The 118,734-nt window shown below is 41.7% G+C and overlaps 4 protein-coding genes and 1 long non-coding RNA gene across 5 annotated transcripts; 4 read left to right on the top strand and 1 right to left on the bottom strand.

Moving 5' to 3' along the window:
* Positions 1–13,826: 13,826 nt before the first annotated feature.
* Positions 13,827–28,793, top strand: ireb2 (iron-responsive element binding protein 2). Its single transcript, XM_053426491.1, has 22 exons — positions 13,827–13,913; positions 16,107–16,193; positions 16,472–16,637; positions 17,186–17,323; positions 17,444–17,686; positions 18,821–18,890; positions 18,976–19,159; positions 19,420–19,559; positions 19,774–19,945; positions 20,098–20,198; positions 20,465–20,581; positions 20,693–20,852; positions 21,033–21,168; positions 21,721–21,805; positions 21,915–22,071; positions 22,500–22,624; positions 23,299–23,403; positions 23,514–23,656; positions 24,367–24,514; positions 24,657–24,779; positions 25,127–25,312; positions 26,343–28,793. Exons 1-22 carry the CDS (start codon positions 13,889–13,891, stop codon positions 26,451–26,453), a joined length of 2,922 nt encoding a protein of 973 aa, XP_053282466.1. The 5' UTR covers positions 13,827–13,888; the 3' UTR covers positions 26,454–28,793.
* A 3,775-nt stretch (positions 28,794–32,568) lies between these two features.
* Positions 32,569–45,658, bottom strand: snx1a (sorting nexin 1a). The gene is made up of 15 exons (XM_053426047.1): positions 45,033–45,658; positions 42,199–43,168; positions 40,161–40,297; positions 39,858–39,933; positions 39,188–39,231; positions 38,690–38,831; positions 38,511–38,589; positions 38,335–38,410; positions 37,978–38,091; positions 37,478–37,571; positions 36,996–37,201; positions 36,134–36,277; positions 35,438–35,518; positions 35,278–35,349; positions 32,569–34,810 (listed from the first exon to the last, which is right to left on the bottom strand). The coding sequence occupies exons 1-15, from the start codon at positions 45,159–45,161 to the stop codon at positions 34,760–34,762; spliced, it is 2,415 nt and encodes an 804-aa protein (XP_053282022.1). The 5' UTR covers positions 45,162–45,658; the 3' UTR covers positions 32,569–34,759.
* Positions 44,729–55,318, top strand: sv2 (synaptic vesicle glycoprotein 2). The gene is made up of 13 exons (XM_053426048.1): positions 44,729–45,650; positions 46,547–46,645; positions 47,229–47,390; positions 47,855–48,017; positions 49,034–49,155; positions 49,750–49,913; positions 50,002–50,082; positions 50,385–50,480; positions 51,515–51,603; positions 51,964–52,091; positions 52,504–52,599; positions 53,389–53,548; positions 54,511–55,318. The coding sequence occupies exons 1-13, from the start codon at positions 45,551–45,553 to the stop codon at positions 54,692–54,694; spliced, it is 1,644 nt and encodes a 547-aa protein (XP_053282023.1). The 5' UTR covers positions 44,729–45,550; the 3' UTR covers positions 54,695–55,318.
* A 7,391-nt stretch (positions 55,319–62,709) lies between these two features.
* On the top strand, positions 62,710–95,774 carry LOC128445066 (AP-3 complex subunit beta-2). Its single transcript, XM_053427826.1, has 27 exons — positions 62,710–63,876; positions 70,535–70,610; positions 71,106–71,180; positions 71,916–72,011; positions 72,333–72,493; positions 72,992–73,058; positions 73,986–74,168; positions 75,210–75,404; positions 76,802–76,899; positions 78,225–78,279; positions 78,393–78,464; positions 78,887–78,949; positions 79,086–79,218; positions 79,851–79,960; positions 80,147–80,323; positions 80,598–80,784; positions 81,244–81,374; positions 86,290–86,404; positions 86,756–86,933; positions 87,255–87,420; positions 87,654–87,741; positions 87,885–87,994; positions 89,687–89,915; positions 90,353–90,437; positions 90,966–91,063; positions 94,199–94,337; positions 95,588–95,774. Exons 1-27 carry the CDS (start codon positions 63,581–63,583, stop codon positions 95,772–95,774), a joined length of 3,570 nt encoding a protein of 1,189 aa, XP_053283801.1. The 5' UTR covers positions 62,710–63,580.
* A 15,950-nt stretch (positions 95,775–111,724) lies between these two features.
* Positions 111,725–113,156, top strand: LOC128445014 (uncharacterized). The gene is made up of 3 exons (XR_008339230.1): positions 111,725–111,807; positions 112,324–112,408; positions 112,523–113,156. It is a non-coding gene; the product is annotated as an uncharacterized LOC128445014 (long non-coding RNA).
* Positions 113,157–118,734: the final 5,578 nt, after the last annotated feature.

Below are 118,734 nucleotides of genomic sequence, written 5' to 3'. Positions count from 1 at the left end.
GTTGTGTTTCTACACGAACGTTGTGTTTCTACACGAACATTGTGTTTCTACACAACGTTCGTGTGTAGAAACACAATGTTTCGTGAGGGTGATGAACTGTGTAGGATTTCCCTTTTCCAAAGCCTCTGGCACGCCTATGATACGTAGATTGCATCGTCCTCCTCTATTTTCCAGATCATCAGTCTTCTCCTGTAGTTTTTGGCTCAAATTTGCGTATCGTGCCTCCAAGCGGGTATCCAAGTCATTCAGCCCTTGGTCATGTTCAAGTAGTTTGTCACTGCATTCATCTAGGGAAGTTTTTATCAGAGAGATGGCCCGCTTGATCTCTTCACGGAGACCGCTATTCTCTTCTTGAATAACTTCCTCGACAATATCCTGGAATACCCGTGGCATGCTAGCGTCCACAGTGTTCTTGCCGTCGTAGCCTTACGCCGGGTTCACACCGGACACGGAAGCGACGCCAAAGCGCCAAGCCTCTGGCTCCCATCCACTCCCATGTTAAACCTTTGTGCCGGTCACACCGGATGCTGAAGCGCCGTGCAGCGATCGTTTCGGCGTCGAGTCTATTTTTTCCACTTGACGCGAGCGTATCACAACAGGAACACACTGGAAAATGATTTTAAACGATATTTTATATGATATAAATGATCAAATATGCATCCCATACTTTGTATTCACCTTCTGTTGTCTTGGAGTTTTAATTTTACCACTTTTACCAACCACATTATTAAATGTCCCCGTCTACCCGTCCACTACAGCCACACAAGCAGTCATAAAGATAAAAAAGAGAGGGGGGGGGGGGGGGGGGGCTACGTATTCTCCACATAGGCTTGAGTGGAGAATACGTAATTTACCCTCGACACCCGACATTGAATGGAGAGAAGTGTGGAAGGAGAGAAGTGTGGAAGGAGAGATCCAGTGGGATCAACCTGGAGGAGCCTTAATTAGAAATCCTCCTCTCTCCTTCTTTCATTAGCACCACCTCTCCCTCCATCCATCTGTCTTTCAAGGAACCTGGTCTCTCCATTCTTTTCATTAGAGTGAATCTCACCTTCACCCCCCCCCTCAAAACAGTAACTCAAAACACCAAATTAAATTAAAGTGTGAAAGGCTCGTTACTGTTGGAAACATCTCCAGTTTAATTATCAGTGTTGTTCTGACCCTCCCATCCCCGGCTATTGTCAGGGTCATTTACTGAGCAATAACATTTTATACACGCTACTGTAATGAAGACCCCCCCCCCCCCCTTCACGGCGTCTGCACACTGTGACATTTCAGTGCTCGTATACGTTAATTACAAGCTGCACAATGAAGTTTAATTGTTGTGTACATGCGAATCAGCAACAGAGATGATTTTCATGGTTAATAAACCGTTTTCTAGAATATTAATACTGTTTTGGTTTTTTGATCACGTGCTTCCTGAGGACACTTTCCATTTTCTTCACCTGGGGAATTTACTCAAAGTTTTTTGTTTCTTTCATCTATATATAAACGTCTGTCTATTGTTTGCTAAGTATGTAAGTTATTCATTTATTGCTCTCACATTGTGAGATAACGTGTGAATCCTCTTGTGACGACATGTAAAAGAGTGTGAAGAATGAAGAATGATGCTAAACCTAACCCTAACCCAGTAATTAGGCCCGAGCACTGACAGTGGGAGGCCCTGTTGAAATTATAAGGATTATTCTGAGCGTAGTAAATGGTCTTTTTGAAATGGGCTTCAACGTGCTCAAAAAGTTTCTAAAGTTTGCAGTAAATTAGAAATGTGTGACAATTTACGTATTCTGGAGTTTTGGAAATGGGCGTGGCAAAATAGCTCAACAGCGCCACCTGCGGAAAAGCCCCTCATTTAGCATTCACCGACCCTCATGAAAATGAACACATTTGTAAATTATACTTTTTGTTTTTTATTGATGGAAAAAATGTAGAATCATTTGTAAGAGCACAGAAGCACAGTCAGAGCGTCTAGTGACAATTCAGATTTGCAGTCATTACATATTATATTACATGTTATAATATCACATGTCATTGAGCTGACGTTTTAATCCAGTGCTTTTTTTTTTGCCCACTTCCAAGGTTTGAGGAGATGAAGAAACTTTTTCCAGCCTTTTTTCTTCTTCTTTGTCTCTGGTTTTTCCTCGACTTCAACCTCTGGTTTTTCCTCGACTTCAACCTCTGGTTCCTCGACTTCAACCTCAGGTTCCTCGACTTCAACCTCTGGTTCCTCGACTTCGTCATCTGATTCATCATCTGAGACATCAGATTCAATGTCTGATAATTCAAAGTCAGTGTCCGATGTATCTTGGGTCTCTGGCCCCTCATCATCTGAGACCTCAGCTTTGAGGTCCAGTGATTTGGAGTCTTCATCACATGAATCAGTGCCCTCTGGTTCATCAACTGGGAGCTCTGGTTCATCATCTGAGACATCAGGGTTAAGGTCACATGATGCAGAGTCATCCTCCCACGATTCAGTGCTCTCTGAATCCTCTACCTCATGATTTGAGACCTTTGGCTTATGGTCCGACAATGTTGATCCATGGTCTTTGTCCTGCACAATCTTCTGTTCATATCCAAAGATCTTCTGTGGCATGTTTCCATTGAATGGATGCACTTCCTTTAATCCTATTGGCTTCCAGTCATTAAATCTGTGAGTATTTATAAATTGTTCTACATTAAAAATATAGCTCTGGTGCTCCATCTCCATGTCTTTGATTTTCTCTGCAGAAGCCGCAGACTTCCTCTGCTCCATTAGAAGCTGCTCTTTGAGGTCCTGGATCTTCTTTTCATAATCAGAGATCTTTTGTGTATCCTCTGAGATCTTCTGTTTATATCCAGATAACGTTTGTTTGTCCTTGGAGATCTTTTGTTTATACTCTGAGATCTTTTCATCATTACCAGATATCTCCTGTTTAAGCTGCTCTTTGAGGTCCTGGATTTGTTTGTGGAGGAGCTTCTCCTGGTCAAAGTCAACTCGACTGCAGGGCCCATTTAGGGAGCCGGTGATAAGGTTACGAAGTAAGGTTTTCAGGACCTCCTTCTCTGCTTTCTCTTCTTCGTATTTTCCCTCCATATAGTGAAGGTCCTTCTGAAGATTCTTAATAAGAATGTTTATCTCTGCAGAAATGGAACTCCCCCCCTTGATGGTCGCCACGTCACATCCACCTGGATAATGCTGGTCATTGTGGAGCAGATGGTCCAGGGTGACTCTTGAGAACCTGCTCCCTGTTGCCATCTTGCTTCAGAATATAAGCTCTTCTCCTTCTATGGTCGGTGGTTGGCAACTAAGTAGAGTGCAGTACCGCCCCATCAGGTACACATGATGAGGTCTTTATGTCATCAAAGGAGAGTGGACTCTAAAGAAATTATTCCAAAGATCATAGGAGTTAACACTTCTTTGAACTTTTTAATCATTTCCTGTCCTTTTGAAAAAAAACAAATACAACACACAAAGTTTGCTTCTCTATCGAAGCTAATTGTCGTCTGTGCTAATCTCTCTCTCTCTCTCTCTCTCTCTCTCTCTCTGTCTGTCTCTCTCTCTGTCTGTCTGTCTGTCTGTCTGTCTGTCTCTCTCTCAATCTCTCTCTCTCTCTCATATCAAACTGAAGAATGTGATCGTCCCACCATCAGCAGCAGTTTGAATTACCTGATGAGTTTTAATATAAAGAACGATTAGTATCTTTTTTGTTGACTACACCAACAAAGTCACATAATCGCTGCAGTACAGGTCATAAACCCTGTTTCCTCCTCCATGTTAACAAACGGTGCATGGACCAAACCGAAAAGATTGAATTTGACGAGCAGCCAATGAGAGGCCAGTCCTGGTGTCATGTGATCACACTTTTTTCTTGATTTTATTTTGTACATATGCATTTATTGTGATTAAAGAAAAAATCCATGTTCTGTTTAAAGCTGTACATATGTACTGTACAGTGTTATTTTAATAAACAAGCTACACATTTTACATCCATGCTGCAAGACATATGTTGAAGTTCATGAAATTTAACTGAAGTTTCTTATTTGATCATTTAGCCTCTTTGTGTTTCTCTAAAAGTCTATATAACATCAGTATATAACTAGAGCTGTGAAAAATAACGCGTTATGATTAAATTACAGGATTAATTCGGGTTTTTTTTTTAACGCATTTAACGCATGCGCAGAAGGACCTTCCAATTCCGCCGCCTCTGCACTAGTCGCACACCGGACGCGGAAGCGACGCCGAAGCGAGGCGTAAAGGCCTCAGTATGCTTCTCCAAGTCCGTTGCGGACTGACGGACAGACGGATCGGACGGACCCTTTTTGATTTATAGTTCTACGAGCCTTTTTGTTGTGAAAACAATTCACCGCCAGAACAGTAGATGGCGAAACGGAAGTCGAGCTTAGAGAAGCCTACCTCATGAGGTATATAGAAGAAGTCCACGCTGGTTTATTTACGTCCTCCCGGCTCCTCACACACAGTGAACGATGGCAACTCACAGAAAAAGGATGTTGATGACGCGACAGTTTTTGCTGAATAAAGTGACACCCAGCGGGTCAAAATGCTTTTGTTATTGTGTCTTAACGCAGCGGTTCCCCGATCTTGTTTCCAAACTGCGTTGCTAATTCAACAGCTGCAACAGCTTGAAGCTACACGGAGGCAGCTAGCTTCCCCTCCAGCTTCCACACACAGTCAGCATGGACACCCGATACTAGCTACTACCAAGTGTTTGCTTCTAACCTGACGGTGTTTGAGAAACAGTGTCATGACAGCCGTGGGATTAAAGTCAGCGGGTTTTTGCGCTGTTCCCACCGCAGTTAGCATGGTGGCTAGCCCGCTACCCCCGTTATCAAAGTTCGTTATAACCGTATGTGACCGTACACACATGCTGTAAGTGCTCTAACCAGCCACCGTCAGCCGGACAACGCCGCTGGCTTAACACACTTGTCACATTAATCATAGAGTCGTAGTTGTGATTTTGGTTTATTGTGATGTAGGGAATGGAACAGGAAGTTTCCATTCCGAAATGCTGGCGTTAGCGGACCAATCACAGCCAAGTGCTATCCGTGGGCTGTCCGTCATTTCGACGTGTAGTTAGAAAAATGAGAGCTGCACGAAAAGCTCTCCGAGGAGCCTCGGAGAGGCACGGAGAGGGCGTTCCACGTTGGAGAGGGCGGTCCTATCTGTCCGTGTCCGTCAAAACGGAGAAGCATACATTGGCCTTGAGGCCTTAACTACACGTCAAAAATTTGGAAATTAACTGATAGGTTAAAGGGTTGAAAGTACATGTAGACAGGGGGATAGTACTGATTGGATTGGGAGCAAACAAAAGAAGAAGCAGAATACAGCAATGCAGTGGGGTGCTTAGGGAAATATTAGAGCTGTATTATGCTTGCTAAGACGAGGTGGGCTTCCTGCTTCCACTTTAGAGTAGCTTAATTTGCTTGGATTGCTTTTTGACTCATTTCAAACAAAAAAAATTGCTTGAAATCTTACCCCTAAATAGGATTATTCCCTAGGAAATCAGTGAAATGTCCTTTTAACCCTTAGATGCATGAGTGGGTCAAAAATGACCCGGTGAGGTTGTTTTCTTGAAATATCTTCGTAATGAAAAATTATTATCATTTCATATTCCAGGTACTCCTCAAAAAACATGTTTTTGATATAATGCTATTTACATTTTTAACTTACCTTTTATACATTTTAAGAAATTGTAGTTTTTGTATTACTACCCCAAGCTTCCATAAGTGGGGCAAAAATGACCCGCATGCATTTTCTATGGATTCCAATGGGAACCTTTGATTCTTATCAACTGTGGCTGTCAGGAGTAAATTAACTGTGGACCACACAGACTATATCAGAAGTTTCACCCGTCAAGAAGATTATTTTACACAGCAAGAGCTGATACGTGTAAGTATTATCTTCATATAATATTTTGTGTGTCTTTCATGACTGTTGTTATTATTATTTATCAACAATTTAGCCTACTTTATAACTAGCTAACACTAGCTAGCTAACTAAGATAGCTAACATTACTATATCTATTGTGTGTGTGCGTGTCATTCATGATTGTTGTGTGAAAGAGTATTTTATTATTATTTATCAACAAATTAGCCTACTTTATAACTAGCTAACACTAGCTAGCTAACTAAGTTAGCTAACATTACTATATGTATTGTGTGTGTGCGTGTCATTCATGATTGTTGTGTGAAAGAGTATTTTATTATTATTCATCAACAAATTAGCCTACTTTATAACTAGCTAACACTAGCTAGCTAACTAAGTTAGCTAACATTACTATACAGGACTGTCTCAGAAAATTAGAATATTGTGATAAAGTTCTTTATTTTCTGTAATGCAATTAAAAAAACAAAAATGTCATGCATTCTGGATTCATTACAAATCAACTGAAATATTGCAAGCCTTTTATTCTTTTAATATTGCTGATTATGGCTTACAGCTTAAGAAAACTCAAAAATCCTATCTCAAAAAATTAGAATATTTCCTCAGACCAAGTAAAAAAAAGATTTATAACAGCAAAACAAAATCAAACATTTGAAAATTTCCATTAATGCACTCAGTACTTGGTTGGGAATCCTTTTGCACGGATTACTGCATCAATGCGGCGTGGCATGGAGGCAATCAGCCTGTGGCATTGCTTAGGGTTTATGGATGCCCAGGATGCTTCAACAGCGGCCTTTAGCTCATTTGCATTGTTGGGTCTGGTGTCTTTCAGCTTCTTCTTCATAATACCCCACAAATTCTCTATGGGGTTCAGGTCAGGGGAATTGGCAGGCCAATCGAGGACAGTAATGCCATGGTCAGTACACCAGTTACTGGTGGTTTTGGCACTGTGGGCAGGTGCCAGATCATGCTGGAAAATGAAATCCTCATCTCCATAGAGCTTTTCAGCAGACGGAAGCATGTAGTGCTCTAAAATCTCTTGGTACACAGCTGCATTTACTCTGGACTTGATGAAACACAGTGGACCAACACCAGCAGCTGACATGGCTCCCCAAACCATCACTGACTGTGGGAACTTCACACTGGATTTCAAGCAACTTGGATTTTGCTCCTCTCCAGCCTTTCTCCAGACTCTGGCGCCTTGACTTCCAAATGAAATACAACACTTGCTTTCGTCTGAAAAGAGGACTTTGGACCACTCTGCAACTGTGCAGTGCTTCTTTTCCATAGCCCAAGTCAGACGCTTCTTCCGTTGTCTTGAGTTCAGAAGTGGCTTGACCATGGGAATACGGCTATTGTAGCCCATTTCCCGGACACGTCTGTGAACAGTGGCTTTTGATACCTGGACTCCAGCTTCAGTCCACTGTCTTTGAAGCTCCCCCAAATTCTGGAAGCGACCCTTCTTCACAATGCTGTTAAGGCTGCGGTCATCTCTCTTGGTTGTGCAGCGTTTCCTGCCACATTTCCCCCTTCCAACAGACTTTTTGTGGATGTGCTTTGAAACTGCACTCTGTGAACAGCTTGCTCTTTGAGAAATTTCTTTTTGTGTCTTACCCTCCTGATGGAGGGTGTCAATAATGGTCCTCTGGACAGCAGTCAGATCAGCAGTTTTCCCCATACTTGTGATTTAGTTTACTGAACCAAGCTGAGTGTTTTTCAAGGCTCAGGAAACCCTTGCAGGTGTTTCGAGTTAATTAGACGATTCAAGTGATTAGTTGAATACCCTACTAGTATACTTTTTCATGATATTCTAATATTTAGAGATAGGATATTTGAGTTTTCTTAAGCTGTAAGCCATAATCAGCAATATTAAAAGAATAAAAGGCTTGCAATATTTCAGTTGATTTGTAATGAATCCAGAATGCATGACATTTTTGTTTTTTTAATTGCATTACAGAAAATAAAGAACTTTATCACAATATTCTAATTCAAATTTTCTGAGACGGTCCTGTATGTAGTGTGTGTGTGTGTGTTTGAGTGTATTTATTTATATAGCTACATATTGATCTATTGAAAACATTACTCTTATGTTTCCTCATCCAAGGTGTCATGGCTGCTAGATACACAGCTGAAATGGTCCGACAGATGCTGGATGATGGAGAGGCAGTAATGGGGTTGGACTCCGAGTCTGATATTTCTGTTGATGAGGACCCAGACTATTGTCCAGGTGGCAGTGGCAGTCGTCCACCTGGAAATCCAACTGAACAGGATCAATCTGACTCAGAAGATTCCTCTTCTGTGTCCTCTGAAGAAGAAAGTGTCCAAATCATGTCCAACAGAATGAGTCGGAAGGGCTCTTACTGGAGCGAGTTACCTCCCACCCAGGGCAGAACACAGAGCCACAATATCCTCAGAAGTCGGTCAGGGCCTGCACAAGGGCTTAGCACCACTGTCTCACCAAAAGATGCATGGGAGCTCTTTATCACTGATGATATAATACAAGAGGTGATGAAGTGCACAAACTTGGAAGGACGGAGAGCAGCAACAGCTAGAGGAAAAGAATGGAAAAATGTCACCAAAGATGAATTCATGGCCTTCATTGGATTGACCCTGCTTGCAGGAAGTGAGAAGAACTGGGATGTATCAGTCCGTGAGCTGTTTGGGAGTCCTCTACATAATCCCATGTACAAGGCCATATGGCTTCAAATCAGATTTAAAGACATTCGCCGTACCTTGCGCTTTGATGATAAGAGGACCAGAGCCTTCCGACTGGAAACAGACCATATGGCAGCCTTCCGCTATGTATGGGACCTGTTCCTGGTCAACTGCAGACAGCGATTCATCCCCAGTGATTGTGTCACTGTGGACGAACAGCTTGTGCCATTCAGGGGTAGGTGCAAGTTTCTACAGTACATGCCAAGCAAGCCCGCCAAGTATGGCCTAAAGATCTTCTGGGTTTGTGATGCACGCATCCCCTATGCAATAGATGGTATAGTTTACACGGGGAGACAACCAGGGGAAGAAGTTCAGAAGAATCTGGGGGAAAACATTGTCCAGCAGTTGTGTAGTAGATTTAGAAACACAGGCCGCAACATCACCATGGATAACTTTTTCACCAGTGTGCCTCTGGCGCAGCATCTCCTGGAGAAGGATCTCACTATTGTGGGGACTCTATGTCAGAACAAGCCAGACATCCCTCCTCTGGTGAAGCCTTCCAAGTCCAGGGAGGTTCACAGCACAGAGTTTGGATTCAATGACAGCCTTACCATGGTCAGCTATGTCAGAAAGAAAGGAAAAGCTGTTGTGCTCCTGAGCACGATGCACCACGACAAAGTAGTGGATGAAAATAGCTGAAAGAAAAAACCGGAAGTGATCACATTTTACAACAAGACAAAAGGAGGTGTAGATACCACTGACCAGATGGTTGGCACATACACCTGCAAGCGTCAAACACAGAGGTGGCCCATGGTGCTGTGGTACAACATAATTGACATCGCCACCCTGAATGCCTACACCTTTTTCACGGCTCAGCACCCAGAATTCAAGAGCGGCATCACCAATGCACGACGGCTCTTCCTCAAAGAGCTGTCGAAGGAGCTTGTCACACCACACATGAGGAGTCGACTGGAAGGATGCCCCCAACTGCAAACCCCGATTATTGAAGCAATGGAAAGGTGTGGGGTGACAAAAACCACAACCCAGCCACAGGAAAGAAGCAGACAGGGCCAACCAAAGAGAAAGAGGTGTCAGATCTGCCCAAGTAACAAAGATCGCAAAGTCAACAATAGGTGTGGGAAATGCAATGTACCTGTGTGCAATGATCACAGCCAGAAACAGGTAGTTTTTCTGAACTGCATACAGTGATGAGACAAGAAGGCAAAACAGGGAAAAGAGAGAGAAACTGTCAATGACTGGACAGTCACACACACACACACACACACACACACACACACACACTGGATGTTCACATTTTTCTATTGCTGTTCTGGGTAATTTTCTTTTTCAAAAATGTTAAAAAGAGAAAAATAAAGATATTTCAAACATGAAATCATTATTGTGTGGTCCTAAATATAATACTAAATATTATACAAGTGATTATTCTTAACCAAAATGACGAAAATGGCATAAAAACCCATTGATTCGAATATGGGTCATTTTTGACCCACTTATGGAAGAGTGTAGGCTCCAGTCACTCGTGTATCTAAGGGTTAAAATCCCCATTCAAAGACAGGGATAAATCTAGTTGATCTAATTTAACTCCATTCATTTGAATTGGTCTCTCCAACTTCTTAATGTTTAAAGCACTGTTGTAATATGCCTTCATTTTAATGCCTATGTTGGGATGACTATATATTTACATAATTCGAAAAACTCATGGGGCTACGGAAGACAATCAGTGCAGTTCTGCCTGTTTCATAACTTTTCATGAAGTCAGTGCATAGGACATTTTGGCAGGCCAGGCCAACCCATCCATGCATCCACTGAATGTTTTTATCCATAAAATATCTATATTGCAAATCCTTTGGGGTAAAACTGTAGCCTGACGTTGTCTTCGCTCAATTGGATAGACCTACAACCAATCAGAGCAACGTAGTATGTGACGTATGTTAAGCAACGCATAGTTGTTGTCAACAGAACTCAACTGCACGCACGCTGGAAGAAGTAGAAGAAGAAGATTAGTAAAAACGATTTTTGCCAGTTTTGTAAAAATAATTTAAGGATACACGGAGAACTTACCAACACGATCAGCATTTTTGAGAGAAACAGTAATGCCGGGTTCACACCGGACGCCGAAAGCAGCCTTGGCGCAGCGCGGTGCTTCAGCCTCCGGTGTGACCAGCACAAAGTTTTAACATGGGAGTGGATGGATGCCAGCTGTTATTTAAGGCTTGGCGCTGCGCTTACGCGTCGCTTTGGCGTCGCTTCAGCGTCCGGTTTGAACCCGGTGTAAAGGTGAATGCATGTACGAACAAGTTCTCCGTTTAGGATTACAACTCCACAACACATCAAACAAATCGCATCGCATTTGTCGGTCCTATAAGAACTTAATAACACGGTTGGAACGCGACATTCCCATGTTTAAAAAATGGACAGACGACGAAGGAGACCAGGCTGAAGAAGCGTGTTCATCTGAGGCATCAGAGAAAAGAGACCGGGGGCCCAAGCGCTCTTTGGTGACGTGGTTGATTACGTTACTGTTGATCATCTGTTCATCATCGTATAAAGCCCGCCCTGACAATTTGATTGGTCCGAACAGCTTCTGTTCGGGGCATTGTTTCTCCCCAACGGAGCGATGCCAGACCGAACTTCCCGACCTCAAATGTTGTGGGCGGGGCTAAGTTCGTCTGGCATCCAGGCTAGTAAAACTGGATCCCAGCTCACATCGGGTGAAAGTTAGGGGTACACCCTGGACAGGTACGTACGTCACAGTACGTCACACACAGAGTCATACATTCACACTTGCATTCAAACCTACAGGGTCAATTTAAGGTCTCTGATTAACCTCGATCGGCATGTCTTTGGAGTGTGGGAGGAAGCCAGAGAAAACCCACTCAGACACGTGGCCAACATGCAAACTCCACACAGAAAGAACCGGGATTCAAACCTTCTGCACAGCTGTTGGATGGAGGTTGATGTGTAATTAGGTGCAGATATATTTGTTCTTAGAATGATTGGTAATAATGTCATCGGATTAAAATGTCATCAGGATTTAGTGTCGGTCTTGTTTGTTCATATGTCTCTGCACAGTTTCCACAAATCAGTCTATGTTTTTGCTCAATGTCTCAATTTTATTTTGTTGAAAAACTGCATAATTTTGACCTTTGATTGTAGGGAAGCTCATTTCTACCACCTTTAAAAAAAATTATTTAGTAATAACGAGTTAGTATTTAAAATAATGACTCAGGATCTCATAACACCACTTTACTGGGGTCTAACGATACGATTTAAGACTCTTCACAAAGCCAAAGTAAAAAGATATCCGGTGAACCAGCAGCAAATTCAAGAAGTCCATGAAATTATCATGATTCAATTTTCACTATGAAAAAAGACAAAATGTATATATTTTCTGAAGGTTATGTAAAGGTCAAATTTGCATCAGCTTTTACTCTCATGGTTAAATCATCTCCTCTGCAGAGAATGAATTAAACACTGTTTGCTACTGCTACTTTTCCCCTAAATCAATAAATTCTGCGGTCTATTTGAAAGGTTTTGTAATGGGTTTTTTTGGCCTGTGGTCACAGCCGGTTCTACCTGCTGCTTTCAGCCTGTTCCATTACTGCTGTGTATCTGCGGCCTGATGAGGAAAGCACACCTCTGGAGATCCGCCCCGTCATTAACTTTTGGAGGGTGCTGCTGCCAAACACATCCAGGCCCTCACCCCGTGCCTTGTACGTGTGGGTGCGTGTTTCAGCACCTACACAACTTGCTTTGGTGTTGTGGATTAAGAGACTTGTATTTTATTTTTAAACACTTAAACCTTTCTTTGTGAGTGTAGTTATTTATATCTTAACTTCCTGTGAGTACACACTAGTAGAGGAAGTACTTGAAGATTTTACTTCACTAAAAGTATGAATAAAATCGACAGATACTGTACAAATGTACTCAAACTGTAAAAGTTAGCCAGAAGAGCCTGAGGGCCTCATGGACCTCTTTCCCTCCGGTTTTCTGAAGTAGATCCAGAATGGACACTGTGCAGGTGTGCAGAATGAGCAACATTATTATTCACAGTCTTTGTAATGGCAACGTCAAAATCAAGCCAGGAATGAGTAAACATCTTTCAATGCTGAACAGCACTCAGTTGCTACTGCAGCCCGAAGAATCAACTCGGCTACATTTCTCAAAAGCCAAAATATGTCCTTTCTTTTATTTTTCCTTTTCTTTTAAATGTCATTTAACATATTCTTATTTTTTTTAAAACCTGTTATAGAAATGGGGGAAATATGCATTTATTTACTTCCTTAAGTTAAAAAAGATAAACCAAAGAGATCTTGCACATGGTCTGCATTTGTCAGACAAGGAGTTAATGGTAAATACAGTCTGTCCATGTCTGTTTGAACCGAATGCCTGGTTAACTAACTAGCACATAATCAGTTAGCTCTTAATGTCTGTCCTGTGATCTGCAGCCATCGTTTTCACGAAACATGAGGATAAGGAAATGAACTGATTCACGATGATGGGTCTCTCACCAACTGTTTGTTCCTGAGTAGTCCCGATAGAAATTACCGAACGAATAAACTCTTATAATCTTATTTAAATGTTATACACCTTTAATATAATGTTTTAAATATATTTTTTATAGTTTCTTTATTTTGGCTAAGGTGCTTTATGAATAGTTTACATTTTTAAAGCTTAATACAAGTGTTACAGATAACAAAGTGTCTGATATTATCATATTCGAAAGAACACCAAAAGCTGTTTAGATAACAGAAAGGGGTAATATGTTGCTCTAACGTGTAAAACAGATCATTTATAATCATCAGAAATATTGAATATTCATAAAAGACATCAGAAATTAAACTGTTCAATAACCTCTTGTTTATTCATGAAGCATATTTAAAAGATAAAAGAAGACGATACAAACTATAATAAAATAATAAAATTACATAGGCTATCATAAAATAAACCTAATTTAATTGAGTATAGCACATATAAGAACAATTGCTATTGAGCAATGTGCTGTACGATAAAAGAAGACACAATGCAAAATACAAGAAAAGAATAAAATAACAGACTAACATTATACCAAATTGCTATGATAAAAACTATTGTTTCAAAGTTTATGGGCAGCCACAGCAAAATCTGTGATATTAATAATAGTTATTAACAATAATAATAATGATAATTAATAATGTTTTAAATGTTTCTATTTTAATTGTTTTTTTGATATTTTTATTTAGTTGTTAATCGGCGAGTGGGCGTGGCCTGATATGCCTCTGGTCTGATTGGTGGGCTCGCTCGCGTGTCGCTGTGCAGTGCTGAGGACGGGTCGTGTTGATTTCAGAAGTCATCATGGCGCTCACTTCCCCAGTCCAAGGTAAAGAGCTGTCTTCTGCTTACCTACCCGCACACAGCCGCTCTGACTTCCAGCCTCTGTCACACAGTGACCGAGTGAACCCGACACGCGTCTCCTGCAATGGGCCGTCGCTGTATTCGAGCTAACGTTACAGAAAGTGTCCTGCTAGTGGAGATACAGAAGCTAACAGCAGCTAGCTCCGTTAGCCTCACTCTTCAAATAGGCGAGAGCCGCCGCATTAACCCGCTGCACAAGCCGGAGGCGTCTTTGCTCAAACTAACGACACGTCGGCTTCTTCAGCTTGAATACCGCGTCCATTAGACTCTCTCCTGTTATCTCCTGAAGACGCTCCGCTCGCGGTGTGATAAGTAGCGGGAGTGTGCTCCGCGATAAGGAGCATCGGTGTTAGCAGCATTAGCGGCTCCTCCTGAGCCTGTCATCCGGAGATGATGAAATGTCCTCAGACACCATTGTCACCATCCGTAACACCTGATTCCAACGAGGTGTCTTTGAGTGGTGTCACAGTCACATCTTTGTATTTATGATCTGTCTCAGATCACAAACCCTAATCACCGCATAGTATCGAGTCTGTTTGACCTCGTCCAGTCTGATCACAGGTATTTTCCACCTTGTCTAACAACTGTAACCCTGCAGCTGTAGTGGAAACAGGTTCCTGCCAGCTTCAGACTTTTAGTGTCTGGCTGGTGATCAGCTACTCTTCCTCGCCTTATTGTGTGTGTCACTGCATATTCTCCATTCTGCCTTTCTGCATCAGGCTGTGGTTTTCAGTTTAGTTTTGCATACTGATGTTTAATAGAGATGAGCACAGGAGCTCTGCTTGTGAATTATCTGAATACAGAGGCCAAAATGTATAGAAAACCGTTCTGGGTGATAGAAAAGTTTTCACATCTGTTTATATCGATAAGTATCACGATAAATGTCAATACGATTATTTCTATATTAAGTTTAACAAAAAAACAATGTCTGGATTACCATGAAATTTGGTGGAAGGATGATACATGGGTGAGGAGTGAACCTCTTATATTTTGGTGCAGTTCTGGATCAGGGGTGGATCCAGGAATCGTTTTTCTCACCTTCTTTGTCATTGCAAGATATGAGAGTAATTCACGAGTGCACATTTAGAGAACAATTTTTTGTAATTGTGTATTTAGTGTTTGGTTTGAACAGCTTTTTGTTTATTTGCGTTTGTCTTCAGCAGCAGTGATAATGCTCTTTCTGCAGTGTCCCATCACCAGAGCAAATACTGTAGATGAATAAGACGGTGTGTTGTTTACATTGGTTTATCATCTCATTTGTGTAAGTTGAATTAGGTAAGATAGATAAGATAACCCTTTTATTATTTCTCCCCGTTTAAACCACTATCATGTTTGCCTGACATTTATTTTTCTGGTTCATCTGAGGGTCTTTACCATCACCTCTGATTGACGACAGGATGGCAGAATTGTTCTCGGGCACGACCTCCGTTTTTGTGTTTATTCAGTAAATACACATTTAGGATTTGAGAAATCACAAAAACTGCACAGCATCACTTTATATTGAAGACATTATTATGGACCTGGTCCAGTGTTTTCTTTGCTGTTTCTGTCTCATAATATCCCCAAAAGCCAGTAACCTGAGAGCCAGAATTGCAGCATTATGTCCTGTGGAGAGAGCAGCGAGTAAAGCCAAGACTCCACAGATTGCTGTGCACATACTGTCCTGCTTAGCTTAGTTTTTACATCAAGTCAAGGAATCAAGAACTTCACCAAAATGAAGCTGCATCCAGTGTTTTGTCCAAAACTACCATATGAGATACCAATTTCTAATTTATTTGAGATATATTATGTATTTTCTACATATATATTGGTCCGATCAGCATGTGAATGCAGATGGGACAGTTTTTATTTATTTTACTGCTGCAGTCTTTAAATTAAGGTTACCACCTCCTTTGTTTTTTTGTGGTTGTATTCTTGGGTCAAGTACACTATCAATGATTTTTAATTATTAAAAGGTGGGATGTTTCTGAAACAAACCGCTTAGCTACAAATCAGTATCAGTACATGGTACAAAATAAGCCTGTGGTATGCATGATGTGCTTACATAGTATTAGTCTCATAGTCACCAAGATTTAAATGGTGTATCCTTCCCTGATCTACACATACTTTTGATTTGTATGAGTCTCTTTTCTAATGAATCTTTGTTTCCCCTCTGCAGAGCACCCATATAGCCATCTAATTGAGACACTGAAAGATGGCACAATCAAGTTCTTCAATCCACAGAATTTAAATGATCCACGATATGGTGAGTTCAGACCCTCTGACTTAAAGAAAGAACACAGAGATTTCCCCTCTTCTCTTTGTGTATTTATGTTATTGCAAACTGTGAGATAGTGTTTTTAAGGACCCAGTTCAGTCCACAGAATGAAAGAATCCCTACCACTGATATTTCCAGGGTAGGAGCAAATGTTAGAGAGCATTTGTACATATTCCTTTAGATGAATTTACCTTTAGGAGCCTTCATGGGTTCGGCACAGTCATAAATCTAACATCACCACCTCTCTTTTTGTTTTCTCTTTGCAGACAAGCTGCCTCTGTCCATCCGCGTCTTACTGGAGGCAGCGATTCGTAACTGTGATGGCTTTTACACGAAAAAAGAAGATGTCCAAAACCTCTTGGACTGGCAGCAGCTGCAGAATCAAACTGAGGTGCCGTTCTCTCCAGCTCGAGTCCTGCTCCAGGACTTCACGTGAGTTTCATTGGGTTTACATTTGCAGTCTTTGCACACCAAGTCTTTTGATCAAGGAGCTGTGAAATTATCCTGATCTCTTCCTTTTCAGGATACCAGTGGTCCAGTTTGATTAGCTAGCAATGAGACAACATATTAAAAAGAGGAAAACTCATTTCTGTGATCCAAATTATCCCGAACGGATCAAACAACTCTCTGGAATGTCTTTGAGAGATGCAAAAAAAGTTGGAGTTGGTGTGTAAATGTGATTGACAGGACGTAAGGATGTATTTATACGCAACAAGCTTTACACAAGGCCTCTCTGCTGTATAATATTTCTGAGAAGCAAAGTGAGGCATCAGGCAATCACAGCTCCATGTGAATCAATTAATAAAATGACAAAGATGTAACCAGCATCTTCATTATTAGAGAAGTCAGAGCAGATGGCTGGTTGATGGGTAATGTGCAAAAAAAAGACACAATAACATCAATAGATATTTTGTATTTATAGTCCTCCTTGTACTGAAGGTGTGGTTTGATTCTTTTCTTCTTCTGCTTTCCTTTCACAGAGGTATTCCTGCCATGGTGGACCTGGCAGCCATGAGGGATGCTGTTGCCAAACATGGCATGGACCCCAGCCTGGTCAACCCCAAATGCCCCACAGACCTCATTGTAGACCACTCATTACAGATTGATTATAGCAAATGGTTTGTTTGCATTTGCTTTTTGTGTTTTTTTATAAACGTATTAAGTTAGTGAGTTTTTTTATTTAAGGGAAAACACTGATCAACTTTATGAATCCTTCTTTCCTACATTTTTTTTCACAGTGCCACACAGAACGCTCCAAACCCTGGTGGAGGGAATGGCCCAAACCAGAGCCAGGGTCCCTCTCGTTCCACGACCTCCAGGCCTCCGTCCAGAGGAGGCTCACAGTGCGGAGGCCAGCGGGGCACATGTAGTAAAGCTGCCTGCAGTGACCCTCCAGGCTCCCCTGGTCAACCCCCAGCCTCCGTCCAGCAGATCGAGAACACGCCCCTCCTCTGCCCTTTCCACCTGAAACCTGTATCTGAGTAAGTTGTGGAGAACTGAAGGGCTGTTGATGTAAGGTTTGAGGAAAAACTAATTTAAATGTGGGTTAGAGGCGAAAGCAGACCTCAAATTTGTAACTTTCTCCCAAGGCTTGTTAGATTTGAGCCGTGCTGTATTTGTTTCATTTTCATTGCTTTATTCATGTATTTTAAGAAATGGCAGTTAAAAGAGCAAACACACCTCAAATGTTTGAGTTTCTGGGAAGGATTGTTAAGTATGAGCCAGTTTTTTGCATAGGACTTTTCAGCTGTATGAGCAGACCGGTCTGTCCCTCCCGGCTCTAAGCTGAGGGGTCTGGAACGAAAAACTCCAGGGGATGGCCCGGAGCCTCTCACTTGGACATTTGCATTCTCAAATACAGCCTCAGAGATTAGTGCATTTCTGAAAACAGCTTGTAGCTGCTCGTCTCCGTCACTCCTCAAAATGACAATACATTCTTTCTTTTTTTAATCGATAGTGAATCAAACAAACAGTTAACTTCAAGTACTGTTCAGGTCCTAATAACTTGTGATTAGTGGTGGTGTTTATTGAGGTGTAAAATGAGCACACGTCAGCGAGGGAGTGGGAAGAAAGAACGCTAATATAAATTATACATAAAAAGTATGTAAATTGAAAACCCTGTGAGCATTGCTGAATCGGTTCATTTTAATTGCTTATTCATTTATTCAAGAATTGGCAGTTAACGGAGCAGACAGACCTCAAAAGTTTCACTTTCTGACAATGTGTGCTAGATATGAGTATTGGAATATTTTAGTTTAATTTGGTTGGTCATGCATTTTTTTTAAGAAAGTCGGGAAAAATATTAAATTGTGCCCTCCCACTCTGTTCCATCTGTTTAGTCAGCATCCACAATCTTTCAGATGTGCCCAAATAAGGATTCAATAAAGTGTCCTTTATGGCTCTGTCCGTTTCCAAATCTCTATCTTTATGTTGAGCATGACCGTGCTTTTAGGTTCAGTGTTGCAGTTCACATATCTAGGCACTTATTTAGTGTCACAACTGTGTAGCACCTTCAACAGAGCGTACTGGTCTCAGCACAAAAAATATTACCACTGACTGACACAGCGTTCTCCTCCATCATTTTTTATGTTGATTTGTTATTTTTTCTTCTTCAGAACTGACACATCTCTGAAGAATCAAGAACTGGAACTGACCAGAAATAAAGAGAGACTTCAGTTCTTTAAGGTAACACAAAGAGCAAATCAGGTTTTATTACATCATTTGAGACAGATTGTCTCACTGTAAATGTTTCCCTCTGTCTGCCAAACAGTGGTGTTCTAAAGCATTCAAGAATGTGAACGTGGTTCCTCCGGACGTCGGCGCAGTCCACCAGGTGAACCTGGAGTATCTAGCCAGAGTGATCCAGGTCAGCAATGGTTTCATCTACCCTGACAGCGTGGTGGGAACCGACTCTCACACCACCATGATCAACGGCCTGGGCATCCTGGGCTGGGGTATGACATTCTAAAACTTTCTAAGATCTTACCAGTATTGACATTTTTGTTTTGAACATTGTCAGCCAGGCAAGCTAATCAGGAACTAGTTGTTGCTCCTCTGTGGACAATAGGATGATTCAGATACTTAGAGGATTAGGAGTTAAGGAAAATCAAGAGGGTATACACTGTCTAAATAAACAGCGAAGAAGCTGTGATGCAAGCACCTTTCTGTTCATTCACTCCACAGTGCAAACAATTGTTTTGTTTTACTCCTCCAGGTGTTGGGGGAATTGAGTCAGAAGCTGTGATGCTGGGCCAACCAGTGTCTCTGACTCTTCCTCAGGTGGTGGGCTGTAAACTGGTGGGCTCCATCAACCCCCTAACCACCTCCATAGACATCGTCCTCGGCATCACAAAGGTAAAACTGCTCTGCTGCCCTTTAAATATACCTGTAAAACTACAGGAACCACACCCGAGGGTTTAAATAAGGTTTTTCACTGCGAACTGCAGGGACTTAAAGTAAAGTGAACTGTAACATCTATCAGGAATGGAAATCCAAGCGTTAATTAATTGCAAAACATCTATATTTGCCTTATAGGAGTAGTAAAGTATTATGTGATTTGATTTTCCAGCACTTGCGACAAGCTGGGATCGCTGGAAAGTTTGTAGAGTTTTTTGGACCTGGCGTTTCTCAGCTGTCGGCCCCTGACCGAACCACCATCGCCAACATGTGTCCAGAATACAACGCTACAGTCAGCTTCTTCCCCGTCGACCAGGTCACACTCAGGCACTTTAAAAAGACAAGTGAGTGCTGCCTGCAGAGTTTTTCTTCACAGTTAAAGAACAGTGCATTGTATCTTCATCCACACAGTTGATGCTGGATTTATTCTTAAAAGTCCTGCTTTGATGGATTATCACTGGATTCAAGAACTAACCTGACATCGATTTTTTTTCAGATTTTACCCAGGAAAAACTTGAATTGATGGAACATTACATGAAGGCTGTAAAACTCTTCCGAAACTTTGAAGACCCCTCAGAAGACCCTGAGTATTCTGAGGTATGTTTTACACGTCAATCTGAGCTACACTGCCTGACAGTTATAATAAAGAGGCTCTGAAAAATGAATAGTGGATTAAAGAGAAGTTATTTCTGCTTTAATGGGATATTTTGAGTTGATGCTACAACTATTTTTATATGTAGTTTATAAAGAAAATAATTCCTTAACATTGTTAAGCCAAGAAAAGTTCATCATGACCTTGTTGCAGCAGTATAGGGATGGATTCATGCAATTAAGTCAAATAAAAAGTGTTGTTCATTGTGCAGGTGTTTGAAATCGACCTGAGCTCCATGGTGCCCTATGTGAGCGGACCAAAAAGACCACAGGACCGAGTGGCAGTCAGCAGCATGAAAGAAGACTTTCAGAGTTGTCTTCAAGAGAAGGTAACATAATGTCCACTGCTTTACTCTGCCAGTGTGTAAGTGTGATGCATCGTTGATCTTCTTGTCACCTCATAGCTGAGATCTGTAAATAAAATGTTGGTCTCCTTGCAGGTGGGTTTTAAAGGCTTCCACATCTCCAAGGAGAAGCAGGAGACCCGGGTCCCTTTCCTGCACTGTGGTCAGGAATACCAGCTGGCCCACGGCTCAGTGGTCATCGCTGCTGTTATCAGCTGCACCAACAACTGCAACCCGTCTGTCATGTTGACTGCAGGTGAAGGACTGACTGAAAAATGAAATAGAATTAGTTGATTTTTAAATCCTACTTAACATTGGAGCATCCAAAATTAATTATCTTTTCCATTGCTTCCCTATGTGTTGACTTACCACATGCTTGTAATGCATTTTTGCGTCACCTAGCAGTATTTGTGATTCAACTTTTCTTCTTCTTCAGGTCTACTGGCCAAAAAGGCAGTGGAGGCGGGGCTTGTTGTCAAACCTTACATCAGGACTAGCCTGGCTCCCGGAAGTGGCATGGTCACTCACTACCTCAGCACCAGTGGAGTCCTGCCTTACTTCAGCCAGCTGGGGTAAGCATGTGTGCGCACACACACACACACACACACACACATTCACACAAACACAATACCTTAAACTTGAATTATTATTAGTTAAAATTGAATTAGAAATATCAGAAACTGGAATAATAGTGACGATTAAGTTGCAGATGTCTGTAATACAGAAACGGCATTATACAAGGAGATGATGTTAAGGATAAAGTGTAGCTTTGTTTTTTTATCTGATTTAATAATGAAATATTGAAAAAAGAATCGTCGGATCTATCGATTATCAAAACAAGTTTTAGTTTCAGCCTTAAAGACTTATTTTATCAGTCCAGAGCACATGCAATAGGTTAGGCTGATAGTGACCGCCCTCTTCTGGATCATGAAATGAACTATTTCAGCCAGTCTGATGCGCTTCTATGATGTAAATTTTGAATTCAATCCCATTATAAGAAGAATGAGCTTTTACCCATGTTACTATGAAGGTTTGAATTTGGAATAATAAACGTGACAGCCCCATCACTCACACACAGACACATCACGTCTGAATGACTTCTTTCTTCCATTACACATTGACAGGTTTGAGGTGATAGGTTACGGTTGTGCCACCTGTGTAGGAAACACAGCACCGTTACCAGACACTGTCATGGATGCAATCAAACAGGTTTGATTTTTTTATAATCCTCGATTCTGCTTTTTATGGGGATATCAAATTAAAAGTAAGTAGTTGTAGCCGACATCAGATCAAATCCTGACAGTGTACTTTGTTTCAGGGCAACCTGGTGGCCTGTGGGGTGTTGTCTGGCAACAGGCAGTTTGAGGGCCGCCTCTGTGACTGTGTCCGTGCCAACTACCTGGCCTCCCCTCCCCTGGTGGTGGCTTATGCTATTGCAGGCACTGTGGGAATCGACTTTGAGAAAGAGCCTTTAGGTAAAAAAAGACACACGTCAGGAGCCGTCTTAAGCTGTTACTCTAAAGCCTCATGTTACATTGGGGACTTTGGCTGTTTATAGTGAGTCGGTGTTTAATGTTTCCGTGTCTTGTTCAGACATGCATCAGCCACAGAACAGAGCTGTGCTGGTTAGTTCATTTAAGGTCTGAACTATTGTTTATCCTTCTCATGATAAAGTCTTTAATCCTAGATATATACAGCATGATTAACATAGATGAAACCATAAAAACATTCTGATCAAACCATAACACAAAGGGTTATCTTTTTGTTTTTGTTTTAGATTCCATTTCTGTTTTTAAAGTTCTGGGATGTTTCTTTTATTTCATAGATGTCAGTCTCTATTACTCTCGTTTTCATGTTGATATTGTTATCGTGCTAACAATTGGACATCTTTTTGCTGATGCAGGGGTCACGTCTGAGGGGAAGGAGGTGTACCTTCGTGATATTTGGCCATCCAGAGAGGAGATCCAGCAGACTGAGGAAGACACAGTCATCTCCTCCATTTTTAAGGATCTCAGGGGGAGGATGGAGGTGAGGAAAGAATTTTTATGACTCTGCGCCAGTGGCCGGAGGCATCATGTTTTAGGGTTGTCCATCCGTCCGTACCATTGTCTTGAATGTGATATCTCAAGAATGCCTTGACAGAGTGTCTTCAAATTTGGTACAAATATTCACTTGAACCCAAGGAAGGACTGATTAGATTTTGTTTGTCAAAGGTCACAGTGACCTCATGTTACTGTGAATGTGCTATGTAAGGACTGCCTGTAGTGAATTTATTTTCAACTAGTCCAAGTCATTTGGACTCTCTGATTAACTGATTAAATTGTAGTGGTCAAAGGTCAAGATCACAGTGGCTTCTAAAATTGTGGCTTCTTGAATGTGATATGTAATCAGCTTGAGGGAATTTCTTCAACTTTTGATCAGTTACAGGTCACAAACACACCAACAAACTGAGGTGCTTTCTCACCATGCCATCTTAAAAGAAGTAGCACGTTCACCTGGATATCAAATTTCCATCACTGCTGAACGATGCTCATTAAAACCTGCGTCCACAGTAAAACATTTAACTGTGAATAAATGCTGATTGTATCTTTTCATACTGCAGTTTCTTGACTTGTGGAAAAGTGGCTCAGTTTCTCTTTGTCTAATTTGTGTTTTTACTTAAGTCAAGTGAAAAGTTGCTGTGTTGTTGTGGCTTCTTCCAGAAAGGAAACACATTTTGGAACAACATCGAATGTCCGGAATCTGTACTTTTCCCCTGGGATCACAAGTCCACATACATCCGCTCACCTTGTTTTTTCAGCAAGTTGGTAAGTGTCTGTGGAACACTCCATTATTGAAGTAACATTTTTGTACAACTGGTAAATAACTATCAGCAGTTTAGTCAGTAAGCTTCTTTTCTGCTTGTCTTTCCTCTCAGAGTAAAGACGTTCCTCCCCCTCAGTCGATAGAGGGCGCTCATGCCTTACTGTTCCTTGGGGACAAAGTGACCACGGACCATATCTCACCAGCTGGCAGCATCGCTAGGGTCAGCGCGGCTGCCAAGTACCTGATGAGCAAACGGTCAGTTTCCCTGTCAGGCACAAGGAAAACCAGATTCCCCAACTTCACTAGTCTCAATGTATAAATTCTCTTAAATCTCTGACTGCTGATGAATTCACACAGATCAACTATCAATAATCCGATGTTATTACTCCTGACCACAATTTCTTAAAAGTACAGATTAACAACAACTGGTTTGTTCCAATCTGCACATGTTCACAGCAGTTCAGATCAGTCTGGTGGGAAGAGTCATGACAAGATGTATGAATCTGATAATTCAATTATTTAATAAGTTATAAATGCATTCATTATTTTTGAGAAAACAAAACAAATAATAAAGACCTCTGTTATGCCTGCTGCACACTACAAAATCCTTACAAACCACAAAAATCATTTGGCCAGATAATCTTTTCAAATCAACCTCACATCTGCAATGCCCCCATGATTGTTGGAAGGGCTGAATAAGACCCTTATATTAGGCTGATAACCCCCTAGTGTGGATCCAGCCTTAACCAAAAGTTTGATGTGTTAAAACTGTAACTGAACAGTTTACAATGAGGAGTAAACAAAAAGGTCATTGCTTTGGCCACAGTGACCGTTTACACCAAAGATAAATATTCAGTTGCAATGAGCTTAAGAACTTAAGAAATGTTTTGGTAATCTCAGTTGTTTTTATAATCACAGGGTTATGTTCAGTGTATTTACATTTGAATTTGAATCTTTCTCCTCAGTCTGACGCCGCGGGAGTTCAACTCGTACGGCGCACGCAGAGGGAACGACGCAGTGATGACCAGAGGCACGTTCGCCAGCATCAAGCTCCAGAATCGATTCATCGGCAAATCAGGCCCCAAGACTTTGCACATTCCATCAGGCCAGACAGTGAGTCGACTTTGACCTTTAGCTGCGGCATCATGTGTATCTATCACCGTCAACTGCTTCAGGTTCAGCCTCGGCTAGCCGGCTTGTTGTGTTTGCTAAGTCAGCCGTGCTGATGATGATAACCTGCTCTCTTCCTGATCAGCTGGACGTCTTCGAGGCAGCTGATCGCTATCAGAGAGATGGTGTTCCCCTCATTATCCTGGCAGGCAAAGACTACGGCTCTGGAAACTCCAGGGACTGGGTCGCCAAAGGACCATACCTACTGGTAAACAACAACAAACACACTGTGCACAGACTGTACAATTAACAACGACAAGCATCTTTTACAGTCAAATTTTTCTCACGTCAGTTTACTCTCTTTTGCTGATTAGAACACTAGAGGGATTTAAGTTCATTCAGTTTTTATATAAACTCCTGATGCTATAATTCTGAAATGTATTTGTAATATATGAAAGCAGTAAATATTGTTGTCAATTAAGGATATAGAAACATTAATCAGATACACTTCCGTATTCATACAACCTGGGCTGGCACTTTGACATATTCACTTTCTGTTACGCCACCACTCCCTCGCTTGTGTTCCTGATTCTCGTTGGTCTGTGATCACCACAGGGGGTACGTGCAGTCATCGCTGAGAGCTTCGAGAAGTTGCACAAGAACCAGCTGGTGGGAATGGGCATCATTCCGCTCGAATTCCTGCCTGGCCAGAACACGGACTCGCTGGAGCTCAGCGGGAAGGAGAGGTTCACCATCACCCTACCGGAGAGCCTGAGTCCGAGGCAGCAGCTCACTGTCAGGGTGAGCAACAGACAGCTGACACCACGCTGCCATGACGCTCACACACAGCAGAGAAAGATCTCTGCTGGTTTTTATTCTGATCTTACTGAGAAGATAAACTAGTTCAAATAGAATAAATTGAATAGACATTGTTCTTGATGGAAGTGATAGTTAATAATGAAACATGCTTTTTATGAGCACAGAACAGAGAGTTTTCAGAATTCAAAATAAAAGCAGATGATATTTTATGAAAAGTTGCTATAATATTTTCCATCTTTTGCGATTTTTCAAATAATATCAAGTCCTGTTAAGTGATTGACAAGGAATATTTACCTAAGTTAAAGTGATACTTTGCTGTAAACTAAATCATATGACTAAACACATTAATGCTGGTTTTAATGTCACATTCATCACTTAATATATTAAAACTACCTTTATGAGTTGAACATGGCTCAATACGCCACCTGTTTTAAACCAACTTGGACCTTCAAGCTCCTTGCTTACGTAGAGTCAACCGTTGGGGATCTCTCCTCATCATGACATTACTGTGTGTGTATTTCTATATATATGAAAAGGTGAACACCCTCGTATCATATGTGGGCGGCCCCCCAGTGACAGGAGTGTTCATCTGGAAAGCCGTGCTCATTTCTAACCCATGCTTAAACTAATAACTCAGATGTCCAGCGCTCTCCTCACACACGGTTTAGCCCTGGCAGCCCTGTGCTGGCAGTTTGAGAGAAATGAGAAAGAAATCCCGCCCTGAGTTGTTAAATGTTCCAGTTTCTTCATGAATTAGTTACTAGTTTAGTCTGAGGTCTGTCGCTGAGTGGGTCACTTACTCTGAGTTTATCAGACCTTCCTCTGCTGCTGCTGGACACACGAGCGATGAGTCATTAACAGGCTCGACTCTAGTTTACATTGCATGTATTTATCCTATATGTCATTAGTCTTTCATTCATTTAGATAGATGTGTGAATGATGTGAAACACTTACTGCACTTACAGGGTCATGGCAGCGTCTCAGTAAAGGGTTTCTCTCTGTTGTCTTGCAGACCAGTCAAGGGACGTCCTTCTCTGTCACCGCACTGTTGGACACAGAGATGGACGTTATCTTCTTCCAGCATGGAGGGCTCCTTCGATACGTCGCACGGACTCTACTGTGAAACCGCCTGCAGCCTGGCCTCAAGCCTACAGAGTGTGCACCAGGCTCATGAACTGCAGTCCTCTTTGTTTCCCCCAGTTTGTCTTCAACTTGATGAAAGCGGCTCATTGGAACGACATAAGGACTAATGGTCTGTGTGTTTGAACTGGATATACGTCTCCAAACCAACAGAGTCATGAGAGGACAGTTTCAGCTGCTTCTCCTTCACTACGCATGGCTGGTCCCGCTTCTACAACAGCTTTGTTTGTCCTCACATGACCATCGGAACAACTGCAGGAAGACGTGCTGACATGCACTCAATAAAGAGATCTGACCTTCATTGACCTTTGAACACCTGTTTTTTTACTTTTGTTGTTGGAGAGTGAAACTTCAGAGCACCGAGGGGACGTCTCATTCACCATTCAAGCCAAGAAGAAATGAGTCCTCTCTGCTTCTGTTGTTATTAAGCTAAAACAAAACCAATCCTGCTTGGAAAGGCTAAGATGGTGCTAGGTACTATAAGGTTTTCCTCAACATTCATGTAAAGTTCATTTCAGAAAGTATCGGAGTTGATGTCCGTTGTTCTAAACAATCCTAGTAAATAAGTCAAAATTTCTTAATCAAAAATTTTGCTTAAAAAATTTGATTTGCCTCCTAAAACTCAGTTTATATCATCTGAAAAAATGTGTAACTATTATATGTGCTTTGTTACTTGCTCCCTGCATTAGCATGGTTCCTATTTCAACTGACAGTCATCTGCATCACATTAAAGGTAAATGATAAAAACTTTCCGCAAAAGAATCTGTTAATACCAATGCACACAGCATCATATTCTTCTAAAGGTTCAGTTTATTTTCTAAGTAAATATTTAACACAACTGGTGTTTAAACCCAGAGTTTCATCAGAGTGCAACAATGTTAACTTTAAATTTAGTTTTTTATACATTAACTGATGCTGAGGTGAGAGGCACTCACTGAGCTGTTGACAGTTGCAGTGACAGCCAATTTTGAGATTAAACTGCTGAATCACCCTGATGACTGATGTTACTGAGAGTGGGTCCAGCCTGAGCCTGACCACCTACAGCCAAGTTCAGCATCATCAGCATTAATGTTCATTTTCACACATTGACGTTTGTCTCTCAGTATTGGAGAATACCACGCTACACGTTTGGGGAAAAAGCTTTTTGTCTTTGTTGTCTGATAAGTGCATGACCTAAGCGATGATTCAATCAGGTGATCAGCGTCAGTTGGGTCTGAAGACCTCGATGTTGAAACATGAAAAAATCTATTGGTGGAGACTTTGGTTGAGTTTGGATTGAGGCAGCTTGTCTGTCTGTGCTTAGCTAACATCTCTTTGGCTGAAGCTTTAAAGCCTCACTTGTACATAAACAGGTATAGAGGAACTGAACAGACATGTGTTCCTGTTACTGAACCAGACTCAGCTTGTGAAGGTTAAAGCTGTGTCAGATTTACAAGTGTAACCCGGCACTGCCTCTATGTACTGCTTATCCTGCTACTGGAGGTTGAACACTAAGAAGGGAGCTCCTAACTTTCACCTCTTTCATTAGAGTAAAAGCTTCGTGCATGAGGAGATGATCAATCCCTCCTGGTGACGTATAGTCAAGGCTCCATCAGCTGAAATGTAGTCTGACCTGACTGAACTCAACTTAAAGTGAGTGAACACCAGCCCTCTGTAAAGGGCAGGTATTGTTTGGTTTATAATTCATGATGATTTGAACTTCTGGACTTTTCATCTGAAATCATTGAGTTTTTGTTTGTGCAATTTAAAATTTGTGTATGAAACCATATTGACGTACTTGATCTGAAACCATGGATCCAGTGCAACACGTCACATTTTCTACAGTGTGGGTCGGAGCCTTTATGCATTTAGATATTTCTTTAGAGATCATGACGTGTTCATGAGAAGCTCTTTATTATTCACACTCAAGAGTGAGCAATCTGTGTTTCTTGCTTCGTCCAACTGCCAAATCCAGCTTCAGCAAGTAGCACACTGTGACGTGATGATGAGGCTGTCGTTTGGGTGACTCGTGTGTGATGATGATATTTCTACACTGCTTCATATTACAGGACACGTAGGGTTGTTTTTCTTTAAAGTTCCGGTCCATCTTCACAGTTTGCCTTCTTAGTTGGAGCAGGTTGTTTATCAGAAACGTGTGAAAGCAGAATGGAACATGACTGTGGACAGAGCGAGCAGCGGCACTAGTGGTTATGTGTGGTGTCGTCATGTATCGCCGTCTGCTGCTCAGTGTCAAAGTTCAGAGAAGCAAAGTGCAAATCAAGTCTCTGTCTGCTCATGGTGATGGATTGTATTGTAAATAGTTTTTAATAAATGCTGAGACAAATCTGCTAGTGTGTGTGTGAGTGAGTCATCAGAGAGCTCTGACTACTGTACCGTACTACTCAGCCTGTGAAAACATACAGTTCAGTCCTGGATTTAAGACTACAAATACCACATGTGGTGAAACCAATAAAGTTTCAGTCTATATGATTTAATAAGGTCACTGTGGAAATCCCTAGAGACAGACTTGAGACTTATTCAAAAGGCCAAATACATGTTTAGAGACCTTTGACCACCAAGGTCTAATCAGTTAATCAGTCTTAAATATAATCTTTGTGGCAAATTTGAAAGGATTCTCATGAGGCGTTTTTAAAATAACACATTCACAAGGAAAAATACTATTCATGGGATCACTGTGACCTTGACGTCCACATTCTGATCAGTTCATACGTGAGTCTAAGTGAACTGTTTCACTTTTCCCTAAAGGGGATCTTGTTCATAAGAATGGGACGTACAGACGACCTGAAAACATGATGCTTTCGTCAGCAGAGGCAAAAAACTCAAATAAATACTGTTGGCATCATAACAGGTTAAAAAATAAGGATTGTTTTAGATGTTGCTGTTTTGTGTTTACAGACACTAGACCCTTACATCAAGTAGGATCCTGTGTGTCTACTATACTAAACCAGGAAGTAAAAGCTAGCAAATCTTTTTAGGATTAAGGATTAAAGAAATTATGGTCCGTGTAAATAAAAAGGGATTTTTTCTTAAACAATCTAATATCTGACATGTTCCAACACATTGTATCTGGTTCACTTCTTGATGGACCAATCGTACGGTTATATCTTAAACCCTAAAAAGATTTACTGGCTTTTTGTTTCTGGTTTGGTTTAGTAAACGTTACATGATGCAATAATCTGTTGTCTGTAAACGAAAAACGTCACAGAGCGGTGAACCAGTTATTATGGGTATGAACATTAGCTCGTCAGACTCTAGATCGCTGAAGACAATATCCATTTATTTTAGGGCTGTGAAATGATTAAAATTTGTAATCAAATTAATCACAGGTTTCTATGGATTAATCATGATTAATCACATTACCGATTTTCTCGGAATATTTTTGTGAAAACAAGATTTATGACATTTAACTTTTCTTTTGTGCTGCAACTCAGCAGTTCTTCAGCAGTTATCATTGCTTTTCCATATGGAACATTAATATAATCTTCATCCTAAACAATATTCGGGCTCCTTAGCCATTGTGTGGTTGAATAAAACTTTTTTTTTTTAAATCAAACAGAAATTATTTGAGCTTCTTAGCCATAGGATGGTTGACATTTTTAATATTTTTTGTCACACAACCATTAACCACACCATGATACAATCTAATGCCTCTAAAGGCCCTCTTAGCTACTCGGTCTTTAGCCAGTTGGTGAGGCAAACTAACTTGTTCAAATTCTCTGACAGTAAAGCTGACCGCTTCTTTTGCACAATGTGTCCGGCGAGTGAGTCTGGTTTGGCACATTCCACTTGAACGCCCCTCGCCGACCAACACATGCTTCGCGTTGCGGTGGTTAGGCGGGTATTGCCACGGTGAAACGATAACGTCTTCTCGCAGAGTGTGCATATCACCTTGGTTTTACTGAATGTTCGATCTTTGTTTTTTTGGAACACGATCTTCCCGTCCAGAAGGTCCTCAGGTTCATCAGAATTATCAGAGCTGCCAACTTTTCAAAAAACCTTGGAGTGAGATTTTGTCGGGGGTGACCAACATTTTGCCGCGCACACAGCCACACACGTTGGTGGCTCAAAGATCAGGGAATTGTTGGAATTTGGCGTTGTATCCATGTTGTTCGCTGCATTCTGGTGGCCTTTGGGGCCCGAAGTCGTTGATAGGAGCGGCCGACTGGAGATGGACAACATTGGTTACATTCTGTGACGCAAAGACATAGCTGAAGGTCCCCCCCCAGGAAATGTTGGTTTAAGTAGATGTTGTTTCCTGCATTCTAGTGGATTTTTGGGTGGTATGCTAAAGATGTGCAATACCTGAACTTCTTCTGATTCATGTTCCTCTGATCATGACTTGTAGGGCCTTCTAGCCTTGAGCTGAACATTCAACCAGAAAACTATTGTTGTGCCTCAATGACCACAATATAGCCTAATTAATAGACCTTTGTTTAAGATTTGACCAAGGTAGGTTGATTGACATTTTGATTACAATGGTTTTCAACTAATTCTGAACTGAAACCTAACCTATATTTTAAATAATTGTATTCTTAAGAGCAGTTAATGATTTATGTTCGCCTCCCACCACACTTTCCATCAGACAAAAAAGTGCAACAAATAAAGTGCTTAAACAGTAGCCTTTTTAAGCAACACAATGGACCCTCTTCCCCAAAATAAAATTTGTCTGGAGCCGCAAAACATATTTGATAACAAAGCTAATAAAGTTTTATATAAAGTTATACTATACTAAACTATGGTTTGTTTCATTTATGAAATTATCGAACAACAATAAAGAAAACTGTTGACATTTGATTGATATTTTTACCTGTTACAACAAAGGAAAAACCAAACGCTTATGAAGAAGAAAAATACACAGGCAAGTGTCGGCCTACTTTGAAATAAATTAAACACAGAACTTTGTAGGGTTATTTGAGTCCTCCCCGTATTTGTGGAAAATGTATGAAATAAGAAGTACCCTATTTTTAAATAAATAAAAACATATAGCTGCAGCCTAATAGCTTAAAAATATATATTTTAGTTGGCGAAATATTTAAACGAAAAGTGAGAGCAGGTCAGGCTGGAGGCGGACACAGAAACTGCAGCTCGGTAGAAACCAACTGCAGCTTCTGCTCTGATCAAGACGCTGAGTTTCTCTGAGACCAGAGAAACTCTGTGTTTTCACTGTTTCCACTGAGCAGCCGGTGAGTCAGTGACCAGCTCCTTCACGTGAAGGAGCTCTGGTCTTGTGTCTCTGAGCGAGTGCGCGGGGCGGGGGGCGGAGCCTCGGGACCGGTGCGCTATCTGGGGCACACACACACACACACACACACACACACTCGCCCGCTCCTGGTACTTCATGACGGCCTGATACGATGATGTTGTAAAAAATGATCGTGACTTAGTCAACCACCAACATTTTCGTCTCGTCTCGTCAACAAGTTAAAATAGATTTAGTCATGCGCTTCACTTCAAAGATCCAGGTTTTTTTTGGCGTGAGAAATTGGATGTGTGGCGTGAGTGCGTGTGAAAACATGCAAAAGCGTGTGTCACACGGCGGAAGCGTGAGAGTTGGCAGCTCTGGAATTATCCATGTTGTTTGTTTGTTTGAATGGCAGCTGCCGTCTGACTGCATTAGAGCGGCAACTAGTGCAGAGGCGGCGGAATTGGAAGGTCCTTCTGCGCATGCGTTAAAAAAAAAAAGAATTAATCCTGTAATTCAATCATAACGCGTTAACGCGTTATTTTTCACAGCTCTAATTTATTTACAAAAAAAGCATAAATATTTTTTTATAAGGATCTCTTTAACTTGGTTCATGTTCAACCAAGATATGTGGAGAGGATTATCTACAGTTGAAACTTGACTCTGATCAACAGAATAAAGACTGAGTAGGATTTTTTACACTGTCTCCATAGTTCAGCATCTGACAAAAAACACAAAATGTTGTGGCTTTCTGCTTGGACTGTAATTTTACATTTGTTGAGGTCTTAATGGAGTTTAATGATGACCTTCCTCAGCCTCTCAGTGATCAGCAGGAAACACAAAACAGTAAGAGCCCTATGGAATATCAGTAACAGGTTTTTAGATCCGGGGAGAAATAAGACACTGACGACTGAAGTTCTTACTGAAATCTTAGAGTGTAAATAGTGCAACTTTTATTGATTTGTTTTAAAAGATGTTTCTATGACAGTGCACGTTGCTGACTTTGCGATGCTCATTGACACGTGATGACAGAGGATGCAACAACGGAAGAAACAAGCCTGTAATCGAACCGTCAAACACAAACCAAAAAACACACAGCGCAAAAATTATGTCTGCAAGTGTAGTGATGCCTTAAAGACAACAAATGATACAAAGTGTTTGGCTGCACAGTTTCAGTTTAAAGTGTGCAAATGTGAATTTAAAACTGGAATAGTCCTACGAGGTCCACTGTGACATCAGTACGTTAAATTCGTCACGTTAATCTCACGTCTACAGGCCGACACCTGCAGCCCGGCTCCCGTGCTTTTTAAAGGACAATTCCGTTTTTTTTGTATGTTCTGTTGCCAATTGGATAAAAAGCAGACAGTAGTGCTAAGTGAGGAAATGATTCATGTATTTCAAAATTCAAATGATCATTGAAGTTATACAAAAATTAAGGAAAAGTGCTGATTTGCTTCTTTTTTCCATTTTATATCTGTAGATTTAAAGGAGCCCTGTGGGTTTTTTTCGGAAACAAGACTGTGTATAGATTCATGATTTCCCACCAGAGCCAGTTTTTTTTGCAAGAAATCTAAATTATTTGGATCGGTCGTGGTCGACTCAGAGTTGTATTCTCCACCTGTGTTGGCACATCGTTGTGTTTCTTGGCAGCTTTCTATCTGAGACAATGTGAAAGCATGTCTCCGTGTGAGATACTAATAAAAAACAAAGACCCACAACAACAACAAAAAAATCCCTTGTCTTTAACCCTTTAAATTCCTGTTAAAACTCCACAGGGGACCTTTAAGCATCTTCGGGTTATGGAAAGATGCGGACGAAACAATGTTAAGATTTCATGGCTCTGGGATAGTTTTGTATTTTTTAAGATCTTGTATTTATAGAGTAAACAAATGAAAATATCAATCAATCAACAACATAACCGATAATGAAAATATTCCAAGTTGCAGCCCTGGTATTCTAGGACCTGACCCCCAACCATGTTGTGAAGTAGCATCACATCCACGAGGCTGCACTCTAGTGTGCTTGGTCAGACTGATCCCCACAGTGAGGACACGTCTGCACTCATCACTGCCACCACAGAACAAGGAAGCAGCTCTGAGATCAGCCTGGGACGTGACAGCGCTTTGAGAAGTTACAAGTCTCCGCAGGTCAATGTGAACCCAGACGCTGACAACAACTAGGACAAAATAACTGAAGAAGAACAAACACAAGTAAATGGACTTAACTGTGACTAAAACACCAGTATCACTCTTAAATCCCAGCACTGACACTGATGTCATTATGGCTGCTGTGGAAATAACATCATCTTTACATCTTTCAGATTTAATTTGGCGTCTGGAGACAAAAACACCATTTAGACTGAAAAAGGCACAGAAATGTGTAATTTTTTTGTTTTGTTTTTACAATGATTTAAATCCAATCCGACAACATTAAACCCACAAGCTTCACCAACAGTACGATGCAACCCACAGCTGTAGAGTTAACTAATCTAATGCCTCTTCACCCGACACCCAATCCCCTCAGCATCAATAGTATTTTAAATCTGGAAAAAGGAAAGTAATCCACCAGGTGGAAGTGCTCACAATTCGTATATATCTCTATCTGATATTTTTTTCCCTTTTAATCATTTGAAAGCAAAGAAGAAGAAAAAAGGTTTTTGGCCACTTTCATCATCTGGGTCCCCAGAAAAAAGTGATGAGAGAGCGGCCGCTCTGTAAACGATTAACCACTGCTGATGTGAGGGAGCTCCTGATCACGTGAGGGAGGAAATCCTGAGAACCACGACGCACTCGGTTCACTTCCCGTCTCCTCGTGCGGAAATCAATGGAATCATTCACCTACACTTTTACCTCCTCTCATAGCGTCCATATCTTTGTATTTGCATACTCTTTTCATCTAGTAAGAAAATATTTGTGAAAGGTTATATGGAAATATACAATTAATAATACAATAGAATACAGAGCCGTTGTGTTAAAGGTGATTAAAAAACAGGCTGATTGTATCTCCCTTTACAATGCACGCGTTCTCCTTGGTTTAAAGGCAAAAGAGGTAAAGTGTATAAGAAGAAGGCAGCCTGCTGTGTCGTCCAAAAGGCTGCTGCTCGAGGATTATGCGATTGCTTTCGCTTCTGGTAAGAAGGCGTCCCAATACTTTATCAGCTGGAGACAGAAAAAAGACAAAACGGTCAACATTGATATCGTCAAAGAATTTACAAACAAGTCAAAGTCAGATATAAAGCAGAAATCTATCCGATCAATTTTCTCAAACATGAGTATTTGTTTTCACACATTACATTCTGCTGCTCAAACCTTCTCGATATTTTCTTTGTGCTATTTTATGAAAAGTTTTTTTTAAGAATTGTTTACACAGCTCTGCCAAGGAGGTTATGTTTTCATCGCCATTTGTTGGTTAGCGGGATTTAGCAAAAAGTATGTGAGACAAATGATCATGAAATGTAGTGGAAGTGGTACGAGTTAAAGAACCCATTAAAGATCGGTGCAGATCGGGGGAAAAAAAAAAAGAAAAAAAAATGAATCGACTGTTGGGCCTTGGCGGAGGTTCATGCTCAGAGTATGAATCCTGTAACTGACCATCATGTGCATCCCTCGTCTTGAGAAACTCTCACCTGCTGTTGAGACTGAAGCAGAGACTCCAGGTACTTGATTATCTGTCGTTTGAAATTTTTGGCCTTTTCTTTCTGTAAGAGAAAATGTTAATGAAAGTACTGACAAACCTGTTCAGCTGTTCAGTGTCATCCAGACAATAGAGAGTATGGATATTTGTACCTCAAAGCGAATGACTTCCTTCCTCACAGTAGCAGAAACTCTGTCAAACTCTCTCTCATACTGCGTCACCTTGGCCTCCCACTGTGGACAAGAACAGTTGTAAGTTCCCACGTGAGGAAGAAACTCTGTGCCAAAATATCAACATATGAATCACTCAACCATTTCACATTGTTTGTTATGAACACTGTTATCCATTGGCTTTTATCAGACAGAATGAATGTTTCATTTGACTGATGACTGATGGCCCTTGGCCGGAGGAACGAACTACTTCTACAAAGCTTCATTCCCGCCCTCATCATACGCCCCCATAGGTCATGTAACAAGAAGCACTGCCTTGCAGTTGGACGCTCCTGTCGACCAGTAAGGCTGCACGAAGCATGATCAGCATCTCAGTATTTAGAAGAGTTGACCTTTGATCTTCATCAATTTATCCTATTTTGACATTCATGTTAAATTTGGTCGTAATTAGCAGATGGAAATTTGAGTGATGAAGAAAGACGAGATCAGACCTTCAGCCACCAAAATCTAGAATCCATTCATGTGAATGAAACACAGGAATGGACAAAATACCCCAAAATATCATCCCCGTCCTAGAAACAGAGAACTTCCAGTATATCACCCTTCGAAGGGGCTCCCTCATCAAACCCAGCACTTTGAGGTAGTTATTTTCACTGAGTTGATTTTTTTATGTCATACCTCAGCGATCTCCTCTTTGGCCAGTTGCAGTTTGTCCGGCTTGTTGGCCCACAGCAGTTTGGCCTCGGTCTCCCTCTTCTTCTGCAGCATGGCCTGACCGTCCTGCCAACGCTGCCACGCCTTAATCCGGTGATCAAACGACCCCTGCAGGTCACAGACACTCACAGGATCACTCCATGTGCACATCAGCTCTATTTACCTTAGCTCTGCAGCTGATGCTGATTCCTTTCATGGGGACTTTATCAAGCCTTTGTTTGCCACCAACAATAACGTGTCTTGTGAAATATGTGGAAGTTTAATAAACTAATTTAGATCCTAAATTTAATCTAAGAAAAGTGATGAGTGAAAAGGCAGCAAAACATGAAAATACACCCTCATACATCACTTTGTTGAGTATTTTAAGTTAATTAATTAACTTCCCCATGCTTGTCTGATTTTATGATTCACTTAAAAGTGGCTTTTCCCCTAAAAAAGTTATTTTCCTCACCTGGATTCAAACCAACTACTATTAAAATGGCAGATTTTACCTCACTGCAGTGACGGATAGAGGGACTTGGAGTTTGAGATTGGAGTTTACGTAGCGACCAGTGCAAAGATCGAACTACTCTGCATATATCAGCTGGTATCTTTGTAAACATAGTATCTAACAATACTGAAAGTTTGAGTCCAACTCAACTATCCGTGGGTCGATAATAATTGACCGGGATGAGCCTGTCAGACATATCAATGTTCTACAGAAGACCCAATGGAGAGAAGGTGCTCACTTGCTGTTGCAGATGTCTTTATTGGAGTATTTGAGAAATGAATACTTCACTGTGCATAGTCAGCTTTTATTAGTTCCCTATTAAATTGGTCTCCTTACCCTCACGGCTCCGAGCAGACGGATGAAGTCAGCGATGAGCTCGGCGAAGCTGAAGGTGTCGTTTGAAGCCTGGTCCTGGTGCAACTGCTCCATTTTGTCCTCTACCTCTGCCAGCTGGGACAGAGCTCGGGACAGAGCCGTGTTGTCCTCTGCGCTGCCCAGCATGGCTGCACTCTTGGCAAAGCTCGCTGTGTTCAAGGACAGCTCTAGATGGGAAGAGCCAGCCAAATGTTAAACACATTCCACAAGTTACCACGTGGCAGAGGTAACTCTTCTCAGCTTGGGTTTCAGAAAAACTAGCAATGACGATGACACCAGGCAATACTTGCAATTCTTATAATATGGGATGTTTAGAAGGTTTCAGGGAGACAAAGACATGTCAGAGTGTAAAGGACTTGAACCGATGCACTAATATGATTAGCAGATAACCAGGACTGGGTGTTGTGTGATGGAGTATCTGTCACCAGTTGGAGAGAACCGACCTTTCCTGTGGACGACCAGGGATTCGACCAGAGCGTGGAGCTTCCTGAACTGCTGGTCTGCAGACTCCACCTCCTGCAGCTTATCCTCAAACCACTGCAGCAATACAAACTGTTAGTACGACCCCTACAACAAGGCCCCCACGTGTTTAAAATCCCACTGTTCCCAGTTCAAAACAGCCTTCAATCTCAAAGTAACGTCAGTGAAGGCAGATACCTTCAATATTACAGCAAGAGATACTGAGGACAGATCACAGAACTCACATGTTACGTCACAGTGGATCAATAACCAGATTCAATGTTATCATGGTTACATTGTGGGGGAACTGAACTTTTTCAGTACAATGAATGATGCTAATGAGTCATGTGAATCTCCCCTTAGCTGTAAAGTTCAAATGTTCAGATCTCGATTGAAAGATGCAGATTTCATCGTTACATCAAGGGCTACTGAGGAACAGAACATTTTTTGAACAGCAGGAGTGTGTGTTCACAGCTCAACTCACCACATCGGACTCGTTCATCTTGATGGTCATTTTGCTGACAGCATCGGTTGCTTTGTTTATCATTTTCAGGAAGCCGGCGCCGCTCAGAGCCTGGGTGCTCACCGCTCTGGGCAACTGAAGACAAACACACACACACACACCAGCTGTGATTACACTTCAATACCCAAATCTATTCCAAATCTTTGCCAAAAGGAAGATTTCATCATGAATTTATTTAATGCTTTAGTCATGTGCGTGGAAGTGGCAGAGCCTTTAAAGATCACAATATTTCCAAGTGTTTTGGGCAAAACAAAAACTAAACCAATGATTGTTTTCTAAAGAAAGTCCAGAGGTTCTTCAAATTCAGTTTCATCTTACCTCCTCTCTCTCCAGAAACTCTCTGACATCTGGATCTTGGAGAAGCGATGGGTGATTCACCACCCTCTGGACGTACCTGTTCAATGGTCAAATTGGGGAAAGAAGATTCACTTTCTTGCTGGTAGGGGCAGAGCATCTTTGAGATTTGTGGGACAGGACATGTTTTTTTTTCTTACCGCTCCAAAGCACCTCTTCTTCTCTCAACGAAGTCTGCAGATGAGGAATCATCCTTTCCTACTTTCATCTTTGTCATACCTGTGCAAGACAACATCCATTGTCACAGCTACAGGAGATTACATTCACACTTACAGTGTATGAGAAAATGTGAGGAAAGCAATTAGGTCAGTCAGTCTACCCAAGATGCTCTTCTCTGGCGGTGGAGGCACAATGTAACCATTTGGCCCATGCTTTTCAGAAAGCTTCTCATAGAGGCCGAGGAAGTCGCTGAAGCGTCGCCTCACTGTAAAGGTTTTGGTGCGGAACATGGGCAGCGTGGTCTGAAAGAGACAGTTTTCTTCTCTTTTAGTTTTCACTATATTTCCTGTGTGTGACAGGAATTATGTGGCCGTCATTTCATTTGGATACGTATCTGGAAAGTCGCCACTTCTCGATGAGGTAACACAAAGTAGAAGTCTATGTCCCACTGATTAAAGTATTGCAATATGTATTTAAAGAAATGGATAACAGTGTTTTATTAAACCACACATGCACCAGTAACTACATGTGCTGCCAAATCAATCAGGAGTGAAATCTTTGAGATGTGACTTTAATTCTGACACAATCTCTATTTGCCTCTGCAGAACAGATTATCTCTGATTTAAAATGGTCACCTTGTCATTGAAATGAGTTTTACCTGTGTGGATAATTTGTAGGCCATGTAAGCAGTCATCCCATCACCTGAAAAACAAGACAACATTTACTGAGTTATGCAGTAAAAAGGACGTAAATTTGTATAAATACTTACAGAATATTACTCAGCTACATGTGGGTTTTAATCATTGGTACTGTTAAATGAGATCATCCTTTATCCTGGACCTACTGAGTTGTTCAACCCCAGAGAAACCAGTTTGCCACTCTCTGCTCTGTTTTATGCATGCAAATGTATGAGGTGGGCGCACCCACTCAGCAGCACTCTGCTACAGAACATAAATTTATTTGCTTAGTTGTGACAAATGGAGCGGTCAAAAACAGTTCGCCCTTCAGGGATCAAAACATCAACAACTCACAGTCACCTAGCCTTATAACTGTGCTGCGTGCACCACAGCGCCACCCAGTGCTCATACAATATAATTACAATTTAAACCTAACACCTGTATTTGGCTCCTACAGGTACTTTACAGTAGTCTCACCTTCTTGGTTATTTAGTCTTTTTTTAATCATTTTGAAGTTATACATTCAATGCCCTCAGAATAAGCTTTGCTTGCTTGATGTTTACAGAGCACAAAACAATGTGTATGTTTATGCAATAAATTCAATAAACCAAAGAGCATCAAAACATTTATTGAAAAATAAATAAAACTCACCTATTTTTTCCGGGTCTTTGACAGAGACAAAGATTTCAAATTGGTCTTCCTGCTCCTCTTCTTCCTCTTCATCCATCTGAAACAAATATTGAACAGAAGGTAAACAATGTCAGTTTGTTTTAGGGATATTTGTCAAAGTGGCCGGAAAGAGCCTTCAAACTTACATTTCCAATTACAGATCAAAAATCGGATACCCCAGGGATCTTTAGAATTAATAAAGTGATGTACAGAAAAAGTTTTCAGTATCATTATGTTGTGGTCTCAGTGGGAGTTTCACTCTGGCTTTGGATATCTAGTATGTACCTCCTCGAGGGCAGCAGACTGGGGCTTGGCCAGGCTGGCAGTTGCTGAGAGCGAGGGGGCGGGCGCAGACGGTTTGGCCATCACCTCCTTCTTCCTCTCGCTCCGTGGGCTGTCAAGTGAAAGTTCCACTGTGGCTTCTGTTAGAGAGGAAAAGAAAGTAGAGAAGCCAGATGTGGGTCATCCCACATGGAAACAAGTGCACATGTGTTTTATTTACTAGACTGCCTGGGCCTCTTTATAAGTCAGCCAGCATGAATTCACATTTACACACAATTATTGACCTTATACAACTAGATGCCTCTTGAGGAATGCACGCGTTTTTATACTTATTTGATTATATCTTCTTTCGCTGGATTTTTTTAATCTTTAATTTATATCATATTAAACTGCTTTTTTCGTACAGCTTTGCCTAAAGAAAGTGCAACTTTACAATAAAGGAAATGTCACTCATTTCCACACAGGATCTCTGGAGCTCCTGTGTGTTCAGCAGGGCCGATGGGTTCCTGGTTACCTCTGTCACCACATCCACTCTAGGAATACTCATGGCTGTTCCAAAAATCTCTACTTAAGAATTATGAAGGACACTGGACAGATGTCAGATGACCAAGCAAAATGGGAACCTTCAATACAGCAGATATGTTTTTGAAATCTGCCCCAGGGCTGAGCCTCAGCAATATCCTGTCTCTGAGCTCTAATATACAAAACTCAGCTGTTTGACCTTATAGAGGGAGACTCTCCAAATCATGTCCGATCAATTCAGTCTACAAAAACTTGAAGTCATTTCTGATGATCGACAGATATTGGTGGAGGCACCAGATTTGATTAAGTTTCATAACAAAAGGTTTGAATATTAAATGAAAATGCATGTAGATTGATGTGATTAAAAAAAATCCTTTTGTATTGTAATTTTAAACCGAGTAATAATGCCATCATCAAGGCAAGAAAGTAGAAGATCAGCTAAACTGTTTCTTTCTTCTACTATTTTTCATATTTCATATTTTCTGTTTGATGTGCATTATTGAGTTTTTTTTTTTTTTTTAAATGAATACCTTGCTTTGACTGTAACCATGGATGGTTACTGGTTTATTGCTAATAATGCTTGTTTCAAAATCAATCCAACCTCAAACGGACAAAACAAATAAACTGGAATATCACTTAGTAAATCACACACCCCAACATTACGCTTAAATCCAATAAAGCCGCACCAAAATACACACACTCAAATATCAGTTCCAGATTTGTTTTTGCATCGACAACTATGAATTATTCTCCGAGAAGTTAATGAAAATGTTAAATACGGCCTGTATCACAATGTTGAAAGAATTAAAACAATATTCCTGGATCTGCCCCTGATCCAGATCTGGGATTAATGTCAATGCATTCTCTCTTTCATTTCACCACAACATGAAAAAAAGAAAAGAAACCACTTGCTTCAGTAGTTTCTTTGCTTCAGTAGTTTCTTTGCATAATCCTGATAACAAAAATAGCACAGGGGAACCCAGTGTATCGCCAGTGTATCACAGGGCGGACAACTACCATTTACGCTCACATTCACACCAGAAAGTCGATTTAGAGTCTCCACCTGACATAACCCCAATCTGTAGGTCTTTGGACAGTGGGATGAGGCCGGATAACCCACACAGACAAGAAGGGGACATCCAAACTACACACAGAAAGGCTGTGGCCAAACCTGGATCCGAACCAAGAACCTTCTTGCTTAGGTGACACTAGAAACCTGTGCAAATCGAGCTGCATAACGAAAGTCGTCTTTTATTTTTAACAGCGGGGAAACTATTAGTTCAAAAACATCTGCAACATTGTAGAAAAGCCATAGTTTCTGGTAATAGTTTGGTAATAGTGTTTTCACTGCAGACATGTTAACTTAGCAGAGTAAGTGAAGCCAAGTTGTTCCTTATTACACTTATAACAACTCTGAGTCCCAATAGTTAATTCCATCATTATCACCTGAGCTTTTCCTACTTTCAAATTCACACAGAAAAATGTCGGTGTAACCAAGGAATAAAAACAATGGACCCACCAGCAAAGATGTCCGTCTCCTCTTCAGAGTGGACCCCGTTGGTCTTGGAGTTGACGGTGCTGGTGCTGCTGACACTGGGCGCGGTGGCGACGGCTTCTTCGGTGAAGAGATCCCCAGCTTCTGCAGGGTTGATCTCTTGCAGAGGCCCAGTTATGTTGATGCCACCACCAACAGCGGCAGCTTTGATTGTGACTGTTTTGTCCTTCTGCTCTTTATTGATGGTTTTCTTCGAAGTGGCACCCAGCGGCTCGCCAAAAAGATCCTCGTCAGTTTCACCGAAGAGGCTCTTCTGTGGCTGTCTGGCAGACATAGTCAGCAGCGGGTCTGAAAACAGGTCGCTTCCCTCATCCTCATTGAACAAGTCAATTGTTGCCATGCTGGGTTTTTGGGCCTCAGCAGCGGGCGGAGTATCACTAAGGAGGTCAACCAGAGGGTCAACAAATGTGTCAATGCCAGGGGACTGCTGTGTGTTGCTGTCTGATTCACCACCTGAATCCCCAATGAGGTCAAAAACTGCAGCAGTGGAAGCTTCCTCCACTTCCTCCACTTTCTCTACTTCCTCTTTTCCTTCGCCAGGTGGATCTGTATCACTGCCCATCCCTTCACTTTTATCCGTTGCTGTGTCAGCAGGCACATCTACTACCACCACCGCTTCCTCTTGCAGAGCCTCAGTTTCACTTCCCAGTAGGTCGACAAAATCATCCGAGGGTTCGTCTAAAGAGATTATAGCCGTGTCTTGAGCTGCAGCTGCAACATTGTCGGCAGCCTCTTCTGTTAAGTTGTTTGTTAGGTCAACAAAATCATCCGAGGGCTCAGTGACAACTTGACTCGCTGATTGGATTTCTGCTTGGCAGCTGATAGGCTCGATTAAGAGATCGCTCATGATGTCTGAAGGAGGTGTCATTAAAACCTCGATAGGTTGATTGGCAGGAGGCAGCGGGGTGTCCAGGTCGGCCAGTGGGGGGTCGCTCTGGAGACAAGGGGGAAAAGTATTTGAATATGGCTGGAACTAAAACTCATCTGTCAGTTCTATCTTGGTTAATCAATTAAGAAAATTACATTTCAGGAGATGGTAAAAAAATGAAAAGCTATAGCGATTTCCTTGAGCCCAAGGTGATGATTTATTACTACATTTAAATGGACAGCAGTGTTCTGATATTAACCAGATAAAGATAATATATATCTGAATAAATCACTTTTATGTAAACCGCATTTTCTGATTAAACCTGAATAAGGTCATTCTCAGAATAAGCAATTATCAAATTAAGACGTGTGGAATATTCTGACCTTAGTTGCATGATGCAGACATGTTTACATCTTATCACTTCATATTGGAGTTTTCAAAGCATTTTGCTACATGTACAAACTCCTTGTGATTAGACGGGGGTTTAATGGTTTTCTGACGGTTTTAAGTTTTAATGGAGATGAAGATTTAAACAAGTTCTTTAAGTAGTGTGAGCAACGCTGCAAACCATAAGTGGTGAAAGGGGCTGCTTGTTTCACGTCACCTCGAGCTGAAGCAACATCCTTGACTTCGGCTACAAGCTCTGTTACATGTCAAATCCAGAAATGCTGACTGGCGTTTTCCCTGCAGGAATGAGTCCAGCTCGCAAAAAAATCAAAGACAGCAACTTTGAAGCCTTTCCTCTGAACCTTGACTGTGTGAAAACATCCGGGCACTGACCATGTGACCACAGCTGACTCACATGACAGGAGGCAGCCTGAGCCAACTGTTAACTCTCATTCAAAAAAGGTATCTGCTTTTTCCACTCTGTGTTTTACATGAAGTCACAGAAACACTTCCATGATAATGGGAGCTCTCTCCGTCAAACCTCACAGATCGCTGACATTCATTTTGGTTATTAAAAGATTTGGGGGGATTTTTTGTACAGACATCATAAACTACTCATTTACTCTATTCAAAATGAGAATTATTGGATATAGATTGATCTATATAATGGCAAAAATACCTATCCTTACATCTTGGACACCAAGACGCAACCGCAAATAACCAACAATCTAAAATCACAAAGAGCATGAAATCCTCACATTTGACAGATGTGAACAAACATGTTTTTGACAGACTCCATCTATTAGACTTACGCTAATGTTGGATTAAAGGCTGTGGCTAAAAATAATTATATTAATCATTTCAATTATGAATTGCTAAATATGCCCATCTTGAGATCTTCAAATGGGACTCATATATAATCTGATAGCATTTAGCAGTTTCGCTACTTTTGCTTGAATGTCTTAAATTCTTTCCCACATCGCAAAGTTCTTGAAAGTTTCTATCTGATGTCATTTACAAGATACAATAGAAAAAACTAATATTGGACTTTTATGTCTAATAATTCGGTGATAAAATGAATTCCAGCTTATAAATTGTCGTTAAAAAAAAAGAAAGAATCGTCTTATCATCTCAGCACTAAGAACAGCTGACTGATTATCAAAACAGAGGTTGACTAGTTATCTGTCGATCATCGAATCAACGAATCGAGTAATCGTTTCATCACTCGATAGTCATGTGGTTTCCTGACGGACCTGATCACATCACAACCAGACTTCTTCACAGAGAAACTCAGACACGGGTCAGTTCCAAAGCTCCGTGTTGCTGAGCTTCTCTAAGTTGCAGTAATAACTAGAAGTGACATTAGAGCTGCACTTGTCCACATTATTGTTCTTAGTGAATTCTATGCATTAAAAAGAGCCAAACTAAAAGGAAACTTGCTGAAAGTGTCTCATTAGCATTCTCGGTTAGCTAACTTAGTACCATTGGCAGTAAATGTCACTTAGCCAAAACGAGAGGCCGGGGATCGAACACTCAGACATACCGGGCTGAGGAAGAGGTCCTCCCCGTCCTCTTCATCACTGTCTCGGCCTCCGACGTCTTCGGGGTCCAGCACATCTTGGTCCTCGGAGTCGGGGAACGGAGGAGGACTGCGCTCCGAGCTGGTCGCCATCTTCTATCTTTCTTTTTTCTCCACAAACACAAGGGGAGGTACGTCAGCGGCTCACACGGGCTGTAGCGCGGAGGCTAACAGGCTGCTGCTACACACCCGGGCTGGAGCTTCACCTCCACACACTGACAACAGGGGCAGGCTGCAGGAGAGCGGAGGCTTCGGGACTGGAAGGGACACTCCACCGCTGGCTTCTTACTTCCTGGTCCTCCTCCTCTTCCTCCTTCTTCTTCTCGTCAGGCTAGCTTCAGTCGGCGTTAGCTACCCGAGCAGCGGCAGCAGTCATGGGACCGACGAGGTGTGGACCGGGACAGGGGTTCAGCTCAAGTTAACTCATGTGCACACAAACAACTCCGTGCCCATATTAGACACATCCGACCTTGAAGGGGGGGATGTCTGGTCACAAGCGGCCCGGGGATGCGGAGGCTCGGCGGCCGCTGCTGCTCGGCGGAAGAAGTCACCTGGAGCAGGACGAGCTGGACTCAGACGAAGGTAGAAAAGTGTGGCACTCCATCACTTCCGCATTCACATCGGATCACACCAGTGAATCAGTTCTCTAGGTGCAAGCCCTGATGTCATGTTTTAAATCAAGCACTAAAGTAACTTGTACATATCTACGAGCAACGGTCTGGTCTGACACATGATTGTTTACTTAAGAATTGCACCTGAACATATGTTAACTTTTCTGGAGTTTTTTTCCATTTGATGTCGCATCATTATCTAGCTGATCAATAGGAAACTAATCTGCAATTATTTTCACAACTTAATAATCATTGCGGTTATTTCAATACGATAATAATCCTAAATATAAGGCTGACTAAAATAGGTGTTTACATAGCACATTTAAAACATTCCTAACTGCTTTACAAATAAGGACAAATAAAGAAAACAATCGAAGTTTGAGACAACAAACGAAATTTAAACATAATTTAAAAGCAAGACAGGTGAAAAAATAGAAACTGTTATAACTAGAGTAGCAAACAGTAGAGCTCATTCCTCTGCCAAGATCCAGCAGTCGTATTTTGTTGTTGTTGTTGTTGTTGTTGTTTAATCAATATCCAGGAATTATTCTCTGCGAAAACATTAACAATGTTGAAAACACAGTGTCTTGCAGATTGCATCTGCTGCCCCCTGACGTTTTATGGATTCTCCCCTGACACGAAAAACACTAGTTTCTGCCAGTTTTCCTTATCAGCAACCGTTGACCTTTTATCTATAGCTCCATTTGCAGCACCAAAGGGAAACTCCTATGCAACTGTTGAGTGTGTGATATACCTCAAGCTTCCATTTCTCCTGACCGTGTGTGTTTGTGTGTTTGTTTGTTTTTGTGTGTGTGTGTGTGTGTGTGTGTGTTGTGTGTTGTGTGTGTGTGCTTTGTTGCATCACAGGTGAAATCATCTTTGACAGGAGCAGGCCAGACTTGAAACATGAAGCCGGGGGAAGTGCAGAGAGAAAATTAACATTTGAAGAAGCAATGGAGGAAGCAGGTAAACTGACAATGGTTCTCTCTTCTACTATTGTCTGGGAATTGTATCTTTCTCTTATTAAACATGCGTGGTAAAATAATATTTGAGGTGAAAAGTCAACATAGGGTGTTGTTGGATCTCTCTGTCAAACCCATACATGGTCTCAATTACATGTCTCTGTCATTAGGGTTTGATAGAGACATCTTGGGAACTACATTACATTACATTACATTAGGTTCAGGTTGCCCCATCTGCATGCATGCCGAAGTGTCCTTGGCAAGATACTGAACCCCTTAATGGCCCCTCATAAATGTTGAGTGTACAGATTGTAAGTCGCTTTGGCAAAAGCGTCAGCCAAATGACATGTAATGTAATCTTGGGAATTGTCGCCATTTTTACAAAATATATATTGATTGATTGACCTATGAAAGAACTTTAGACCAGCATTTCTGTAGATTTAGCTGTATCTTTAAATTGGTGCAACCAGACACATTTGTTCAGCAGTGTAGTGTTCTACTTTGGTGCATAATAATTGTTTGTTTGTTTGTTTGTTTGATTGTTGACTTCTCTCCATTCAATGTACTCATTTGCTTTTGCCTCTCAGGTTTTGGTTTGTTTCACTGGCTGCTGTTGGTGGTTTGTGGTTGGGCCAACGCCAGCGACGCGGTGGAGATTCTCTGCGTGTCTTTCCTCCTGCCCACGGCACGCTGTGATCTGCAGCTGACCTCCTCAGACATGGGCCTGCTGACTGCCAGCATTTTCCTGGGTGAATCTCAGTCACATTAGTTAGACCACTTATCGAACCTGAACTGGTTCACCTGTGGCTGCAGTAACTGAAAGGGGCACCAGTGGACTGTGTCATTTTCCTCGTAGTTCATTTGAATATGTTCTCCGCCAAAATTAAGTCTTCTCCATGCCATTAAAATGTCAATGAAAATCTCAGTGGGAAACAAAAAGTTTAATAACTGGTTATTTTTCCAAATCTGAACTTATTAAAGCAAGCACGTTGGTCAGTAAAATTGGTATCGGTATCACGTAATACTTGTTGGAAATGCAAAAAATTTGGACATAACATCACAAGCATCTGAAAAATAAGAATAATTTAATTCAATAATAGCTTTTTCATGGTATTTAAGAAAAGATTTGGCAAAACACTGAAAGTTACCTTATTTTTAAGAAAACAAATTATATAACCGTCTCGTCATGCTAATATTTAATCCCATTTTCCAGGAATGATGGTGGGTGGCTACATGTGGGGGTACTTGGCTGACCAGAGGGGGCGTTGCCGGGTCCTGGTTGTATCCCTGACAGTCAATGGGGTGTTTGGAGGTCTGGCCTGTGTGGCTCCCTGGTTCTGGCTCCTGCTGCTGCTGCGGATCATCAGTGGCGTAGGGTGAGTGTGTGACTTTTATTTTATGTATGTGTGTGTTTGTGTTTGTGTGCGTTTTCAATCAATTGATTTACTGAAGGAAGAATAGATACCACAAGTCAAACAAATAAACTACAATGACACTCAGCACAGCACATACCTCTGCATGGCCCAACAGTCCCTTTAAATTCAATCAAGCTGCACTAAATTACACCCACTCATATCAGTTCACTAAATGTGTACGATTTTTCTTCATAAAGATCCATGAATTATTTCCTTAAAAATCTGCAATGTTAAAGCAAGTGGAAAATAAAATTCCTGAATCTGCCCCTGGATACTGATCTGCTCTATAATGTACTGGGTTCCTCCCTGACCCATAGATATATATATATAAAGGCTAGATGTCTTGTCCGTGTTGCAGACCAACGGAGTCAAACGTCCGCCCATGGCGGCCATTTTGCCACAGGCGGCTCGCCCACACATAACATTGTGTTGGTAGTGGTACATGTACTTATGAATTAAAATAAAATAATTCTTGAGGTATATTTGTAAAGGGAAATCTTGTACCTACATAGAACATTATTCTATTTTTTGAAAATAACATGATTATTCATAAGTATGCAGTGTCATAACTACATCTCTGACGTTTATAACAAACGTTAAATTAAAGTACGTATACGTGTATGGGTGAGTGAGCCGCCTGTGGCAAGATGGCCGCCATGTGCGGACGTTCGACTCCGTTGGCCGAGACATCTAGCCTTTATATATATATCTATGCCCTGACCCATACCACATCCTTTCTCCAAGTTTCATGGAAATCCATTCAGTTGTTTTTGTGTAATGTTGCATACAAACAAAACAAAAAAAACAGACAGGCGAAAAAGTAACCTCCTTGGTGTGGAAATACACAGCTAGTGCCAGCATTAGACCAACCGGTGTAACTTTTTGAAATGTACCTCCAAAATGACTCGTTTAGGCAAACTAACTGGATTTCAAAGAATAAAACTTAAGGGTAACTTTTGACTTCTTCTCTTCTGTAGGGTGGGCGGGTCAATCCCTGTTATCTTCTCGTACTTCTCAGAGTTTATGCCCCGACAGCGGAGAGGAGCAATGATCAGCAGTCTGGCCACTTTCTGGATGGCAGGAAACATCCTGGCTGCAGGTGGGAAGAGATATGTCCTTTAATAATAGTCCCATGCAACAAGAGCTGCCTAAAACTATAGAAAGCGGTCACTTGTTTTAGCTTTTGATGTTGTTGAGACAAACAGAAATTCTGCTCAGTAAGTGTTAAAGGTATCCTGTCATGTAGCATCAACACATCACCAGATCACGTTCCATTGTATTCTAATAGTTTCTAATATTGATTTACAAATACATTGATCCTCGTTCTAATGAGTCCTAATGTAGCACCTCATTATTTTAACCTAGATATAAAATAAATCACTGGCTTGTTAGGGGACGTGTATGTTCTGGGATTTCCTCATACTAATTATTCATCTGCACAATAATCAAAAAGAGATTAAGGTTATAGTCAGTGTTGGTTTAACTCTTTAATTAACTCTACAAATGGATCTATAAAGTGAAATTTCACTTGGCTAAACCCAGTGACAGCATCACTTGAGGAGGGGCGCCACACCAGAGTAACATCATCATGCACATCTGAGAGGGAAATGAGGAAGAGAGGGAAAATGTAACAGCTGGGCACTATTGGCATAAGACACAAACCATTCCCTTGACTGAGAGTTTTTGTCTGCAGGTCTGGCCTGGCTGGTGATTCCCAGTACCTGGGCCCATTTTTCTCTGGGGACAATGGACTTCCAGAGCTGGAGACTGTTTGTGCTGCTTTGCTCCATTCCCAGTCTCACCTCAGCCCTGGTATTCAGGCAGCTCATGCCAGAAAGCCCCAAGTTCCTCATGGAGGTATGTATTTAAAGACCCGTTGAACATTTGTGTCACCATGATCTTTCTGTCCTGATGGCTTACATATTTGTACCCCCTTCTCTGCCAGGCTGGTCGAGAGAAAGAAGCAATCCATGTTTTCAGATTGATGTTTAAGCTGAACATGAGGGGAAAAGGAAAATCTTTCCCGGTATGAAATAGTTACTGCTCCTTTGGTCCTAAATGTCTTTATTGTCATTGGTGTGTCTACAAATATATCTTGGCTTTGTTTTATTTAAACGTTGATAAAGCACAGAAGTGCAGTGTTTTTGGTACAAAGAGAGAACAATACAATTTATCATGTTAATGACAAATTACACAACTGATATTACATTAAAAGTTTGAATTACTGTTTTACAAAAACAGTGACCCTAACCCTAAACCTCTCTTTTACTGCTCCTCTAATATTGTATACTACTGAAAGGTGACTCTAATGTAGATCTTCTTCTGCAGGAATTTGGTTTGTGTTTAAGCTCCAGGCACAGAGAGGTGGAGGAGACCAGAGCTCGGGGTTCATATCGAGAGCGACTCTCAATTATTTTGAAGAAGGTAATGTCAGTCGCTCGGACAAAGCCATGATTAGACATCATAAGAGATGTTTGTCTTCAGAAACACACCTTTCCCCCTAATGTTACCTGGAGCCTTATCTTGTTTGACTAGTACTTCATCTTGTGGTTATTTATGGTACCTGAAGCAACAGGACCGGATCAACATGCTGTGGGGCAGAATATGAGCTCTGGACCCCAATTGCCCTTCCTGTGCAGAGTGTATAGTTTCTCTCTGATGTTAGGTTTCAAAAATTAACTAAATGTTCTGTCCTCCTTCTCCAACTTCTCTCCCAACTTTAGTTTGTGATGGTGTTATTATCTCACATGTTTTTATGAATAAGCACACTGTAACATAACACATCAACTGAGATGGAAAATGTGTTTAATCAGTTTTGGACAGATTAGACCAGGCCTCAAGATTAGGTTGAGAAACAGGAATCACCTTTTCCAGCTGTTCACCTTCACCAATGTCATTACATATTTGAATTCAGTGGAACAAAATCACCCTGTTTTGTCTGCAGTGGGACCGGCACATGAGCCCAGTGTTCCCCACAAAATGTAATAAGTCTTTGGTGGTAGAGCGGGTCCACGTCGTTTGTTCTCATGTGCAACAGAGTCAGAGTGTCATGCACACAGACTAGAGAATTGAATTTGTCTGCACTGAATGCCAATCACGAGTTCAAACAAGGCTGCAGCTGAAACTGAGTTTGTGCCGTTTGAGTGGAAGGTAAACATTTTAGGGACAAAAGGGAGAGACCGAGGGAGCATGAGGGAAATATAGCGCTGAAGGAATCTCTACAAGGACTCAATAGAGCAGAACACTAACTTAGAGAACTTTTATGTTAAAATGGGAACTGTACATTTTTGGGGTTCATTATGAAACTTCTGATCCGAACCCTAATCCGATCTGTGACTAAAAACTGATCCGATCCAAACTGGTTTTTTTTATTGCACCCCTATAGATAAGTGCTGATTTATTATTTACTCTTTATTTCTCAGTGTCATTTGATATAATATCTGTGGTTTAACCTGCAGGGCCTGTCGCCCATTAAACAAATGTTTAATGGCTCCCTCAAATCAAGGAGCATCACTCTGCTCATCATCTTCTACTGCATCGCCTTTGGGTGAGAAATCCCATCTTCCTCTCCTCCTATTTACTCATCAGCATCTGCAGGGAAGTGAAGCAAGATCTCTTTCATACTTCTGTTGTCAGTTTCAGGAAGACACGATAAATACAAGATCAGGACTTTTTATCTAATCCATTTCAACACTGCAGACCAAAGCTTTTCACCTTAAACTGTTAAACCCCCAAATCCTTTATTTAACTGCTAAAGTGTTCAAACAGATAATTTTCTTTATCAACTTACCTATAAGACTTTGTATCAAAGGACAGTCAACAGTTAGCACATGTTTGAAACTTATATAAGGATAGATAGATATTAAAAACCCCAAAACTATTAAACTAATACATTCTGCTTTTGCAGTTACTATGGGCTGTGGATGTGGTTCCCAGAGTTGTTTGCGAGAATTGAGGATGGTGGTTCGCCTTGTGCCAACGTGTCCCTCTCATCTCCTCTTCACAACCAAAGCTGCTACCCAGTCAAGACAGCGGGTGAGTTTCTGGGATAACAAAGACTTTCTGCAGGTTTCACTGCAGTCAGCTCTCCACCTTCTTCCTCCAGTCAGTGAACAGAGAGCTGAAGATGAAGCTCAATATTATACAGGAATTCTGGTATTTTTCAACCTGGGCCCTGAAATGTGGGTGTGTAAATAAATGGTTCTTATAAAAGCAAATGACAACAGTCCACGAAATGTCCTCTAAAAGTTCATTTTTGCACTAATAAAAGGGGCAGATTGTTATCCTGGGTCTTTGCTCAGAGTCTGGCAACATTGCATATGTCTTGCTCAATGAGCGGGGCCAAGCTGTAGATGCAACAGGGATGATTGAGCTTAAAATATGGTTTGATGTCCTTTTCTTTATTTCACCCTCACTTTCTGTCCTGTATCTGTTTGTCACCTGATAGTGTATATGGAGGGCTTCATCATCGCTGCATCAAACCTGCCTGGCAACATCTTCACCATCCTAGTGATGGACAGAACTGGAGGAAAGGCACTGCTATGTGAGTCTATTGTTCATTTTCCTAGATTCATTCTCTTCAATTTGTGTAACGGTTCCTGTCTGAGGGTTTTACATCCACTCTCGTCAGTGTCAGATTATTAAGTTCAGCCTTCTCACACTGCAAAAAACCTATAACAAGTCTATAACAAGATTTTTCAAATGGTGAGTTAATATTTTGTCTGAAAGAAAGCTTAGTTGTTTTGTTTGGATCGGGCAGAGTGTGTCATATTGACTGTCCCCATCTAGATTCAGTCAAAGAAAAGAGTCATAAACAATCTGCTGGCATATTTTCACCCCAGACCGTTTTTTTATTGGTTGGCTCGTTTGTTTGTGACCAAGATAAATGTCCCCCCCCCCCCTCCTAAAACTCTGTACTGTAATGAATTGGTTGATACTGTGCAGCATCAAGTCAAACTCCAGGCGCAGCATTTGTTGCGTGTTATAAAAGCATGTCGGAAGGAGCAGCAGGCAGGTGGGGGTTGTAAAAGCAGGAGAACTGTTAGTAAGTTCTGGCCGTACAGATAACAGATGCTAACATCCACTGTTGACACACTACATGCGGTAAACAAATGCAGCCACCCACAGATATACAAATTTTAAGCAAAAATCATTAACAATTTTGCAGTGTGCAAACATCAACTTGGTTAAAGTCAATGAAGTTCTATCAGAGAACTGCATGTTGTTACAGCATGAACACACGGACAGGTGCCACTAGGTCCCGCTGATACACTGGGAATGCTAACGCTGGATGCCTGACTTTAAATCCCTCCCTTCTTTGCTGTGTCTCCAGGCTGCAGCTTGGTGGTGTCCAGTCTGAGCGTCTTCCTCATCTATGTGGTCCAAACCAAGGTCCAGAGTCTGATCCTCTCCTGTGTCTTCAGTGGCGTGTCCGTCATCGCCTGGAACGCCCTCGACGTGGTGGGAACCGAGCTCTACCCAACACAGCTACGGTACCTCGTCTTAAAACTCGACTTTAGTTCAACAAGGTCCATGAAAGCAGCTTAAAGTTGGCCTGTGCAGATTTTGATCAGAAATAAGAACAAAAAGATGTATGGCTGATAAACAGGGATGTATTTCCCAACTTCAAAAATGAAATATCCTTTGTAAATGTTTAATGCGGAGATGAGATGTGTTTAACATGTATGTTGGACTTGAGGATTTCACACAGGTTTTGGTGAGTAACTATGATGAATTTAGAAGTATATTCATAATAAATTGATTTTGTGGGTTTCTTTAACCACCAAGCGAGTCGGTGGATGTGAAGATAAATCTAAGGTCTCAGATTAAACTCTCAGCTCTTCAGGCCAGAAATCATTATTACAATCTGAGTCTAAAATACGGGAAGCATTGTTAAAGGTCACCTTGGAGAAAAGTCAGTTAAATGTCACATGAGATACTTCTATACAGAACTACTGGGTCTTACTGGTATTTTTTCATTCTTGTTTCTCTGATCTACATTTTTTTTATTTTCTCTCCTTTATTTTAAGTAAAGACAAACTACAATGACACAAACCAAGGCCCAAGGTCTCAGTCAAATAAAATGAATCTCCACCAAATTTTATTTTAACATTTATACATAATCAGTTTGTTCCCCATCAAGATCCATGAATTATTTCGTAGGAAAACAGTGAATATTTCAAAAAATTTACAACAACGTCCTATCTCGCAATGTCAAAGAAAGTGAAAAAATAAATGCTGGATCCACCCCCTGATTTGGAACCCACACCAAAATGGAATGGGTTCTTTCTAGACACATCCTTTTACCAAGTTTGGTCGAAATCTGTTCTCCTGTTTAATTTTAATCCTGCTTTACAGTTTTGTATAGAATATCAAGCTGTGCTAATCTTGCAGTGGATTAAAAACAGCACAGATTCTCACAAGTTGCCATCTCCTGTGTGTTAATCTCTCTCAGGTCCTCGGCTCTCGGCTTCTTCACAGGGGCGGCCCGCGTGGCAGCGATCATGGGTAATATGGTCTTTGGGATGTTTGTTGACACGAACTGTGCCGTGCCGGTGCTGCTTGTCTCTGCTCTGCTGCTGACCGGAGGACTGGTGGCTCTGCTGCTGCCACAAACCAAACAGACTGAGCTCACCTGAGGCAGACATTTTATATCAACAAGTCATCATAAGAAAGGGGACTGGTGGATTAATGATGTGCACTTTGTCACCTCTCTTTGCCTTTTTAAGGTGCCTTATCTAGAATACCATGAAAAAGCAGCAGCAGGCGCTCTTGAGTGAGAAGGACAAGAAAGGCAGTTGTATTACAATCTACATTGTAACATTGTAAGAATGAAAATCCTAACCAGATGGGAACTCTCAGGAATACTTCAACGAAAGAAAAAATGTCCCCCAATGTTTTTGCAACCTTGACATGAAAAGTTTCTTTTAGGATCTTTTAGGATGAATTTTGTGGTAAGTTTGAGGATTTGGTTGCTCAAATGGTTTTAGGTGCATTCCTAGATGTGTCTGAGATGTCTTTAAAAAAAGAAACACTCCACATCTTTCCAGGCTCACTGACCTGCACATTCATCTCAAGACAGAGATGTCTTCCCTGAACACAGTGGACCAAACCATTTAATCATTTAGCAATAAACCAAAGATTGCAAGTTCCAGGACCAAAATAAGTACAAATGAGCCTGCGTGGTCTTGTTGACAATCATCTCAAAGTTCTTTGTTTTAAATTACTACTGAAGCTTAATTAAATAAACTACTTTCATTTCAGCAGCGTCTTGGTGTCGTTTTATCTGTACATGGTCTGTCAAACAGCTGAGCCAATCCCAGATATGATGAATGCATCACTAGACAAAAAAGGTTTCGCAGGACACAGTGAGAACAGTGAACATGAAAGGATTTTTTTCTTCAATCGCAGCATTTCTTTAAGTGTCCGCAGGTAAACAATCCTTTTGTTAAATATCAGTCCTCAAGTAAATTAATATGTTTTGTATTTCTCCTCTAGGGGCAGTCACAAACAGATAGATAAATACCAGCTTACACTGCATCCTTGGATTCTTCCTATTTGTATTTCCAGTTTGTTTTATGATAAAGATGCTTTTCCTTGAGGATGACTACAATAATCAAACATAAATTCTAGTGATTTCCATACACAATATATAGAAGAAAATATATATGTTGAATGATGATAAGTGAAAAATGTGTACACCATGTCTGTGTAGATACACAGCTTTAATGAGCTGTTACTATGGAGACTGAAACCAAATTTGAAACAAAAGTAATTAAAAAATATTCATAGTCTTACAGTATATGGGTTTGAGCTCAGGTTTAATGACAAAATGGTTTGATTAATGTTATGTGAGTCCTGTGACTTTTAGAATGGTGACATGACAACCACGAATAACAGTTTGTATTAGTATTTGAAATCAATTCTAATTTAAATACAAACAGATCCAGAGTAACATTTAACAGGTTTTGGAAAAACTGTCAATAAATAGTACTCCAACATGGGAGAGGGGAACTCTAATTTGTTTTAAATAAAATGATTTATAAACATTTATTTAGGAATGTATCTCTGTTATTTTACAGCTGAAAAAATCGATTGAAACAATGTTTTGAGATTTCTTTTTATGTCTTGTCTTTAAAGTTGCAGTGTGTAGAAATAAAGTGGTGAAGTTGCATTTTGCAGTTGAACACCCCTCACCTCAGCCTACCGCTCCAAACATGAAAGAGAACCTGTGGTAACCTTCAGTTGTCACAAAAACTCAAAGGGTGTTTAGTTTGTCAAGTCTAGGCTACTACAAGGAACATGGCCCCACAAAAATCTTTTGGAGCAGAAAACGCATCTGAATAAAAACATATCGGTCTGACTGCAGCTGACTTGCTCCCGCGATATTTAAGTCATGTCCCCTGTTGACATATAACAGCTATGGATGAAGTCAGACAGAATGACTAACCAGCATACATCAGGTTGGGTCACCGATGCACAGAGCTGCATGAAGTCGAACGCTCCTGTACTGTAAAGCGCTCTGATTGGTCATCAGAGCTAGAAATACATCAATAAATACAGACCAGTTACCATTCACCTAATGGTTGCCAAAATAACTACAATGTGTCCCCAAACAATCACATGACCAGAGCGTCCTCCCTTCGCATCGTCCTCCTATGCGCCCAGCATCACCCCGGGTCTGTGCTGTGGGTGTGTGTATGCGCCTTTAAGAGCCGTGTAGCCCGCTGCTCTCTGCACTAAACCTCCATCGCTGCTCTGCGAGAACAAGGCACAGATAAAGAGACAGAACCCTCACGGTGCCACCATGTCCGCCAGCTCCGCTTTCAACGACGACAAGGGAGGCTCGTCCAGCGTCGGGGAGCCGGAGTATGGACACGACCCGGCGAGCGGAGGGATTTTCTCTTCCGACTACAAAAGGTAGGGAGCCAGAGTCTGTTTATCAGTCAGTGTGGGGGGTTGTAGAGGGGCGGCTTATGGCGGTGGAGGTGAACATAACGTACACAGGAAGTGTGTGTTACTGTCAGTGAAGGACATAACCTACAATTCATGTTAAAACACACCTCACTGAAGTGTGTGTATCAGCAGGCCTGTGATTTAAAGCGACGTCTTATGCGTGCTGGTGGATGTGTCACCGTGATTTGAGCTCGTAGTGTGTGATGCAGGCCTGGTGCTGGAGCTGCATATACACAAATGTGTGTAATATGTCGGTGTGTGGTGAAAGCAGGTGTATGTTCATAGCGTGGGTGTTCATGTCATGTGGTTGGAGAGCTGAGGTGTGAGAGGCCGAGAGGAGCCAAGGCCTCAGCTGCAGCTTTTCAGCACCACCCCTGCTGGACAGCGGCAGCAGCTCCGCGCCTGGGACCTCCACACTGACTCCTTCACACTGACTCCTCTACACTGACTCCTCCACACTGACTCCTCCACACTGACTCCATCACACTGACTCCTCCACACTGACTCCATCACACTGACTCCTCCACACTGACTCCTCCACACTGACTCCTTCACACTGACTCCTCCACACTGACTCCTTCACACTGACTCCATCACACTGACTCCTCCACACTGACTCCTTCACACTGACTCCATCACACTGACTCCATCACACTGACTCCTCCACACTGACTCCTTCACACTGACTCCATCACACTGACTCCTCCACACTGACTCCTTCACACTGACTCCATCACACTGACTCCTCCACACTTACTCCATCACACTGACTCCATCACACTGGCTCCTCTACACTGAGTCCTCCACACTGACTCCATCACACTGGATCCTCCACACTGACTCCTTCACACTGGCTCCTCCACACTGACTCCTTCACACTGACTCCATCACACTGACTCCTCCACACTTACTCCATCACACTGACTCCATCACACTGGCTCCTCTACACTGAGTCCTCCACACTGACTCCATCACACTGACTCCTCCACACTGACTCCATCACACTGACTCCTCCACACTGACTCCTTCACACTGACTCCTCCACACTGACTCCTCCACACTGACTCCTCCACACTGACTCCTCTACACTGACTCCTCCACACAGACTCCTCCACACAGACTCCTCCACACTGACTCCTCTACACTGACTCCATCACACTGACTCCTCCACACTGACTCATCCACACAGACTCCTCCACACAGACTCCTCCACACAGACTCCTCCACACTGACTCCTCCACACTGACTCCATCACACTGACTCCTCCACACTGAGTCCTTCACACTCACTACATCACACTGACTCCTTCACACTGACTCCTCCACGCTGACTCCATCACACTGGCTCCTCCACACTGACTCCTCCACACTGACTCCATCAAACTGGCTCCTCCACACCGACTCCATCACACTGACTCCTCCACACTGACTTCTCCACATTGACACCTCCTCACAGACTCCTCCTCACTGACTCCAGCACACTAACCGACCTCCCTGCCTGTGTGCACCCTGCCCAAGCTCACACACTCATGACTGGAGTCTCTAGCTTGGGACACATACACAGCTGAAGTAGGGACGATGTCCAGAATTTAGAAGAAAAAAAGTTGGTTTCTTGAATTTGTCGGTCAGTGCACGTTCATTTGCTTTAGGGGGCTTGCTAGCTTTTTCAGGATTACTCACCATAGCTTCAGACCTAGTTTGGTGTTTGGCTTTTTTTTCAGTTTGCTTTATTTATTGATGACAATCGGGACGTGAAGTTGATTCCAACAAATTGAATGAAAGAATTTATCAACCCTAACCTTGAATATTTAGAAAATCCAAAATCTGAAGTAGAAATACATACATTTATATTAAATCATAGATTGATAAATAGGTACCATTTCTAAAAGTCTGTCTTGAGATAGCTCATGTGTACATCGAAAGAGGCAAAATCGTCTGTTCACTATCTGTAGCTGTGTTGGCCTAATGTGTTATTCATCCAACATCAAGCTGCAAGACACAAAACAAAATGCATCATCAGTTTTGTCAGATTGGAGTCAGTAGTCACAGTACTGTCAGGCGTCCTGCAGAGGAACAAACTTTTCTTCCAGGTTATTTACACATAGGATATTGTCCTCTCTGATAGACCGAGTAAATCTTTCTCCAAAAGCAAAGCTAATGATGCTCTTCAGAATAAGTTACGGTGAAGAAAAACAATGTTTCTTTGGCTAATATTTATGGATATAATTATCTTTCATTCTTAGTCAGAAAGAACGATACATTTATGCAACCTGTTTTAACGGCCTGGGCCTGATATATAAGGCTATGTAAGCATTAGTTTTCCTCTTGTTTTCTTTTAAGCATTACGGATTAACAAGTTGTCTTTGGTACAAGACTAGTACACCCTTGACATTGTCTATTTATAAGACAGAAGATAACAGTAGATTTGTGTTGATGCAGTTGTTTGCTATTGGACTTTGTGAGGAAGAAATTAAGATATTTATATTAAGAATAAAAAGTTATTCGGATTGCTATGTTGTGTTAATAGTTATAATATAGGACTCAATAGTTGGATTGAAGTTGAGGTTGAGATGAGAAAAAAGGAATTACACATACGGAAATAACTTTAAGAAGAATAATCATAATCATCATTAAAATTTATTTCAAAACACAGCTACAAGGTATTCTACTAGTTTAATCACAAAATATAAGAACAAAAATGTTATAGATCAAATCAAAATAAAATAAAATAAAATATTACAAAATGAATGAAAATTTTCCGTAATATTAGATCTTGATTAAAAGTAAATAAAATTAAAAGGTGAATTCAGACCCCAAGTCCTGAGAAATATTACATTTAAAAATGTGACTACAAGAGAGAGTAAAAGAGGATAAAGCGTTTTCCAGAACTCAGCTGGTCAGTGGAATGGGGAGTCAGGCCTCCGCTGAGGACCTCAGGTTACGATAGGGCACATACGGTGTCAAAAGATCTGAACTGTACTTAGGTGCAAGTCCTGAGCGGAGCTTAAAAGTCAACAATAAAATATTAAATCTATTCTGAAAATTTACAGCGTGCCACCTGAGAGAAGCTAAAATCAGAGCAATGTGCTCTCTGTTCAGAGAGGCAGGTATTTCAGTGTATCCTAGACATTTTTAAGCTGATTTTTAGATTGTCCATGATTATCTTTATTGTGTACACCTACTCTTCCTGCTTTTATATTTACTCTGTGGGACTTGAATATCATGCTATTTGGAAATTGTTCAGTTTGCTTTGTATCAGTGGCATATGTTTGATCAGGCCTCTGCTCACGTTTACATAGGCTTATGTTGCTGAAGATATTTTCCACATCACATTAAGAAAGAAACCAATCACACACAAACACAAACACACACACACACACATACACACACACAGGCATGCGCGTCTTTCTATATTTGTGAGGACACATTGACATAATGCATTACCCAGCCCCTTACCCTAACCTTAACCATCACAACTAAATTGCTTAACCCTAACCCTAATTTGTCAGTACCAACCCAAATGTCCTCACAATGATGGTGTAGAACCAAAATTGACCCTCATATCTATCGATGGACATTCCTTCTCACACACACACACACACACACACACACACACACACATACACACAGAGAGAGAGAGAGAGAGAGGTCTGATGATAACAAGCGTCACTATTTACCACCATTGCATCACCGTACGTTTACCAGCAGAGGGAGCTGAGTATTTACAGAAGGCATCTTTGTGGAAGTGAACTATGACCTCTGGGACCTGGCACCAGAGGTGTTTGCCTTGAGGCTGTTTGGCAAACATCAAAAACTAAATACGATTCAGCCTGAGCGATGATTTCAAGCTCAGGCTGATGATGTGCAGACGTGTGTTTGTCGAAGTAGACGTCTCCTCCACTGAAGGTAGTTTAACCAGTCAGTCTGCAAACATGGGGATGAAGGCGCTGGCTCAACCTTGGCTGTCGTCTCCTTGGAAACACGGCCTGTGTGAAATATAATCTCAAACTCTATTGTTATTTTTGCTCTGTGTGTTAGTACCCAGAGCAAAAATACACACCACTTTGCTGCACTCATCCTTCAGCAGGAATGACTATTGTAGGTTGAACAGCGCTGGTGATCGATGCTTCTGTCTGATTAGGAGATTTAATCCTGATGTGTGGCAGGTTTTATATTGTTCTGCGTCTCACTTATCAATGTCAAATTCTGTATGAATTTGTGTGTTACATGTTGATAGCTCTCAGCTTCTGTTTCTGTGGGATCTGTGGCTTTATTTTGTCGGTTTGGGAAGTTGCTTTGTTGTTTATATGTGAACTTTACATTTATATTAATAACACCACACTACCTTTTGGGCTTTTTTTTGTTTTTGCTCAACCTAAAGGATGTTAAGAGTCATGAGTTGTTGTTTGAAATGGAGTAGTTGTGAGAAGTAATCCTTTTGGCTCTCAAGATGAAAACTACATGAGGAGCTTAAAGAACTGAAACAATGGGAAACATCTGGCTCCATTCAGAGGAAACTTAATCTTTCTATCAGCCCCTCGGAAGCTGATCGGCCATGTTGCATCTTGTTTCTTTAACTGGCACCAAAACTAAAGTGTGATAAAGACAAGTTGTGGTTTAACAGCCAAAGTACTTTTTGGTTTTGCGCAGTTTCTACCAGAGTGTTTTGTTATCATCTCAACTCTTGGCAAGAAAGCCAATGAATATTTTTCAAAAATGTCAAAAGTTTTCCTTTAAAACTTCACATGCAACCGAACTTTAAAAACAATGTCACAGTAAAGCTAAGTCCTGGTAGCAGATGAATATGAATTATCAATGCTCAGAACATGATAGCTTTTTGTTTCATGAAAGCATTATTTTATTACCTCTGCCAAAGAGCTTGTGTTTCCATCCCTTGTTTTCTGTTAGTCAGCGGGATTCCTCAAAAACTACAGGACATATTTCTCAGAAATATAAGACAGGTACAGAAGGTATTTTATTTTCTCAATTTTCCTGCAGTCTGACCTATGTTGACACCGTTTAAGCATGACGAGCAGGTGAGAGTAAAACATGCACTTAGAGGATCAATACTCTGATGGATGAAACCGCGCTGATGTCATCCTCTCTCACCAAATAGAGACTTAACAGGAGTGACATTATCAGATTGACTTAATGTCATGATGGAAATGTTTACGTCTGCCAAGAAGTTTATGTTTTCATCCAAGCAAGCAAAAATATACCTGCAAAAGAAAGCAGGTCACCTTTTAATCTCCACCGAGGAGGTTATGTGGTCGTCTGCGTTTGTTTGATAGCAGGGTAACGAGAAAGCTACTCAACCGATTCTCATGACATTTTCTAGAGGGGTGGCATATGACACAAGGAAGAATTGTCATTGTTACTAGCTTTAACATTGGGAGATTGGGGCGTTTTCCAAAATGTTCCTTGATTTCTAGGAGAAAATTGTGGATCTTGATTCAAAACGCTAGGCATGGTTAGGGGAGGGTGCTCAATTCGGTGAAGATCTAATCTTTTATCATAATTTTGTTTTTTGAGACAGCTAAAATCATATCTATGTCAACAAATCCTAACTGAGTTGCTACAGATCACGGGGACAGCGTGTGTATGTGTATTGAGGTCCAGGACAGTTATTTTGGTTTGAGCCTAACAGAAATGAGTGGGACAAGGAGAGAGGGAGAGAGGGAAAGTGGGAGTGAGAGAGATGTCCTCATCACGACACTGCCAAGAAAGCTGAGTCATGTAAGATGAGAAAAAAGAAGGTAGGCCGCTGAATGTTAAAAATGAATACGAGAGGACAATTTTAAGGCTAATGAGCCAGAGGAGTGAAAAATATCTAGAAACATGTGTCAGGCATCAGCACCAATTTGGAGGCAGGTACAGAAAAGCTGCGTTAGAGTGACACTGAACATGAATGAAAGGGAGCAGGACTTTAACTGGTTAACGAGGAGGCGGAGAAGAGACGACAAGCGGAATTGATGGGGCGATAACGTGGCAAAAGATAGGAGAGGCTGTGTGTCGCTGGCAGACACGTACATGAAGACACAGTGTGTGTACACACCGAGAGGCAGAGAGAGAGAGAGAGAGAGACTGGTGCAGCAACAGGAAGCACATGAGCAGCAGGAGGAGTCGGGAGCGGAGAGGCTTGACGGTGGATATAACTCCACGCCCCTCTCTGCCAAGCATCCATTTACTGAGGAGCTGATGTGTGCTGCTTCACTGGATGCATTCAGGCTCAGCAGCAACAGAAGGAAAAACCCTTCGGTGGCGTGGCACTCTGGATATGGATTACAGCACGCAGGAGTCGTCTTATGAGCATTTCTGAAGAGGTTCGTCGCATCATTCTTAGCAGAATCTTCACGTTGGATATTTATACCCTCAGAGGGAAGGTGGATTTCTAAGAGAATCTAAGTGAAGCTGCTGACAGCTGTGTGAAACCTGGCTGGGGAGAATCTGGAGGATTTCACACTGATAAGCACCAAGGAGTTACACAAGGAAACTGCAGTCGGTCCACTTTATCCACCCAGGATTCTACAGGCTGCTCTCACGTGTTGGGTTCAGACTTAAGTTTCCAACATGACCACCATGCAGAGGCTGCTGCAGCTGCCGGTGAGCGCCGTGAACATGGTGAAGACGGTGCAGAGCCAGGTCCAGGGAGGCCAGGAGGAGGACAAGAGTCCGGTGCTGACCCCCGACGGTGTCCAGCAGACGTGGTACAGCGCCCTGCAGCCTGACGAGCTGCGCCACCTCCGATCTGGAGGCACAGGTGGTGGAGGTGGAGGTGGAGGTGGAGGTGGTGGAAGGGACCAGGATGAGCGAGCAGCACTGGAGGAAGGTGGCGGCAGCAGCAGTTTTCAAAATCAACCTTTGCGGTAGGATGATCCAGGAGAATCCACACCTGTTGTACACAGTTGTATTTACTTGCACTTACCTGCTGTGTTTCCACAGATAACAGTGACGTCAACTGGACGATCAAACCAAAATTCTGGAATAACAGAATAATTAGGGTAAATTAGCAGATCCTAACCTGGGATTAGGTAGTACCCCACCAAAGTCAATCACATGTTTGAAAAAAAACAAACATATTTATATATATTTCTTTCTTCAACACAAATGTATATTTTAGTTTATTCCTATATTTGCTTTTGCATTATTAAAGCTATTAAGATAAGATATTGTTATTTAGTAGAATTGCTTCCGTATCACGATTGGTGAATAGATCATACTTCATTCTGAAAGATGATAAATATAAAACCTTTGTCTGTTAAAGTGGCAGATATTTACTCAATCAACTAGTTCTTTGATTTATAAAATGTCATAAAATTGTGCCCACATTTTCCCTCTTGCATGTTGACTTCCTATTCTGTCAAAACCTCATCTTTAAAGACCAGGGACGAGCAGGAAGTCCTCACACTAGTGATGTTTGGGATTTTATCTTGAGAAATAAGCTTTGGTGTGAGGATGCTATCTTTCATTTGATGAGGATGCTATCTTTGAAGGCCAAAGTGGTGAAGGGCTCCATGTGAACAGCAGTCGAACATGGGTCAGTCGGTGAACACATGAAACGGGCGTGAGAGGAGACATGGCTTCCAAAATGATGGGATAAGACGTCATGAGCAAGAGACACAAGGAAAAGTGAATAGAGTTGGATGAGAATGGAGGCGTCAGTCACACAGATGCTGTCACAAGGAGCTGCGTCTCTGCACCCTGCATCAGTAATCAGACCTGCACAATATGCCAGTCATGTAAAGGCTGACCGGAGGAGCAGTGGTCTTTAATTAATTAGACTGCGGACCTTCAAAATGAACATGAGAAGTGAAGCTCTTCAGAAAGTGGTTTCTTTCAAGAGACCTTTAAGGTTTTACTGGGTCATGTAGATACAAACTGCTCTGGTTTCTTCCAATTTCACAAGATGAGAGCTGGGCCACAGTTGCTGCTGAAGATGTATATTTCAAATCTGTCATGGTTGGAAAACAAGAAACTTTAAAAGTCTTTGCTGAAAGAATCAGGTTATGTAAAACAGCCTCAAATGCTGCTCCTAAATGCAGGCTGCAACTCCTCAGCCCTCTGATTCATGCAAATGCACTTTCCTATCCCAATATTTCCATGCAGTTGTGGGGTTGTTGTGCTAGTGGTGAGAAAAATGACTTATCATTGAACACTGGCCTACTTCGAGGAGCGTGCCCCGGCTGGAGAGTGAGTCCTGCTGATCTCGTGGCTCCGCTGCCAGGTAACCTGAGCGTCGGTGGAGTCTGTCGTACCACAGTGGGTTCAATAATTCAGAGCTGTTTGTAAATTCAGCCGTTGTTCAGCAGGTACGGGACAAAATCCAGAGAAATGAGAGAGGCGGTGTTGGTGTTGTGTTACTTTGGGGCCTATGGGCATGAGCGGAGACGTATAAACCCAGTCAGGGGCTGGTTGTTCCTCCAGGTGCTCCAGGCTTTACTTCTAAAATAATTCACTGAGAAAAGCATTTACAGCTTGTGATCATATGGTGGAACAGATTCAAAACAGACTGTGAAGGGCCCAGGGCTGTGATCTCTCTCCCGGAACTGCTGTGCAGTATTTTGTCTTCTGCACCCTCTGGGTTTAAATGTCTAATTCACTGAGTTATGGCATGTGTGATACAATGCTTCAGCCAAGAAAACCTATAGTATTTAAAATAGTGACGGAAATATTGTCTTACTTTTCTATTATTTGCCACCGCCTCTCTGTCTTAATAATTCATAAAAAGAGGTTTAAAATATCTGATCTAATTTCATTGTGACACTGCTGGACCTGTCCGAGTGAGATTACAAGCCTGGTTCTCAGCCTGGTTATCCACTGCTACAGCAAATACAACAATGTTTTCATGTTTAGCTTTAATTTGAATTCCTAAAGCTGTGTTTGTCTTCAAACAAGCAACATGAATCCTTGTTGCTCGATTTTTTGGTGGTCTTTGGGGTAGGATGATCCAGAAGAATCCACACCTGTTGTACACAGTTGTATTTACTTGCACTTACCTGCTGTGTTTCCACAGATAACAGTGACGTCAACTGGACAATCAAATCAAAATTCTGGAATAATAGAATAATTAGAGTAAATTAGCAGATCCTAACCTGGGATTAGGTAGTACCCCACCAAAGTCAATCACACAAAAAAAAATGCTTTGCTCTTTAAATTTCTTTACTTTTAGATCAAAGAATTAAAGGTATCTGTTCATACTTTGGCTTAATTCATTTGTATCTGTATATTCTCTAGGCACCTAACAGAGCAAGGTTTTACCCTAACAGAACTGGGTGGATGAAGACATACTGTATATGTCACAAGCACCATAGTGGACAGTTTTCCACATATGCAAACTACCTACAGAAACATACAGAGATTTAGGAATTAGTATTGGCACAGCAACAGATAGCAACTATTTATAACATTATGAACATCAATATGTCAACGTTGTCATTATGAGCATGTTAGCATGCTACAAGAAGGCTGTGCAGTCTACATACATATCTCCCATTATTCAAAAGCATAACAAAAACTTGGCAGAGTAATCTATTGATTTTTATTGGATATTTGTCGTCTTTGTTTTGACTTTTGCTTCGCAGGGACAGAACCAAATAAAAGCTCAGGTTTACAAGTTGGCCACAAAGTCAGTGAACACAGGAGGTTTACAGTCTGTGATAAACAGACGTTGCCTTTCTGGAGTGATTTTCTTCACATTTTAGTTTTTCCTTCTCACTTCTTGGCTCTCGGTGCTTTCGAGACACAGCCAGAGGTTTGTAACTAAGAAACCAACATCAGTTACCTGTGTCCAAAAATAATCTTCACCAAACAGCGTTTTATAGATACTGTCAGCTTTAATTTCACTCTAAAGAATTCAGGTCTTGAAGTGTGTGGAAGAGTCAACTGTGGTATCTAGACAATTATCAACACTTTGACACACACACACAAACACACTCACTCTCTCTCACACACACAAACACACACACTAAAGGAAAGGCAGACTCGTGATAAATCAACTATGTTCTGCAGATGCCACCTCATTACAGACTGCAAGGCCTCCATTCAAACCTGTCACATGATGAAATATATAGTTTAACCCAGTGGTTCCCAAACTTTTTACAGTCTCGTACCCCTTCAGACATTCAATCTCCAGCTACGTACCCCCCCGACGCACGTATACAGCCTATAACACTTGAAACTTTGAAATTGTCAGGGATTTCAGGACTTATAATAATCGTAGATGACAAAAATAATGTCATCTACGAAATTCTTAAGGATCAATTATTCGATTGTTGATTAATTATGCCCATCCCTACTTTTGACTAACGGTCACTAAACTACCTGTAACTTTTTTTGGCAGTGTAATTATTTTGCTGAATATGGGTATTTTTGGCAATGCGAGTTGGCTATTCAGACTATTTAATATTGCACGATTATTTATAGCTCAGTTTGAAAATGTAATGGGCTTTTTCACTTTGAAAACGCAGATAAAATGTTCTCCTCACGTACCCCCTGAACCACTTCGCGTACCCCTTGGGGTACATGTACCCCAGTTTGGGAACCGAGGGTTTAACCCAACAGCCCCTCAGCTGTTTGGAGAAGTGCTGTAAAACTTCTGACCACAGCCGGATTGAATACTCAGGAAAGTAATTTGCTGTGTTATTTCATACATATTTATATGTTTATATTATTACAACTTTTTTCTTGTACCATCATTATTTTATTCTTATATTGTGACTTCATTCTCAAAAATGGATGATTTTTTTCTCGTAATTTCACAACTTTTTCTCTCGTAATATTTTGACCTTTTTCTTGAAATATTACTTAATCTCATGAATATACTTTTTTCCTGGTAATATCATGTCTTTGTTCTTCTAAATTTAAGATTTTTTTTCTTCAATCTTGGCTTATAGTCTGTTTTACATCTACAAACATTTTCAATCTGCATTTAATATAGTTTTCTGTAATTTGCTTATGACAGTGATGATTCTTGAAAGATTCTCAGTAATTCTCAGAGTAATGTCATTAAGTTAGGATGAATACATTTTTGACGATTTAAGTTAATATTTGATGTAACACATTGGGAGAAATTTGTGGATAAAAACTGATTGTTGGACATAAACAGTCATAAATGGTTCACAATCCAAACCAAAAGCATTTCCCTATTTAGCTCGTTAGCAAACTTTCACTTCATTATCAGACATCCTGCCAACTAACAAACATATTAAACAACAGAACCTGTTTGTCAGAAGTAATGAGATTATTTTCATTTGCACCCAGTGACTGATCGGTTTTGTATCCATGTAACACCTGTTATATGCTGTAGCCGTGTGAGTGACAGGATACAGTGTCACGCTGTTCACAGGAGCCTCTAGTCCCCCATTGAAACACTGTCAGATCAGACCAAGACTCTGCAGGGAGGCAGGAAATCTCTGAGCCTCGTTTTATTGCATCCTTTTTAGTTGTTGGAAATGTACAGCTTTGCAGCTATTTAATCAACCCCGGCCACCATTAGCCCCCCCCCCCCTCCATACCCACATCTCCAAGTGACACGTGCCATTATGTCTGGTAGTTGGAAGTTGTGTTCATGAGTGAAGGCTGGAAACTGACCCCAACACGGGAAGCACAGGGGATTTTATCATTGTAACCCGATATTTACATTTTTAAATAAAACAACGTTGAGGTCAATCTGAAATCAACAGTAAATTCTGTTTGTTTGTTTATTCAGTTTTATACACAGCCTATACAAAGATGGCCCGACATGACTGCTCTTGATGGGAAAGCAAGAGTGTCTTGATACCCCCCTGGTGGCTGACTGCAGCATAGGTTGTAAACCCAACCTAATCCGATTTGTTGGTGGATGGGACAAATTTAACACCAGTCAACGAAAGATTATAGCCCAGTGGGCTTACACACGCTGCGAAAACTAAACTAATTAAATTAAATTAAAATAAGTTTGATTTCCACTATTGGTTATGTTTATTTTACATTAATATATAAGTACAAACATTTTGAACTCTTCTCAGTATTTCAGAAATTGATATTTTTTACAATGCTTACAGAGTATGATCACCTGTAGCTTCCCTCTGCTCGATGGAGCTTTTCTGGGTTTCAGCTCCTTGTTTATCTGCAGCCTCCCTGTCTCAGTACTCTCAACGCTACTGTAGCTTCATTTCCAGCACAACTGGCTCTTACTAATCCACTGCACACTACACGTTCAACACCTAACTGCAGACAGGCACAGTCAACAACCGGCTGGTGAATGCAATTGAGTATTTAGCAGCTGAGGAGCCAGATATTTCCCTCAGCTATTGGTGAAGACCAAAAAAACGAGATCAAAGATAAGATAGTTAATGTTGAGGTGAATGATAATGGGGCTCTGTAACTGCTGTTGAGAGGACGAGCGCCTGTAGGCCAACACGCCCATCATCAGCCTCAAAAGGTGCCACTTGTTTTCCGCTGAGTAAGTTGATGCCAGATATCAAGGTCCTGAAACAGTAAATCATATTAATACACCGTCCATGCAGTAAAAACAAAGGCTTTCATTGGAGGAAAAATGTGAAGTCACTCTACATAGGTGTGTCCTGTCGTTGAGCAATAGAGAGCAGGACACATTAATCTATCCTGTCTGGAAATGTCATTGATCAAGATGTCAGCTTTCAATTAGGCTGTGGTCTTTATCTTCGGGAGCTGCAGCAGTGATCCTGTCTGCTCGGATCTGTCACCGCAGCTTGTGGAGGATGCGTTTGTGTTGTTTATGTGTGTTTGGACTGCAGCAGGTTGAAATGTCGCTTCAGATTAGTCTCCGACAAGGATCCTGCCTGTCATGTGTGATCGGACTGGTCTGTTCCCATCTTCTCTAACAGTGGTGTTGAGTGAATGCGGGGTGGGGTTAACTGGCGCCTACAGGAGTGTATGTGCAGCTGCTATCTACAGGGAGGCTGGCAGTCAGTCAGAGGCGGGGGTGCTGAGAGAAAGTCTACATAAAGCAGCTTTTTAATTCAATGCAATGTTGGTAATTTATTTTATTAATCTAAATAGCCTAGTTTTACTACCATACGGATTCTTCACAGTTAAAGCCCCCCACCAGTTGGGGGTGTTGCAGCCACTTTTTTCCAATGCTACAGATCAAATAAGAAACTCACAGTAAAACGCAGCAGTGGGTGATTTGGAAACAATGTGAACATTATAAAGTTAACCAACATTGAATTTGTAAATAATTCTAAACATTTTCTCAGAACAAGTTAAAAAGATATTTAAATTTACATCCAATTTCTGATATTTTTCATCGAGATTCCTGAATTATCTCACAGAAATCAAGGATGTCAATGTTAAAAAGATAAATACTTCTGCTGTTGAATGGGTTCCTCACTGATACAAACAGCATCCTTCCACCAAGTTCCGTAGTGGTCAGTCAAGTAGTTTTTGTGTAATCCTGCAAAAAAAACACTTGCGGCGGGTAAAGCAGGTCTGTGTTCCTTGTTTGTCGTCTCTTCTGAAGAAGACCAAGATGTGACTCTATTTTTCCTTGTGTTCTTCCCTCAGACACGACGACCTGAAGGAGATGCTGGACAGCAACAAAGACTCACTGAAGCTGGAGGCGATGAAACGGATCGTGGCCGTGAGTATAAATAAAGTTTGCTTTGGGATTTCATTGATCTGCACATTCAGGGTGTATCAGGTCGAGGGAGGGACAGAGGTAAGGACAGTGTTTAAATAAAACTGTTGGGTTGAAAACACAATTATTTATTTACTCGATATCTCTGTATTGAGAGAAGCAAATCAAAATCCCACTAAGACTGTTTTTTGATTTTTAGAAGAAGACCTAAATCCCTCTTCTGTAAGACAATGATAGTTTGAGCTGATTTAACTGCAGTGGTGAGAGATGCAGAATCAGCTGTTAAATATTCATCGGCTGTTACAGATTCCTGCCTCTGAAGCTCCACATGCTTCTCCCCATTCATTATCGCTGCAGGACGGAGGAGACCAAAGCAAAAGGACTGAAATAGAATAGATAAAAAGAGACTTTCAACTTCTCTTCAAATGTTTCAAACTGCGGAAAAATGTCACTGTGTGAAGTCGTCATTGAGTTTTGTGGTGTTGGTTTTATCTTCAGATGATCGCCCGAGGAAAAAACGCCTCAGATCTCTTCCCTGCTGTGGTGAAAAACGTGGCGTGTAAAAACATAGAGGTTTGTAATGAGCTCAGTTTCATGTCGCTTCATGCTTTATTTGCTTTTTATGCCCGAGAGATCCGGTGACCGGTGACATTATGCTCTGGGTTATTCGTCATTCCCACTCTTGTTAACACGATATCTCTAGAATCCTCGAGGGGATTTCTTCAAATCTGGTTCAAACATTCACCTGCAATCAAGAAGGAACTAAATGAATTTGGTGGTCAAATCGCAATGTGACCTTACAAATCACATTTTTGCTCTTGTAAAGGCTTGAAGGAATGTCTTCAAATTTAATAGACACGTTCTTTTAGACTCACAGTTGAGCAATGGATTGAGCATTCGATTTTGGTGGTTGCAGGTCAAAGGTCAAGGTTCACGTTGGCCTCACAAACTTGTTTTTAGCTTCTTGAACAAGATATCTCAAGTCTGCTTTTAGGGAATTTCATCACAGTTTGATCAGTTGTCACTTGGACTAAAAGATGAACTGATTAGAGTCCAGCAGCTAAAGGTCAAAGGTCACAGTGACCTCATATGAAGGATGTATGTAGACTGAAACAGCACTGGTTGGCGGAGATACAAAACCACCATGTTGAAATTGTATTTTTTTGTGATTCAAATTCAAAAAGATTTTTTTATTTTCCTCGTAATTTAGTATATTCAGATTATCTTTTTGAATGTTTGAAACCGTGTTAGGTTAGTTTTTTTCCCTCACTAATCTACATCATTCAAATCTGTTTTTCAACGATACAGGTGAAGAAGTTGGTCTATGTTTATTTGGTGCGTTATGCTGAGGAGCAGCAGGATCTGGCTCTGCTCTCCATTTCCACGTTTCAGCGAGGATTGAAGGTGCAGCAGTTTTCCCCTCTGACAATTACAAAAACAACCACATTACTGCTTTTATGATGATATTTTTACAATTTCTATAATAACAAAGTAGAAATATATCTGTTTGTCTGTACTTTACAAAGTAACCCCATAGTTTGATTGCGTGGCTTTTGGAAATAACTAGTAATGCAGTTAAACAATGAAAATGACCGAAATGAAATTGAAAATGAAATAGACGCCTGCAGATTATTTTTGTTTTATTGTTCTACTTTAATTTACTATATAAATCCAGGCTCTTACCTTGAAAACCAACATCTGTAATGTTGCGTTGTGCTATCGCAGGATCCAAACCAGCTGATCAGAGCGAGCGCCCTGCGAGTCCTCTCCAGCATCCGCGTCACGATAATCGTCCCGATAATGATGCTGGCCATCAAAGAAGCTGCTTCCGACATGTCTCCATACGTCAGAAAGACTGCTGCTCACGCCATTCCCAAACTCTACAGGTGACCTACATCCTCAGTTCTTCACATTTGTAGCCCACATGCAGCCCCGGAAACAGAACGGTTATGACTCAGTGTTGTGGGTTCAAGCACCACAGTGACTTTAATGGTGATTTAAATTTTCCCTTATTAGATTATGTAACTTCAGTACTTATTGGAGATCGCTCCAGTTCGTTATTAAAAATGATCAGAGAATCATAAATAAGGAACTTGAGCTTGAAATAATCTGTTTTGTGAGGATACACAAGCCTGTGTCCTAGTTTCAGAGCCACTATGCTGAGATCAAGTGTTGGTGCCTTATGACTTATGACTTATCGCCCTTATGGAATTATAGCTCTTTATGGCAATAAAAGGAACATCCATCAGAAATCCATTACTGCTGCAGAAGTGAAATCCATTTGTTTTACACTTTTGAGTGTAGTTTCTGTGCTCAGCTGATCAGCGGCTCTTTCTCCAACATTTCCTCCTTCATATCAGTGATTTGCTCCTCTGTGCTCTCAGTTTGGATCCAGAACAGAAAGACCAGCTGATTGAAATCATAGAGAAACTCCTCGCTGACAAAACCACGGTGGGTTTATGCAACTTTGTTGATTCAGTATGATTTTACTCAGGAAATGCAAAATATAGGGAATATACGGAGTGTACGGAAAATTAGAACCATTTCCTGTTCCCAGCAGCAGACTGTGTTTAAAGGCCTCGTCTTTCAAGACTTAACAATTGTTTGCTTTCGTTTTACATGAGCTGCTACAAATTCTCACCAAACCACTGGCACTCAGTGGCTTACATGACTCCACCAAAGCCAAACAATACATGTCTCACTAGCCTCTATAACCCTTAATATCAGATATCCAATTTTATCTGAATAAAAATCAGAAAAAGCTTAACTGCCAAGTAGATTTACACGTACATGGAATATGCTGTGGTGAGTTTGTGCAATTTTATAAATAGAAAATATTTTAACAAAGGTAACAACATTTTTATAGAAAAAACTATAGGCCAATAAAAAATATATTATGCAAAATGTACAATTATTGTCGATGGCCTCATTGATCAGGCCGGTAGCTGTTAGGAAGTACCTGTTTTTGTGGGTTGAGGTTTTGGTCCTAATGGATCTCAGCCTCCTGCCAGAGCCACTGTGGGAGGGGTCGGACACAATCTGACCTGCACGTCTCAGAGTCCTGGAGTCATGCTGGTTATTTATTATCTAATTATTAGATATAATAATATTACCCTTTTACTAGATATGCACCAAAATGTGACAGGTTCTTTCTTGAACTTCCTCATCCCTCCGACAAGTTTGGTGCAAACCTTTTTAATACTTTTTAGTCATTCTGCTAACAAACAAACAAACAAACAGGCATGGGTGAAAACAACCTTTTTTGCAAAGGTAAATTTATCAAATACAGAGATAGGCACTAATTCTTCATTCTCAGTTTTTATTTGTTATCTCAAGATGTGATGAGCAGCTTGTTGTGTGCTTGTACATTTGCTGCAGCTGGTGGCAGGAAGTGTTGTTATGGCTTTCGAAGAGGTGTGTCCAGAACGCATTGACCTGATCCACAAGAACTACAGGAAGCTGTGTAACCTCCTGATCGATGTGGAGGAGTGGGGGCAGGTCGTCATCATCAACATGTTGACCCGCTACGCAAGAACACAGTTCCTCAACCCAAACATGAACGTGAGTGACAAGCACATACAGAATGTTTACTGTCCCATTTTCATGACTGTTTTTCTTTTTAAATCAATAAATGAATCACTTAGATCCCATCACCTCGTCCCAATGTGACATCTTCAAGATGCCCGTTTTGTGACCACTGTGGAACAGTCCAAAAAACAACAAATATTTCCTGAAACAGAGAACTGGAACAAGTAATTGTTTGGTATTATGGTTGAAATCAATCGGATAAAAACAAATTTATCATAATTTTTGTTGATAAATTTATCGTCCATTGACTGTTGAATATCCCTTATAATAGTAATATACATACATTGCTGTATATTTTAACTATATTATTCTACTGAGAGCAATGTAAAACCAATCAAATTCCTTGTATGTGTGAAAAATACTTCACGTCAATAAATCAAAATCAATCAACTTTAAAATCATCTCAGCTCTACTGTACAGACACACAGGTTACTAGGTGAAATGTGTAGTACATTACTGCATATCAATTAATATGAATACATAAAGGACTATAAACTGAATGTTTCACTGATTGTTGCATGTAGAAGCAGTCCATACAAACTCAGAAATATGTTTTGTCACAACTAATTTGCATAGGAATGGTATTTTAGATTACTATGCTCAACAGGTGTATCTCATTTACAGCAGTTCAGCTGTTCTTTAGTTGGATTATTACATTCTTTCAGTTCTGCCATTGTTCTGTGCAGAGGCACAAATTGAAAATATCCTCTCTTTATTTCCCTCTTGCTCCGATGGCCACCTCCGGAATTGTTTTTCTGTATTTATCAGTTTTTCCAGACCCACCTGTCGACTTATTTTTCTCATGATCATCAAATTGAGTCGAACATTGTTATTCTTGTAATATGCAGCGACAAAGTGGTACAACCATTTTGACCAACAAATTTGTCAGGAGGTCCGGTGATGATGTGTCCCTCAGAGCAAATTACATCTGGTGACTTGAGGTGACTTGTTTAGCTGCCAGCGCCTGCTTTCCATGCTAGAGAGACACACTGTTTATCCACACTGTCTCTGCAGGAGTCGCTGCTGGAGGAGGGAGGGGACAAGACCTTCTACGGCTCTGATGAAGATGAGGATGAAGACGAGGAGGACGACAAAGATAAGAAAGCCGAGGCTGCCTCCTTGGCCAAGAGGAAACCGTACGTGATGGATCCAGATCACCGGCTTCTTCTGAGGAACACGAAGCCGCTGCTGCAGAGCCGCAACGCCGCTGTGAGACCACTGCACTTTTAAATTATACACACATCTTACATCATCATAACTCAGCGCCGCCCGATAAGTCTCCCTGTCATTACCATGGTAACCATTGTAGAGCGTGTAACTGCCTGCTCTCTCAGGTTTGGCTTCAGTCAGAGCTGACCTAGAGTCAGTTTAATAAAGGAAACTAGAATGACAGTAGGATGCAAATCTCCTCCAAGCCCTAATGTTCCCTTGTGAAACCACATATTCAGTCACTAGATCCAGATTTGTATTTGGATCTGAACCAACTTTCACACACTCAGAGATATCAGTCCCCTGCACATGTCAGCAGTGTTAAGGGAGGTGGAACAAAAAGATCCTGGATTTGTGCATAAGAAAATGTCTGATAGAGATGAAGGGAGCAAATGTCAATAATGGGAGAGTATGTGAGCAGGCATATTGTATTTGTTGTCTTGTTGAAGCCACGTGAGATGTGCTTTGACTTTACCACTAGGTCCCTTCAAATGGTTTCTTTTGCCTGTTTGAAGCTCCTCTTCTCTTCTTCACTGAATAGCTGTGGGAACTCCCACATGCATGTGTTTTCCCAAAGGGGCATTGGAAATAAAAACGGGCAGTATTTTTTAATTGATACCATCATTATGTGAAAGGGTTTGTACCTACAGAGATTGGTCATCTGAATGTGAAGCTCCCCTCAGACTTTCAGCTCAATGGTTTTGTCTGTACTGTCACCCCCCTCACAGCAACAGGCAGCAGTATAATGTTTTTATTCGGTCTAAAAATGGGCTCAAAAAGCTAAACTTGACGAGTGAGTTTAAGCATCGGAACCAGTGTTGAGCAGACACAGCTAGTGACGAGCTGGTGAACATGGTGAAACATGTAGCAGCTAAAGAGCCACATCTCCCTCAGTGCGTTGATTGAGAACAGAACAAAGCTGAAAAGGAAAGAGTATCTTTGCACTTACATTCACCAGGTAGCCAGAAACATGACCCAAAACCAGAGCCTCCATTTGCCAACACATTCACATCCATTAGTGTGTCAATGTTGTGCCTGTTCTGCAGTCGCCAAGTGAATGTAGGTTTAATTTTTGTGCATCGAGCTGAATGAGATCTCAAAAGACCTAAAAACAAACTTGAATGACTCACCACCAAATTATTTCTTGCACTTGAAATAACCTTCATTCTTCTCACTTTTAGCTTTGAACTGCAAAGGGGGTGTGAAACATATTCAACACACATCTGCACTGCACTGCAGCAAGAGGCAGTGCACGGAAGTGATGCATTGGTACATTTGGAAATGAATTAATCTACAATGGAGAACAAAGCTTAGGACGCAGTGTTTTCAGGCTTTTTATGTATATTAGATTCTATGGCTGATAGACTTAAGACCTATACTTCTGATTTACACTCCAGGTGGTGATGGCTGTGGCTCAGCTGTATTTCCATCTTGCCCCTAAAGCAGAGGTTGGGGTGATCGCCAAGGCCCTGGTGCGTCTCCTGAGGAGTCACAGGTGAGTGTTTCCGTCTATAATTTTGAAATAGATAGATATCGATTTTGGCAGCAACGTGTCCGCCCTGCAGGATTAGCCGTCTCACAGTTTGATCGTGCTGCAGCCGAGAAGTGAGCCGAGGCTGAAAACTTGAAAAGGAATGAAGGAAGGAAAGAAATACTCAAACTGCCAAAAAACCACGCAGCCGAATGTGACAAGAGAGAGCTGTAATGACGATGGAAGTCAGCAATGTGGAACAGTGTGGCAACAAGAAAATGACAAGTGAGGGTAGTGAAACAAATCTTTATAGCCACGGTAGAGAGAGTGAAATTAAACAGAGAGCCCAGTGAGGCTGCATGAGGTAAAAAAAAATGAAGCCATAAAGCATAAAGAGTGATGGCGGATCACAGGCGGCCTCTTGGCTGTAAGTCCTGCACACTGTCAGCCTCTTACTGAACAAGTGCTTCTGTGGCTCCGGGTGGGCTGAAATGGAATCATCATTCAGAAATAACCAAGCACCTGTAGCTCACTGCAGAGCATTTGTCTTAAAATTCATGCAATGAGATTCATCAGCTGTCGTTATTTGTGTGGAGTGAGTGGTGCTTTTCTAACAATTACACACCTTTACCATCTTGAAAAATAAAGCTATGTAATGTGAAACGTTATTAAAAGCGATATTACCAGCCTTGCCCCAGATACATAACAGACATGTAAGTCCAATGAGATGACTGGTTGAGTGGTCTGCTTGATACCCACTAAACACAGAGAAGCAGCCTTTAGTCTTTATGCAGCACATTGCTCAATCCAGTCAAATCAACTTAAAAATGTCAGACTAAAGGAAATGTGTTCACAAAGGCCTTTGACTCAACCATTTGACAAACTATATGCTGATACCATCATTTCATTTTTATTTTCTATCTACATTAATTTGTATTGTCTTGCTCTTAATTTATTTGAGAATTTCTATCCTGACTTCCTTTTTACTTTTACCTTTTTTAAATCTCTTTACTCCTTTGACTATTCTCTTTAATTTAGCTCCTTTTATTAGTAAGTATAATTTCCTCGTGCAAGGAGTTTTAGAGCCAATTGTATACATATATACATACAATATTATATACAGAGACTGTAAGGTAGCTGGCTGATTAAATGTGTGCTGTATTTATGTTAAATTATATTTTCCTAATGATAAATATTTAGAATAACTAGTAGCACTGCTGTAAATAGCAGTGGACGTCCAACAGAGCATCTCAGGTCAAATACCCAGAAGAGGCGAGAGGAGGCCAGACCTCTTTTATTTCCTCCTCCTGCTCCTCATCAACCTCTCTTGTTTCTGTCTCTTCCTCCAGTGAGGTCCAGTTCGTTGTTCTCCAGAACGTGGCAACAATGTCGATAAAGAGAAGGGTGAGTCACACCCGGGCCTGTATTGTGTCATATTGTGTTATATTGTGCGGCTAAAAACACTGATGAAGCTGCATTTTGAATCATTTTTTTTCTCCCTGTCTTATGTTTCTCAGGGGATGTTTGAGCCGTACCTGAAGAGTTTCTACATCCGCTCCACTGACCCAACCCAGATTAAAATCCTCAAGGTTCTCTTCTGTTTTATTCTTCAGTCCTTTCTCTTATATTATATTAAGTCTGAATCTATGCAGGGCAAATAATTCTCTTTACATCGGGGCATTTGTAGCATCTTATTCAATCTTATTTCAAACCCTGTTACACTGAATCGTCTATGTCATTGTGAATGGTGAAAACCAAAGGATTTGATTAGAGCTCACTCAAGCAAAAAAAGTTTTCGACTCTGCTTCACAAAGTCAATCCTCGTAAATCAGAGCGAAGCCGTTTTTAAGATATAACACCGATGTGAAGAAAGTCAAAATGTTTCATTGAAGTTGTGGAAAGTACTATTAAGTAAACATTGCCATCAAATTGATTCTAAACAGTCGATTCTGTGTTGTGTTTCCATTTTAATCATGCAGTATTAAAAGAATGCATGTTTTGTCTTCTACAGCTGGAGGTTCTCACTAATTTGGCCAATGAGACGAACATCTCCACCATCCTCAGAGAGTTTCAGGTAAACAGAGGGAGAATCTGTGACTCGCTCTTGTCTTTAGTCCAAAATGTGCAGATCTGTCCTCCAGCATGGGGGACATGTCGGCAGCGGGCTCCTTTCATGTCGTCCTGTACTCAGTGAATGTTCTCTCTGCTAGACGTACATTAAAAGCATGGATAAAGATTTTGTGGCTGCTACGATCCAAGCAATTGGCCGCTGTGCTACCAACATCGGCGAGGTGAGGGACACGTGTCTGAACGGCCTGGTGCAGCTGCTGTCCAACAGAGACGGTACGTCCTCTGATTTCATCTTCTAGATGCCTCCTAAGCGGTACACGTTATATAATGGGGATTGAAGGATGTAGATGGCATCAGATATCAGATATAAGCTGTGTCTCAATTTGAGGGCTGCATCCTTCGGAGGCTGCATTTGGCTGCATCACAGCGAAGCGACTGTACCGTTCCAACTCGAAGGCTCCTTCAAATGAGGCCAACAAATGTGTCCTCCCCCCCCCCGAGCAACGGAGGCTTCACTAGGTGGATCATTCACAGCATTTCATTTCCCATGATTTATTGGCTTCAGAGGTACTGGCGGCCGCGAGTGAGGCGAAAAAACATACGAATAATGTATTTTTAAATGTAAGTACTTTATCACACAGCAAGCGGTACACATATTCTTAATGTTTTTAATCAACCAAAGCAACTCCATAGCTCTGTTGCCAGGCAATGGCTGGAAGAAAGTAAGAAGACCAGTCTCATTCCGGTTCGGCTGACGCAGTCTACGCGGCCGATGAAGGATGCAGCCGTCATCGGCTCCGAAGGACAGCATTGAACTGAATTCATTTTAGTTGAAAGAATAACCAAAAGAAAGGGTTACTCATTCAAATTAGATCTTCAGTGACTGAATTTGTCCTGTTGTGCAGAGTTGGTTGTGGCCGAGTCGGTGGTTGTTATCAAGAAGTTGCTGCAGATGCAACCGGAGAAGCACAGCGACATCATCAAGCACATGGCCAAACTAACAGACAACATCCAGGTGAGAGTCTTATATTCACAAAAGTATTTATTAAATTTTTCAATTTGCATGGAAAACATAACGGGTTCCTGTATGAGCTTGTCAACAGATATTTACCTCAACAAAACCTGAGAATGTTACTCCCATCCATTACCAGAGGAAATGATAGACGTGCACATACTACATCCATGTAATCTGTGTTGCCAGGTGCCTATGGCAAGGGCCAGTATCTTGTGGCTGATTGGAGAGTACTGTGAGCACGTACCTAATATCGCCCCGGATGTCCTGAGGAAGATGGCCAAGTCTTTTACGAATGAAGACGACATTGTCAAGCTGCAAATCCTCAATTTGGCTGCAAAGCTTTACCTCACCAACTCCAAACAGGTCATTGCACGTGTAATTCTTTCACATGTTGTTTTGTCACTTGTACTTAATAGTCAACTCGATTGTATCAAATATATATTGAAGAATAGAGTAGTCGTCCTGTATCTACAAATGTAGATGTCTGACCAACCTGACTTCTTCACCATTATTAGCACGTCATAACACATATGTTTACACATTCATATACTGCACATGCATCTATTTATTGGGTAGCAACTACTATTGTTGGTTCTTTCCTCATACTCCATGTTTTGAATATTCCTTCCCCTCACAGACCAAACTTTTGACGCAGTATGTTCTCAACTTGGCCAAGTATGACCAGAACTACGACATCCGCGATCGGGCGCGCTTCATTCGCCAGCTCATTGTGCCCACGGAGAAGTGTGGGGCTCTGAGCAAGTACGCCAAGAAACTGTTCCTCGCCCTCAAACCTGCACCGATCCTCGAGTCTCCATTTAAAGGTAGAGAGAGGATTTAGAAGTCCTCACCTGATCTCAGCCGCAAAGCTTGAAAACTGTATGTCCATTGATAGCTACGTGTGCATCCTTGGGTGTGTCGCAAACAGCAACTGCTAAAAATAATGTTAAAGACAAAATAACAATACATATTATTATAAATAAATGATAATAATAAATAAATAATGGAGCTCATGTATCACATTTTAAGTGGCGACAGGCTTGACCATTAACTCCACTCACTTCAATGTTGTCACTCATTTGTCCGTCAATGCGCTTGTGTGAGACATCTTAGCCACTGTAACTGACTCCTTGGCAACACTGTACTTCCTGTTTACATTTACCAAAGCCTTCAAGTTATGGGAACTGTAAATCGATAATGCACCATCAATGTTTTCTGATATTGTGTTGTTCTTCTCTCTGTTGTCTAACTCCCCTGATTCCATCTCCTTGTGTTTTTTGCAGATCGAGACCATTTCCAGTTGGGTTCATTGTCCCACCTGCTGAATGCCAAGACTGGGGGCTACCAGGAGTTGCCTGACTGGCCTGAAGCTGCCCCAGATCCCTCCGTGCGCAACGTGGAGGTGAAGGAGTCTGTGCGTGCAGTGGGAACAGTAACATACAGAGACACAGGGGCTCCCTGGGGTCTCCAGGGGCCCCAAAAGTTGGAGGGGAGCGAGAGTTGCTCCTGCCCCAGAGCACTGCCTCAGAGGAGTTGCACAGAGTCACCAGAGTCCCCCTTCCAATATAACATTGATTCCTCATTCACCAGCCATTTGTCATTCATTTACTGCCCCATCAGCATTAACAGCTCCCCAGTAACATGCATCCTGTCTGGCCTCCAGCTGTGTCCACATGCTGCTTAACAACTCCACCAACTATGGAGGAGAATGGGCCCCAGAGGAGTAAAGAGGATTAATTGTTAGTGCAAAAGTAAATCAGAATACTCAATTTCAAAAGTCCATATCCACTAGGAAAACAGTCGGAGTTGCTGAACTCCTCCCCCTCGCTGCTGCACTTGCATCTGTTCGGCAGCAGCTCGCTCGCCCCCGTCCTGGTAATTTCTCACTGGTTTTTGAGCCGATAGCACATGTGATGCAGAAGGGATCAGATCTCAGAGCAGCAGTTTCCCCTGTCTCTGCAGAGACCTGACCCATGGGAGGTTTTAGGTGGTCGGCACCTACGATTTATAAAAGTATTTGTTTGCAGAGATTCACATTATGTGATAAATATAGTTTTTGCTACGTTTACATTCTTATGGATTACAGTTGAACAATTGGCTAATATATAAGTACAGAGTACGTAAAGCATCCTCTTTTCCTCCATCCCCTTCACTCCATGTGCCATCGGTTCACAAGCAATGTGTATATTTTTAGAAGAAGACATAAAATCAAGTTTGTCACTTCTTTGTAAAAATCAAGAGGTAAAACCACTTGATTTGAAACAGCAGCAGTGACCTGTGAACTTGATTTTTTGGTCTTGATTGTGTTTGTTAATCATTGATCTAATGGTGCCGATATTTTACTCACTGCTCAATGTTTCATACTCATTATTAACTTGCTGTTTACTTGTGATGCAGATTTCAAGATGAGGCCACGGGTGCATTTTACTTCGATATGACTGGTGTGATTAAAGAGGGAGGGGGGTCAGAACAGGCCACACCAGGGGACTTGTGTTTTAGATAAATTGTTGCATTAGTGCTGACTATTTTCCAAAGCACTTCAAATTTGCCTAAAACCTTCCATCCAGATATTTGTGTCCACGCAGAGATTTGAGACTTGCTGTAAACAGCCAGTCTTTCACAGTGAGAACACTTTGACATCAGGTCAGAATGGAGCAGTGAGCGAGTTCAGTTTTGGAAAATCTCCCTGCAGCTGCATTCACAGAAACCCTGACATCTTATTGATTTCCTGACATCTTACCTCATACCTGCTACTAGGTCTGCAGTCCAAAGCCCAGAGTCTTACGTCTCTAAATGTGGTCTGGCAAGAATCAAATTAAATCAGCTTGTGACGTCAGTTCGATGTCTTGCAAATGATTTACAGATCACAAATCAGCGTGGACCCTGCATGCACCTAAAGAGAACTAAACTAACTAAACTGGAAAACCTCAGTCGCTCAAATATTGCAATAGAATCAGATTTTACTTTGAAATGATAAATACCAGTTGAAGAGATGTGTTGATTCAACTTTATGACGAGGATGTACTTCGTGGTGCTGTTGAAATGTGCTGTAGTTTACATAGATGTGTTTGTGTCATGTAGCCGACCATGATTAATGCAAAGTAATGTAAACACATATCTGTATAACACAGTACAATTCAGCAACACTATACTGCATCCCTCAAATTGATCATCAGCACCTCTCTAAAACTGGACTTTAAGACTGTAACAATGATATTAATATACAGGATATACTGTTTTCATAGGTTTATCAACAGATCACTGTATAGATGGCCAAAGATAAAATAAACACCTTGGAATAAACAAAAAATGAAAGTAAAGAAAGATAACACTCGTGTAACGCTTGTTTAGTCCATGTAGATTCCCTGTGTTTGTCTGCACAGAAAATAACAAGCAGGGTTTTCAGAGTAAGTGCTCAGCAATAACAATACCATGTTATTATAGTGTACGTTTACTGATGACAGACTTCTACAGTGTTTCAAGCATATCTCAAATCTTAGTCAATTGAACTGGTCAGACTGTATTAAAATTACTGGTTTGCAATGGTCTAAAAGCGATGATGTGCTTTGAAAATAGTCGGCAATAATGTAAATCTGTATATAAGTCGTAACTAAAAAGGAAAAAAAAAGGAAAACGCACCAGGATAAACTTAGAGGTAGCCCTTTGCCTGGTCAGGGTCCCAGTATGTCCACTGGTGATGTGGCTGTAAACGCTGCTGAGGGCCAGTGGAACCCCTGAATCCTCTCGGCCCCTCTAACAGACTCTCCCTCTGCAGACTGAGGAATACGTTTCCACCGGCGAGGGGCGGATCAGCTTGTTAGGGAACAGGAGAGAGGTGCCCCCCCCCCCCCGTTTTGGAGTGCAGTGTTGTTTGTTGTGATGAATGCTCTCTTTTTCCTCTTAGAGTCTCTGTCCTAGCCTCGTGTAGACCTGGTATTGACATCCATCACTGAGAGATCCGATCAAAAGTGGTCAGCGCTAAGTTCTACATTTGGATGTGTTCAGATCTGAATTTGAAGCTGACCACTTGTCTCTCAGGGCAGATGTTCACCAGGTTTCTCACCAGCAGCTGAAGTTTGTAGATGTTTCAATTTCCCATTATTCTCTACAGTATTCTATTGTATTCTAAAGTCGAGTTGCAAAGTTTATTCTTGACCTTGGAAGCACAGTTTGATGAGACAAAGGGCCTTCACTGTAACTGTCTGGAATAATTCTCATCTAATAAGTTCTTGCCATCTTCATCTGCTGATGATGAGGATGAGATGATTCGTTAGGAGAACAGTGACCCACCGACCTGTTTCCTCCTTTTGCACCTTGGTTTGGTCTCATGAAATTTGTGACACAGTTTGTGAATGTGCCGCAAATGTTGTTGTTGTGTAGTGATGTGATTTCTCTCTTGCTCCATGAAGGCTTCCCCACATCTCAATGGGTTTTCTTTCCTCTTTATCCGAGAACGGGGTCTTTGAGTTTGAGAGAAGGTTCACAATTTGTTCTGCTTTCCCTCAAAACCCTGCACTCACACTCACACACTCATCACACTCAACAGCCCCTGCTCGTGCTGGGATTTGCTCTGCTTGTGCTCAAAATGTGCGCGTATTATATTTTGTTGCTTGGACAGGTTTCCTTTGCTCCAGCTTCAGCCCTTCTCCTCTCACTCAATCTCTGTGCTTGTGTGAAAGTTAGTTTTACTTCGATGAGAGTCCCCTTAGGGCAGTTCATTTGGCATGCACTGTTGCCCTCCACTGCTTTTCTATCATACTGGTTTACCGACAGAAGTAAAGCTACCACACCCACAACGAGGACAGGGGCAATTTTGTTGTGTCAACACTAAACCGGGCATTCTGTTGGTTGCGGAATTTTAACAGAGGAAGCTGAAGCTCAGGAAATCTGTCTAGGCAACAAAATATCTGACTGCAAGCTCACAGTTTGAGCACAAGCAGAGTGGATCAAAGCACAAGGAGAAGCTTTTTGAGTATGAGCACAGGGTTTTGAGTGTCAGCATTTCGAAATTTGAATGAGATTTATTCTTACTAAAAGTTCTCTCATTGGAAACCACGCTAGTGAACAAAGATAGAAAAAGAAAAAAATCATACACCTCCACCTCTTCATTTAGTCCATTTAAATCTAGTCGAGCCGCATGCTCCATTCCCGATTAACACATTCCTACTGTCATGTCAACATTATAGCAGCTAATAAGTGTGAATGTTGGCCTTTTGATTTCTACAGTGTTTAAGTGTATACTTAAGTATATGTTCATTATAAGTAAGTTATATTGGAGTCTATTTTTCCAGAAAAAACACGAACTAGACAGATGTGCTAAATGAGTATGCTGTGATGACATGTGGGGTTTATTTTTGTCTCTGTGATCTTCACACCTGTTCTCACACATTCTTCTTTTTAGACCCAGAAATCCTCCTGCTTCTGTTTTCTCTTTTACTTCCCTGACCTTTCTCTCTGTTTCTATACAAAAAATACTAAAACAATCTCCTCCCACCTTTCTGCTCATCTCACCATCATCTCAATCTTTTTTCTTTTCTGCGTCTGCCAGGTTTTTACGCTGCTTGAAAGAGTCACAACATTAACGAGTGTGAGTCAGTTAGCGGCAAAGAGCCACATCTCCTTGAGCCTCCACCCATAGAGCTGCAAAAAAAAATCCCAAGTGCTTTCCGACACCTCCCCCCGCCTATAATGTAGTCGCTGTCCTGTGCTTAGCTCAGCCAAAGCTCCCCTGAAACACAGCACCTTCCTCTTCCTCGGTCTCTACCATTAAAGAAGTGATTCTTTTATCGGGGACGTGCCTTCCTCTGACACGTCGAGAGGCATTAGCGACCATGTGGGTTTTTAAATGGGGTTTGGGGGATGGCCATGCTCATTCGCTGATGCTGCTGGTGAATGAGTTTGGTCGCAATAAGGCAAATAGCCTCTTTCTTTCAAATGTGAGAGGATAAGCACCACCCCTCAAAGACATCACTTCTCTTAATGGAACTGCTCCCTTTTATTAAAAGAAAAGCATTTCTGCTCCTGGTCATGAAGGTATCACCTGGTGCTGACAGCTATACGTGAAAAAAAGAAAAGACCGAAAGAAAGAAATGCTCCATGCAAGCATAAGTGTGTGGTCTGTGCTGAATTTGTTCTCTGACATGTCAGATCTTAATGCAGATCTGCAGCAGGGATGGCTGGCTTCCTTTGGCTACATCACGCCCAGGCAGAGGCATTCATGGCCATGCTACTGTACTGTAATCTGCCCACGCCTCTGCTTCTGTCTGAGGTCTGTTTCCACCGAGGCCGAGCTGACGGCTCACTGTTTGAACTCTGTTGTCTTCTGCCAGGTGCCCGAGTGGACCAAGTGCAGCAGCCGGGAGAAGCGGAAGGAGAAGAAGGTGGAGAAGCCGTTCTACTCGGACTCAGAGGGCGAGTCAGGGCCGACAGAGTCAGCTGATAGTGGTAACTGTAGAGAAAGAATTTTGGATCCGCCTGATTCAAATCTGCACCAAAGTTAGATAAATTCTTCCCTGAACCATATCTAATCCTTCCACCAAGCGACCTGCTGATCCAGCCAGTAGTTTTTGTGTAAAACTGCAAACTAACAGACAAACAAGTGCAGATGAAAAGTTATCCTAACCAATTTGTATCTTCCTCAATGGTTTATGTAATGAGAAATGTAGTTTGCTTTGGATTTGAGTGAACATTTGTTTTCCAGGGACCTTATATAAATGCTATAATGTGCCAATTAGTCTTCCATGTCCCCATGGTCTGTGTTTTCACCAGTTAAACACTGAATTTTCTCCTCCTCAGAGTCGGACTCTGTCAGCGGCTCAGAGAGTGGCAGCGGCAGCGGGGTGAGCAGGTCAGGATCAGAAAGCGAAGCGAGCGAGGAAGGCTCTGAGTCTGAGGAGGAGGAGGAGGATGAAGAGGAGAAAGACAAAAAGAAGAAAAAGAAAGAATTAAAGAAGCCGGTGCAAGAAAGTGAAAGGTAGCAGACACTTCTGATTTCTGTTTAGAGGTAATGTTTCTGTAAAACTAAACAGAAAACATGGGACACAATCATTTAATGTACTCTGCTACTACTTTTCTAATATATAATAATATGATTCAATATATCACATCAAAAACATGCTTTCCTTCACACAAAAAGTCCAATTTAACTTTTTTTGTGTTCACTTTTTCTCCGGATACTTTCTGTCATTCAATGCGTAGTCCTATTTTTTCTACTGTAAGCACAACAATAGCATCTGATTCATCTGTTATAGATAAAACTCTATCGGGACCTTTGACCTTTGCTTTTGTTTTCAAGTGAGCAGAGCAGTGAAGAAGAAGAGAGGAAGCGTGAGAGGAAAAGCAAACCACGCAAGAGCGCCTCAGAAACAGAATCAGATGAGGAGGAGGAGAGCGAGTCCGAAAGCAGCCAATCAGAGTCTGACGACTCCGATTCTGAGGTAGAGGTCAAAAAGAAAAAAAAGGTAAAGATAAGGAATCACCCTACATAAAAAAAAACTTTTAAAATCGACACCTTTAGATGATAGTTACACAAAAATAGAGGAGCATGTGGAGTATTTTGTTTTTTGAAAAACCTTGGAATAAAATCTAAAACTGTATTCAGTGACTCATGACAACTAAACATCTCTGTATTTAGACTGGCCACCGTCATGTAAAAATCTTCATATTCATCTCATTTTGGTTCCCCTCCTTCCAGGCAGCTGAGTCTAAACCTCCCTCCAAACCTGTCAAGATCGAGAGCAAGAAAGAGAAGAAAGAGATGTCTCTACTCGACCTGGATGATTGTGAGTTTTCCATCTCTGAGGCTGTGTTTCTTTTCTCTTTTGAAAATTCAGGGCAAAAGTACTAGTGCTCATGTAAGTAAGATGAAGTCAGTGAACATCCCTGGGGACATCCCTGCTGAGTCTCTCTGCGTCCCTCCTTTTAGTTGAGCCTGCACCCTCTCCTCAAGTCACGCCCATCAACACCTTCCTGTCCAGCAGCCTCGCGAACGACCTGGAGGGCTTGTCTCTGTCCGACAGTGTTCTCTCCCCGGCAGTAAGTACCTCTCATGTCTCACCTTCTTTTATGTTCATCCATCGTCTGTACCGCTCATCATTGGAGGGTGCTGGTGGGACTGGAACCAATCCCAGCGGACATTGGGCAAGAGGCAGGGTTTACTGTTCACTGTGACTCACATTCACATCTACAGTCAATAGAGAGTCCCAGACAAAACTCTCACAGACACAGGGAAAACATAGAAAAACTCCACGCAGAAAGACCCGAACTGGGATTCGAACCAAGAATCTTTCTTGCTGTGAGTTCCTAACCGCCCCTGTTGTTTCTATCTAATCAATTATTGAAAAGTTTTCTTAAGCAGATGATCTGTGGTAAAACCTTAAAGGGAAACTTGCTGTTGTGTTATACTGACTAACAGACTGAAGAGATGGATTTATTTGCTCTCCACATCCTTATTCCTGCTTCATATTAAAAACTCAATCAGATCGTGTTAAGGCAGGAACTTTTCTTCTCATTACCAAGGTAGCTGATGTACTCCAAATCTAAAGCTAATTATTATTTCAAATGTTGAATGCTACTTTGGTGTCCACATTAGTAATCTTTTTAGATTTGGCGCGTGAGAATGCTAAATCTGCATGTGAAGGACAATATTCTGGTTTCTATCACTAGTTTGACCAATGGTAAACAGTCCATGTGGAAAAGCATCACCTTTCTCATTTACCTGCATATGCAGATAACTGTTAAAGGGATAGCTCACCCAAAAATGAAAATCCACTCATTATCTACTCACCACTGTGTCGATGGAGGGATGGGTGAAGTGTTTGAGTCAACAAAACACTTTTGGAGTTTCAGGGGTAAACAACATTGCAACCAAATCCAATACAAGTGAACACTTATTCTTATATATGATTCACGGTTGCGTTGCGGTTTACGGACACTTGACACCATAGAATCAGTATGGAGGCATTTTATGTTTCTTTCTGTTTAGTTTTTTTTTACGTTTGAAGAAGTGGTCACAATTTACTTCAATTGCATTGGATTTGGCTGCAACTCAGTTTTTCTCTTTAATAGAGATAAGAAAAAATGTCGCCTGGACCTAAAACACCTAGAAAAAGTATCGCTAATTCTGTTTTGTGTGGAGAAATTGTTTTTGGACTTGTGTGATAAAAGAAACTAGTCAGACTGTAAACAGAGAATGTACAGAGAATGGAAGATGTATGTCTGCTGTCTCATCCGGAAGACCGAAAATATTGGCTGTGGCACCAGAGACCTATTTATCTCCAGACGATAGCCGATGGGCTCAGCGATTAGAAAGCCATGAAAATAATGTCTTGATATAACACTTGGAAGAAAGATTTTCTTCGGAGTTTGACTGTGAACCTGAGGCCATTGCACAACATGGATTTCAAACCTCAGCCCCCTCATCACGTCAACAGCTACTTCCGTTCAATCATTTTAAAGGATGAGTTCATTTTGTTTCAGCACTCATCTGGCACTTATGTCAATGTTACTTCATGTATAGTGAAATCCACACTGCATATTTCTTTCACCATAAGGAGAAAGAAAAAGTCGGGAAAAAAAGAAAAGCACAAATGCTGATTGTTGACCACGCTTTCTGGAAAAGAGAGAACAAATACAGTAGATCAAATGCAAGAAATGTTTGTCTCTTCCCTGTCATCTCAGGTCTGTCTGTAACGGTCAGTGACTCTTCATTCTCTCTTCTCCCCACAGACCATCGCCCCCTCCAGTGCGTTGAAGAGCTACGAGCTGCTTCACCGCATCACAGGGGAGGGTCTGTCGGTGGAGTACTGCTTCAGCCGGCAGCCCTTTAGCCCTGACGCCAACATGGTGGCGGTGCAGATGCAGTTCACCAACAGCGCCACGTCCGACGCCAAGAACCTGCACATGGTGGACGTGAAGCTGCATTCTGGCATGAGGGTGAAAGAGTTCCCAGAGATTGGTGGGTGACTGAGGACTGAACTTATAAGTCTGTGATACAAACAAGATAAACAATAACAAGGACAATGAGATTGAATAAACACCAAACTATGTATGTATGTACTATATGCTTTGTATATATGCTGTATATATTATACAAACTTTGTACATATTTTATTTTCCAAAATCTGTTTGTCAAGCTGAGTACCCACAGTCTGCAATTCAGTGTGGTCATCTCACAATCTGAATGCTGCTTTATTTTGTATAATGTTTCCCACCATAAATGATACATACCTGCTTAGAGGTAGTACTGTGTGGAGCATGGATCTGAGACAGTGGCTTAGTGGACAAACCCAGTCCTCATCTGTCAAACTGGCAGAGTTGCTGACTGAAATGCTTTATGTTGTATTGTTTGTGAACGTGTTATAACTGCTGTCTCCTCTTTGCCTGTGTTGACAGAGCTGCTGCCGACAGGTGAGACATCCACAGCTGTGATGGGCATCGATTTCTGTGACTCAACCCAAGCGGCGAACTTCCAGCTGTGGTGAGATAGATTCTGTGTTTGAGAGCGCAGGTCGTCACCCATCTCATGAATCTGCTGATATCTGAAATTGCAATAACTTAGTTTGACTCGTTAACTTGCCTATGACATAATGTATGTGTGCCACACGTGAAACAGTGAAGTGTCATCTGTGTAGAGCAATGTAGAAACAAATGAAACAATAGTGCCCAACAACATGGTTCTGGAACTAAAAATCCCATTAATTTTCTGATTAGAGATTAGATAGAAATTGTAAAATTGTGTTATATCCTCCTGAAGAAGCCATATGAGTCCAAAGGGTGAAAATCCCTACAACAAGGTTGAATTCAAGAAGAAGCTGCTCGAAGTTGCTGGAAAGGGATTATTCGCAATGGTTTATGGGATGTGTAGTTCCTTCTCTCTTAAAAAAGTCTGTACAAGAGGGCGGCCACTGTTAGGCTCTATATTGAGCAATGACGTTTAAGATCAGAGTATCTCCCGTTCTTTTAAAAAAACGTATCAATCCCTAAAAGTGCATTTCTTTTTTTGCAGCACCAACACCAGGAAGTTCTTCGTGTCTATCCAGCCGCAGGTTGGGGAGCTGATGAGGCCTGTCTTCCTGACTGAGAACGAATTTAAAAAGGAGCAAGGTATGTGCCGAAAACAAATATAACTAATTTCTATCGAGAAATAGAAAAGGGATTTGGCTACTTTACTTGTACTGTTTGCTTTGTTACTACTTCTCTTCCACAACTTTATGTGAACCACCGTGTTTAGACAGAATTAGTTGGTTGACAAGTTTAGTTTCATGTGTAATGGCTTAAACTGGTTCTTTTTTCTATTCAAGTATTTTATATATTGATCAAATCCTAATCTTGAGGTTTAGTTTAGTGTATTGAAATGACAATTAATTATTTTAAGTGTTTTAAAGACTGAGTCATCCTGAGCCATAGGTTTAAGGGAGTTTGTTTCCTGCTCTAATGTGAGAAAAGAGCAACATCTTGTCCAACAATCTCATGAGTTCTTCAGACATATTCTCACACATGTAACTATAGGGCACTCAGTAAAGCACATACCTCCGCCAAGGCCCCTTACATTCAATCAAGTTGCACATCGCTAAATGTACCAGAACAATTTTTTTATCAAGCTCCAATGATTATTTTCTGGGAAATCAAGGAAAATGTTTGACAACAACATCCTTGCTCAAAATGTTAAGCAAATAATTCCTCTATCCGCTAGCTGATGCAGATCCACACCTACGTTTTATAGGATCTTGCCCTATAGCGCATTCTTCCACCTAGTTTCGTGGAATTATGTCCTTTAGTTTTTTCTTAATCCTGCATACAGACAAGCAAACCAATCAACAAAGAGACGGGGGTGAAAACATAACCTCCTTGGCGGAGGTAATTATCCTGAGATCACACCAACATTTATTTCCATTGCAAAGTTGAAATGCGTCACCTTTAAATAGACTTTTAAATACACCCAAAATCCGGTGTTCGGTGTGCAGACAGTAGATACCAGCATGTCTCTAATGTCCATGCTGACTGACACAGAGCCAGATGTGAGCTCTAACAAACCCATAGTGACTCTTTAAACATCTGTCATATCCACGGTTCCTCCCTCTCCGCACTTTCACCAATAGAGAATCTATTACACAATCATGGTAAGTTGGCTTTGTTAGATTTGTTCCCCCCAGCCATCTGTGTGCCCACCTGCCTTTTAGCCAACCTCACACTGACCCTGACTCCTCTCCTCACCCTCCTCCTCCCTCCTCTAACGCCTCATGCTGACTCCCCCCTCCTCCCCCTCTTCCTGCCTTGGTAATGGACACGTAACTGCATCTCCAGGTCTGTAGCTGCAGACAGACTCACCTGTGCTGCTAACCTTCACCTCATTAAGGCCGCTCACACTGCTGCACCGGGAATGACTGGAAATGCTCATCCACTGATGCTGATTCACTCTTCTTTGGGCACCATGTGAACCAAAAAAAAAAAAGGAAATACCATCAGGCTCAGAGCAGCACTCGCTCATGTGCACCATCGTTCATCCCTCTTTTATCTGAGCTTTCAAACTGCTGAACTGAACTGCTGAATCTCAAGTATTGCAATGTCACGATATTGTTGTGTATCATTTTGTGATTTGGAGGTCAAAAGACATTGTGAATTCTTTGAGGTCAACACGCTGTTAATCCTGTGATACTGGATTTTTATTTTTGACACTGTGGGCAGCAGAAACGATGAAGTATTAGTGCCAATCTAAGGGATTGGCACTAATACAAGCAACAAGCAACAAAATAACGGATTATCATTGAGAAACCACCTGTTCCCACTGATTAATTTCACTTGACCACCTCAGGGTCTCACTTTGACACTATCAGAACAATCTGATGTAGATTTTCAAAGTAAAAGCCCTTAGAAATATCATATTTTCACTGTTGGTTGTTGTGGCAACAGAGAAGCAGATTCTTATGGCACTTGACAAAGACCATGTTAATGAAAAGATGACAGAGGGCAGTGAGTTTACTTGTTCACTAGGCCGGTAACCTTTACATCAGAAAATCTTCTACCATACACTTTCTCCCAATTTGGCGGTCTATTTAAGCTGTCAATATTTCCCATCTATCTCTCTTGTCTGTCAGTGCCTCTGCTGCCCTGCGTCAGTATCTATCCCTTTTGACTCAGCCCCACCACCACCCCAGCATCATACCTCCAGACTGCGGTTCACCACATTTCATCACTCCCCATTTAATCATATCTAAAGGGAGAGTGATGACGTTGGAGCCAAGACACAAAAGTCGAACTATCTTCTGATGCCGTAACTGTTACAATCATTTAATCCCATATTTTTCATCCTCTTAAACCAGAGCTTTAGCCTCTTTTCTTAAAGAAAAAAGTCCCAGAACCAGAGGAACTAAAGTAGCGATTAGGAGTGTTCTCCGAGCATTTTTTGTTTACACTTACGTGGCTCTGATGTGTGAGTAGGATGCAATGACAGGATGACTAAAATCTCCTGTCTCCTGAGAGAGACAATCTGCTGAGAGTCTTTTCTTTTGGTTTCACAGCATGGCCTCCATAAAACAATCAGGTTATATAGTTGTGTTTTTCTTCTTCTCTCATTTGATTTGCTTTGCTGCTGCTGTCCCTTTCTCAGCCATGTTAGAGTCAAATTGTTTTATTTTGATACAATGAGAATATGAAAAATGTTCTGTGTGACAAAACCTTAAGATTCACAATATACAGTGATATGAAACAGAAAACAAGCATCAAATTAATAATGCTATCATTATACCAAGTCAAATTAACAGTCACTTAATCATTGGTTGTTGATCCATTTTCTTTCAAGTGTTTGTTTCAGCACCAGATAGCATATGTGCACAGTGATATATACTCATTCAGGTAATAATTGCAGTAATCAAGGAATGTGAAAAACTAACCCTAACCCTTGTCTGCTCAATTGGCGAAATTTTCAACCATAAGTCCTGATGTCATTTGACCTGCAAATCAGTGTTTACTGGGAGGCATCCACTTTCATGTACCAATCTGTCAGTAGTTTCCTGGAGACAAAAACACTTTGGTGCAAAATGCACGACTTTAAGCTTTGAACGAGACTGGGAGTTCACACAACTGCCTCCTTTGTGCCGTGTGTAATCTGAATCACTCCTCTGTGTTCAGTTTGATGCATTCCAGTTATAAGTTTAGCGGCTTTTTTCGATATTTTTACTGGGAGAGAGAAGAAGCAACTGAAACTCCTGTTTGACAAGTGCTCTGCTCACACCTCTACAGGTCAGCTGATGGGCATGAACGAAATCACAGAGAAGCTGACTCTGGACATCAATTGCCGGAATGAACACGCCATCGTCCAGCGGGTGGCCACCGCCGCCAACCTCAGCAGAGTCCCCTGTGGTTCCGATAAAGAGTGCAGGTGAGAAGATTAAAAGAAGCATCAGTAGTGACGCTACAAACACAACGCGGCTCTTTAATCTGAGTGAGGCTCAAAGATGGGTTTGTCTGTCTCAGAGGACCTAGGATCCCTTTTGGCCGATTGGGGTCAAGTTGTATCATAGTGTGAACAGTTGTGTCCAGAATACTGCAAGTTCCACATTACAGGTTGATGTCAAGTACAAACTGGCACAAAGTCTGTCAGTTGGAGACTTTGATTGATTCCACTTTCAGATGTCTGAGGCCTTGGTTCTCTGCTGGTAAACAGTGGATTGCTCTCTCCGGGTTGGGGGGGCTTGCTGCCCCAAGTGGAGGAGTTTTAGTATTGCGGGCTCCTGTTGATGAGTGGGGGGGCAATGGACAGGCATCAGCAGAAGTGCAGGCGTTGTGCTGGACTGTTGTTAACCAGGAGCTGAGCCACAAGGCAAAGCTTTGATTTACAGTTCTCGTGCTCGAATGTACTTATTTGTATCAAGTCAAGTCTTCCCACCTGAAGATATAGTTTCTTCTTTCTATGTCAGATTTTCTCCAATTTAATCTGTGTTGACGCTTTTTAAAAACTCTAATCTTAATTTAGTTTTGTCTGGTCAATCTTGAGATGATTTTAACCCCAGATGACCGTTTAAATACTATAATTATAAATACGTTTATTTTTAATCATTTTGAGTTCAAAGCACTGAGGCAAAGTACCTACAGGATTTAAACAGTTATATGAATGGACCCTTTAGGAAAGTTATTATGCAAACTTTGAAGATGTTGAAATGACCTCAGTGACAATTTTATCAGAATTAGCTCATTGGTCAGTTTTCTGTTCTTGTTTTCTCTTTTTTCGCTTGCAAAGACCACACCGTCAACAAGATTAACCATTTATTGATGATAATGGAAATGGGTATGAGAGGTTAATGGATTATTGAGTCTTCGTTGCATTGTGGGGAAGCTTAGGAGGCACAACAGACCCTCTCAAGACCCTATAGAGGAGGGAGGAAAGGAAGAAGCAAAGAGAGGATGGTGTGGGGGTAAGTGGTGCAGAATAGGAGAAAGATAGAAGAGGAGAGAGTAAGCAGGGCATTGACAGACGTGCCGGAAAGGGAGCAGTTGAGATGTGGTCCTGCTCCTGAAACTCTGCTAGATAGATTCAATTATTTGAATTCCAACCCTTCTGACTGACCCATGTGTCCCTCCTTTATTCTGTGGCTTCATCTTCACTTCTGATCTTTGCTGCTTTGACCTCAGTCCTCCTGTCCCTCCTGCTGATCACCCTGTCCACAGGTTCGCCGGCCGCACCGTGACCAGCGGCAGCCTGGTGTTGGTCACCGTGGCGACCAAAGAGGACGGAGCCGCCCAGCTGACGGTCAACTGCGAGAAGATGGTGATCGGCACCATGCTGGTGAAGGACATCCTCCTGGCTCTGACACAGTGACCCGTGCCTGCACTCTACCTCCATCCACCGCCCCCCCCCTGGCTCCACCCACCTCTCACATTTCGTCCAGGTCATCACACGTGTAGCATCTCCTCCGCTCTCGAGTCGATGAGAGCATTTCCAGATTGTTTAACTCCAGGTTGTTGTTTTCTTAAAGAGCCCCTCCACTCTCAGAAGCTGCTGAATGCCACAGCTCGACGCGATATTCATGACAATCAGACCGATGTTTGACTTGATAGGAAATCCTTTGTTTAAAGTTTCTTATATTCATCTTCCAAAAATATTTGTTTTGCAATATGTTTGTTGCTTGAGGACAACATTTAGTGTTCTCAAAATCTGGAATATGACAATTGAATCTCACACAAATGTCAGAAGTAACTCACTGCAAAAACATCACAGGCACCAGATTCATGGTTCAAATCTCAATACAAGGTTCACCGACCTCATGTTTTCTGAGCTTTCAGCTGCATGTCATGATCTTCATCAGTGGATTTTTCCCCTCCTCTCAAAATTGTGTTAAGTACAATGCAATGCTGCCGCCCGCTGGCATAGCAGGTTCATCACAATTATCTGCTTTTTTTAATCGGAAAAAAATTATCATTATTGGAATAATAAAATTCCAACAGACAGTCAAATCCTGAGAAAAAACTGTTTTATACGTGATCCACCCAAAAAACTTGGTGAAATTAATTGAAAATAAAAATGTAATTTTTTATAATTCTTTGAGAAGTGGATGAACAAATCTGTCACGGCAATTTAAATTTGACGCTTGTTAGGTGCCAGCTATCGGATTATTTCAAGATGTAGATATTAGAGTTGATAGAGAATACACTGTAGGTAAGAATCCCAGAGAACAGTTCACCATGAAAAACATTTTTAAGGTCCTTAAGATCTGCTTCATCAATAAATACTCATCCAGTGATTTGATTTAGAAATCAAATGTAGCATGACGGCTCGACTAAGACGACACTTACCTGCAACTGAACCGGTTTTGGCACAATAACAAATCAATGACTCGCCACTCCTCTGAAAAAGGAAGGGTTTTCACGGCACCTCTGCGGTACAGTAGTTGTCATAGTGTGAAGTTCATTACAGTACATGGGGCGTTGTATAAATGTCATTGTATGTATTGCAACATGTAATGCAGTAATACTATAAGGTGTAGTGTGTGTGAGTGTGTATGCGTGTGTGTTTTTGTGGGTGTGATGATACTGAATATTGACCAGTCAAACATTAAGAAGAAACTGACTCTTTGTCATGAAGCTCATCAGCATCATCAGTCGTCAGTCAGCTTGTAGCGGTGTTTGCTGAGTCAGCTGCCAGCTACAGAGATTCAAAAATGATTTACCCGTCTCTTATTTCGTTGTTCATTTGTCACCTCACCAACCTTGAATTCTGATGAATGTCGACAAATGCTACAGAAGAAATGCAGATTGTAGAAAACCATCAAATATGACTGAAACTAATTTACATAACAAAAGTCATCGAAGTCAAGGGAATCGATTGATGCAATATTGGGTCCATAAAGCTAAAGATGTCTTGTTTTGTCCAGCACCCACAGATATTCACTGGAATATCACAGAGACTTCAGGAAGCAGGAAGTCCCTTCTTTTAATTAACTATTGATTATCAAAAAAGCTGCGTATTCTTTTAGGTGAAAGCCTAATTATTTCAGCTCTACCAAATCCAATTTTAGACTTTGCCCCTTCAACGGACAACCTTTAAAGGTCCTGTGTAGAAGACTTAGTGGCATCTAGTGGTGAGGCTGCAGATTGCAACCAACTCATCTCCAAGTGTGTGGAAGAACCTACACTTTAGGTAACATAAAAATACGAAAGGTCCCGTCAAAAGCTGTTGTTAATCCTCCATGGAAAAGGACGCTGTGTTGACATAGATATAAAGGGCTCACTCTAAGGAATTGGAAACACAATGATGCTTAGTTGATTGTTCACTAATGAAAACAGTAGAAAAATGTTGTTTAATTTATTTTAAATGGATTGTCATGAATCTTACACAGTGGACCTTTAAGTGGTTTGTTTCCAAGGCATAATTGGACATCTTTGTAAAATACACTTTTACACATGTTCACTACATAGCTTCATTCTGCATTTTGTCCAACTCTTAAATTAACTGAAGGATGATTTCCCTTTGAGGTTATGTAATGTTACGTTTTTAAGAATCAGTTAAAGTACCTTCCTGATGTGCTGATGATAATGTCTGAGATGTCCTGGTGAAGTGTCAGGTGACACTCCTCATGCCTTTGTTGACATTTGGATTTCACATCAGAGGTCGTGTGCTTTCTTTTTTTGTTGTCGGCCCTTATGTAGTGGCTGTACATATTTTTCTCATCGTCAACACATTGTTTGTGTTTCTATTTATTATTTAATTGTTTCTTTACTGTTGTGTTATGTTTATTTTTTTTACCTAGAGAGTACAGTCCAGCGAAACATTGAACAGTTGAATTGTTTATTCGGACCTGAGATTCATAGTCACGGCAGCACAGCCATTCTGAAGAATGTAAAGAGGAAGGATTATAACTTTTAATGGATACAAACAAATCCAATGAAAACGTTTTCTCCGAATTGGTTTTCAAATTTCCAAAGTATGGTTCATCATACCCTGTGTGTGGTTGTGAAATGTGGCCCTACAGTATTACAGGTTTATTTATTATACAAATAAAAAATATAGATACAATATTTGTGTGGCTTGTTTGTACTTTTGTAAAATGTTTCCTGAGTGCTTCAAGAGACTGGTTGTTTGGCTCTGTACGTCAGCCCTGTGATACACTGGCGACCTGTCCAGGGTGAAACCAGCCTGCTGCCTAATGTCAGCTGGGATTGGCTCCACCCCCTTGTGACCCTCAAATGATAAGCTTTATACATAATAGATCCTCATTCTCACGGTGCTGGAGAGAAACTAAATACACTGACACTGTAAAGACAGAGATCGCATTTAGATTAAAAAACCTCTAGTGGCGTGGAGGGGAGATGCACAAATCACACGTGTTCGATTTGCGCACACACCGGGCGGCACTTGCCTGATTACGGCACGTGAGGTGAGTGAGCACGGGTGAGGAAATAAAGGTCCGCGATTTCCGGCCGGGCTATGAAGGGTTTGTGCATTGGAGGACACGAGAGCACGCATTGGTATGGTATTTATATTTTGAACTAAGGTGTAGTTTGCACAATGCGTATGTTTCTGGCACTTTTTCCCGTTTGTCATGTCTTCTATGTGACAGCGCATGGGTCGGCGCAGACGTCCTTAGTGACGTCTTGGGCACGTTTGGTGGAGGCGCACATGGTGAAAATGTTTGTATGGAAGACCATTGTTGTTTTACATCATAGTGATATTGTAATTATATAGATTTGTTTATGATATCTAACAGATATTTGGATTTGATTTAAATGTTTGATTAGGCATTTTGATTTATTTGAACTAACTTGATTTAATTTGTCTTTATCAATAGGTTTTCAACCTAATCCTGATCCTAATCCTAAATCCGAATAAGACTACGGAATGTTTGTTGGTCATGTTCAGAAAGATTCATGTTCAATAAAATCAAGGAGAAGGATTTGAGCTGTCCTGCGTCCTCTGTGTAACAGTGCCATTTCAAGTTGGGCAAGCACAGTTTAAAACATCACCCAGATAACTTGACAGTTGAAAACCAGCGGAGCAGCTTGGAGAAGTGGATAAAAGGCCTTGGAAGTCCAGGAAAAGCTGTTGACGCAGGAGAAGAGAGCTGTGCTGGTCCGTGAGGTCAAGATGGCGGAAGACGTCGTGGAGAAGACTGTGAAGCAGCTCAAGAAGGAGAGAACCGCTGCGAAAAGCACCTTCACCAGACAGGCCAACTTCCTCAGCAAAGGGGCAGACAGCATGGTGGAAGCAGAGCTGAGGGAGGAGTTCGCCAAGCTCTCAGACTGCCGGAAAATCGTTCTTGAAGCGAATGATGATTATAAGACAGGGCTTTTGGCTGAGTCTCAAGAGCCAGAAGAGGAAGACGTGGTTCTTGAAGAGAGGGAGGAGCTAGACGTTGAGAGAGCCGCTAACGAAGCAGAAGCAAGGTTTGGAGAGGTGAGAAGAATTGTCCAAACAAACCTGTGGTCCAGATATGGCCAATACGCTATCACAACTGCAATCACTGAAGGAGAGAAGGCCTGCAGTCGGGCGGAGAAGTTACCTGTGGAGAGTACTCACCTGGATGCATATGAGATGCACCTGACTCTACTGGAGAAAAGGATCAATGAGGCTGCCAGAGTTATGTCAAACTGGGAGCGGTGGATCCCCAAGGCTGAAAGAAAGGAGCTAGATGGCAGGGTCAAGGACCTGAAAGCTTTGAACGGCAACCTTGAACTGAGGAAGGCTGAGTTTGTCACTGCACGGAGGATGTCGAAGGATGCGCTGGCTGCAGGAGCCTCAGGACTTGAAGCAGTGAGAGCACATCCCCCGCCAGCAAAACCAATTGTCAGGATAAAACCAACCACACTGCCCATCTTTTCAGGCTGCAAAAGAGAATACCACAGATGGAAGAAAGACTGGGAGAGCCTTCAAAGACAGGGAGAGCCGTCTGGCTCAGCCGAGGTCAAGAAAATTCAACTCCTGGACAGCGTGGATGACAAGATTGGGAAGGATATCCGGCTGTCAACCTACAACACTGCAGAGGATATGTTCAGAGTCATGGACAACCGGTATGGAAATAAATCGACCATTGCCATAGAAATCCTGGAGGAGTTGGAGCAAATACCCCCTGCAAGGGGAAGCCAGCCAAGGAGAGTCATCGACCTGATCCAAGCAGTGGAAAAATCCCTAGCAGACCTCACAGAGCTGGGAATCTCTGGCGCAATCAAGAACCCTCTCGTCATTAAATCCATTGAGAGCAAGTTACCCGACTTTGTAAAGAGAGACTGGCTAGCCTTTATGGTAAATTCTAGCAATAATGTCACCACAGACAACCACTTTGACATGCTCCTGAAGTTCCTAAAGAATCAAGAAGAGATCCTAGAGAGACTTGACCAGCTAAGGTTTGTGGAGAAGATGGAGAAACCAGAACGTGGGAAGAAATATGAAAGAAAGTATGCTTCTACAAGAACCACAAAGAAAGGAGGGCTGGAAGATGTGTGTGTTGTCTGCGGTGATGGAAGGCACAGTGACAAGATTTTCTTCTGTAGAAAGTTCAAAGGGCTGAAGCTACAAGAGAAGAATGCTATTGTAAAGAAGCTGGGAGCATGCAGAAAATGTCTTGGATGTCATGAAGATGATGGATACTGCAGAGACACTTTCCTATGCAGGAACAAAGACTGTAAGAAGGGAGACTCCTCAGATCACCATTACTTTATTTGCCCCAATGGAGAAAACAAGAGTGGAAACGAGAAGAGAAGTGGGAAAGATGGCAGAAGAAAGAGCAAACTAACAGCCGAACAGGAAGGATTCTTGGCTGAGCTGTCCTCAGTGCAAGCAGAAAGGTGCAGAATGGCATTCACGAACAAAGCTACAGAGGGTGGCATGAAGAACCACCAGTCCCAGCTATTGAAGAAAAGTGGCCTGTGCGAGCTTCCTGTCATTATGATGCTGATGGAGGTAATAATGCTGGGCAGAAGATTGGAGCTCTTGTTGATCTTGCCTCAGACACAAACTATATCACCCATAAGGCTGCACACAGGCTGAGGCTGCGGAGTGAAGAAATAACCCTGGTTGTGCATGGTGTAGGCGGAATGACCATCAAGGTGAACACGGAAAGATATCTTCTTCGAGTCAGAGTGAAAACCCCCAAAGGAGCGGAGAAGGCTCATGAGCTGATCTGTTACGGCCTGGATGAGATTGCCAAGGTGCACAAAGTTGTCAAGCCGGAAAAGTTGCAGAAGTTCTTCCCAGAAGTGAAGCTTGAGGAATTAAGGAGGCCGGAAAAGATTGATCTGCTCATCAGCCATCGCGAGGGAAGACTTGCTCCACAAAGGGTTAAAGTTGTTGGGGACCTCGTCTTGTGGGAGAGTCCATTGGGAATGACAGTGGGCGGAGCACACCCCGACCTGTTCGAGGAGATAGAGGTGGCAGCACATGAGTCCAGAACACACTTTGCTCGCTCCATGAGAACTGCTGCAGTCAAGTATGAGGAGATAGTTGAGAGCCCAAGTACTGAAGCAGCCCGTATGCAGCGAAAGGACAGTGCAAAGGAAACGGTTACAGCTGCTGCAAACCGTGAGTTCCTGGAGTGGTGGAGATGGGACAGCATCGGAGCAGCCTGTGAGCCAAAGTGTGGAGGATGTCGCTGTGGAAACTGCCAACCAGGAGGAAAGGAAATGACACTGGCTGAAGAAAGGGAGCTTGAAATAATAAAAGAAGGACTCACCTATGTCCAAGGAGACTCTCACACAACATCGCCGCATTGGGATGCAAAGTATCCATGGACAGAAGATCCTGCCTCGCTCCCCAACAACAAAGGTGCAGTTGAAGCTACATTCTTGAGAACAGAAAGACAACTAAGGAGGGAGCCAGAGTGGAAATCAGCATACAGAGCCCAGGTCCACGAGATGGTTGAGAGGGGCGCAGCCGTAAAACTCACTAATGAGGTCATCAGCAAGTGGACAGGACTAGTGTGGTATGTAAGCCATTTGGTGGCGCCAAACCCTCACTCAGTGACGACTCCAGTCCGGCTTGTGTGGAACAGCAGCCAGAAGTGCAGGGGAGTGAGCATGAATGATATTCTGCTAAAGGGGCCAGATGTTTTAAACCCGATCAGAGCTGTGCTGCTGAGATTCAGAAGAGGTGTGTATGCTGCACTTGGAGACATCAGGAAGATGTATAATTCAGTGTGGCTAGAAGAGCGAGAGATGCATCTCCACCGATTCCTTTGGAGGGACAATCCAGATGAGGAGATGGGTCAATATGCCATCACAAGGGTGAACATTGGAGACAGACCAGCCGGTTGCATTGCACAGGTAGCTATGCGGGAGACAGCAAGATTGGCCATCTTTGCTCACATGGAAGAGGAGCGCAGAGTCCTGGAAAAGGACAGTTATGTGGATGACATTCTAACTTCCCATAACAGCCTGGAGGAACTAGACAAGATGACTGAAGGCGTTGAAGAAATTCTGAGAGCCGGAGGCTTCTTTCTGAAACCGTGGGTCCGGTCAGGCCAAAGTGGGAGGCCGGAGGCTGCAGCAAAGGTCCTGACATCAAGAGTGGAAGGGATGGAGAAGAAAACCTTCATCCTCCCAAACCAAATGAGGGATGAAGATAACAAAGCCCTGGGCATTGGATACAAGGTGGAGGAGGACAAGCTCTACATGATGACCTCGATCAACTTTTCCAAAAGGAAAAAGAAGATGAGAGTAGGCAAGGATCTTCTCAGAATGGAGGTGAAACCTGGAACGCCTAACCCGCTGACAAGAAGGGACCTGTTAAGCCAAGTAGCTGGACTCTACGACCCCATCGGTTTGGTATCACCTCTGAAACAGAAGGGCGCTATCCTTGTTAGGAGAGCATTCCAGGAGGCAGGAGGAGGGAAGTTGACCCGTGAGACCTGGGATAAACCACTGTCAGAGAGCCTCAGAGAAGAAGCCATTCAGCTGTTTGAGGAGTATGCGCAGCTTGGACAAGTTCAGTTTCAAAGGAGCCTGACACCAGCTCACTGGAAAGGGAAACCATGGGGAATCACATTCTCAGACGGGAGTGACAAATCATATGGAGCTGTGATGTACCTGAGGTGGAACACTAGTAAAGGAGTCGATATCCGGTTTGTAGAGTCGAAAGCCAAGCTGACTCCACTGGATCAGAAAGGGGAGGCCGTGAAGGCTGAGATCTGCGGCGCTGTCTTTGCAGCCAGGCTCAGGAAGTACGTTGAGAAGCATGGAGGCCTGGAGATAGAGCGATGGCTCCACCTGGTGGACAGTCAAACAGTCCTAGGAGCCATTCAAAGAGAGAGTTATGGGTACCAAACTTTCTTTGCGAACAGAGTGGGTGAAATCCAGAAGGCTGGCTCAGTTGAAGACTGGTGGTGGATCCCTGGAGAGCATAACATTGCTGACATCATTACAGGAGGAGGCACTCATGAAGATCTAAAGGAGGATTCCACATGGCAGGATGGGCCAGAGTTCCTAAAGTGGCCAGTGGAGGAGTGGCCTAAAAAGTCAGCAGGAGAGGTTGCAGTGCACGCTAGAGAGAGTGTCAACAGACTCCAGAGAAAGGCATTCTCAGCAGGAATGACAAGGGCTCAAGCTAAGATAAGCCAAGCAAGTGCCCCACAAAAAGACCTGAAGGATGAAAGTGGAGAGAAAAGTATGGCCGCTGATCCAGCTCTTCTGGCAGGAAGGGCACCCAGGAGATGGGAAATAAAGAACCTACTGGAAGTGAGGAATTACAGCTCCTTGTCCAAGCTGGTCAGGATCATCGCCTGGATATGGCGAGCTGCCAAGAAGTGGATAGAGATGAAAAGCCAGCATTGCCATTTGAGTTTACAACCATGGACCTGTTCGGACCTTATGAGGTAAAAGATGAAGTAAGGAAAAGGGTCAAACTCAAAGTCTGGGGGGTTGTATTCTGCTGCATGGCTTCAAGAGCCATACACACTGATGTTGTGAGTGACCAGTCTTCTGAGGGATTTCTGCTGGCCTACCAAAGATTCTCTGCACTGAGGGGACACCCTAGGAAATTGTGGACAGATCCTGGCACAAACTTTGTAGGGGCCAGACCTGCTCTGGAGGAGCTTCACAGATTTCTGAGCAGACTGAACAGGTCTCAGATTGAAGAGGAAGCTGTCAATCATGGAACAGAGTGGTCATGGAGGATTCACCCTGCAGACTCTCCCCACAGAAATGGAGCAGCAGAGGCAGCTGTCAAGATAGTGAAGCGAGCCCTGAACAACCTTGGTGGTGATGGAGTTCTCACATGGGGGGAATTCCAAACATTCCTCTTCATGGCAGCCAACCTGGCAAATGAAAGACTGTTGGGCCAGAGCCCAGCGGGGTGCCAGCAGACACTGGAGCCGAGAGGAACAAAGGGTTGTTAAACTTTGGGCGGGAAAACATCCTCCTGCAGGCTCAAGAATCTCCCCCTGGTGGTGGAAAAATGTCCTGGGGTTTTCCCAGAAGCCCCTGCTCAGTTCCAAGCCCCGCCCACTCAGATCCATTTCTGACACTCAATTGGCTTAAAGCCAGCATCATCCTATGACCAACTCCTCAAGGAGGAGGACCTCTCAGGTAGAACAAAACCACTGAGACCCCAATAATCGCTGCCATTTTTACCCTGCTCTGAAGACAACACCAGGCCCCCTTCGGGGCCTCTCAGCTGATTCAGTTGCTAACGGGGGCAACCTTAACTTTTAGTTTATCAACCAGAGTTATTTTATTTCATTTCTTTTATTTCTTTATTCAGTCGACGGTTTTATTTTCAAAAGGACTTTTGTTATTTTAACTTGAAGAGGCCGCGCACAGGAACTCGCTCGCCGGTCGAGCATCACAGACTTTCTTTCCAAATCCACAGCGGCGTTACCGCTGTTCATCCCCTGCAGAAGCGCGAGATTCATTCCGCTGAGGAGCACGAGCTCCACATCCCTGAAGAAGAAGGACGGCGTTCATCCCGTCGAGGCAGCACGAGAAAATCCGCTGCTTGTCCGGTCCAGCGGCCGAAGACCGCTTGAGAGACCACGTGATTCACTGGCCCGACGCGCACGCACACCGCGAGGGTGGTACAGTAAGAGGCTTTATTGTCTGGGCAGATGTTAATCTAATACGTAGCGTATTGTTTTAATACTTGAATGTATTTGTTTGTATGAGACCGCCGAGTCTCTAGTGTTAGCGGCGATTCGCCACTTCCGGTTTCCGGTTACGGCCTTGTGCCACAGTTTTTAAGCGCCGTGAGCAGCGTCTCCAGCTCATTGTGACCGTTCGAACAACTTTAAAGAGACTTTACCGTTCAAACCTCAGCACACAACGCCACTTGGGTGCTGAGTGGTAAAGTAAATGTAACTTGTCTCTGACGGTGCTTTTAAGAGCTTTGCTCTCTCCTTGTATGCTCTCTCTCTCTCTCTCTCTCCTTCTAAACCGACCTATACATACATCCGATCTGTATTTAGAATACAGTTCATGTAACATAGTTAAATCTATATTCAGAGAGGCTGGACACATCTGGAAGCCATGCGGCCGAACGCCAAAGCAGAGACAAAGAATTCTCTTTGTCTGAAAATCCCTTGGTGCAATTCATGTGACGACCACCAGTGTGAGCTCCGGCCACATGGTGTCATTAACATAGACTCCATTTTGAATAACGCAAGTTAAACCACCATTTTGAATCTATTATTGCCACGCCTCCTCTCTCCCTCTCCTCCCATTCTGGCTCTAAATTCATAACGGCTCCGCCATCTTGTTTTGTAGTCAATCCGCCATTTTGAGAGTTTTTAGGCCTTGATTCCACGAATCATGATCGGCCGCCATCTTAGATGTGACGTCACCAAGTGACTGCGTCATCGCCACGCCCCTTTCTTTCTCTCTCTCTCTCTCTCGCTCTCTCACACACCCACACACACACACACACACACAGACACACCCACACAGACACAGAGACACATTGATAGACACAGACAGATACACACACACAGATACACATAGATGAATACATGTGTTTTTCTAAGTTGTGATAAGCGGCTGCTGTTGTTATCTTGGAAATATGGGAGTTTGTTAAAATGATGAATCATTAAATAACACTAACTTTATTTCACATGCATACACATAGACATACACACACACACAGAGAGACACTTTGACACAGACACACACACATACACATAGACAGACATACATAGGTAGACCGCCGGTTTTACATGTATTTTCTGAATTGTGATAAGTGCTGCTGCTGTGTTTATCTTTGAAATATCGGAGCTTGTTAAAATGATGAATCATTGAATAACATTAACTTTATTTCCCCTTTTTAATAAATGCTTTTGTAATTAAAGTATCTGTAGTCTGTGATTATTTGTGCATATGTATGTGATTGCAGCTGGATTATGATTGCCTGTGCTCGAACTTAGTAGCCTTCACTGTTAATTAAATAATTATTAATATTAAATATTGAGATTATTGATTTGACATTTATCATTATGAGACTGATATTTATAGATTGTATCGTTGGTCCCTGTAACCAGGGTGGTGCCCCGCAACAATAAGAAATGATTCCAGATTTGTATTATTCTTAATTGATAATTTTATTGTTTTCATTAATTATTTTAACTATTATTAATGGATAACCGTATCATTTCTAATTAAATGTGTTACATTTCTTAATTAATAGCTTTATCATTTTTGATTATTTTTAAGAAATAATTGTTATTTTAATAATCATATTTCATGATTATTAATAATTAGCCAACGTCAATTCTACTCCTACTATTGCACAACAAGACCGATAGATGCCAGGATTCAAAGCCGAGAGGACTGTGTGGAATACATCAGTCCCAATTCCCTCATACTGGGACGAGCCAGCCCAAGAGGAGACCCGGGAGATTTCAAGTTTGAAGGTTACCCATACAAGAGACTCCAAACCATACAAGCAGAGGTCAGCAAATTCTGGAAGAAGTGGTGCCAGCTAGCTGGTCCTAACCTGTTCATAAGGAGCAAGTGGCACACAAGAGAGAGGAACGTTGCAGTGGGAGATGTGGTCTGGCTGGCTGACCAAAATGCCTTGAGGAGTCAATATAAATTGGCCAGGGTAGTCAGTGTTAATGCTGACCGAAGAGGAATCGTCAGAGATGTAAATGTGAGGACCTTTCCAAGCTACCCTGTTCCAGTCATGAAGCCAAGCACAGGGGACACAAGCAGACAAGGAGCCAGGAAACTCTTGAAGAGAATCCCTGTGTCCATTCTCTGCAGGGATGTGAGACGACTGGTCATCCTTCTTCCTGTTGAAGAGCAACGATAGAATGAATAGATAGAGTGTGACCTCCTTGGGTTGAGCAACCAGGAGGTCAAGTGGGAGGTGTAAAGACAGAGATCGCATTTAGATTAAAAAACCTCTAGTGGCGTGGAGGGGAGATGCGCAAATCACACGTGTTCGATTTGCGCACACACCGGGCGGCACTTGCCTGATTACGGCACATGAGGTGAGTGAGCACGGGTGAGGAAATAAAGGTCCGCGATTTCCGGCCGGGCTATGAAGGGTTTGTGCATTGGAGGACACGAGAGCACGCATTGGTATGGTATTTATATTTTGAACTAAGGTGTAGTTTGCACAATGCGTATGTTTCTGGCACTTTTTCCCGTTTGTCATGTCTTCTATGTGACAGCGCATGGGTCGGCGCAGACGTCCTTAGTGACGTCTTGGGCACGTTTGGTGGAGGCGCACATGGTGAAAATGTTTGTATGGAAGACCATTGTTGTTTTACATCATAGTGATATTGTAATTATATAGATTTGTTTATGATATCTAACAGATATTTGGATTTGATTTAAATGTTTGATTAGGCATTTTGATTTATTTGAACTAACTTGATTTAATTTGTCTTTATCAATAGGTTTTCAACCTAATCCTAATCCTAAATCCGAATAAGACTACGGAATGTTTGTTGGTCATGTTCAGAAAGATTCATGTTCAATAAAATCAAGGAGAAGGATTTGAGCTGTCCTGCGTCCTCTGTGTAACAGTGCCATTTCAAGTTGGGCAAGCACAGTTTAAAACATCACCCAGATAACTTGACAGACACCACTGAGTGTTTCCATGTTATGCTGTTTCATACATCCACTCTAGATTTCAGAGGGCAACATTGCTGTTTTAACTTACTGGTTATATTTCAGATTATGTACAAGCAAACATATAAAATGCTTTACAGAACTCAGTTCATCGTTGTGATAATTCAGTTGAGCTTTTACACAATAATACAAGCTTACATATATAATACATAAAGCACCCACTGCACCAGTGACAAAAGAGAGTTATTTCTCAGGATGTGACGTCCTATTTGGACAGAAAGCTTTACTTGAACAGAGTTTATCACCGTGCCGTACAGCAGGGGCATTTCTAGGGTTAAAAGAAAGGGGGGGCTTAGCCCCTAAGGATGCTGAGCCCAATTTTTTTGGGGCTCATTTGGGGCTGCGGATATCCATGTTTCCTTGGCTCAATCAGAAAGAGTGTGATTTTTCTCTGTATCTTTGCTTGCATTCATTCAGTATAAGATAACAGAAGAGACAGAATTTCAGGGTCATTGTGAAATTTGACAACACAAATATGACCTGATTATAAACAACAACATTCTATAGGCACTGATATTATTGTTTTAAAATACTAGAGATAGTTATTAATGCAAAGAAAAGAGAGCTGTCGATAGTTATTTCTTACATTTCAAATTTGCTCGTTCACATTCTTGCTCACTGGAGAAATGTTCTAACAAAATAGCTAGTTAGCTAGCTTAGTGTTAACATAGCTCATTACAATATTCCCTTTCATTTGCCTCAAGTAAACCTAAATTTAAGCAGGTAACATTCGTTAAAAACTACAGATAGCCACATTCTGTAACTACCTGTACTTACAATTTCACTCCGTGCATCATTTACTATGAGCTAAACTCCTTGGCTGTAATCCGGCTGTCTTGATGAGAGACGTTACTTGGCAGAGTGAGAAAGCCAGCGCAGCAGCCCTAACCCTAGCCCTAACCCCGGCATGAAAAAGCCCATAATGTAGCCCCCCCTGTTCCTGCAGGATCTCTGGAGGCCAGTGTCTCTGTGAAGCCTCCAGGGCCAAACATCTACCTGGGTGAGCGTGTGCTCCTGCAGTGCACAGTGGAGTCCCTCTCTGCTTTTGTGAAGAGCTACTGGTGGTTCAGGTCCAAACCACACAGGGCTCCCCCCCAGGCACCTGGTCTCTGGTGACAGCTACTTCATGACCGCGGTAACACGGGAGGAAGCCGACAGGTACTGGTGCCAAGCCGAGTGTCGGGGGAACCGTACTGCAGTTGAGCTAAAGGCCCGGCCAGTCTCGCTTGGAGTGTCAGGTGAGCAGCAGCTACGACTGCAGCCACTGCAGCGCGGCATCAGGTTTCTGCTTTGCACAGGACGAATCAGATGAGTACAGAGGTTGTGTATTCTCAAACTGACTAATGCAGAGACACATAGAGGCTCTTATTTTCCTCAAAACAGCCTCTGTCACTCCTCCCTATCATGGGTAAAAACATGTTTTATACTATTTCTAATTGATCAGAAAACTGTCAGAAGATTTTTTTTTAATTTGTTTATTCATTTAAGCTGATTTTGGCTTCATGACTGACTGTGTTTAGCAACAGTAAAATGTTGAAAACCCCTTTGAGGGTCCCTGGAGCGAACCCTAGCTGACATTAGGTGAGAGGGTACACCCCGGACAGGTCAATCTCAAAAATTTATATTAATTATCAATAGGATATCTTCATCAGTCATACATTTTTTTGCCAAACATTGAATCCAAAAACAGACAAAACTCTCACTGTAGTACTTGATTTATTACAAAATGTTGCTGCACTCGACACAAGATTTGTTTTGTCTCTTTACTATTCAGAGGTGTGTTTTATGTTGTTCATGTAGGAATTAAATAGGCAATCTGACCCCTACTGGAAAAATTCATGTTGACTGGGTTTGACAGATTATCACATGAGAAGGGTGTTTCCTCAATGTATAATTGTTAGTGAAGTGTAGGCACAGGTGATTTTAGAGACTACAGTCGAGCAAGTATGGAGATTAGAGTACAGCTGAAGGCAAATCTCAATAAGTGAGAGCACAAGTTTCACAGACAGTGGAGATTTACAGTTAAAACTAGAAGGGCATTCGGTGGAGCGCACCTCCGCCAAGGCCCATCAGTCCCCTTAAATTCAATCAAGCTGCTACACTCACTCATAGATATTAGTTCCATAAATGTGCCAGATCTTTTTTCTTCAAGATTGCTCCCTTGGAAAATGGTGAAAGTGTTGAAAAACATAGAATCTCAAAATGTTACAGGAAGATCCAAATATAATGGCTTCTTCTATGATTCAAACCAAATTGTTCCACCAAGTTCCCTGCAACTCTGTTGGGTTGTTCTTCAGTTATTTTCCTTACAGACAAACAGACAGGGGTGAAAACATGACCTCTGACCTTGGCAGAGGTAACAATGGCAGACACATTGATGGATTGCTTTCAAATGACTTTACTCATCCCTGATTGGTTGTCCAAACTTTCTGACTATGCCAAACACATCTCTGTTTTTGTGTTGTTTCTGACATTTTGTCAAGAAATGTGGCTATTTCAGTTATGTCCATTACAGATTGACCAATCGTCAAACCAGGATACGTCTGAAAAGCCTCAATCTCAGACTGTTTCTGTTGCTTCTCTCATCTTCTCTCCCCTTTTCCCCCAATTTCTCTCTATCAACCTCTGTCCTAGAGTTGCCCCCTCCCTCGCTCTCTCTGACTCCTGACACCAGACAGATGTTCAGTGGGGAGTGTTTCACTCTGCAGTGCCTCACATCTCAGACTAACTCCTCAGGGTGGAAGCTGGTGCATTTCTCTCCTGACCTAAAAGCAGGGACCTCAAACCTCACCGTTCACTATTCACCGCCAGGAGGTAGCATGAGCCCTTGCAAGTCTGAAGTATTTGTGTTCACTGCTGCCAGTGGGACCAGTGGAGTGTACAGGTGTGAGGATGCCTTCTATTTTTCTTCCACAGATGGCGACATCATTCTGAAGACCCAAGCCTCCCCTGTGTTTACGGATGACGATGTCACCTTGTGTTATCAGCATCAGAGCGGCAAACACAAACAAACCAGCTTCTTTAAAAACAGAGCATTGATTGACTCTAACAGTTCGTCCGGTTCAGACCGAGTCATAAAGATGACTCTTAAGAATGTGACACGGGAAGATGAAGGCTTCTACAGGTGTGCGTCCCACGACAGACAGCTGCAGAGTCCAGAGAGTTGGTATCAGTGAGACCAGACAGAGGTCAGCTGAACATCATCACTCTGCTGTGTGTTCTATAGAAGTGGATCAGTGTCACATATCAACTGTTGTTTCTTTTAGGAAACTTCACATCAGAGGAGACTCCAGCCTCCACTGGTATTTTTCTCATTTATATACATCTACTTGTTTTGGAGGAAATACTCAATATTAATCAACACATTTTCCATTATTGAGTGAAGCCTTTTGGTTGTCTAGTTCTCCTCCTGCTCTGTCTTTTCACCAAGGTCTAATTTCATCAGGAAGATCTCTCAGGATCTAATGAGATGAAAGAAACTAGAATGGGACTCAGTAGAGCGCATATTCACCAAGGCCCAGCAGTCCCCTTAAATACAATCAAGCCGCACCAAATTTCAGACACTCATAGATATCAGTCCTCTACATACGGCAGATTTTTTTCCTTAAGGTCCAAGAATTATTCCCTGGGAAAACGTTTTAAAGCACAATGTTAAAGAAAGAGATAAAAAAAATGAATGGATCAGCTTAATACCAAAATACAGTGGGCCCTTTCCTGACACTTACTACATCTGTCCGCCAAGTTGATTGGAAATCCAATTGTTGTTGTTATTATAACAGTTTTATTTATTTAAACAAGTATTATGTCGTCTTGATCAGGTTCCTGGAAATGGATCATTGCTTCATGTGGGGTTCTACTTCTGATCGTCATTCCTTTGACTGTTTGGCTCGTTTGTCACTACAGGTTAGTATTTATAAAATTTTCATCTGTCTTGACTTCCTACTTTCTACTGCATGAAACGACAAGCCCAACAGGTGGTGAAGTAAATGATTCACTGCCTCTTGTATTTTCTTGAAGGTACCAGAAGTTCTGCACTTGGAGCTGCTGGCCAGTTTCCAAACAGGAAGTTCCAGCAGGGGTGCTTCCTGCCACCAAGTTGGATGTGATGGAGGTGCAGTGGGAACTGTCCTGGATGGAGATGTCCAACCTGTTGGAAAAGGATTCTTATTGTGGCACTTAAAGGGAAACTCTCTTCTGAAGCCCAGAGAAAGTATTAACTATTGGGTCAAACCTATGAGAAAGCTCAGTCAGTGCTGCAATTTGTAGTATTTGATGGTCACATGTCAAAATAGTGCTGCCTGATATATTTTTTAATTGAATTAAATGAGATGTTTAGGATTTATAAGGATGACTACATTTGCTGATGGTGCAGATTTGATGGCTTCCAATACAAATGTTATTGTTTCAGTTGTCACATTTGTCAATGTCAATACTTTTGCACATTTAAACGTCTCTCCTTTGAGTACATTTTGAAACTAAGAATTGTATTTGTTATATCTTATTATCTAATCATTAATATAATTGACTGTTCTAAATCATTTTACATGTATCATTTCTCCTGTGTTTGTTCGAGGTTCCATGTTGTTTGCTCCCTTTGAATCGTTATTTGCTATTTCTTGTCGTCTGAAGTTATAAAAGTCATGGAAATCGTCGTGCTTGTTTTATATCTTTTAAGGCAGAACAAACAACTACCAAGAAACTAAAAATAACTATAAAGATTAACCAAACAAATACAATTTGACACAAATCCACTGCAAACAGACAAAAAAAAGACTAAGAGACACAACACAAGTCTGAAGTGGCTGAAATGGCTACAGAGAGACACACAAAAGTACTACAAACAGACAAGAAATGTAGAAAGAGAGAGAAAGAAAGTAATACTCTACATATATATTCTACATGCACCTGATAATATATTTCCATTCAGAAATTTCACAATTTACTTCGCTAATTTAGGCTCTGGATTTAAATGCTACATTTTTTTTAGAAAGACCCGAAACCATTATGTGTCTGTCAAGATAATTAAGATGCATGCCACACTGCATTATTCCTCATATACTACACTGTTTATCATTTAAAAGAAGCACATTACTGTAAAATAAATACATGTGCATGCCTTTAGAAGCCGGCATCTTTGGTAGTAATTTAATGCAGTCGATTTTATTTTCAGTCGTTCTCTTTATTGCATTAGAGGATGAAAAGGAACCTGAGAAGAATAGTTTTTTCCACTTTGTTTAATAAGCAGGGGTTTAAACAAACGGAGCTATTTCTAATAATGTTGAAAATATTGGCTGTGTCATCGATTACATCTCTTTGCGAGGACTTCACTCTTATAATGACTGATATAACTCACAGTATGAGCAACAAAGTAAAGACTCAAGATCATCCAGTGCTGCTGTGTGCACACAGTTTGCCAAAATACAGTATAAAATATGACATGGATTTTCAGGAAAGCATTTGGTCTGAGTTACCAGAGGAACAGAGAGGTGACGTGAGGTGCAGGACAGAGAGCAACATTAATATTACAGCCCTGCCCTGTAAGACACGCTGAAGAAGAATCTGTCAAAACATCAGGTCAGAATTTGATCTCACAAAAAACTTCTCTTACATAATGAATGGTGTGTTATGTTGACAAAGAAATTAAGTACAAAAGGTTACTCCTACAGTTCTTGTCATCTTTGTACAATAATACAAATTTCTAAAGAACATCTGCAGCAGACATTGGTTCTTTATTGTCGTTGATATGCCGTTCATATAAAGTTCATATATTCCAAAAGACTCTATAGCGGTCAAACCAGTTAGGCCTCATTGATAGACCATGTTAGCTGCCAATTTGTTGGATTCTGCATTAATAGATCACTACAAACAGTACACGTCTTCTTTAATAGACCTAAAATCGACTTTAGACAGAAAGATGTTAAGGATCTCCAGTACTAAGAATCTAAAACAGTAAAAATGAACTCTGAGATGTTTTTTAAATCTGACCTCTAAAATCATACTCTCATGCCATGTGTAAGGTAGGGCAGTCGGTGGATGAACAGAATGTGTGTCCATTCATCGTTGAGGAAGATATCAGGAAGTCCTACTGACAAACATTGTTGTGCATTTTAAAGAACAAAGTATTTTCATGTGAGAGAACAAGCATTTCAATGAAAACTAGGGCTGCGCAAAATGATCAAAATCTCATATCCTCTTGTAGAAGTCATTTCATATCTAGTTAGTCATATGTATTTTAATTGGTCATCCGTCTTCGTGATTCTTTAGGTTTTGTTTGAGCTCTGAGGTGTAATACTCTCATCCATAGACACCTATGAAGGTGTTTTCTGCTGCAAAACACTTGTGCAATGGAATTTGTGGTTGTAGAAAATCGTCTTTTCTTAAATGTTCTCCATACAGTGTGACATGAACCTCTTGGTAAAATAAATTTAAACTATTTAAGTCTGAATTTTGTTTGGAAATATCCTGGGTTGTATAATGTTCACATGTTCGTTTGTGATGAAATACTGCGGCTAAGAGTTACACGACAAAATGAACAATGTATTTTGTTTCATTTATGTATACATGCATATGTATATGTATATAAACATATATGTAAATATATATTGTATATATATATATATATATATATATAAATACTAAGACAAGAAGGAGATAAGACAGGAGCCATTAAAAAAATTAAAGATTAGATGCTGCAAGAATGACGCAATTAAAAGTCCACCAAAATGAAACGTCCTGTTTTTATTTACAGAAATAAATGATCGCACAACTTCCTCATCAGTAGGTGGTTATATCACCATAGCAACCAGATGCTAAGATTTGAAATAGAAGATTATTTTGATTGACAGGGACACTCTCTCAATACCTCCTTTGATGCTTTGATGAACAGCATCAAAGTTGGTATTTTGATAGGAGACCTCTGATTGGCTGTTGATTGCTTTAAATACTGTTAAAGTGTAAGGCAGTTGCTCTTGCACTCTGACCTTGACTGAGGTAAGTCATGTCTCACTCTCTCTCTGCATTTACCCAGCATGCTAACCGATACAATTCAGGCTCATTATTCAAGTTTGAAATTAAACCACTGTATAATATGAAGCTTCTGCTGTTACATGTTAATGCTGTTAACATGCTGTTTTCTGTTGCTTTTATGACAAATGTGAAAATATTGTTGCTGGCTTCTTTTGTGTTTTCTGCTGCTTATCTTAATGAGTGATATGTGTTAACGTAATGCTAAGTAGCGTTAGGTCGCCGAGGCCAGGCAGAGCGAGGCATTGTGGAAAAAACACCTGTAGCACCAGGATATTTTCTATTCTACCAAACGATGTGTTTTGTAACATTGGGAAGATTAACCTTGGTGTTTAACTTTAGTATTTAAGAACAGGTAAAAAAACAACAGCTTCCATCACTGCCAATCAAATTCAGATTAAAATTCAAATCAAAGGGGCTTGGTGCCATGGTGATTGATGAGGGAAGTTTTATTTCAAAAAAACATTTACTGGTGATTATTTGGTTAATGTGTAGTTTGAATGTGTTGAAGGACAAGTTGACAGAAGCTTAAGTTAATGCTAGGAGCACATTACATGAGGTGTGCAGCTCCTTTAAGGAAAAAAAAATGTTATTTCAGAGAAAACTTTCTGGAAGGAGCATCAACTTGCATAACTTGCTCACACGGCCCCATTTTTTTACTCTCACAAATTTCAAATATATCCGTGTGTCCGGCAAAGTCTTGGAATTCTCCCGATGTCTTTATTTCACAGATAGGACTTATAGTTTCTGAATTATAGTTGTTTGAGTGGTGCACTCAGAGTTTAGATTTCAGTTTTCCCAGTTAGGAGAGAACAGGTGCATTCAGTTGAGTTTCCATGGCAACCAGATACACACGTAGCAGGAGGGGAGTCTTTCTCTCTCTCTCTCTCTCTCTCTCTCTCTCTCTCTCTCTCTCTCTCTCTCTCTCTCTCTCTCTCTCTCTCTCTCTCTCTCTCTCTCTCTCTCTCTCTCTCTCTCTCTCTCAATCTCTCTCTCCCTCTCTCTCTCTCTCTCTCTCTCTCTCTCTCTCTCTCTTCAGCATCTCTTTTCTCCAAACTGTCTCTCTCCCTCTCTCTCATTCTCTCTGCGTGTGTCTCTCTATCTGTGTCAATTGTTTTATATTGAATGTTTGATAGATCAAATTCACCTAAATCTTACACACTATTTCATCCTGTCACCTGCAGACATAAAGCCATTTGTCTTCAAGATCCAGACAAGAACGGAAACTTCTTCTGAAAATAGTGCATCAACTGTTCCAACAGCTTCATCAAAAGATAGATCTACTCTCTGTGGTAAACCATGGAGAAACCAGATATTCTGAAGATCCTCAATGACGAACTCCTCCAAGCCTACAGGAAGATTAATGCTCTTAAGGATGAGGTGTGGCAGCTGGAAAACCAGCTTCAAGACAGAGATGATGTCATAAAGATGGCGGTGGAGAAGGAGAAGGAGAAGGAGAAGGAGAAGGAGAAGGAGAAAGAAAAACAGAAGGAGAAGGAGAAGGAGAAGGAGATTGAGACCGAGACCGAGAAGGAGAATGAGATCCAGGCCCTGACGGAGAAGGTGGAGCAGCTGGAAAACCAGCTGAAAGAGAAAGATGATGTCATAGCGAAGGAGATCAAGAAACGGCGCGCTCGCCTCAGGGCCTATCTTGACTGCTTGGCTGAGCTCAGTGACTGTCAGGCCAAGGTTAAGCTTATGGAAGCAAGTCTGCACCAGGAGCCACCCCAGCCTGACACAAGCTGTAGCAGTGAGGTGGAGGTGGAGAAGGAGAAGGAGAAGGAGAAGGAGAAGGAGAAAGAGAAGGAGAAGGAGAAAGAGAAGGAGAAAGAGAAAGAGAAAGAGAAGGAGAAGGAGAAAGAGAAGGAGAAGGAGAAGGAGAAGGAGAAAGAGAAGGAGAAGGAGAAGGAGAAGTACAAGGAGAAGGAGAAGGACAAGGAGAAGGACAAGGAGAAGGAGAAACTTGTGACGATCTACAATGTCGAAATCCTCCGAGCCAACAGGATGATGTTGGCTCTTAAGGAGGAGGTGTGGCAGCTGGAAAACCAGCTTAAAGACAGAGATGATGTCATAAAGATGGCGGTGGATAGAGAAAGAGAAGGAGAAGGAGGAAGAGAAGGAGAAGGAGAAGGAGATTAAGATTGAGACTGAGACCGAGAGGGAGATGGAGACGGAGAAGGAGAATGAGATCCAGGCTCTGAAGGAGAAAGTGGAGCAGCTGGAAAACCAGCTGAAAGACAAAGATGATGTCATAACGAAGGAGGTCAAGAAACGGCGCGCTCGCCTCAGGGCCTATCTTGACTGCTTGGCTGAGCTCACTGACTGTCAGGCCAAGGCTAAAATTATGGAAGCAAGTCTGCACCAGGAGCCTGCACCAGGAACCTGAGACAAGAAGGAGCAGTGAGGTGGAGGTCAACAAGGAGAATGAGAACGAGAACGAGAAGGTGCTTGCTTCAGGGCCGAAAGGAGACGAAACTGCAGCAGGAGACAACTCCAACTATGGGACTGAGCTACAGAAAGGAGGAGGCCGAGATGAGCTGGAGGAGAGAGAAGAGGTGGAGAAGCCCCCGCCCTCACCCTTTTTCTACTCCTCAAAACAAACCCCTCCCCTGTCCCCCTTTGTACATATTTGAAATGATCTAATGATGTGTTGTAAATATGTTAAACTTTTTGAATAAAAATAACTAGTACAGTAACGTCTACCTCTGTCTTTCTGAATATACATACAGGATTCATTGATCAATTAACACAGTGTTGGAGTGAAACAAATCAGTGTGATTCATTTAGTTTGCTACTATTCATACGAACACAGCAGAGCATAGACAAACAATGTTTCTTAACTTTTTTACATTTGGTCAAATCTATATATTAATTATGACAACAATATAATAATAATACTATCATCTCATTTGAGGGCCCACCCATCACACTGACCACGCCCATCTGACACGCACACACACTCACGCACACACAGACATGCACACACACACACACACACGTACACACACACGCATACACACACACGCACGCACACACACACACACACACGTCATTATCAGTTATATATTTACTGTATATATACACATTTATTTCAATTTATTCATGGTTGAGGTCAATATCAGATCAGGAGACATGTTCATGGCACTGAAGTCAATTTAAAATGACATGTAGCATGTTAGAGTTATAAATAACTTGTCCATGTGTAA

Source organism: Pleuronectes platessa, chromosome 7 (genome assembly GCF_947347685.1).
Source record: "Pleuronectes platessa chromosome 7, fPlePla1.1, whole genome shotgun sequence".
NCBI lineage: Eukaryota > Metazoa > Chordata > Actinopteri > Pleuronectiformes > Pleuronectidae > Pleuronectes > Pleuronectes platessa.
This window is presented reverse-complemented; position numbering and strand designations above follow the sequence as displayed.

What these genes read in the sequence shown, in the direction of transcription:
- ireb2 (XM_053426491.1), top strand. Translation starts at nt 13,889, where the DNA reads ATGGCGCTCACTTCCCCAGTCCAAG. An exon ending in CTTTGAGAAAGAGCCTTTAG is followed by an intron (nt 22,072 to 22,499) that starts GTAAAAAAAGAC and finishes TTGCTGATGCAG; the next exon opens with GGGTCACGTCTGAGGGGAAG. An exon ending in ACATTCCATCAGGCCAGACA is followed by an intron (nt 24,515 to 24,656) that starts GTGAGTCGACTT and finishes CTTCCTGATCAG; the next exon opens with CTGGACGTCTTCGAGGCAGC.
- snx1a (XM_053426047.1), bottom strand. Translation starts at nt 45,161, where the DNA reads ATGGCGACCAGCTCGGAGCGCAGTCCTCCTCCGTTCCCCGACTCCGAG. An exon ending in GGAGACGGACATCTTTGCTG is followed by an intron (nt 40,298 to 42,198) that starts GTGGGTCCATTG and finishes CCTCTCTAACAG; the next exon opens with AAGCCACAGTGGAACTTTCA. An exon ending in GTCTGCTCGGAGCCGTGAGG is followed by an intron (nt 36,278 to 36,995) that starts GTAAGGAGACCA and finishes TGTGACCTGCAG; the next exon opens with GGGTCGTTTGATCACCGGAT.
- sv2 (XM_053426048.1), top strand. Translation starts at nt 45,551, where the DNA reads ATGTCTGGTCACAAGCGGCCCGGGGATGCGGAGGCTCGGCGGCCGCTG. An exon ending in CGAGCTGGACTCAGACGAAG is followed by an intron (nt 45,651 to 46,546) that starts GTAGAAAAGTGT and finishes GTTGCATCACAG; the next exon opens with GTGAAATCATCTTTGACAGG. An exon ending in AGAAGCAATGGAGGAAGCAG is followed by an intron (nt 46,646 to 47,228) that starts GTAAACTGACAA and finishes TTTGCCTCTCAG; the next exon opens with GTTTTGGTTTGTTTCACTGG.
- LOC128445066 (XM_053427826.1), top strand. Translation starts at nt 63,581, where the DNA reads ATGACCACCATGCAGAGGCTGCTGCAGCTGCCGGTGAGCGCCGTGAAC. An exon ending in CGTCTCCTGAGGAGTCACAG is followed by an intron (nt 76,900 to 78,224) that starts GTGAGTGTTTCC and finishes CTCTTCCTCCAG; the next exon opens with TGAGGTCCAGTTCGTTGTTC. An exon ending in GCTGCTGTCCAACAGAGACG is followed by an intron (nt 79,219 to 79,850) that starts GTACGTCCTCTG and finishes CCTGTTGTGCAG; the next exon opens with AGTTGGTTGTGGCCGAGTCG.